The sequence below is a fragment of the Trachinotus anak genome, unplaced genomic scaffold, assembly GCF_046630095.1.
Source record: "Trachinotus anak isolate AG129_WGS33_773 ecotype Australia unplaced genomic scaffold, CSIRO_AGI_Tana_v1 ptg000003l, whole genome shotgun sequence".
NCBI lineage: Eukaryota > Metazoa > Chordata > Actinopteri > Carangiformes > Carangidae > Trachinotus > Trachinotus anak.
Genome location: NW_027273854.1, coordinates 24,367,630 through 24,509,255, shown reverse-complemented (window position 1 = coordinate 24,509,255; position 141,626 = coordinate 24,367,630). Strand labels below are relative to the sequence as shown.

The 141,626-nt window shown below is 40.9% G+C and overlaps 6 protein-coding genes across 14 annotated transcripts; all 6 read right to left on the bottom strand.

The window, feature by feature from the left end:
* Window positions 1-6,502: 6,502 nt before the first annotated feature.
* LOC139618667 (all-trans-retinol 13,14-reductase-like) lies at window positions 6,503-16,556 on the bottom strand. The gene is made up of 12 exons (XM_071474801.1): window positions 16,201-16,556; window positions 12,890-13,072; window positions 11,830-11,968; window positions 11,429-11,531; window positions 10,482-10,677; window positions 10,185-10,382; window positions 9,652-9,771; window positions 9,417-9,555; window positions 9,121-9,230; window positions 7,860-8,026; window positions 7,145-7,304; window positions 6,503-7,049 (listed from the first exon to the last, which is right to left on the bottom strand). The coding sequence occupies exons 1-12, from the start codon at window positions 16,358-16,360 to the stop codon at window positions 6,901-6,903; spliced, it is 1,824 nt and encodes a 607-aa protein (XP_071330902.1). The 5' UTR covers window positions 16,361-16,556; the 3' UTR covers window positions 6,503-6,900.
* Window positions 16,557-20,732: 4,176 nt separating this feature from the next.
* mpp2a (MAGUK p55 scaffold protein 2a) lies at window positions 20,733-33,989 on the bottom strand. 2 transcript variants are annotated; one of them, XM_071474799.1, is made up of 14 exons: window positions 33,879-33,989; window positions 31,279-31,327; window positions 30,380-30,480; window positions 30,066-30,221; window positions 29,626-29,796; window positions 28,766-28,873; window positions 27,898-28,017; window positions 27,558-27,689; window positions 27,275-27,377; window positions 25,770-25,838; window positions 25,493-25,654; window positions 24,921-25,123; window positions 22,528-22,656; window positions 20,733-22,436 (listed from the first exon to the last, which is right to left on the bottom strand). In XM_071474799.1, exons 2-14 carry the CDS (start codon window positions 31,307-31,309, stop codon window positions 22,260-22,262), a joined length of 1,662 nt encoding a protein of 553 aa, XP_071330900.1. In that variant the 5' UTR covers window positions 31,310-31,327; window positions 33,879-33,989; the 3' UTR covers window positions 20,733-22,259. The 2 variants fall into 2 exon arrangements, with proteins under 2 accessions (XP_071330900.1, XP_071330901.1); XM_071474800.1 differs by having other exon boundaries at window positions 33,727-33,967.
* A 3,649-nt stretch (window positions 33,990-37,638) lies between these two features.
* Window positions 37,639-44,993, bottom strand: pyya (peptide YYa). 2 transcript variants are annotated; one of them, XM_071474810.1, is made up of 4 exons: window positions 44,862-44,993; window positions 42,049-42,236; window positions 38,739-38,819; window positions 37,639-38,065 (listed from the first exon to the last, which is right to left on the bottom strand). In XM_071474810.1, the coding sequence occupies exons 2-4, from the start codon at window positions 42,234-42,236 to the stop codon at window positions 38,041-38,043; spliced, it is 294 nt and encodes a 97-aa protein (XP_071330911.1). In that variant the 5' UTR covers window positions 44,862-44,993; the 3' UTR covers window positions 37,639-38,040. The 2 variants fall into 2 exon arrangements, with proteins under 2 accessions (XP_071330911.1, XP_071330913.1); XM_071474812.1 differs by having other exon boundaries at window positions 37,901-38,065; window positions 44,784-44,916.
* Window positions 44,994-62,271: 17,278 nt separating this feature from the next.
* hspb9 (heat shock protein, alpha-crystallin-related, 9) lies at window positions 62,272-63,479 on the bottom strand. Its single transcript, XM_071474798.1, has 2 exons — window positions 63,098-63,479; window positions 62,272-62,994 (listed from the first exon to the last, which is right to left on the bottom strand). Exons 1-2 carry the CDS (start codon window positions 63,319-63,321, stop codon window positions 62,532-62,534), a joined length of 687 nt encoding a protein of 228 aa, XP_071330899.1. The 5' UTR covers window positions 63,322-63,479; the 3' UTR covers window positions 62,272-62,531.
* A 4,251-nt stretch (window positions 63,480-67,730) lies between these two features.
* On the bottom strand, window positions 67,731-108,422 carry LOC139618652 (scavenger receptor cysteine-rich domain-containing protein DMBT1-like). Of its 7 annotated transcripts, XM_071474775.1 has the most exons (14): window positions 107,970-108,419; window positions 107,718-107,753; window positions 107,312-107,626; window positions 106,548-106,856; window positions 102,778-103,086; window positions 102,014-102,322; window positions 101,249-101,557; window positions 77,560-77,868; window positions 76,613-76,921; window positions 74,923-75,216; window positions 74,497-74,787; window positions 72,679-73,002; window positions 70,280-70,417; window positions 67,732-70,188 (listed from the first exon to the last, which is right to left on the bottom strand). In XM_071474775.1, exons 1-14 carry the CDS (start codon window positions 108,007-108,009, stop codon window positions 69,329-69,331), a joined length of 4,152 nt encoding a protein of 1,383 aa, XP_071330876.1. In that variant the 5' UTR covers window positions 108,010-108,419; the 3' UTR covers window positions 67,732-69,328. The 7 variants fall into 7 exon arrangements, with proteins under 7 accessions (XP_071330875.1, XP_071330874.1, XP_071330877.1 ...); XM_071474774.1 differs by having other exon boundaries at window positions 67,731-70,188; window positions 70,280-70,390; window positions 107,312-108,422; XM_071474773.1 differs by having other exon boundaries at window positions 67,731-70,188; window positions 107,312-108,420.
* On the bottom strand, window positions 84,832-98,768 carry LOC139618662 (scavenger receptor cysteine-rich domain-containing group B protein). Its single transcript, XM_071474796.1, has 6 exons — window positions 94,202-98,768; window positions 93,950-93,985; window positions 93,544-93,858; window positions 86,671-86,697; window positions 85,058-85,140; window positions 84,832-84,942 (listed from the first exon to the last, which is right to left on the bottom strand). The coding sequence occupies exons 1-6, from the start codon at window positions 94,239-94,241 to the stop codon at window positions 84,865-84,867; spliced, it is 579 nt and encodes a 192-aa protein (XP_071330897.1). The 5' UTR covers window positions 94,242-98,768; the 3' UTR covers window positions 84,832-84,864.
* Window positions 108,423-141,626: the final 33,204 nt, after the last annotated feature.

The window sequence follows — 141,626 nt, the reverse complement described above, 5'->3', positions numbered from 1 at the left end:
TGTATTGGTCAGGAGTTGAACTGGCAACTCGCCTGCTCAGACCATTTGCTCTCGTATGGTATGCACCCTAACCGCTCAGCTATCAGGCTGCACGGATGAAGTGTTTTTGTCGGCCAACCCAGATGTTAGCATTACCCTAGTCCCTTGACAAGGAGCCAATGGAATTTTTACATTGGTGTTTGGATTACTGCAGACAATAAACTCTGCGACAAACAAAAAAGTTTATGATACATAAAGGTTTGGTTCAGTGGGATAGTCTCCACTAATGAACACCACTTTATGAGTTTTGAAGCCTGAATACAATCACCAGAAGTAAAAATCTAATGTTAGTCTATGACTGAAGTACACCCTGGCCACCACTATACTTTCAACTTGTAGTTTGATTTAGCTTTTACCTCTCCTACAAAAACCTCCTCTCTTACAAAGTCAGTATTACTTTCCCAATCGTGAATATAACCACAACGAGGCTGCAGGTGGACTGGTGAGTAGATGGTTTTTTGTGTTTGGCTTGATGATGTTTAACTTCCCCAACAACATCTGTAATTTCATTTAGCTACTTGTTAGCAGCTGACCTTATTTAAGTGCTTGAAAAAATCATGTAATTTTGAGGTTTAGGAACTCATTCCTGTGGCACTCTATTAATCTTGCTAAGGGACAAACGAAATGAAGATCAAAGGTGGTCAAAGGTCAAGGCCACGGTAACCTCACAAAGCACAGTTTTGAGAGTGTGAACGCAATATCTCGGGAATTCATCAAGAATATCTGTAAAAATTTGGCACAAATGTCCACGTGGACTCAAACATTAACTCATTTTGATTTTGGCGGTCAAAGGTCAAAGTTCAAGGTTTTGGTGACTTTTCATTCTTGTGATATATCAGGAATGCCAAAAGGTAATTTTATTATACCTGGCACAAACATTCACTTGAACTGTGTGTATATGTATGTGTATATGTATGTGTATATGTATGTGTATGTGTGTGTGTGTGTGTGTGTGTGTGTGTGTATAGGGTAAATAATTGTGAAATAATTGTAATTAATAAAACTTATTGTGAAATAATTATGAGTGATGTCAGCTTTTGATGACTGTAAACTGTTATCCAACTTGTTTGTCTGAAAAACAGGTTTTGCTGGACACCACCTGGGAAGTAAAACTGGGAAACATTCAAGTCTGGCAGTCAGAGTTTGCAGTCATCCTTCAGAGGTGTTCATCCCAGGTAAGCAATAGTGTCACTGCTTTGAGCTTCTCATATTAACATAATGTTTTTCTAATCTTTTTTTTCTCGTACATATTTATAAGCAAATTTAGGATTATTTCAGGCTGTACATTTTTTGTGCTACTTAAGTTGCATTACTACAATTCTGGCTCACTCCAAGGTCTCAACATAACATATTAAGGAAGTTATTACAGATATCTATGTAAAACTCATGTTTTATGGCTAGATTTTATATGCACTGTTTGCTCTATTTTCATCCTGCCTCAGTCTTGATGTTGATCTTGTCTGCAGGAGTTTTGGTGTCTTTATGAAACTCCCATGTGCACTATTTACCTTATAGAAAATTCTATATTTCAAATTGTTTACTGTTCTCTTGAATTTTCTCCTGCGATGGTCAGTGAGAGTCACCTTTTATATGCAACTGAGGCTTTTATTTGATGTATAATTGTCAAATATATAACAAATTACATTTTTATATATATACTTCAATATATCTCAACTAGCTGTTTTTGCTTTGGACTTTGTACTTGTACTTTGTAAACATGTCAAGAGAGTTATTGTTATTGGGTCTTATTTGGCACAAAAATAAAAACTATACACCTCTGTGTGGCTTTTCAGCAAATCTTTGACCTATAATAGAGGTCACATGCCAGCTGATGTCCAACCTTCATGTAATATGTCATTAATGTGATGTAAAAGTTAATATAAATCAAGTGAGTTTTTCTCTCTCTGTATGTCTGGGCAGGTGGTCACACTGCAAAGCCGGACATCATGGAAGTTTTAGACGTAGTATTTGGGAGTGTACAGACAGCTCTGTCAGTTGGTGGTGTCATAGTTAAAGCAGCACCAACACATCGCCAGTGCAACATTGAGATTACAAATGACAGTGTTAACTACACTCTTTGTAACCCCAGGTAACTACAAATTTTTGTCTCAATATTTTACCATATTTTCTGTGATATATTAAAATCTGACCTAATTCATAATTGTGTTTCTATCCTCAATGTCCAGGATGTACATTAATAGGGGAAGATGCAGCAAGCCTTTGCCTCCCACAATCAAACAGTCCACATCTGGGGAGGTGGAATTCACCAAGACTCGGTACACGGCATCTGGATCTATTGGCATCTTCACTTATGCTCTCCTCAATAATACCACAAAAGAAGCCACTGAGCAAATAGCTGTTCTGTTCAAGGTGCCGTTTGACCTCAACTCAAAGTCAAACGAGTACGCAGTGGGAGTCTTTGACATGAGCATGGACTGTAATCGTGATCTTTACCAGGAGATGTCAAAGAAAACGGACAAGGCATTCGTCAGAGGTGAAGCAAAGGGCCCCTCTCTCACTTGCAAAGGCCAAAATGTTACCATCATGGCTACAATGTCAGACTGCTACACACCTGTTATGAAGGTGCAAGTGAGAGATAACTAAGAAAAACCTCTGAAATTTCCAGCATGAATTCATGGATTTTGTGTGTGATTTTGTGCTGTTAACTGGTGCTCCAGGAATGTGTTGCATCTAAGTAATCTGCAAACATATCACTTTTAGCAAATAGTGGAGTGAATTTTTTTTTTCTGGATTTATGTTCCTATTTATGTAGACTGTAAAGACCTATGTTCACTGCAGCTTCTAGCGAGCACCATTGAACAGACAAGTCTGTCTCGCTTTACTGTATTTGTCCATCGCTCTGTGTTGTAGAAATCATGTGAAACTGATACCCACTACTTGTGATGGTATGTTGTTAATATACTGTACATTCTGTGTGTCGGTGAGGTTTTCTATTATAAGGTTATTATAAGGTTAAGTATAAGTTCTATATACCTAAATGCAAAGACATTTTATTACTTAATTAATGCCTCTGTTTATTTTTTATATTATTTTTGGTGCATTTAATTTATTGTGTCATTTATTTGATTTTGGCAGTTTCAGGTCTCCATAATATTGTGTTTGTGAAACCTAATTTCAAATCTTCCCACCTTACATAATTATTAAACATCATTTTGTGTCAGGTCAGATATGTTGACCATATTTCATATTACCTGTTTAACATTTCAGTCTAAACTCTAAATAGGTCATATCAGCAAGCTAACTTTGGTTTTGTCTGCTGGTTAAGTTAGCTACATATCAGTTACTATACATAAATATTTAGTAACACTAACCAATCTCTTTTCCAATGTTACAAGCTTATGTTATAACTAGACTAAGTTTGAACTGATACACAGCGACCGGGGTTCACATTATGGGTGTAATACGATGTTAAACTAAAGTGGATCATACCATTTCTTAATCTTGAAACCGTTGGTAAATGTAAGTAGCAGTAAAGCACTATCCAGCTTGTTTAATACACTTAAATTCTTACTTTCAGAGTTTCTGAATCAGCAAATGCTAATGTAAGCTCATTTCTAACTTTAGCCTTAAGTTACAGTTTAGCTAACTAACATTAGCTAGCTGGTAGCGCGCCCTTTCTTTTCTCTTTTAAGGTAATTTATCTTTCACTCGACTACATTTCAGTGGGAAATATTATACTTTTTACTCCACTACGTTTATTTAATAGCTTTAGATACTTTTAAGATGAAGATTTTACCCAAAGGATAATATGACAAGCTCTTAAAATAGACTATTAAAATAGGCTTTAGCATGCTACTAAAGATGGTTTCCATCCTTTATTTTGTGACATCTTATAAAAAGCAGTGTTTAATCTGGGTCACATTTTGGATGTCTATGCTTTGTTAACAGCTCCACCAAAAGTGATTTTTTACCTCTAAACTTCTCACGTTTAATTTCAATAACTGTTCAAATCATCCAATATCTCACAAATAAAAGATTGGAGAAAATCACCATCATTTAAAAACTGCACACATTATGTTAAATAAGATACTGTAAGGCAGTGGTTCCCAAGCTGTGGGCAAGGGCTTGTTTGTTATCTCAGTCTGATTGCCAAAACTAGATTATCAAAACAGATAGTTGGTAGGAAGAGTTAAAAGTAAAGACAGTCAGGAGACAGATGGTGAACAACAAAGAAAAATCCTCCTTCCCCTGCTTACAGTTCAATCCTGAATGTTCGATCATCATCATTGAAATGAAAAGTGCACTGAGAACACATTATTTGGCCTCCATATTGTTATGGGATCAGATGTGGGCCACTAACATTTTTGCATTTAAGTGGGCCTTGAATTAGAAAAGGTTGGGTACCGCTGCTGTGCTGTACCCTTACACCCTGGAGAAAAAGTTGACCCCCCCCCCCCCCCCCCCCCCCCCAATATAATTTCGACTGGATATAACCAGTTCCTACACTGTAAGAAGTTGTTAAAATATTATGGGTCATTATCAATAATTGAATTGTTGTTTGTGCCTACTTAAGGATTATTAATTAATTAATTAATTAATTAATGGATTGATTAATTCAGTCCATTAAATAAAACCATTTTGATTGTTTGTCAGCAGTTTAATTACAGTAAAACACCTACATCTACTGTGTAAAACATGGCAGAGTTACAGCAGTTTGTATTGGAGAGACTTAACAAATTATTTGTGTGGGGAAATTTCCCAGAGCAATAATTAACAGTACAATTATTAAATGTCTGCTGTGAAAAGACTGTCATTCAATAAAAAAAACAGTTTGGACATTTCCAGTCAGTGTAACACATGTTGCTACAAGTCTCTTAACTCTAGATCAAAGGAGTGAAGCAACCAGGGCTCACTTGCAGAGCCACGAGGATTGCCAGGTTGACTGCTTGTGGTTTCTGGTAGAAGGCATTAATCTTGACAAAAAAAAAAAATCTCAGTGGTGAATTTTCCAGCTCTAAACTTCAAATGTTTTATCAGATTTCCACAAAAAAAAAATCAGCAAACAAGCGGCTCACACATACACATCTATCACACTGCTAGGATTAGGTCCCCTCTGGCCCTTGTTTTCCATGTGTGTCTCCCTCTCCTCTTGTGTGTGTTTGTCCCCAGTGTGTGTGTGTGTGTGTGTGTGTGTGTGTGTGTGTGGCTTCCTGGTTTGCTGTTCCCGCCAGTTGTGCCTCTGCACCTGCCCTCAATCAAACTCATCGACTCCAAATCTGCAGAATTTATGACTGGCTCAGACCTGATTGTTCCAACACGCTTTGTGGTATCATGTCCCGCTAACTGCTTTGCCTTTTGTACTACTTGCTTCTTTGAAACCCTGTTGTGACCTGTAATCTCCATATGCTCCAGATTTTTGCTCCAGTCTGCCTACCCACCCAGCTGCATTTGTTTCCTGGTCATTGCCTGTGTAGTCTGCTCTGCACCCTGCCTCACTGCCTCTCCCTCGCCCTCAACCCCTGCAACCTTCAACCAACGTGCCACCCCTAGACTTTCAGTCTCTTCCCCACTCTAGCATCTCCAGCCATCAGCCTGTACCTGGATTATTCCCCCACCACCACTTCGCCCCAGATTTCTTAGAGATTTCCTCTTTATTCACAAAACATTACAATAAAAGATAATTATTTTTTCCATCATTTTTCATCATTTTTTTCACCTCTGAATTCTGTGTTCTGCTTTGTGGGTCTGAAAACACAAAACCTTACACATAAAATGTAATCTCTCTTCTCTGTCTTCATCTGTCCCACATAATTCCAGAGGAACAAAACAGGGAAACTGGACTAAGAGTGAGTCAATGGCAGCACAAAGCATCCAAGCCAGAGAGGCCTCTTTAAGATAAAACCTTTATGACCTTTATAACATTTAGTTAATAATATTAATGATGGCTCAGGCTATTCCAGTGAAGCAGCGTGAACTGTACCAAGACACTGGAACTACCCATCAAAACTGTTACACCTAATTACACCTGTGATTTTTCTGTTGTGATATATCAAAACGTCTGTGTAAAAGGTGTGTTAAATATGACAGAAGGGATAGATATGAAGGGAATGTGGGAGATTTGTTTATTTTAAATCCTATGTAGCACAAAAGGTGTTGTTGTTGTTGGTTGCATTGTGTTAAGAGGATACAATCGTATTGGCAACCCCTAGTGACATCACCCATAGGTTTGCAATTTGCCCATCGCCATCTTGGTTTTTTGAAAACAGAAGAAACCATATTTGGACAAGAAGGTGGAGCTGAGGAGTGAGGGGTGGATCTGACCTGCTCTGTTCTCTATCCTGATTGTCAGTCAGGTCGCTGTGTGGGGTACAATCTGTCAGTCACATGGTAGCCCCGCCCTAATGCATAATTGTCCATTATCCTCCATATGGGACTGTAATTTAAAAAATGAACATCATGTTGTGTTGAAGAAGACTTGAAACTAGAGATTGAGACCATAAACTCATTAGGAAAACGTTTACTAAGGTAATAAATCAAGTGAGAAGTAGAGACATTTTCCCACAGACTTCAATACAATCTGACTTCTTTTTTTACAACCAGTGGAGTCGCCCCCTGATGGTCATTAGGTAGAATGAAGGTTTAAGGCTCTTCAGCATTGGCTTCATTTTTCAGACCCAGAGTCTACGTCCACTTTTATATACAGTCTGTGGGTAGCAACATGAAGATACAGTGTACAACAATGGACAACAAAATATTATTCTAAAATTACAACAGAAACTGTGTGACAGAGCTCGATTTGAGAATCAGATGTAAAGAATATGTAAATGCTATTTCAATGTTTGAGAGGAGGGTAAACAGCATTTATGTGCATTTATACCCTCCAGTACAATCCTGTCACCACTAGGTCAGCTTATGATTGGTGTGTTTGCGTTTGAGGTGGGTCTTCAGGGCTAGAAGGTCAATATAGAGGATCTGATTCAGGACAGCAGAGGCGCAGAGCAGTCCACCGTGCAGAGCTCCAGCCATGCCGTTACAGAATACGTCCTGACCTGCAAACACACAAAAACCCACACAAACAAACACTGAGCAGGTGTGTCAAGGTGTGTAGAATCTACACTTGAAACCGTCCTGTCTGTCAGGTCACCTGTTAGGTAAAGTCCGTCGACTGGCGTCTGTGGCCGTGTCTTAGCAACCGTTTCTGGGGTGAAGCGCTCCAAGTTGTGTTCAGCGCCGTACATCTCACCTCGTGGAGCGCCCAAATAGTAGACATTTGTCAGAGGGGTGGCAGCATCCACCATCACCACCTGAACACACACATCTCGTATTTGAATCATCCATTGTTTATAAAAAAAATGTAACCAGTGCAGTTTTACAGTGAATACTCATTTTTCCTTTGAAAGTATAATTTGAGCTCTGCCTAAACAAGCTAATTAAGACAATGAACAACAGGCTGAATTGACACAGTAACCACTTGAATGTAGGTTGCTCTTATAAGAGGATGACAACACAGTTACATCAGATCTCATGCTACTAAACTGGTCAACTCATTCACCACGTGTGAGAGAATTTATCAGTGAATTCAATTCTCATTCACTCTGTTTAAAAATGCAGCCATACCTGATAAAGCTGCAAGAGGGAGCCAAATTGCTAACGATCTTGCTAACGATCGTTGAAGGCTTATATTATTGAATTCTTTTGTTAGAGGTGACTTTCAATTAGGAGAAGTGTGAGCTTCATCGGCTGTTCTGTGTTAGTTTTAGTTTTGTGCACATGGATATGGATGCAAGAGCTGTTACAGTGTAAATAGCTGTATAAAGGCACAAGTACATAAACAGCTACATACAAGCACGGACAGATACCTTGTCTCGCAACTGTGGGAAGATGGTTAGTGCCCACTCCAGCAGCTCTTGGGCCATGCTGTTTTTGAGATCCAGGTAGTCCTGTCCCCTCTTGCCAAGCTTTGTCCCCTCCCATTCCTGGAACCACTCATAGTGAGCCATGGTTAGCAATGTCATACAGGACTTTCCTGCAGAGAGATAGGTAGGGGGAGCGATACAAAATTTTCCGTTCATTTAACGTTTAATCCTTTTAAATGAATTCCTGGTTTGTCCAGTAAAATTACTGCTTGTGAGTAAACTTGCATTGGCCAGTTGAACATGTACAGGAGCACATTAAAGGTAGTGTGCAGAGTGACCGAGCTAATTTACCCCACAAGCGTTCAGGCAGAGGAGAAGACACCTGCTCCTGTAGGTGTAAAATCCTGCCTCAACAGAGAGCTAACTGTGGTGTATTGTTTGGGCCCCTAATAGGCCTTCAAACTGGGTTGGATTTATTTTTCTGCAAGACACCCACACCCACACCCACACAGCCCATTGTAGGTTTTTAGCACAACAGTGGCAGGACAACTTCCTAACATCAATTCATAGCCACTGGACATTTTGTATGTTCAGGACATGTAGTCCTTTAAAAATTTCAAGCAAAAGATTAGTTTCACAGACTGATTAGACAAGCTATATCACAAATATTGGAAGTTTAAGGAAATCTGAAAACTGTAAATATTAGCACGCCCAGCTAACTAGCTACATACAGATGTAAACTACTGCTTTTTGTGTGTGTGAATGTTTCAAAGGCAAGGGCCATGTCAATAGCTAATTACATTACTTTGCGGGGTTACAAGCCATGTTGTCTTAAAAAAAAACCTGTTCAGGACTGAAACACCCATTTACTTACAGTGTAGAGTTATGATGGCTCCTTTGTTTTACTCTTTATTTGGCTCAAGGAAGTTTTGTTTGTCAAACTCATCAGTTATTCCTCATTGTCAAGTCCTTTACTATTGTAAGGGTGAAGCATACTCTCTATAAAATATGAACATTAAAACCTGTTGCTTGTCCAAGTGAGTTTTTCTATAGACAGAATCCAAACCATCAAATCAAAGACCTTTATATCGGCCAAGCTCTCTGCATTTGTACCGTGGTAGAATGGAAAGCTGATCACCTAGTTGCATATCTGCCAGAGAGGAATATAAAGGCTCAAGGAACAAAGAAAGGGATAAAGATGACAAAGATTTGATGGGCAGGTTGCAAGCAAGTATACGTTTGTGTACATGTGAATGTGTGTTACCTGGGTGTCTGATGCTGGATGTGGGATCTTTAGCGGATGGGAAGGTGATGAACATCATGGGAATGTTCCCTAATACCTCATCTCTGCTCAGGGAAGAGTATTGCTCCATTCTTCACACATAGTTTTATGTAGACAAAAATAGATGCAAACACAGACACATTACCTTAATTAATTCAATGAAAAATATATGAAGATGGAATGAAAACTATAATAGAAAAGAGACAACAATGTGGTAAAGTCTGCACTGGAAATTAACAAGGAGAACAGGGAATAAAAAATATATGCAAAAAACCTACAGTAAATCCAAGTTGTTGTCTTTATACATCCAGAAGTTGGTAGACACAATGCCTAGCTCCTCTTTGGTTCCATCTAGACCAACAAAGACCAGGAAGGAACCCATACCGTGACGTACCATACCCAACAGTGACTGGATCTCTACAAACACAAACACACATTACATAAAATGTGCAGTGGAAAAAGACAGCAAATGAGAAAAGAATACCATGCACTGTTCAGTCCACATGTGTTTACCTGGTTTGTCCTGTACTTGCTGTGGCAGAAACTTCTGGAAGGTGTTGAAGATGCCAGCGTTGGAAATGACAACAGGCGCATGAACCTCAATCTCTTGTTGTCCTTTACGCACTGTCACCCCTGACACACAAATACGCACACAAAAAGTCTTAATCTCAAGGAATCATCTCGCATTGCTTGGTTGAAACTCACGTTTTTGATATTTTAGCTCACATATGCCTTAGTGGAAACTGATCCTGCTAGACCAGCCTTTCACAAAGTGTGGTCTGCAAGCAACCCCTTGTGGTCCACCAGTAGATTTGTCAAAATATCATATTTTGAATTATTTTTTATATTTTGAGCCTTCTAGCAAGTAGTGTTTTTTCAATATTAAATCAACTCTTGTGTAAAGTCAAACATTATGATTTGAATTGGCTGTTTTACAGTGTTGTTGGACTTCATGTCATGAACAGAACCAGTTGTGCACACATGCATGTAAGTCCACAGCATCACAGAACGCCCCCCCCCCCCCCCCCCCCCCCCCCCCTTCTCACCACAGGCCTTCCCCTGCTGGTTGAGCAGGATGCGTTGCACAGGAGCCCTGACCAGCACAGCGCCACCTGCTTTCTGAATGACAGGGATGATGTGAAAGGCAAACTCACTGGCGCCCCCTCGTGGGTAGTACGCACCACGTTTGTAGTGATGAATAAGGAGCGCGTTAATGAGAAAGCTGGACTCTTTCGGAGGGACCCCTAAAAGAAAATAACATTTAAAAAAAGAGCGTTGCAGAGGGTTATAACTGTGAATGTGATCTGTATGATTGCATGTGTGTGTGTGAGTGTGTCCAGCACCATAGAACAGGTAGGCAGACAGTGCCTGCAGGTCTTTGTTCTGTGTGAGGCGGGACATCATTTCTGAATGGTTGGTTGTTGCCAGGGTGAAGACTGAAGATATTTTATTTAACAGGCCAGTACGAACCAGGAAGTTAACCAACCAAAACGGTATGATCTTCAAGACGGCGATAAGTGGTGTCCGGCGTGCGGCTAGCTGCAAAAGGAGGACGCATAAGCATATTCATCAATAAGACTCAACAAGAAACTTTACTTGTGAAGCTACGTTTGTATGAGAAATGCAGTTCAAGTATTTTGTACTAATGGTGCTTTCAGACAGCGAGCAGTTGCTGCTCTGCCTCCGTTGTTTCAATGTAAATACAACACCAGCTGAGCCGCTCAGGTCAGAAGCAGCAGCAAGGAGGGGGATGCCACTGTACTTCATGATTGTTCAACATTTCTTAACTTGTCACAGCGACTTATTGTGTGACCATGGAAACCACCAAAAACATGGAAAATGATACAGGAGCGGATTTTACTTTATCTGAGAATCACACATATCTTCACCACCAGACAACAGACTGTGGTGTCTGCCTGGTAGCATCACAGGTAGAACCACAGCTGTGGGAAACCACCTTAAGGGTAAACATATTACTTATAAAAATTATTGTGACAATTATTTAAATGATTAGAAAGTGAAAAGTGTAATATGTACATGGACCTGTAGGGTCAAACAAGAGAAAGATGGTTTAACTCTGGCTTCCCTCTGATGCATTTAGGTCCCTTTTTCAATGCTGATACACACAGTTGGGTGTCATCTGCATATCGGTGAATACCAGAACTGAGAATGCGAAGGACGGCCACTACACCGGCCAAAAAAAAAAGAAGAGCAGTGGACTCAGAGATGAGCCTCCACATTCTGTCACAGGAAAATTGTCAAAGATTTTAACTTTAACCTCCGTCTGTACCTTCATCAATCTCATGAACTCATCAATGGCCTCCTCCTCTCCTGGAAACTGCTTCTTTAAGCTTGCTGCCATCTCAGTCTTCCCTGCATGGATATGGTACTTCCTGAGAATGACAGAGAAGTAAGATAGGACAGGTACTGTCAGGATGTGAGAAAATAAAAGCATATTACTACATTAATACATAACTTAGAAGCCTTGGAAAATATTAGGAAAACATACATAGTTCAAGGTTAAGTTTTGTTGTTAATTTATTATGGTTGGTTACTCCTGGAAATGAGCTCCCAATGCAGTAATGTAGAGTAAATATAGAAAAGCCTTCAAGAAGAAATAGGGGACATGAAAGTAAAAAGAAATGAAGGAGCTGTAAAATATACTGTAAAAAGTAACGAGACTTGCCCTACCTGCGCTGGTCCTGCTGACCCAGGATCAGTGTGTCATAGTGCTGCTCCAGTCGTGTGAACTGCAGCTGTCCCTCTGTAATCTGATCCAGAGCAACCCTCAGCAGGCTGTTCTCATGAAGCTGGCCCAGGTAATGGATACCTGGTGGTGGCAGGGGGGGGGTTAATCAATCAATCCTCCTTAGTTCACTCAAAATATTAAAGAAAATCTAAATTACTCCTTTTTCATTTTGTTCAGTTGATAAAGTGGTTGATCCTCTGAGCTCCTTTCTTCAGAAAAATGTGATGAATTTGCGTCATACTCATTTCCTCTCCTCTTCCATGATCTGAACTCAGTTCTATGTGGCCAACACTCTCCAGCTTCACTCTTATTCAACATTGAACTACTAGAAGTGGTGCAGCAGTCAAGTTCTACAAGATGCCCTCTTTGGCTAATGCCTGTTAAGTTGTTCAAAAATGTGTGTAATTTATCACTTTTGAGAACGTAATATTTCAGGAACGCCTAGATGGAATTTTATCTGGCACAAATACATACTTGAACTCAGGGATGAACTAATTGTAATTTGGTGCTCAAAGGTCAAAGTTCACTGTGACCTCGCAAAACACTTTTTTGACTCAAGTATGAACTGATTAGAACTCATAAAATTATTCATACACTAATGTTGACACAGTTTAACACAAATAAGATAAAATGAATGTGATGACATTGATGACATTTTATATCCAAAAGGTCAAAGGTCAGTTTCACTGTGACATCATAATGTTCTGCAAAAACGCTTCCAGCTATAATTCAACTCAGGAATGGGAGATTGTGACCTTTCCTGGAATTTGACTAGTTGGCATAAGCTTTGATAATTGGTAATTGGTCATTTTAGTGGAATATGAAACAAATATAAAATATGCTAAGTGTTTGAGTAAGTCTCAATATTCCAATTATAAATCTTTGTTTCAACACATTATAATGATCTTTCACTAACTGGAATAAAAGTACATTGTAGCAGCAGGGGTGTGTGCTGGTGTATGTGTGTTTGTATACTAGTCTGCACTTATGTTGTCATCTTACCCACATCAAACTCAAATCCCTTATTCTGGAAGGTGTGTGTGCAGCCTCCAGCCTGATCATGTTGCTCCAGAACTAAAACTCTCTTCCCTGCTTTGGACAAAACTGCCGCTGCTGTCAAACCTCCCACACCACTTCCAATCACCACTGCATCCAGAGCAGTGGGAATGCGATCTGCAGAAAAACCTGCAAGGAGACACACATTATACTTTAAAATCAGCTTGGTAGATGTTTGTGAAGCAGGTCTCAAGCACATTTTCTTGCCATCTTCATTGTAGACAAAGGTTTTCAATGGTATCACAACTCTGAGAGACTGTGTCTGCAGTCACAAAGGTCTTAGATATGTGTCTTCCAATAAAGCTAAATATAAAAACCCAGCTACAGAAAAAAATTTGGTCAAGTCAGTTTACACCGCCCGCATCTTTATAGATTCAGTCAAACCCACAGAGCCTCACGTGCACCTTGATATTTTGAGTCCAACCTAAATTTTACACACATATACAGATGGGGTTCAAATGTCTGAGGCCACTTTGCCATTCAGGTGAACAGGGAACTCTGTGGACACTGGTCTCAGTTTCAGAATCATGTTTTTATATATATAAAACAGGGGAGAACACAATTGATCACTAAAAGTGGATCTTTATTATAACCCATTTTTTTCCTTTTCATTTATTTCTCATACAGATCCTTCTGACTTTTTGGGTTTTAAGCAGGAGATTTCAGAAAAGTTCTGAATTAAAAATCTGAATTATGATTTCCATCTATTACTGTCTATGAAAAGGACAGTTCACTATTGACTGATTTAAAGATAAAATAACATAAACTGCTGTGGCCCTCTCCTGCTACTCTGGGCTCTCTGGGCTGTATTTATGCCTTCCTTGTGGTTATGGGATTTCATTCCCCTTGCCCTGTGGCATTCCAGAGCTTTATTACCTGACTAATGATTCATCTTCAAACTATTGAATTTCATTAATGAAATGATGAAAGTTATGCACCTTTACTGGGGAACAGGGATTAGTGCAGACCACAATCATTCTGACTCCAAGCTCAGAGCATTCTGAATGCATCATCTGCATTCATTAAAGTTTTAGCACATAAATAAATAAATGTATGTATAAATTCAAGATCAAACTTTATGTTCCTGTGAGGTGAGTGCAGAGAAAAGCAGCTCCTCAGTACCTCACTGCTGCCAGGCTGAAGAAACCTGCTCTGAAGGTGCTCCTTTTATCTGCTATTCAGCCAAAAAACTGTAATGATTATCATTATTATTATTATTATCCACAAATTACGGAAAATATTTATTTTACATTTAAATAAGAAGGATTACAACAAATACTCATAAGTATTATAGGGGAAATTACTCAAGGAAAAAACTAGGTTACTTCCTGGTGACAGTAAAATGTTTTCATTAATGCTTTAATAAGTAAAATCACAACAAGGGGTCAAAACATTTAAGACCAAATACCAATGGATATGCCAGATACTGTATATCTAGTTAACTCAGCATGGGCCATGCTTACAACATCATGAGCAGCACAAAGTGAACATGAGTGAGCTTTAGCACGTTTGAGTGTTTACGTGAGTTTACATCAGTACATGCCAATGGTTCAAGTGCACTCCTTGCTAAGGTTAAATTAAAGCCCCTCTGCTCCCTGCTCACATGCTCTGTCTCTACATCCTATACAGGTTCTCGTTCCTGTCCAACAACAGACAATGTGTATTTTCAGGCTTTTTCATTTTATTCAATTTCAATTCAGAATTTCTTTCTTAACACAAAATATGGTGTTTTTAAACAACTGGTTCCCAATCAAGCAGCCTGGAAGGGCAAAAGTAAAATTAGATTTTTTTTAAATAATCTTCAAAATATAAAATATAATTCACACCACAATTAATGTCATTTGGCTGCACTAAAAATGTTGCCAGTAATCAGAAAGGATCTTCTTAGTTTGTATACAAATCAATGGATTTTCCCTCAAAGCTACTCAAAATTCAACAGTGCTCAATCTGTGCTCTAATGCTGCCATCTGGTGGAAATTTAGACAAACATGCCACGTCAAATGAATGTGTCAACTATGATCCTGTATACAAGTTTCTTTTTTTTTCAATAATTAACCAATAGCCAACAGAAGATGCATTTTTTAAATAATGCCATCTTAAATCAAAATTATTTCTTAAGCCCAATTCAATCAATATTTTTTATTAACCTCAGTTCATAGGTTGGTTGAGTGGGGAATTGTTTTTTTCTCTTCAAATGATTGTGGCCCTATGCAGAGTGATGAAGAGGTAGCATCCAATTTTAACACTTTTTAAAAAAGCAGTCGTTGTAATAGGGAATTTTCTGTCGTCTTAACATGTGCAAATTTAACATATTAGTGGTAAATTAAGCAACCCAGATACAGGATGGAGCCTGATCAACCGCCAGCTGGGTCACCTGGGCGATGATATATCTAGGTTGTACCAAAAGGTGTGTGTTTAAACTGGATGCTAAACTAGACGATTTGGTCCAATCACAGGGCGGGGATGGTCATTACCAGTTGTTACACACTGTGGCTCCAAAAACCTTGCACAAATAACTTAGAGGACAGCCCAAGCATATGATAGTGTGCAGTGGAAAGCTACAACAATAAAAAAAATCACAACTTGATGATTATAAGAAAAAATTATTTACAGTATTCATATAGGAATGATTGTGTCCCAGTGTTTTTGATCCATATAAGCAGCTGATCACTGTACCTGTTTTCACTATAAGCTGTTTCCAGTTTGTATGAAATCTATTACAGATTCTGACTAAAACTATTCACATCAAATGTGTCTTCATTTTCAATTCCATAAAGTAAGAAAAAGTGAATGTGCAACACATCAATCAAGAGCTAACAACAGTCACTGAGAGGCAGGAAGAATGAAGTGCAGAAACAAACAGAAGGAAGTTTGGTTTTATCCTGGAAAGCGTTAGACTTGTGAACAGCCATAGTAATAGAGATGCTCAGTTCACCTTGTTTATAGTCTGATAAATGCACATATGCATTTGACCTCTGCTTTTTACGTAGGTGCCTTTGTGGTGTTGGACATTGTTGGCCATTATGGACAGGCCAGACTTCAAATATTTCAAACTATATTCTAATATCTATATTTTTAGATTTATTTTTAAATAAAATGTTTATCTTTACTTTTTTGGCTACTTGCTTGCCTTAAATTGCCCAGGGACAAATAAAGTATTTGAAATTGAAGAAAATTTAAGAAACTCAAGATTCAAGACTGTTTACATCAGGTACAGAATGACGTTTTTCAGCCACCACAACTTTTCTTTTTTTTACCTTTCTTCAGCCTCTCGTCCCTCTGTTTGCTGTCGGTGACCAAGGGTCCCGGTGGCCTCAGGCACTTCTCGCTGAAAACCTTGTAGCGCTGCCGAGTAGACAGGAATAAGGTGAACACCACCACCACCAGCACACAGGCCAATACACTCCACCACCACATAGCAGAAGATGGAGGATGGAGGATGGAGAGGAGAGGAGAGGAGAGGAGAGGAGAGGAGAGGAGAGGAGAGGAGAGGAGAGGAGAGCAAGGAACAGGGTAATATGAAGTAAGAAGTGATGAGGAGAAGGAAGGAGTGAAGAGAAAGGAGGGTGAGACGAGAAAGATGACAGCTATCCTCCAACCAGGCCTTCCCTCAAAAAGAGCAGTGAACTGCAGAGAAGGAGTAGGTTAAAGTGAGGGGCGGAGTGAAGGAACAGGAGGAACGATGGTTATTAAGAAGCACAATCAAAAGACACATGATGACATTCAGAAAACTCTGACTCGCAGATAACACATTCTCCACACCACGGTCATGAGCACGGCAGAGAATGGCAGGTTTCATCAGACTCCATTCATTACTCCACCACCAGTTAGCTGCTCATTACTGAACTGCCCTAGGACGAGTGCGTTTACAAAAATCTTACTGTAGAGCTGAAATCATCACAGTTCCACTCAATGAGTGAACAAAGATGCTTTCGGAGCTGCGATGCTGTGAACGGGACACTGGGACCATTTAGCTTTCTGGCAAACTGGGCTGAGGTGCATGTGTATGTTAGTAAAGATTTATAATTATTTCAATTCAGAGTTCCAGAAGCAATCAGTGCGGCTGCCTCAGAGAAAAGCACAACAAAAATTCATTTGTTTTCAATCAGGTTGTATAAAATTCAAAACTTATTATTCCCACACTATATGTGGAAAAATTGTGCATGTCGCACTGCACGATTTAAGTCAAATTATATAGTCTGCAGGGATGCTTGAGCATGGAAAAATAAAGGCACTAAATGAAACCAGAAGTAGAATCATACTTGTAAATGGTTCAGTAAAGAACTCTCTATTATATATAAGGGTAATATATGATAATATAACATCAATTTCAAATGAAAATATTATATGTAGGGTGTAAAACAAGCGTATGAACATAGCTGTTATAGTTAACATAGGTAACATAGCTGGCAAGTATCAACTTTCAGGGACTTCAGCTGACTCGGATCTAATGCAGTCTGAACAAAACTTTATAAAGATTAGCTTTACAATGCAAAATTACATTTGCCTGTGCACATTAAAAAATGGCACTAAAGGGGCAGTGCCGTAAAAAGTGATGCCAGGGCATCCTGACCAAGTGTCCGTATGTGATGAGTTGGGACAGGGAATGTGCTGACCTTCTGCAACACACTGCTTTCTTGTTTTGAGTTTTTCAGCAAAGCACCGGTTCTCTGTCAGGTGAATTTCACCCTCATTTGCAGTTCATTTTTTTAAAATTTTGAAGCCCATCTCTTTGGTCCCTTTACAGGCCAGTGCTGCATTGCCTGGAATCCCACAATGCCATGCAAAGCAATTCACTTGGCTTTCATTGAAAATGAAACTTCATGTACCACCACATTCACTGAGTCTTCTCTGTCAAACTGCGTAGGCAGGGTGAAAAGAGAGCGTGCCTTTTCCTCTCCAGAAGGTGCACCAAGTAGGGCTCTCTTCCTCCCTCAGTTACCAAATCAACATTATTACAATTCATCTTCTTGTGAGCTGGAATATATAATATCTTAACCATGTACCAATCAAATAGAAAAAGAAAAATTAGGTCTAAACTGACTGTATATCAAACCTGTTCAGCTGGTTACATGTACAACAATGTGTTACAGAAATAAAACACAAATATCCCCGATTATTTAAATCAAATCAATAATTTATTCAGTATAGACAGAAGCATCAACAATATCTGATTCTACAATCATCAGTTCTACAACAAAATTACAAGGTTCAAGCTCGATTCTCTGTCCACTTTTAGAGTAATGTGCCTGTAGGGATTTTGTACTCTGGGGAAAGGCTGCTAATATTGTAAAGATTTTTTTATTATTGATCACTGTGTTTCATTTCAAAATCAGACACATGAAACTACTGTCAACTGCATTTATAGTGTGACTGATAGGACTAAGGTTTACTTGAAATGCAGACTAGTAATTTTAATAGGGCCACTTCACAGATTTAACACATACAGATCCGTTTACTCCTCATTGAAGTAGCTACTTCTCAGTCTGTAAAAACAGTTGTGTAATGTAACTTTTGCTCAGTGGGAATCTTTCTGAAGTAAAGTGATGTAAAATAGAGGGTGGATACCTGACATGAGCCTGACGGGACCCGACAGGTTGGGATGGGTTTGTACAAAAATGTGGAAGTTTTGTCCATGTTCGGTCATGTCAGCATTTTGACCGTCATTTATCACACGAGAGATAAAGGTAATTAGGCAAGCTGTGACCATGGTAACAACATCTACGTGACATGGTAACACATACTCAGCGCTTCAGCTCACACTAACTGTGTCGCGCTCAGGTCAGTGTTGGGTTCGGGTCGGGCTCAGTTACTACTCTCTAGGACTCAGGTCAGGTTCAGATAAAAATATGCAACCTGAGATGCACTCTAATGTAAAAATATCCCAAATCATGTGATTAAATTGGGCTGGGAGGCAGCATGTATGACAGCATTACTAACAAGGGGAGTGAAGTTTGAAAGACATGGGCAGGAGAGTTTGATGGAGAGTTGCATAATGGGAAATATAGGATTCAGGGTTTTTGGTGCTTGACCAATACTAGCTGCTAAAAGGCAGGACAGTTCTTTTCTTAATTTGTCTGTTGTACATCCCCAAACATTATGGAAAGACAATAGTAAATCACTGGAGGAATGAAACCCTTCAATAGCACATATTTAGTACATACACAATACACATATGTACAGTAATCCTATACTCCGTGTCACTTCCTGTTTCATTTATTCAGATATGTTTTTTTTTTTTTAAACTGAGCCAAATAACTTCAGTTACGGGTTCACTTAGATTAAGTAAAGATACAGTGACACAATTTTTGTTTTATTGCATTCATGAAATTTCATAGAAAAAGGACACAGTGAGGTTTTGTAATGTCCTGGAGCGAGCGATGAACAATTCAGAGATCCAAATATAGCTGCCAGACAAAAATCAGCTTAAGCCACTTGTAAAAATTGGAGCAAAAACTGAGCATGTCTCCTAATAGACAACTGGCTGAGTGTCAGCCATTTGTCAGTACTTGTATTTAGATCAACACCAACTTTTGCCACTTATCGCTAAACAAATAATTGTACATCAAAAGTATTCATTAGCTGCCACAATAAAAGGTCTGAGTACAAACAAGCTGCTCAAGGAGCTTTCTGCAGTTGGCACCATGGACAGTGTCACATGTACAGTGGCCTGTGAGTGCACTAATCAACACTAAAAAAGCAAAATCCAAAAAAAAAAAAAAAAAGATGACACAAATTGAAACTGCTTCAGTTGTTGTGTTGTTCTCAAAGGCCACCGTATACACGTTTTTACTAACATTCTTAAAGTTATCACTAAAGTGTCACATACTGTAAATACTAGGCAAGAATCTCATACCTACTATATCAGTATCTATTATATCACTGTGTATCTAGATGCTATCTACAAACTGTGTACAACTGAGTTAATAAATACAAAAAAGTGGTTTTAATTTAAATTATACATACTACAAAATAAAAAGTGCAAATTAGGAATAATATGTGTTGAACAGAATTACCTCTTCTTATGAAATGCAGTTGCAATAAAACCAAACTTCTGCACAATGATTTCATTGTGCATGTATGACGAGGGGTTTCAAACTATGTACTAGTTTGTCTCTCAACCATACTGGGGATCTTTGTACAATATCTTGGTGTGTTCATGACAAGGGTCTGACTGGGAACTGATCTAACTGATTTTGTGTTTATATTCTTAGCTTGTAAGTTGCTACATAATGTCAGCCTCAACTAGTCAACGTTGAATAGGAAGTTTTGTTTCTGCGTGTGGTTGTTTGATTGCCTAATGATGACCAACAGAGCGACTGACGCTGTGACTGGCTGAATGCTCCAGCACCAACAGCAAACAACAACAACAACATGTGGAATGGTGATGACAAAGTGAGGGTATAACAACAGATCTGCTAAGACTTGTGGGAAAAGAAAAACACGCCAAGCGTCAAGTATGTAGACGTTTTCAGATATTTTAGTTGTTAAGTTTGTATTAACATGTTGTCAAAATGTTATTGTTGTTATTGTTGGCATCTGTTGTAGCAACACTCCACACACAATGCCCACTAAGGCTAACGTTAGCTTGTTTAGGCTAACACAGGGACAGCTCGTACTTGAACTGGGTGCTCACAACATTAGCAGGCTACAGTCATCACTATCACCATTGGTCACCTGGTAACACACCTTGTTAGTCAATTTAAACTGCTGCTTACTGTTTTTTGCCGTGTATCAAATTTGGCTTCGAGAATCATGGAATGTCATTAATGCTGGTTTCAACTACAAATTTTTTTTTTTTTTTTTTTTTACCTAATTTCTGGTATTGTGACAGTACTGCCAACATCCATTGAAACCCCAAGATGGTTATAGGTGTGTCGTACTCTTACTTTATCTACTGTGATGTCAAGTGATGTCAATTTAATATTCATTCATGTGTGTATTGTAGGGACTGCAAGTGTGTAACTATATTAAATAAAAAACAAGACAAGAAAGGCAACCTGCTCTCTCAACACTGACAGAAAAGAAGGACTGTGAGGTTTGCTCATCATCATTGGCACTCAATCACACTTAATTTGTAAAGTATAACACAATCTAATACAACTAATTTGATCTGAGGAAATCTATGGCCTCATACAGCGACAGAAGTGAAGCTAGTACTGTTAGTCAAATAATCAATCATATTTTTTTTTATGTATTAATGACAATAATAGAAATGGCTTTTTAATTTCAAATCATTGTAAACTGAATACCTTTGTGTTTTTAAACCATCAGACCAACAAATAAGTTGTTGGAAGAAATCTGTTTGTTATTTTCATCATTTTATAGGTTAAATGTTTCATCAAAGTAAAGTAAAGTAAATTTTACCACCCTTCATAGCTTATAGATTAAAGGTAACCATCTGCAGTGTTCACTTTCAGGACATGTAAACAATGACAGTCTGCTGATGAGCATCAGTAATGGCACAAATGATTTAGAAACATACAAAAATCTTTGCTCTAAAATCCATGCACAAAGAGGGCCACACTTGCGTACACACATAGACACACACACATCCTTGATATGTCCAGTGAATTTCTGACATTCAGGACTTTCATCTGCTTTCTTTCATCCTTTTCATCACTTTCATCATTCATCTGCTCCACATCTTGTTTTTTCTAATACTTCATTCCTGTCCTGAATAATATAATCCTGCGTAATAATGGATGTCTTTACAAACTTTCAAGAAAATATTCCGTATGCTATCCGGCAAAAGTCTGTATTCAGAAACTGAGCCTTAAAATGAGCCATCAGGACTTCTGGAACTTTGTGGTGTCACAACTAAGCAGTCACCACCCTCAGTCATGCCTCAAGTCCCACCTGGACCCACCATCCAACCATGCTGGATTTGGTTTCTTTGAGTGTTTACCTGAAATCTGCTAAATTTTTATTGGACCAGTCAGAAAACAGTCAGCCAATCAGAGGAGAGGATCAGAGACTCTCCTCTGATTGGCTCAGACCTGTTGTTACTAGAGCTCCAGAGAGAAACCTGAGAGAGGAGATGTAAAACTATACTGAGATGGTTTTTGGTTGTTAAAACCACAAATATATCTTCTGATGGAGATCAACACTTCAAATGAAACACTGGAAAAGTGTAAAATAAGGAAAAAGTTTCTGAGGCTAAGCTAATGCTAACGGGTAGATTTAAACTCAGTAGAAATGTATGAAAAATCTATTCATCAACATCCATTATTTACAAAGCAGTATATTTTCAGCGTCTTTGTTGTCTTTCTTGTTCCTTACATTCCTTTCCTCCTCTGTCCTCCCCGGCATCTTTCTAGAACACCCAGGTGACAGGGACCCACTGAGGGTTTTTGGAAACTGTTTCCAGGGCTGCTTTGACAGTGCGGTAGGTCTCATCCAGGTTGTCGTTAATGATGCTGAGATCGAAGTAGTGACCGTAGGCTGCCTGGATTTTGGCACTCTCGTCGCATGTCCTGTGCAGTTCTTCATCCTGGGACGGAAAAACCAAAAAATCTTTCTACACTGCTTTCTGAGCTGAAAATGTTTTCTCTTCATGTGCATGAGCATACAGTGTTTCTTACCGTCAGTGTCTTGGTAACCACCCCTGCATCTACAGCAGATTGGTTCATTGCTTTGAGCACCTCGAAGTCTGGAGACTGGAGGAACACCACATAGGGCAGGAACTCAGAGGTCCTCAGCACTTTGAGAGACTAGAAAGCAACAAGAAGACACCAAGCTGTTAAAGCTCTAAGGTTTCTTTGAGGACTTTAACAGCTCGGTTTAGGTTTAGGTACACTGACTGGCTGGGGATTCCTGAGTGGCAGTGAATGACTTACTTTGTACTATAAATAAGAGTTCATACATATAAGATGCCCTTGAGCAAGGCACATGACACCAAACTCACTGAATGGAGCTACTCAGAGCACATCGGGGACTGACTGCAGTGCATAAAATCCTGCAGATACAGGTCAGGTGCTTCAGTTAATGTTCACATTAAACATAAGACTGGGGAAAAAAATGTGATCTCAGTGACGTTGACCGTGACACAACAGCTTAATCAGAATGGTTTGAAAAACAAAAGACACCCAGTGAGCAGAAGCTCTGTGGGTGGAAACGCCTTGTTGATGTGGTCTGAGTAGAACTGCCAGACCAGTTTGAGCTGACAGAAAAGCTACAGTAACTCAGATAACCACTCTTGTGGTAAGCAAAAAAGTATCTCAGAATGCATAACACATCGAACCTTGAGGCAGATAGGCTACAACACACTGAGTTCCAATCATGTCAGCCAAGAACAGAAATATAAGGCTTCAGTGGGCACAGGCTCACCAACACTGGACAGCTGGAGACTGGAAAACATAGTCTGGATTTATGAATCTGGATTTCTGCAGAGTCAGCAGATGGTAGGGTCAGAATTTGTGATCAACAGCCTGAACCGTGGAACCAACCTGCCTTGTGTCAACAGTTCAGGGTGGTGTATTGGTGTTTTCTTGACTCACTTTGGGCCTTAATACCAATGAGTCATGGTTTGAATGCCACAGCCTGAGTAGTCGTGGATCATGTGCAACCATTTATGGCCACGGTTCACCATATTATAATTGCTACGTCCAGCAGGATAATGCTCCATGTCACAAAGCAGAAATTGCCTCAAACTAGTTTCATGAACATGACAAGGAGTTCAGAGTTCAACTTCAGAGACCTCCCCAGTCTCCAGACCTGGATCCAGTACACCACCTTAGGGATGTGGCAGCATGAATGTGCCGCTGACAAATCTGCAGAGATGATGTGATGCAGTCATGTGAACATGGAGCTTGCTGAATCCATGGAATGAAGAATTGAGGCTATTTGAGGGCAAAGAGAGAAACTACCCGGTGTTTGTGTGGTGTTCCTAATAAAGTGAGTGCAGGTTCAGTTTGGCTAATTTTGGTTAATTTTTGATTAATTTCAATGCATTCATTCTTGTCCTTGTTTTGTCTTTGTTTAGCATCTTAGTGTATCATTTCCACACATCTATCATATTCTTTTTCTCATTTCTAAGTCTGACTTATCAATTTGTCAATTTAACAGTTAGAGCAAACAAAGCTAAAACTGGCAGAAACCTAAACCAAATGCAGGGAAAATGACACAGGCACCTCGATAAAAATGTACAAACCGTGATAATCATTCAAAATATTTATATTTACTATATCCTAAAGTTCGAGCTTGGAAAAAAAACATATAAAAAGTAATTCTACACACAATTACAGAAGAAATGGAAAGAAACTTATGAGTCAAGTGATTTTAACCCAACTAACTTGAGGGCTTTTTTAATTAAGGAGGACTGATCAAAATCATTTTCAGCTTTATAGTTGAATTCTGTGACTCCACTAAAGTATCTTTGCATGATTCGCAGTTTAAAAAATCCTCATTTATCTCAAACTGTCTGTCTCAGTGAAGCCTCTGACTGTAACAGGTGATATTAGCTCAGGCAACCTTAAAAGCTTGCTTTCTTCTGATTGGCCGAACCTCCAGAAGCCTCTGGAGGGGCATCACCAAGTTCTGGTGAGCATCACTTCATCCTCTTACTAAACTGTAAAGCTAAGTTACTAGAACCTAAAACTAAGTAACAGAACAGAATTGACTGGAAATAAGAACTCCTCCAATCCATCTGGAGATAAGATGTTTGAGCCTGAATATGAGAGTGTTCAGCATGAAGACCCCCAGCAACAAAGATTACAGCAGAATGTCTCTGTTTGGTAAATATTACGCCCATTACTTGCTGTAAACACCACATTTTTCGATGTATGCCGACTGAAGTTGAAAATATCCAAAAGTTGTAATACCCCAAACAGAATTTTCATTTAATGTATATTTAGTTACAGACAGATTCATCCACCCACATATTACTACCATGTTCTACTTACTGAATTATAAACTATGAACAACTTTGTCTCGATTCTATAACTTAGTGTGTTTGTGCCATTGTGTGTGTGCGTACCTGAGGGTTGGCATCCAGGATGCAGACACGTCCTGCCTCAACCACCTCATGGATTGAGTCGATCTTGATCCCGTAGAGATTGCTGTCGTACTCTCCATGTTCAAGATAGCGCCCGTTCTTGATATCAGTCTCCATCTTGCTGCGGCTGGTGAAGGCGTACATCCGACTTTCCCGTTCCCCCTTTTTGGGCTTTCTGGAAGTATCTGGACAGACACAAAAAGTCTCAAAGGACTTTCAGACCCAAAAGAAAAATCCCTGTGGTATGCATTTTACATTTCCTATTTACTACAGACTGTAAAACTGTCTGAACAGTAAAAAAAAAGAAAGAAAATAAGAAAAGAAAATAATATCACAGTTCTGTTCATGCTGTTTGATCAATGTAATCTCAAAAAAACAAAAAAAACCCTTAACCAACCAAGCAAAAACATCCCACTAAAGGTAACTGATGAAACCATGATTAATAAACTAATAAATAAATAAATACATTTAATTAAAAATAAAATAAAATAAAATAAGATAATTAATCAAACCATGATTGTAGAAACAGACAGCTTTAACATCAGATTTCATACATGGGATGGTGGTGCCAAAGAGCTGAGGATCCATCAGTAGAAGCTTGGTCTTCAGTCTCCGCCTCCCCACACCCTGTGCACCAATTAAAATTAGAGTTTTCCTCTTGAAAGGCGGGACCTTCGCCACCTCCTCATACAGCAATATCTCATGTCTGTCAAACTCTGGGGGAGGAAGAAAGACAGGACGGATGAAAGGAAAGAAAGAGGGAAGAACAGCAAAAAAATGATATAACTTCTGTACAAATAAAATAAAGTTTTACAGAACTGGTTTTGTCACCTGCGTTTTTGGTGGTCACATACATCATTTTCTTCTTCTTCTTCCCTCCAACACCAGTACAAAGATTTCCTGTCACATAAAAGCAGTTTAGTTCCATTAGTTGCTGCAGATCAGTCGAGTCATGCTGACACTAGCTGGTTGACATCAGCAGCTTCATTCATACTTATCACTTACTGGCTCTTGATGTACTGTTAATGTATATTTGTGTATGGGGCATTAGTACTCCCTGGGGAATCTTGAGCCCACCAGGACCCGCACACCCCCTCAGCCTCCAGACCTCACCATTTGATCTAATTTCTAACCCATTGCCATACACCACAAGCCTGCAAGACGCTCTGCAAGCTACAGGAAGGGATTGTCTGCTGTGGTCGTCCCTGCAGTGGGTGAAGTGAGCGTGTGGGTTAAACAATAGGTCTCTTGTCCTGAGTTCAAATAAGAAAGGAAACGAGCCTGCTGCATCGATAGCTGTCTGGCTGTCTCAGATTGGTCTGAGTCTGCCTTTAATTTCCTCTTTGCTTTGACTTGTACTCTTAAACATTTACATCATTTCAGACTTAAATGAACACTCGCATTTGATCCTTAGATTGATCACTCACACCTAATAAAGGCCTTTTCATCCGCTTATGAACGTACTCATTTAGTTTTACCAAGTATGACGGATGCTTTTGTTTTTTTGTTTTTTTTTTTTTGCTTTATGGTGATTTGAACAATGTAAGTTGTTGATTTTGGTAATAGACACTTAATGCTACACTAAAGACATTTTTCATTTAAAAAAAAAAATTATATAAACAAAAATAATTCTTTGACTACATTTTCAATAAGCATTCCCGCTATCTTGAAATTATTCTAGACATTTATATAATTTTAACAGCTGATTTAGCTTTTAATCTATTTATGATTGAGCTTTGACGTATTTATGTTGGTAATTCCTCAGTGATTTCTGATTGCTCATATTTTCATATTTTGCATATTGAGTGACTATCGCTCAACACTGATTTGAATTGAAGCATTAATAGATTCTCGCTATGATTAGGTTTGGATTGTTTAATCTTCCTTTGGTTGATTATTTCGTCGACTGATTAATTAGTTGTAGTTGACTGGTAATTTTGGCTCCAATGGTAATCAAATTATACATGTGCTAACATTTTTGTTATCAAGTAAAATCCTTGCTTATTCCCGAAATTGGTTGTTTTTCATTTTCATATTATTAGCGAGATGAATAAAAAAAAAACATGTCAAGTTTAGTCTGTAGTTTCTTCAGACATCTTGTTTTACAGAGCACAAACTACAGTGTCAGAGCAGGATTATTTGGGTGATGGAAGTTAGATTTGTCTATAACTCTTGGGATTAATAAAGTTCTTCTTTTTATTGGTATTTGGGCTATCAGCTACAAATGTACATGTGTATTTGCAGACCTGGCCTTCACCACCAGAGGGCAGTGTAACACAGACTGATAGGACTTATTGATCTTTTCTTTGTTTTCATCATTTATTATTTCCTATTACCTGCTGGCGCCAGTTCCATGTCTCTCTTGACAAAAGCTTTTCTCTTCTCCTCCAGCATCTGACTGGGTATCAGCCCCGTGTTCCCACCCTCCACATGACGGGCCTGTACAGCACACACACACACACACACACACACACACAGAATGTGTCGAATTGACACTAAACAACAACACTTACTAGGGTTTTAATCTTAACCTGAATTTGTGCAGCTGTCTGTCGTCTATGTAATCAGCCAGGCAAAACAACATACAGTGATGTGCACATGCTTATTTCTGTACTCTACCTGCCACCAGTTGACATCATCCTGGTTGACTATCTGCAGAATGTCCCCCGTCTCAAACCTTAAGCCCGCCTCCTTACAGGGAATTAGGTTGTCATTGGCGGGATCGTAGTCGTAGTGACACTTGAAGAACACCTGTAGAAACACAGTTGGGGTCTTTATCTCATTGCAGATGATGCATCTGAGATTGTATGCTTTTTCTTCAGTAAAATTTCTGGCCATTTGTATTTTGTGTAAACACATGAAACACAAAACAAGCAAAAACAATCCAGCAATCAGCAGAACTTATGATTTGGAGTATGACCATGTGAGTGTGTTCTGTGTTTGGTGTGTTATGTGGCACCTGTCTTGGGGGTATGGCTTCATGGTAGCTGGGCAGTATCTTCAGAACCACACTTCCACTGGCCGCCTGCAGCTCCTCCTGCAGCACCCTGGCGTCCTGGCCCACTTCTCGCCCATTCACCTGCAAGCAGAGTGGACAAAAGGAAGTTTCTATACTGACATAAAAATAGCTACATATTAATGGAAAATGACAGGTTACCTAGGTTTAGGTGCAAGTGCATGTATGGTATAGGACCAGCTGCCTCTAAGCTGTTAATGAGGGAAAGGATTACTGGACTGTCTTCACAGAGTTTGGTATAGATCACACTTCAATTACATGAAAGGAATAGTTTGATAATTTTTGCACTCATTTACGTACTTGCCAAAAGTTAAATGTCTTTCTGCTAAATATGAAGCCAGAGCCAGCAGATAGTTAGCTCAGCGGACTGAAAACATGGGGAAACAGCTAACGTGGGGCCATCTGCAGATAGAAAATATCTGTCTACCAATGTGTAAAAATGACAGTTACGCAACTTTGCGCTCATCTATTTTCTTGGCAGGCACAATGACTCCCAGGTGTTTTTGGTTGTTGCCTGGGAACCTCACACCGATGAGAGAGGAAGTTTCAAGATAGCACGTATTAATTAAGGAACTGTAGAGGTGCTGGTGGTTGGTTTTTGTCATCTCAAACCATTTCCAGTCTTTATGCTAAGCTATGCTAACCATCTGCTGACTGTTGCTTTATATTTATCACACAGACATGATGTCTTCTCATCCAACTCTTGGTAAGGAAGACAGAACTGTTTCCCAACTAGGATTTCAAGGTCCTAGTGACCCAACCATAAACTAAAAGAATTGAAGGGGTCAGTAAAGGCCATGGGCTAACTTACCTCTTTGATGATATCTCCGACGTGTAGCAGCCCTTGCTGGTCTATCATACCACCGTGGAGGATTCGGGCTATCACCAGCTCACCACCTTCCACCTTGAACGTCACCCCCTGAAACACAATTAATGTATGTTATCAGTTATATTTTATGTGTTTTATTTGAAGTGTTGATATCCATAAGAAGATATATTTGTGGTTTTAAGAACCAAAAACCATCTCAGTGTAGTTTTACATCTCTCTCAGGCTTCTCTCTGGAGCTCTAGTAACAACAGGTCACGCAGCCAATCAGAAGAGAGGCTGACTGACTGGATTTGCTGAATGTTTTCTGAGTGATTGAATAAAAATATAGCAGATTTCAGGTAAAACCAATATAGCAGATTTCAGGTAAAAACTGAAAGGTTGGACGAAGGGTCATGGGTGGGGCTTGGGGCTGAGAGTTGTGACAGCTTTGTTGTGACATCACAAAGTTACAGAAGTCCTGATGTCTCATTTTAAGGCTCAGTTTCTGAATACAGGCTGGGTGCATTTCTCTGTGGACTGAGGCGTTGATACTTTCATAGTATTAATATAGAACCTAGACCTGCTTTATGATCAAAAAACAAATGGACATGTACCTTTATATAATATGGGACCTTTAACTGTTTCTGTGAATAATGATAATAAAACCTGCATCTACAGCACTAACCAACAGCAGCTCAGGAATGAGGAAGTGGGACCCAGTTTTTTTTTTTATTACAGTTTCAATATTTCACTGCATCTCTGAATCACTGGTTAAGTAGGGAGTACTTGGAGCAGAATCAGTCCAAACTAACACTGAATTAACAAGGCTCTGTCAACTGGTTATGCTTTGTGTTGTTACCTACCAGATGCTCTCCTGCCACTTTGCGTATGCCCACCATGCGGATTGCGTCAGGTGGTGGGTGCTGGTTGTGTGTGTGCCCTTCTTCCGGTTCATGATCCACAAAATCGCACGGGCTTGGGGGTGGGCTATCACACGCCTGGGATGCCACTGAATCATGAGTTTCCAGCAGAGACTGAAAAAAACAATCACAGACTCAAAACATCAAAATGTATGTCACACTACTCTACTTGCCTTTTTTAACAAAATGTGTGAAGACAAAAGAATTTCATTGTTCTGTATCCAAAAGTATATGAAACCCCCTTTACTGTCAGATTCATAGAGGCTACAAAGTCAAAGTCTTGACTGGATAAAAAAATTAAAGATATTTTGACGTCTTACTATATTTGTCATTGATGTAATACATTGTGATGTTCTGCACATTGACGTGTGTGTGTTCCACACCTGGAAATGAGGCTGTGTGAGAATGCGGGAAAGCTCAGCTGCAGTGCCAGAGCGGTGTGTGAAGGGGTCCAGATCTCTGAGGATCTCCTGCAGGAGCTCCACGTTGTTCTCCCTCACCGGTGAGGGACGTGGCTCCTTCAGGCTCTCCTCTTGCTCCTAACACACACACACACACAATTTATATACGACAACAACAACAGACACAACAGCATGATGGAGATGTGTCTTTACAAGTATGTGCAAACAAGCCTGCACACACAAGTATTTAACTGTGTGTGTGTGTGTGTGTGGTTGTGTGTGTGCATGAACCACACCAGAGGGCTCTCCATGATGCCTTTGAGGTAGATGAGGTCCAGGTCATTGGCCGTCGTGGAGCTGGTCGTGCTGTCGCTCATCATGTCCAAGACCTGGGGCACTGTGACACAAACACACACACACAGACACACACAGAGGAGGGTCAGGGGGACAATAGAAGAAAACAAGGAACAATAAAAGAAACGACAAAGGAGACAGAGGCCTTCTGGCTGCGACTGCAGGGCTGCTGTAAAATGCATTTTCATGTCCTAGTCTGGAGTATAGACACAGACATACTGGAAGACTGTTGTCACTGGACTCAGCTGATTTTAAAAATTAAGATGATTTGACTCAGCTTGTGTTGGATCCTGAAACTATTTATCATTCCTCCCTTCTGTTAGACGACATTACATGCATTACCTTTACATTTATCCACCCCCTTAAACAGTAGTCATAGCAGGGCTGCACAATATGCAAAAAAAAAATCTTTGACAATATTTTGGCAGAACATTTTTAAATCATGATGATGTGATTTTTGTTGGGCTTGTACCAAACAAGTATGTTCCCCTTACATCTGGAGAATATGATGTGTAGGCCGGGGCATCTCTCTAGCACCACAACACTTATGGTGCTTAAAACGGACAACGATGTTATGACACAATTGACCTGTATCAAAACAACTGTAGCGATTTTTTTTGCAGCTTCTGCAATTTGGATATTGCACTTGGCCATATTGTAATTTGGATTACATTTCACTTCATTGTGCAGCCCCAATTCATAGTATGGTGTTTGTATGTAAGTCAGGCATACTTGTAGTCTTGTACCCTTTTTAAAGGGAAACAGTGAAATGAATAAAGAAAGCATAGTGAACAGTCATATGGGGGTAGGAGCTAATGAGGAGGAAGGTGTCTGGTCTCACCAGGCTCTGTCCTGGTGGAGGCCACAGGCATGGTAGGGCCTCAGTCAATCTGAGAGAGAGAGAGAGAGAGAGAGAGAGAGAGAGAGAGAGAGAGAGAGAGAGATAATGAAAATGGCTGAATGGCTGAAGTTGAAGGCTGTGGTTGCACAAAAAAATACCCAACATGGAAGGAAACACCAGAGGGTCGTTGAAGGAAGTTAAACGGATAGTTCAGCATTTTTGTAAATACGCTTATTTGCTTTCTTGCCAAGAGTTTACAGCAACTTGGCACACACACACACACACACACACACACCAGCGAAAGAGGGGCAGAGGCTCCAGAAACTGCTCTGGATTTGAGCATCCATACCACTGAGTAAAGAGTGGAAGAGAGAGAGAAGTAGGGGGCGGTGCATGTGGGCGTAACTAATCTATACATCACCATGACAACAGCCACAATGCAATGGCAATTTGGAGAGAGAGAAGAACAAAGAGGAGGTACACACCCCCTTTAACTATAAACACAATCCCTTCTACTTCTGCAGCTATAACTGTCTCAGTGTGGTGTTATAACAAAGATGCTGCTACAACTCATGGCTGCCATGGAAACCTACCATCATTCAGTTTTGCCTTCACACACACAGACGCACACACACACACACACAGATTTCTGTTAATGCTAGAGTACGCATTACACAACATCTCGCACATGAGCAGGAAAGAGTGGAAGAGAAGATGACGTATTTATCTTTTACACAGATTTTATATCATCAGTTGACGGCACATTTGCTGGTACACACAACAATCCAGTTGCAGACAGATGTGAAAAAACATTTCTCTTCAGGATGAAGGTGACTGGAACGTTTTGAAAGCGATGTAGCCTGAAACAGGACGGCTGGAGGAAGCTGGACTAAAAATTATAGGCAGCTCAAATTGAATCTTACAAATCATTATCAATATGAACTTGAGCTTTATTTAGTTTATAGATGAAAATTATACCCGTCAGTGCTTTCTGGGGACCTTAAACACATCTTTGGCCTTCCTATACCACAAGTTCTTGTGACCAGACACTGATAAATTTGTGATGAGCTAAAATTGGTCAAAAAATTGAATCTCATCAGTGACAGTCGACTAAATTAAATTGATTTTATTCGCCATTAAATTCTGCAGATTTAGATTTCTGCATGAAATGTATTAATGTTAATGTTGTCAATGGAGGAAGTGACACTAATAATAGCTGCTTTATGTACTTTTGAGTATATGAATCTCTACAGTGCAACATATTTTACAAACTGATCAGAACGGCTCAGAACTGATGTTTTATATGTAAAGCAAATACATGACTGGCCGTAAAGAGAAGAAAATGACCCTATGTGTTCATACAATGCTCTGCTCACAGCTAATGAGGACCCTCATAAATAAACACATAAACAATACACTGTTGATATAAATGACATGCTACAGAACAGTGGGAGAAAAATAGACGACAGAAAAAAAGCTGCTGTGCTCCATCTGCTCCATCTGCTCCCCTCTTCCTCCTCGCCTCACCTCTCCTCCTCACATAGTTTCCTCCTCCATCCTCGTCTCTCCCTTTTTTATACTTCTGTCTTTCTCCCATGTTGCCCCATCCTCTCTCTCTCTCTCTATGCTTTCCCTTGCTCGCAGCCCCTCCACCCCCCAAATGTTACCTCCCTCCCCTGCTCTGAAATTCTCCCCTCCTCATCACCCATACCCCACACCCACCCACGCATCCCTCCCATCACTGCCCCACCTCTCCACATCTCCCACCGTTATCCATCTGCTCTGCTGCGCCACTATGTAAAGACACAGCCAGGTGCACACACACACACACACACACACACACACATACACACAAACAAACACACACAGTTACATATCTAAAAACTGTTCATGCAACAAAACAATGTGGTTTTAACTGTGTTGTTGCCCTACATGTAATGAACCTATTAGGTGTAAATGATTTATGAATTAAGTGTAGGTATAATGGGTGGAGTGTGTGTTTATGTATGAGGGGGTGGGGCTGAGGGGTGTCAAGTGCGTAGACACGTTTTTTTCTTTTTTTTTGTTTTACGTCACCTGAACCCAATCAGCTGTGTTTGTGAGTGTGTTTCATAACACTCTTTCTTTAATGCTAACTTTTGTATCATTATCACAAGAGTGTATCCCTCATTTAACACACACACACACACACACACACACACACACACACACACACACACAGCATGGTGCGCAGGGGTTAGTCTCGGGGGTCATATATAACAAAGCATGCACACACACATACACACACACACACACACACACACACACACACACACACACACACACACAAAGGCGGCCCGACAAAGAGCTAGCTAAACAGCATAATATCATAAATACTGCTACTGCAGCGCTACAACGGCCACACAAATATTAAAATACACACATTCACACACGCACGCAGACGCGCACCTTTGTCAGCGCAGCTCCAGTCCACCTGCTCTCTACAGTAAAGAGCCTCAGTGGGGGGAGAAAAGGAACAAGATGCTCAACAGCAACTGTCACAGATGTGGACCGTTTACAAAGACGCCATTTTTACACAGAAGAAGAACCCGGTCACCCACCTCACGACACAGTAACTCGAGCTTCCCGCTGCCTCGCCGCCGGACCGTGCGCTTATTGTTGTCGTCTGGTTTCTTGAAGCCGTCAGCGGCGACGGGAGCGTCAAGTGAAGCAGGAAAATGCACATCACTTCCGGGAAGATTTCTGAATAAAATCCTTTCAGCAGATACGTGTAGTTTTAAAGCTAAATTATTATTGTTACACTGATATAAAATGGGTCAAACCAACCTATGAAGCCTTAACTGTACTGTATACAGTACGGAGTAGAGGTTCGTCCATAAAATGAAAAAAATCAAATTAAAATTTGAAGGCTAATTTGACACATTTCCGGTGAAAGTCTACATATTCCTTAGCAATTGACAATTACCGATGCTGCACATTAGGACCATAGAATTGTATGGTACACGTATTAAAGGGCCGGTGCGTTGTTTTCTCCGTATTTATTCTGCCCAAGGAGGAGCTGTTTACTCAGCACTGTGAGAAAATAACCCAGGAGCTGCCATGGTGATTTCATCAGGGCTTTAGACTACACTTCTATAGAAGTTTGAAAGACGTGGACATTAACCAGGGAGGGTTTATTTAATTAAATGCATTATGTGTACTTTCATCATCATGTACAGCTCAACATAGAAATAATTCAAACAATTATCTTACTTAAAAACTGAAACAATGCTATTTTTGCTTTGGTATGGAGAAGAGGCCTCACCCCTCTTGGAAACTAGTATTCTGCATTGAATAGCACTATGTGTTATGTATCAGTTGATTTAAAACCTCCCCTGCAAGGAGGGAAGGCCATAGTTTAGATGAGCCCCACCTCCCAGTCTGTCAACAGCTATTGTGATAAGATGGAAAAAACAGTTTTATTATTTAAGAAAAAATACAATTATATACTTTTTGGGGTGCACATCATGATACTGACATAAAAACTGTGTTTAAGGCATTTCTCCAATATACCACTGCTTTTTCAGGAAAATTTAATATCTTTTTCACATCACCTGCAGGTAATTTGTCTTTGTGCTAACATGGTACAAAATGAGCTAGTTATAATATACAGATTGAGAAAACCAGGCTACCAATAAATAGTCATATATAAAGAATATTTTATGAATAAAAATGCAGGATACAATAAAAAATATATATATTATACCTGGAATTTTAACATAACTTTTTTGAAAAACTTTCAATTTCCCTATTACTGACATTACCAAGATTTTATTACTATATTATCACTATCATATTATCACTGTAATTAAAATAGTATTATCCCAGTGTTACCCCTGCTGTTGCCAGGTGAGAGGGAGCAAGCAGGGATGCAACAGGAACACAGGAAGTGTTGTTGAAAGTAAGCTTTTTTTTTTTTTATTTACCCAAACATTACAGAGCAAAAATCTAGACCTACAAAAAGAGGTCAACAAAACATAACTATACTCAAAATAACAACTAAACAAGGCGTCAACCAAACAAAATCACCCCACACAAGGTAACACATAGAGATAACACACAAAGGGGTAATGGACACCAACTGCAACTAAATACTAAGTAAAAGAGTCCTCAGCCTTCAGCCATGACTTTTGCCTCACCAGGAAGGGACATCCCATTAACCATGGTCACTTCAAACAAAGAAACAAATATAACAGAAAATTGCCTATGTAACCCTACAGTGTTAAAATGTGCACAATCCATATAAAATGATGTAAGTTCAAAGCAACTAAACAGCTTCTAAAACAAACAAACTGTATGATATTAAATATGCATGTGTGGTTGACTGCAAATTAAAAGAACCTGCGTTGATAAAAAATGAATGAGGTGAATTAGGACTGAATGATATCACCCTGTGTCGTTGTTGTGTGGACATTACTTGTTATTACTGTGTTATCAACACACTGTGATGTTCAGTAATACCAGCTTTTTGTTAACATAAATCAAATACAATGAACATATGAGAATAAAAATTAGGGCAGCTTGATTGTGCAAGGACCGCCAGGGCTCTTTAACATGAGCATACAGCAGGTCCAGGGTCCTGTCTCCTCTAGTACAGGACTGTGTCTCTGTGGGAACATTCATTTGATTGGACTGTAAAGGTGCATTTATAGCTATTTTGATTAATATTATTATAAACTTAAATATGCTAATTATCATAGAGAAATTGGATCATGGTCTCAACCATTTTCTAACTGATGAAGAGGGCAGTTGAGATTATTATCATCTGACTGCCACCAGCAGAATTGTTAGTGCCAGTGTCTCTCATTTTCCTATCAGCTACAATGCCACTCGTCCCTCTTCCTCCCTGAAGCGAATAAATGAACTGGAACTTTCCATCAGCCTTTCACTGTTTGTTCTCACCCTCATGGCTCTTTCTTTCTTTTAAGTTCTGGTTAGGAACCCAGCAGATGTCCTTGTTTTGTGAGTCCTTTCAGAAAATACCAAGCCTCAGATCTAATGTGGTAATTAATTCTTACCAAAGAATATTGCTTTCTTTTAAAGTAATATGCCTTTGTGCCATAAAGTAACACACGTGAAGCTGCTTCCCCATTGTGTTTTGTCCCGTTCAATAATAAATTGATCCAACTAACAAGTATTGTATGTGTATTCAAAGGCTGATATATCTTATTCTACTTATTGCAGTAGAGCTCCACTGTCATTCTAAAAATATGACAAAATGAACCACAACACTACACTGGGCGACATGTCCCTTCATTATTTCCATGGAAACACATACTGTAGTTTATTTTGACTCCATCCTGCTGCCACAAATACTGTGGCAACAATAATGAAAAACTTTACATTTGTTTGTTCAGAAAATCTGTGTTTGCCCAGAACAAAGGACAATGGGCTGATGATATATGGACTAAACCAAAATTGCGTATTTTTATGTTGATAAAAGCTGAATATGAGTTGGCTGTTCACATATGAAACATATAAGTTAGCTAGGTATCTGGAAAAAGCCTGGAATAGATAGGCAACAGTTTTTTATGTGAATACTGTATTTAGAATTTCTGTTTATTGTATTATTATTTTTATTATTTTTATTTTTATTATTGTTTTACTACATGTTGTATATGTGCAATACTGGAAGAAGATGTGTGTTTTGTGAAGTGTGGGCATCTTGTAATCCCAAGTGGGATGGGCCAATTGTTTGGCATGACAGAGAAATAAAAATAAACTATAACTAACTAAATAACAAATGTTTGTTAATCCAGTGTTGAAAATGTATATATGTATAAATGCCAAAATGCCAACATGTACTTCTTCCTCCTCCTCCGTTTGTTAAAAACTACAGTGGCCAGGTGCTTTAGAGAATTGCAGATACTTTTGAGTCATTTGAAGGTTTCATGTCCTCAGGCTGACAGACAGAGGAGGGAATTCATTTAAAGAAAAACACCTTGTTGGTTTTGGTCTTTTACTGGGATTTGTTGATAATAAGAAAAATATAGATTTACACCAGCCTTATAATTTAACACATAAAATAAGTTGTACTCCTGCAATTCTCCCTTCATTCTTAATCAGAATCAGAATCCGTTTTATTGCCAAGTATGTTTCCACATACAAGGAATTTGTGCTGGTGATTGGTGCAATTGGGGATCGGGGGGATCAGTTAATTATGTTGTATATTTCACTATATATAAGAAAAATAAACAAATAAAAACTGCTATGGTAATGATCAACAAATATTAAAGTAGCATGTTGTAACTTTAATTACCCAGGATGTGTAAACTCTGCACATTTACAGCATCATGACATGAATCACCAAAGAAAAACACATTTTATTCACACAGAAACGGTTTTATTAATTTATTCTGATGTTACTTTTTACAGGAGCAACAGTAAAACAAGAATTTATTCCTCTAAACAGTGTTGGACAGTAGAGGGACATTTATGCTCACGCACACACAGAGACACAGTTCCACCTTCTGATTAGTAGTGCTAATCTCATATACGTATATGTTTTTTATTTCAATAATAAATTATGTATAAATATGTTGTAATCAGTGAGATGTGAGACAGTGACAAGAGAGACAGAGAGGTTGTATTCTGGCCAGTGATGGTCATTGGTTGGGGTCGGATTCAGGGGTTGGAGGTCAGAGGCACACGTCGGCCCCTCCAGGTGCATTGTGGGACACACTCGGAGGGAATGCCGGATGAAGAGGGAGAGGAAGGGCGGAGTCACCACATGTAGGAATCATCATATCTGTGGAAAAGAGGGGAGAACATGTAACTGCTTGTATGAATTCAAGGTCCCATATAGTATAAAGGTAGATGTCCACATGTCTGATTATAAAGCAGGTCTAGGTTCTATATTAACACTGTGAAAGTATCAAAGCCTCAGTCCACAGAGAAATGCACACAGCCTGTATTCAGAAACTGAGCTTCAAAACGAGCCATCAGGACTTCTGGAACTTTGTGATGTCACAACAAAGCAGTCACTGCTCTTAGCCACGCCCCAAGCCCCGCCAACCTGGACCCACCATCCAACCTTGCAGGATTTGGTTTCTCTGAGTGTTTACCTGAAATCTGCTATAGTTGTATTGGATCACTCAGAAATAAGTCAGCCAATCAGAAGAGAGGATCAGAGCTTTCTTAAACCCATAAATATATCTTCTTATGGATATCAGCACTACAATACAACAAAATAATACTTAGGAATGGGATGAATTACCAAGCATTTTAAAACTGTTTGATATCTGTGAAGCTGTATGTGCTTTGTTATGATGTTCTTCTTCTTCTAGACCTATCTAGCAAAATAAGTCTAAATCTTAGTGAGATTACATGATTAAATGAAGAAGATGACAATAAATAAAGGCTGTAAAATGTGTTTGCTAAACCTCACATGACTCCTTCAGCTTATGTGTGCTGGTCTTTACCTTGACCTCTGGTCTCTGTTGCTGTCGGCACCAAACAGGAGCTCTGCGACCATGTCCTCCTGAGCTGAGCGCTTTCCATACCTGGGACACAGATAAAGAGATTTTTTAAATGCATTTTATGTCAAACACCTTATAATCGTTTAGATTCATATGGATGTTTTCATTCTTGCTATGGATTCAGATTCAGATCCCAAAATGCCCTGATGACATCACTATGACATCATCAGGGTTGTTCTCGCCCCAGAGTCACAGAAAACATACAGCTGGCTGAGCATCCCTCCCCCTGACTAACAACTGACTTTTGTGACGTGAAATCAATTTCTTTTTAAACAAATGAGTCTTTTGTCAAAATCAGGACTACTTTTCCCATAAAACATTGCTTCCACTACCAGTTTCCTTCATATCTTTAGCTTTGGAGGTCATTGTGTGAATGGAGCACAGAGGTCATGTTGTATACAACATACAAGGAACTCGTCTCCTTCTCTTTCTGTTCGTTGCATGTGTCCTCGTCCCTCCGTCTGTCTGCCTTTCCAGTAAATCGCTTCACTTGTTCCCCTCCCTTTGCTCCTAATGTTTTCATTTCACAGTCAGATTCAGACTGTGCGTGCAGGAGAGTGTGTCTTTAAGTGCTGGTGTGTGTGTGCAGCTGTCATTTCCAAGTCTGCGTGAGTCGTCTTATTCTCTTAATAAGGAAACCAGGGGTCCAAGAGAGTGGCAAATGTAAAACCACAGAACCGCTCAACACAAAGTTTACTCGGTAATGTGTGTATCTGTCTGTGTGGGTGTGTGTGTATGTGTGTGTGTGTGCATAAAACAGTGCTACTCCACACAACCCTGCAGATCCTCAGTTTTCCCATCAACCACCTGTTCCACTTCCCCCCATGACCCCAGCACCCAATTTTATGCTTTGTTACACACAGGGAGGTGTGTGTGTGTCCTGCCCTGTGGGAAAGCAATTGAGTAGCTCACACGCTCCGTCTCATGCAGCTGTCACACAGTGCGACGCATCAGGATGTAAAATGTTCTCCCCTCTGATAATGGCCCGTCTCTCTACTCTACAGTCAATTTATCTCCTTTGGTCTTTTGTGTAAGTATAAGCCCAGGTTGTGCCTCTCATCTCTTGCCTTTTCATTTGAGTCACAGAGCTAAGCCTGATTTTCCAAAAAATAAACATAAAAAATGATGATCCTTGAAAAACCCAGAAGGTCGTTTACCAACACCTGCTGTTGTTCAGAAGGTATTTCCAGAATCTCTGAAGACACAGTGCTGCACAATCAAAAGATTTTTAACATATGTTTTTCGTAACCAGGCAGTCAGAGGTGAAATATCCTCCTTAGTAAAACACAATTAAAATAAATATAAAATATTGAAAAGCAACATCAGATTAAAGTAAACCGATATGACTGATGATAACAACAAGGAGATGTGTGATTTCAAGCTGCCATCTTTCTTTGAATAACGCAAAATCTTTTATATTTCATTTTTTTAAATCCTCTTTATTGTCATCAAGATGGTTAGACTTGTCTTTGAGGTTTCTGGAAAGAGCAGGATGAATTGTGTACTTTGTGCTCAAAGATGGCAGGATTTTGTTGTTGTTGCTGTTACTGTTGTTTTTTTGTTATTGTTTGTTTTTCTTTTTAAACTCAGATCTTTTTATAGTTAACTTTTTAGTTATATTTTCTGCCAATTTGATCTCAATTTAGAATTAAAAAAGAAAAAAAATTGGATCAGTGCTATCAAGAAATTCCCTCTGACCATCAACAAGACTTTATAAACTCAATATGAAAGATTTAATTTCAGTTTCAGGTTGTCAGGAATAAAATCTTTACATTCAATACTGAATGTAAAAACATTAGAATCAACCTACAAATGTTTTGAGTTTTTGATTAATAGAAGATAGACTAGAAGATAAACTGAGGACGTCAGTGGCAGCGACAGGCCTGATTTTCATGGTTTTAGTGAAGACAGCAGTATATTTGTCCAGTTCCACGATGATATAAACAGCCATGTTTAGTAATAAACCAAATCTCTGGACTGCTCAGATCCATCATCTGTATAGGGAGGGTCTACAGCTGACAGCCATCACATTCCCCCGCATTTTATTTGCTGCAGCCAAATCTTTATATAAGTTCACAGTTCTCTTCATCACATATGATACGTCTTCATTTGCAACTCTCCAGTGAAACGTCAGAACTTTCTACTTGAAACGAATTGACTCTGGTGGCATTTGGCATCTTCTTTAAACCAGACATTTAAATATCAACAACCTATTTGACTTTCATGAATAAAAACTGATGAGCCCGACTGCTCCAAATCAAAAAATATGCCATCTGACAATTCCATACTGCCGACTTTTATACCTTAGAGCAGCAGGCTCAGCTAATTGGATTTGGGATTCTTTCTTGGATCCATCTGTACCGATTTTATTGCTCTGGTCCCGTTGATTTGGAGGCCTGGAGGTTTTGGAGAGTGGCCGGTAATCTAATCCACGGAGCTGCCGGTGTGAGCTGGTGGTGTCAGAGGGGGATGCATCACACATCGACAGAGCTCCTGGCTTAAGTAGGAGCGGGAAACTCTTAGAACTCGGACGCTATAATGACTTGGATAAAATTAAATTAAATATGGACAAAAGGGGCGAATGGGAGGAGGCAAAACAGGCTAACCCAGTTCAACCGCTGCTACTTATTTATTATCCTAATGCCTGAAAATCAGTTGGGGGAATGGTTCTTTCAGTTCTTGGGGCATCTGCATATAGTCCCAAGATGAAACAACAGACATACCTTCTTCTATCTTTCACAAGAACCTTCCATAATTTAAAGTTTCATCCTTTGGGGCTGTATGAAAACTATTAGAAAAACTGTTCAGAAAAGGATGAGGGTATTTTAATTTTTCTTTTGGTTAAATATGGAGGGTAGTGTGACTTTTTATGGACAGCAGGGACAGGTCTGACATATACCATACCATTTTGTTTGTTATGAATTTGGCCATTTTTAGTTAGTTAGACACTGAGATCTGAGGTTAAATGTGTTATTTTATTTGATTGATATTTTTGCCAAGTCAAGGGGAAGGTCCAGACAAACAAACAAACAAATTCATGCATTGCATTAAATACTGAAAAGTCAAGTGTAAGATTCTGCACTGATCCCCACCCTAATAATTTTCATACAGTCCCTAATTTAACAGCTACATTCTTTTAATTGCAAGAGATTTTCTTGTGTCCTCATGAGGTCATCTGTCTGTCAGAAATACAAGACTAAACAAAAATAGTGTGTGTGTGTGTGTGTGTGTGTGTGTGTGTGAGCGTATATACCTCTGCCTTGTGATCAGATTGATGTAGTGTCTCAGGGCGGTGTAGTACTTGGCCAGCTCTTCAGGTGGGGCGTCTTCTCCGGGGTTCTCAGGTTTAGGGGGGTAGGCGTCCGCCAGTGTTCCCAGACACACCAGCACACACAGCGCTACGGCAACCAGCACTGTCCATGGCTTCAGCATCACGGCCATCTGAGTCAGGGCAGCAAGATGTGGGGAGTTATGGAATCGAAGGGTCCAAAATTATAGATGAATTCTAATTCAAAAATCAGGATGACCAAAATATTACCTAATCAATTAACTAGATTTTTTATTTTAAAAGAAATCATTGTATCATTGGTCCAAATGATGAAAATGTTTGAAAGAATAAGATATTTTCTTAAAAATCAATAAGTAAAGACTTTTTCTCTTTCTTCTCTTGGTGCATGTCAAACATCTCCTGAGGGGCACAACATGAAAAACACTGTGATGTGTTTTCCTGGGAAATTGTCTGCTTCAAGTTGGCTGGCGAGTAAACAGACGTGTGTGAAGCAGCCAGTCGTGTCAATGTGTATCATGTGAAGAGGAAAAAAACCTTCAGGCTGCAGATTGACTTATTGTCAGGCAGAGTGTTGTTTAGTTCCTGGGAGAGATGAAGAAAATGGATCGACTCCTGCGGAGGACACTAATGCTGTATATGGGCTGGATGGTTGCTATGAAATGAACATCATTTATAATATTATGCTGCACGTGTAATAATAAAAATGAATAATACTTCGTAAGCTGTTGCTGCACCTCAGTTCCCTGTCTGGTCTTCTGTGAGGCAGTTATATCTTTTATTATATCACCTTTAAAGCTGTTATTATCATTATTATTAAGACCGCTGCTTCTAATAAATGAACAGCTTTTTTGGTGTTTTTCTTATCTTATTGACCGCTCAAAGCGTTTCACAATGTAAGCCACATTTACCCATTCACACACACACACACACACACACACACACACACACACATACACCGTCATACAGCGCTTACATCTACACATTGAGCATACAGAGGCAATTTGGGGCTCAGTATCTTGCCCAAGGACACTTTGGCACGCAGACTGGAGGAGCTGGGGGTCGAACCACCAACCTCCTGAGCCACAGTCGCCCCTAATAATAATCATAATATTAAAAAACCCTGATCTAGCAACAAAAACACACTCAATTGACAACTGACTTCGCTTTGTCTACAAAAAAATGTCATTAATAACACAAACAGAAATAAAATAAGTAATAAGAAAATAATAATAAGAAATAAAATAAACAGCACATTGTTTCTGAAAGCAGCCTGACCTCCGTCAATAATTGATATTATTTTCCAATAATTTGTCACAACAGTACGATTTAATTTGATATAGTGTGATGGCTGAAATAGGCAGCTTGATGATAACATGAAAAACTGAGACTGCCTTATCCTTTTGGAAATGTACAAACCAAATAATGTCAATTATTTTAGCATTTTCACTAAAATCTGCACCTGGACTGTTCACCTGCTCAGAAAATGTCTGTCTGTACGTTATCTGTTGTTTTCAACTACGCCCTTTTCATTTTGCACTCCGGTCAGAGCAGCCTGCAGTGCTGTCGAAGCGCAGCAGTGTGGGCAGGTCAGGTCAGTGTAGGACAGCGCCCACTCACCTGTGAGCTCAGCCCACAGATCGGACCAGCTCACAGTGTTACAGCCCAAAACCACGACGCCAGCAGAACAGGATTTCTCCCAGTTTTCCCACTTTGGTACTATTCACCAGTAAAACAGGTTCTTTTCAAGGTGTGAGCGGCTCTCTCCTGGATTAAGGTCTGGGCTCTGACTGGAGCTCCAACAGGTGGATTTTCTCTGTTTGAAGTCAGTCTGTAGTAGATTTACTGCAGTGTTTAGCTGCTGGAGAGCCACCCTCACATTTTCCTATAAGATATTTTGAGCCTAAGTCTTCTGGGACTTTTTTCTTTTTTCAGTACATGTTCACAGCAGCAGATGGTTCTTGTGAACAGCAAACTCTAAATGTTTAAATGTTTAAAGTCACAGCTGTAACACACCTGGAATCTGTTTGGACTCCAGGTTTGATAACCCCTGACTCCAGCTAGCTTTTGTCAAAACCATGAGCTGATGGGTTCACACACTATTTCCAGCTGCACTCTGAACGTTTGGATGATGTTCTCAAAATGGACTACAACAATGCAATCATTAGCATGTCATTAATTATTAGTTGATTTTTTTTTTTTCATTATTCTAACTTGGATAAAGATCTTGCCTCTGCATCTCCTCTAATGCGCAACATTATAGAACGGTATATTACAGTTTCTCCAGGTTCACAGACCTGATGACATGCACTTTTTAAAAACGTATTCGCCTTATTCGCTCTGAAACAAAACCCGCTTCCTGGCGTTAAAACTCTGCAGATCTTTTCACAAGTCATTTAGTCTCTTGCGGAGCGTCCTGGTTCCCTGCTCCTGCTGAGCTTTAGGTGATCTGCCTGCAGGAGTCAAAGGTAAAATTACAAGCTTATGTGCATAAGCTGATTTAAAAAAAAAAAAAAAAAAGAAAAGGTTGAACGCACATTTTCACGCCTTTCTTTGTGCCACACGGAACAGCAGCTAGAGGCTTTTATTTGGAAACTTTCCCACACAGAGGTTTGAAATTGCCTCATATCACTGGGTGTGAATGAATTTCTCTGCAAAACAGAGCAGAAGTGTTGAAATAAATCGTTGCAGTGCAGTTTTACCTCAGTTCAGGAGTCAGCAAAGCATCTCGGGTCCCAGTGGAAACACAGCAGAGGAGAGTGAAAAGTGAGCAGACTTACTCTGAGAAGACTCTGGAGGTTACAGGTGCTGTCTCTCTTCTCTGCTCCTCGGTCAGGTTTCACTCTGCAGGTCGCTGTGTCTTGTTTTCAAACCGCCACAGAGGTGATTTATATAGTTTAGCAGCAGCGGAGAAAGGAGGGGTTACACCACAGGAGTGTGTGTGTGTGTGTGTGTGTGTGTGTGTGTGAAGGAAAAGGGTGGGTGAAGAGGCCGAATGCGTCAGATGGTGATGATGATGGAGACATTACGCAGTAGCTAAGTCCTGATGGAGTTAACAGATGACATTTTGGGCCATGACAGTCAAACGCTACATCAGTGGAAAGGGGGGGGGGGCAGGATGGTAACAGTGGATTTCCTTCTGCTACACAAACACAATCCTGACAATTGTCCCATACAGCAAAGACCAGCTCCTACAGTACAGTCCACCTCTGGCAGCTTCCTGACCTATGACCTTTCTATTAAGAAAGGAGGAAGGGCAGCATAACTACTGGTAATCAATAAACATACCTCTATAAGTCCAAATCAGCTGGAGAGGATGATTATTTTCTGCTCCTCCATGTGAACTGATCCATCTGCATTTGTTCACATCTGCACTTTAGGGGCATTTTGTTGTTATTTGTTTTTAGGACCTTCTTGGCTACGTGTGTTTTAATAGAAAAATTAATTGACTCATTTCATTTTAATTGGATTATATTGATGAGTGGAGGCATGTGCCACTGTATATTAATACCTGAGCTCTAGTGTTTGATAAAACCATATGAAGGTGTCACATTATTATATATTTTCTTTGTCATCTTCAGACTGTGCAGAGGTATTAATGTATCTCAGGTAATTAGGTTCACCAAGAACTGGTCTGATTCCTGCCACTAGGCGGAGCTCCTGTCTTTATGAACCTGTGGTGACAGACAGACACACCGACAGAGAGAGAGACAGACAGACAGAGACACAGACACACAGACAGAGAGATATTTCATTGGAAAGTGGTTTTGGCCCTGTCAATAAGAAAGTGTGATGACGCTGTGTCTACGCTCTACAAAGCTTTGACGCACACACACGTGTACAAATATGTGGTTTTTCACATTACATTGTTTTTATCCAGCCTCCTCTTCCTCCTCTTCCTCTCCTTTATGACTTTTCCCGTTGCCATAATGACATCAGTGCTTTGGTGCAGGAGTGTGTGTGATTTCGTGCTTCGGCTGCAGACCCACAGTGGCTTCATGAGCCAATGTTTGTCGGCAGCTCAAAACCATGTCGTTCTTGTGCAAAAAGTTTACTTAAAAAAAAATTAAGTATGTTATGTTGCGCTGATTGACACTTGTAAGAGAGTTAGTAATATAATCCACTTGACCATCATTTGATCATTTGGTCACAGATGAAACACTCTATACCACTGGGGTCCTGGGGCTCTGGGGGCAGGGGTTTGGATGAGCTCCACCTCCTTTAGACTTCAAAGCTGAGACCTCCTCTTTCAGACAATGACCAAACAAATAATGAATGTAGGCTCATTTTCTTTGAATTCATCTGAGAAAGAACTGAGCTCAATTTGCACACATAGTACAGCAGCAGTAACGTAATTAATTCTGATGTGGCACTGTGATCTTACAAAAGCCAAGATAAATGCCTGTCTGCACAGGAAACAGAGAAGCTGTTGCACACAGACTCCAGCAAAACATTTATGAGAGCGAGAGATTTGAAACTTTATTGATCCCATGAAGGGAAATCTCAGTGTTACAGGATCAAGTTATAAACAAAAGTCAGACAATACACAGAAACATAAGATGACACAAGATGTACCTGTTTCAAAGTGACAAGTGCAATAACATGTAAACAGAGAGCATTAGGTCCAGTGTGTGTAGATATGACACATAGCAGTTAGAATAATTATAACACTAACAGTGCAGGAGGCTGAGTCTGTCTCTGTGGTCCAGCCATCAGTGTGAGTACCCGCTGAGAGCAGTGCTGACTGTGGCTGTACAATCTGATTGTTGTTGTAGAGTCTGACTGTTGCTGTAGAGTGTGACTGCTGTTGCGCAGTCTTACTGTTGTAGAGTGTGGATGTTGTTGTAGAGTCTGACTCTTGCTGTACTGTCTGATTGTTGCTGTACTGTCTGACTGCTGTTTTACACTCTTATTATTGTTATACAGTCAGTCTGTTGTACAGTCTGCCTGTTGTTGTAGAGTCTGACTGTTGTTATACAGTCGGTCTGTTGTAGAGTCTGAATGCTGTTGTACAGTCTGACTCCTGAAGGGTCAAAAGATGTGCAGACGTGCTCCTTGGAACAGTGTGGGTGGAGCAGCCTGTTGCTGACGGAGCTGCCCAGGGCACGCAGGGATTCACAGAGGGAAGGTGGTGTTCACCAAGTTGTCCTGGCCATCATCCTCCTCTCACTCACGACCTACACGGTGCCCAGGGGGCACCCTGGGTCAGGTTTCCTCCTCACTGTGTCATGGCAATGCCCATCCCATCCCAACTGGAGTGCCCCAAGGATGGGTTCTTGGACCCCTGTATTCTGCACCACCTCTTTGGGTCCAATTATCCACTCACATGGCTTCTCATGTCACTGCTAGGCTGACGACATCCTGCTATACCTGTCATTCCCACCAGACAAGCCCACGGTCTCTGCTCGGATCTCAGCTCGTCTCTCTGACATATCTGCATGGATTAAGAAACGCCACCTTCAGTTAAACCTCTCTAAGACTGAAATCCTAGTCATCCTGGCCAGTCAGTCTCTAAATCATGATATTGATATCAAAACTGCCTCTTCATCCCTTACTCCTAAGGTTGCACCTGCTATCAGGGTTGGTATATTCACAGTAGTATATAAGGGTTGTCATATTTATATTTTATCAAGATGCAGTTTTAATAACAGAGACGCATCACATTTCAGAATCAACAAGAAAATCTAATCAATTACACACAACTAATATGAAGCACATTAATACTCAAATCAAATGAAAAGGCACTTACTTCTCTGTGGCAGTGGTCTACACAGAATTATAACACATGAAGGTACATATGTAACACAACACTGTCCCAGTAGTAGAGAAGATGCAATCAGGTATCAGTATCCACTGGAAAGGATGAAATCTAATCACAAAAATGTAATTCTTCTGCTGGAAAATGACAAAGCTTCATAAAATAAAATAAAATGAATACTTTTATGTAGTATTTGTATGACATGAAACTAGTAGATTTTACAGGGTAAGAAATTAATTTGAAATATTCTGGTATTCTCTGGCAAATGTAGATGTACAAAATGCACAGGCTAAAACAATATAATTACTGTATTTATATTTTCTTCTCAGTATTCTTCTAGTATTTTGTCCTTCTCTGAGACACACACACTATTACCTGACTGAGGAATCTCTTCATCTCTTTCCTTCTCTGTCTCAGTCATATTTTCCTGTGTAAAGCTCCTTACAAACATACTGGATAACAGTTCAAAAAACAGATTTATTATCTTTCATATTTTCTGTTTTTTTCCCAAACAACCATCCATTCATCGGGTTTAATCTGTGTCCCTAATTGTCTCTTTCTCTGTATTACACACACAGTCAATAAAAGCAGTACAAACATGTCAAAGATCAGCTCTCAACCGTAATCTATTCCCTGAGTAAACACAGGAGCTGGCTGTACTACTGTGTATCTGTGTCTGGATATGTGTGTGTGTGTGTGTGTGTGTCTGTGTCTGTGTGCGCTTGACAGGGAATGTAGGTGTGTTTGGAGAAGCCAGCACACCATAGTTCCTTCCACAAATACTTTTACCTGTGATGATGCTTTGTTAAAAGGGCAATTACAGATTATAGTGTGTACATTTCTCTCTCTCTCTCTCTCTCTCTCTCTCTCTCTCTGTGTGTGTGTGTGTGTGTGTGTGTCTACCTATGTTTACTGTTACCGTTTTTACTAAGAATCATCTTAATCTATGAACTGAGACAAATACAAAAGATAAAACTGTTTCAATGAGGAGATGAAAACATACAGAGCCTCATACTGACACACATGGAATACTGAGTGGAATATTGATCCTGATGAACCTGCTAATCAAACTGAGCAGATCTTTTCCATAAGATGATATTGATTGACAAGCTAATATCAAATGTTTGCTACTGCTATATAATCACAGTTACGGTTGGGATTAATGGCTGCTAATCAACCCTAATTAAAGAGCCTATAATCAATATCTTTATATCAGCAGTGGCTCACATGACTCCTTGTATGTGAAAAAAGTTGCTTATATGAACCCACAGAGAATTTGCACCCGTCACCCGCCGTTCCTCTCAGCTACATGGAGCTATGAAGCATCTCTCAGCTCATTGTTTTGGTTTTCAGTCCCACAATTTTGCTATTTTGCTCTAGCCTAACAGCTCTCATAATGTTGTATATTCAGTGCAGCTGAACTTTACTAATTTGTAGACAAAGTTCACCACCAGCTGCTGAAAATAGTGTAGAATTTAGCATCTAATGGATACCTCCTTTAAGAGTTGGTAGAGACCAAAAACAGAGCTTTTTGAGCTTTTATTAAATTTACATTCAGATGGCCTCAAACTTGACTCCAAATGAATCCAACTGTTGCCCTGTGTCTGCTGAAAGTAATATGAATATAAATAGGCAACTTTGCTACAGTTACAGTTTACAGTTTTTGTCAATTCATATGAGAGGGTCCCTATTTTGTTTGTATATTGCATTGCAGGAATGTGCATTTGAGTGATGCACATTCCTGTCTCCAGTGTCACGCTGTACTGTTGAGTGACAGTTTGTGGCGACAACACACAAAGAAATGTAGTGATGCACCAAGAAATGTGAAGGCTGCAAGCAAGTAAACATGGATGGAAACAATGCATAATTTCAAATATTCAAAATCAGCTTTGCAAATGTTATGAGGAAGGAAATGCATCCATGGTGTTTGTTAGACATCAAGGACTCACACTGCATTTTGGGGAGAAACACTGAATGCAAACATGATTTTGTTTCCTCACAGGACAACTCCACAACTCCACACAACACTTTCAGTGCTGATAGAGTATTCTGTGATAACCAGATACATGTAGCTCAGATACTTTAAAAATGTGCTTGGTTATCATCAAGAAAATCTATTTCATTTATTTTTTTTATCAAGTAATTTTATTTTTTATTTTCATTTTTTAATTTACCTGAGAGCCCTTTCCTCTCATGCATACATAATCATAATGAAGTATTGATTATGCATTAGGCATTTTTAATGTCAGCTGGCTGCTCATTAATGGTTTTTACAGGCAGCAGAAAAAGAATGCATTGAACTTGGTGAGAAAATGGCACATGCATCTTAAAGTCTCAGCTTAGCACAGAGACTGGAACCTGGGGAATCAGTCAGACTGTGCTGGTTGCTGAATTCTCCATAAACCCAGGGGTATGATCAAAGACATGACCCGAGTCTCCTCAGTGGAAGCTACAATGTGAGTATCGGTGATGGTATTGTAAAGTTCATAGTCACTGTCTTGATAGATGTTCACATGAGTTTTGGTCACCACACTTTTATCTGATATTTTCATCCTGAAGCTTCTGGATACACATGAACTTTTCCTCAAGTTTACACATTTTCAACTCGCACAGACATCACTTTGCCTCAGTTTGTTACTGACTGCAGTGATTCTATTGAAATGAGATTTGCTGTTATGCTAATGTTGGTGTGACCATGCAGTCCTTAGTGGGTCTGGATGCAGATTAAAGGTGACAGCGCTCTCTTCATCTTTCTCTGTCTCTCACTGCCCCTGGGCTGTCTGTCGCAGCAGCACCTGCTGCAGGTCAGCCCCAAGTCCCTGACACACTCACACACACACACACACACACACACACACACACACACACACACTCACACACTCACACACACACGCACATGCTACTAGCTGTGTGAGGCTGTTCTTTATCAACATCAGCATGCTAACATACTTATAGTGACAATGCTAACACGTTGTTGTTTAGCAACACTTACAATGTTCCCCATCTTAGTGTATTGTGTAGTGTATAATTATCATAAAGCAAAGTATCAGCCTAAGTTCAGTTTAAGGGATAACCACAGGTATTTTCATGTGAATGTCTGAAACTAATTAAGCTCTTGGCAGTGTATCCAATAGTCGTTGGGACTTTTCACTCTGAACCCAAATGTCAACCTCATGGTGGTGCTTAATTTGAAGTCACCAAAATCGAAAAAAATTGATACATCATCTGGGAACCACAGATGTCTGCACCAAATTCTATGCCAATCCACCCAGTGACAGTAGCACTGGTACTAAAGCGGCCACTAGAGGGGACTGTGAGGTGCCTCTTAGGCACAAGACAAACTGTACTGTCACTAAAGGGATACTAGTGATAATATTTTACCACTTGCAATAAAAGAGTGTCCTATATATCCCACCTTATCTCAAACATGTCAAGTCAAACCAGATCTGTGGGTTAGGGGGTTAGGGATAGTCACCATTAAGTCAGGATACTGCAAGATGTATTAGTCTCTTTATTTGTGTATTTTTTATGTATTGCTACTTGTAATGTTTTTTTGTTTGGGAATAAAGATGTAAATTAGCATTTTTGCTACAATCTGGCATGTTTACATCATGTATTTTATATTAATGTCCATTAGCATGCACTGTTCCTATCAGATAAACATTAGGATTCATCATGGAGCTGGTCAGAATATCTGTGCTCAACTTCATAACAATCGAAACAAATCACTGTGCAGACATTTCAGATGTAATCGAGAGTAGCAGTGTGCACATCTCCAAATCTTGAACAGTGTATCAGGTGTATGGTCGTAGCAATAAAAATGGCACTCACAGATGTGTGAGTGATTATATTTAGTTTGCCTGTATAGATATTTTGAAGTCCTAAATAGTGACCATCATTGCCATCTGCAAAGTCACATCATCACTACTGTGGCAACAGAAGAAACAGTAACTTCCATTTCCACTGGGCCTCCTGCTTCCAGCTGTGAATGTGACTATATGTACATGTGTACTGCATCCATAAGAAAAAAAAACATAGCTGAGAAAGAGCATATTAGTGCTGTGTCTATGTACGCATCTGTGTGTTTGTGTCTGATTGTATCAACAGCAGCCTTGGAAAGGTTAGAGCCGCTGAAAGCGGGGAGGAAGAGTGGCAGGAAACATTTAACCAGCGCTGATAAAACACACAGTGCTGCTGCTGTCGCTGCATGTCACTCAACATCGCTACACACACACACACACACACACACACACAAACGCACACGCCTGCGCACATTCACACATATTAAAATATAAAATATTCCTACTCCTTTTTATATCATGTATATTTTTGTTCTGTAAAGCACATCCTAAGGAACATTAAATGTAATAAACATCCAGTATTAGCGAGCATACGTCTGTGCACCAATTCGAAAAAGCACAAAAACACACACACTCATGCAAACACATTCACACACAAATGCTTTTAAAGCCCATCTCCTGTCTGGATGTTCAGGAGCCTTTCAGTGTTTGTTTAAGTCTGTGACTCTTGTATCTGTATCTCTGCTCTGTCAGGACAACATGACAGCCAGGCTTCACTGATAACCAGCCGTATCAGCGCCAAGGACAAAACGTCGCTCTAATGGACCCTGCTGTGTGTCTCTGTGTGTCTCTGTGTGTGACTGTGTATCTCTCACTTTGTCACTTATTGTGTATTTTTGCGTGCATGTTTTTACCTAAATTGTGTATCTGTCTTATGCTCAGTTCCTCCTCTGCTCGTCTGAGCAGTCAGGTCTGGAGCTAAGCAACATATCGGAAAACCGGCTGTCACCCCTCTATGAGATAAAACTACAGATAATATAAAGGCTGAGCTTAATGAGCTCAAGTTTCACAGCCATATTATTACACTTTTGTTTTCCTTTTCAATACCATGTGGTAAATGAAATTCTGTCTCGCTGCTAACTCCATTATCTGTTCCTGATGATTAACAATGTGATGCTATCATGGTCCCTCATAGCCTCTTTTAATATCAGCATCTCAACAATTAGCCACATGTGCACTGACTGAGGTATGATACACACTAAACAAATAAAAATCCTGGAAGAAGGTTTTGATTACACATTAAACTGGTGGTTTCTATCATACTCTAATGACATTTAAATACAAATCCAGTCCTATCTGGTGTCTGGAGTCTGTACAGACTCAAAAAGATGAAAACTAACAATGTCCACCTGTCGGTAATTTCCACGCACATTACTGTCTACTCAAGACATACAGTGCATTCACAAAGTATTCAGACCCCTTCACTTTTTCACATTTTGTTCTGTTGCAGCCTCATAAAATTCCTTTTTTCCCTGATTAATCTTCACTCGATATCACATCATGAGAAAGCTAAGTATTTTTTTTCACATTTATTAAAAAGAAAAAAAAACTTGTGGATTTACACGTGAGTAATTCACAGTACTGATACTTGGTTTTCAGCCACTTCACCTGTGAAAACATTGATTTTCATGTTTTCATATGTCATGTGAACTCAGTCTTTTCTGCCTTTTGATGAGGTCAGTGCCACAAAAAGTATTACGCAGACACATTTACTGTAATGATTGAGTACACCTGAAGTTGTAAGTACACTGAAGCAGTTCACTTTTGTAAAATCGTTTCTTTTTTTTCTGATTTTAAACAAGTTCTTTATCAAAACATTTGAACAGTGTCTAATCAAGTTGGACATTTAGATCATTTAGAATCTCTAGGTATTGAAATATATTAAAATATTAATTAAACACACAGTATGTAGATTGTGCCACTAGGATTGACTATCCTACCACCATTACTGTAAGCTTCTTCCTGTTTGGATTTCTTCAGTCAGTCATTCAGGAGGCTGAATAATCTACAGAGGTCTCCTCCTCTCCAAAACAAACTGACCAGGTGATTATAGCCGGTAGAAGCACAATTAAAAAAATATATAACATAGCTGTACTTCATTTTTATGCATTTTAATGTGGAAAAGTTACATATTAGAACTTTAAAATCAAAATACTAAAAAAAAACAATTGCAATTGAAAATATCTCTCATTTTATTTATGCTAATTTATGGATTCAAAACACTGGTGTGGAGACCTGTGGACACCACCAACCAACCAACCAAGAGTCAAATTTATGTCAAAAAAAAATCTGCACAAAACCAACTCGTCATTCTCCTGAAAGCAGATACACTGATCGGAGTGAAGCCAGTCGCATGTGGGAAAGCTTCCCCCGGTGACGCTGCAGCCTCAGGCTGCTAACATCATTTAAATTCCTTCTCCTCTCATTAATCTATCACATAATGACAAAGCAAAAAAAAAAAAAAAAAAAATTATTAAGAAGGAGAAACTAAAATATAACACTGACATAAGTATTCAGACACTTATATTCAGCTCAGGTGCGTGAGATGTTTCTACACCCTGGTTGGAATCCACCTGTGGTAAATTCAGCTAATGGGACATGATGTGGAAAAACACACACCAGTTTATATAAAGTCTGTCTCTGCCATGGTCACAGAAGTCTCAGTACTAGATATAAGGCCTTGTGTTTCCCCTGGGCGCGGGGCTCTGCCCAACATAATACAGGCTGCTCCTCATATTTACGACATGTCAGAAACAGCTTTATATCCTGTGTCCTACTGCAACTATGACTCAATGCTGGACAGCCAGGTGTGTGTGTGTGTGTGTGGGGGGGGTGTTTCTGCAAAAGAAGGGTTAAGACAGAAGAGTCCCATGGGTCCTTGCAGGTGAGTTGTTGTGAGTGGGGTGGTGAGAAATACCTAGAAAAAATTAACTATATACACAGAAAGAGCGATCAAATATACAGAGTAGAGGGAAGCAAATGGGTAAAAAAAAAAATGAAAAAAATGAAAAAAAGAAAGACAGAAAGCAGAAAGAAATGAGAGAGGGGGGTAAAGAAGTGGATGAGGAGCCCCAGGGCTTCTCTGTTTGATAGCCTTTCCTCCGATCAATAAATCTCACTTGAACCATTGATCTTCCCACATTCTGCACACACCTGTTGGCCTCTTTGAGACTGGAGGCAGAAAAAATAAAAGCAGCAGCAGCAACAACGGCTTCAGGACAATGTAAGACTTTCAGCTAAATAGACCAAAGGGGAGTAAAATACAGGGAGAGAAAAGGAAAGACATGGTGAGGTTAGAGACAGGATCAAATGAGATTTAAAAATGAGTTCCCTATCTGATCCTTAGCCCTGATTTATCTTAAATTAAAAACATATATACGCATCATAAATTTATCAGGAATGATCAACTCTTTGTCCTCAACTAGACAGAAACACAGAAGCATAGACGTAGACTTTTGCACCAGCTGCCAGCCTAATGGACACTTTGGCTGTTTCACGTCACTGTTCTTGTGTTTTATTGCTTTTTTGATGGAGGTTTGTGTTTCTTGGCCCCAGTATGTCAACATGGAAATATTATTTCTTCTCCCAGATGACTAGATTTGCATTGTGACTGGAGGAACCAGGGTCAGAACTTACTGTAGTTGTTGGGCCCCGGTTCTCTCCCTCTGAGCTGTCAGGGTCAGGCCTGCAGGGCTGAATGACATTATATACTAGCCTTTCCTGCTGCATTTTGGAATCATCCTTTTTCTAAACCTGTGACTGCAAACACTGTGTTTGCGTCACAGCTCTTTGTGCTGAGATCAAGATGAACAATGATGGACCAGCAGGTTTTTGTTGAGCTTTGTTGCCGAGGCGAGGTCTACCTGAAGATTTGGTCTTGTTTGAGCAATGTAACATAGCCCACAACCCCAGTGCAGAGAGACATGCAAACAACTAAACAAGGCTACAACTATTACAAAAAAAACCCCCAAAAAACAAAAACAAAACAAAAAAAAAACAGCAGAATCAGCTCTGACAGGACCAGTTAACATAAATTAACATGTGCCAAACCTTCTCACCACTGAATCACAGATCATCACTGATCATCACAGCATGACTCAAAATGAATTACTGCACTTCAAACCTTGCACTGCTCATTACTACACAATTTGTGTTTCTGCCAGCACTGGTGTAAATGCATCAATAAGTAATAAAGCAGTGTTTCTCAAACTTTTTCACACCAAGGACTTAACCTTTAAAATAAAACTCACAGACCACCTAACTCTCCAAACATCCCCAAAACCACTGGGCCTACTGCTTCAGTAGCACTGTGGTGGGGCTTGTCACCTTCAGCAAGGTTTTATTTATCCACAACCCCTGCTTCACATACTGCATAGCAACAGAGGATGCTATTTATGTAGCATAAAACTTATCACACACACGAACACTGGCCAGATGTCACCAAATGCACTACGAGTCTGAGTTGTGGTGACTACATTACTAGTAAAACTAAACACTTAGAACTTGCCTGTTGTGTCGGTTGTGTTGGAGGTTTCATTTGATTTTCTTTTTAAATGACCTGGTCTGAAGAAACTGGTTCATAACGTTGTCCGTTGCACATGTTTGATAGTGAACAGGCTGCTGATAACTGGTGAAATTTAGCACAATGTCAGGGAAGGCTAACTGTTAGCTTCATTCACATCTCCCTTCAAATGTCTGATTATTGTTGACATAAATCATAATACATAAACTGTAAACTTGTGTAGCTACGTGAGTAAACAGTGTTGCAAAAAAGTCATTTACAGTAAAGTGAAAACAACACGGGAACTGTAAAACAGTTCCGTTGTAATATTGAAACAACACATATCCACTTCTTGCTCCTAGGCTTTGTGGTCACTAGCAGACAGTTTCAGAAACACTGAACTTAACACATGACCTCACTCTTTGAGAAAGGCTGTAATTAAGTAAAGCTCTCCTGGTAGTGTTTCTGCCTTCAATGAATACTGGGACTCCAACCCACAAAGATATATATTGGCTTCATATACAGCATTGAAAAACCTTCAAGTGCACCATTTCAAATGCAGCTGTGAGGCCAGCAGCAGCAGCAGCAGCAGCAGCAGCAGCAGCAGCAGCAGCAGACTTATTTGTACACATTTTTTCTACAGAAGTGACAGTTGTCTTGCAGCTGCTCCTGTGAGGGGTTGCCACAGTGGATCACCATCTGCATTTTGATTATCATAGGTTTCACTCATGACCCAACCTGAGCTCAGGGAAGACAGGGATCCAACCACCAACCCAGGGACCAGCAGCCAACCTGCTCTACCACCTGAGCCTTCGTCCCTCACATCAACAGTACATGGTAATACTATGTTTGTCACCTATGACATCAGTTACCAGGATCTCTTACTTGTTATACCATTTGGTGGACATCTTGAAGACATCTTGAGCCCATCCACTTGGGTGGGTGGCCCACTGAGCATCAGCTAGCTAACGCTGGCTGGGTTAGAGTGGACCGATCCCAATGTCCCCCACAAGGCCTGAGTCTTGAACCCTCACAGACCTCACTGACGTCACCTGGTCAGTGATTGAGTGCGAGAAGCTATAAAGGCTCAAAATGGTATAAAGAGGAAGGGGACAACACTTTGTGATGTATCAACGACGTCAAAGCATGTTGCGACAGGACTTCTGATTTGACATTTTTTATTCCCTCTGTTTGCTCCCTACTTGTAAAGACCATAAATAAATAAATGTTTGGACTACATCTGATGAAAGCCTATCTGGAATTCATCATCATGCCATCACAGGACAAATGGCTGCACACATTTCTGGCTGTGAATCACCAGTGAGCTCTGTGTTTATACTCACATGTTAACTTTTTTTTCTTCTAACTCTAAGGTTTGAGCTCTTCTTCTATCTTCTTTTTCCCATTTATGGTGGTTGTCACTTCCAGGCATCCCCTGGTAACCATGGTAACCATGTGTTTAACGTCACAGTGGTATAAACTGTTGATAATTCCCCCAGGAAAAAGGCTACAGAAATGAAGACTTATGGGGAGTATGCATAAAGGACACAAAACGCATCAAAACCAAGATTAATATCAGTTGTCTGTTAGATGAATTGATCAGGGATCAGAATTAGTCTCGTTTGTTTCACAGTGAGCGTCTCATGACGTCTTTCCTCCAGGTTACATGTGCTGATATAATGTTTATTTAAATCATTGATCAGATTTTGGCAGTTTGTTGTAGAGCAGCGCACACACTGATGGAAGAGTCAGAGTGATGACCTGTTTGTCTCATTGTGATACCTGGAGAGAGAACAAGAGGCCACAAAATTAAGCCTGCAGGATGAACTGCTCACCGCTGTGAATACCAGCGCCATCGGTGTCGTATGTGCATCAGTCAGGTGGGATAGTGTTGTGACATTAAACCTAACAGCCCCGAGCTACAGGTGCTGCTCAGTTAATGTGACGCATCTCTTTTACCTCTTAGTTTACATAGCATGTTCTTACTTAATACATTTTTACTCTTTTAAATGTTGAAATGAAGAAAAAAGTAACAAACTACATGTACTATAAATAAATACATTCATATTATTTCCATTTAATAGAAGTGAACACCAATGTAGTTTACTTTGCTACAGATGAAATTAAAAGCATTACTGAGTCCAAAGGGCACAATTTAGCACAGTCAGATTTGACCATTTCTAATGTGAAAATTTCCCATACAAGCACTTGTGTTTTTTTTGGTCATGTCACATTAATTAATTCACAGTGAAAACATCGATTTCACCTGCAAATCTATTTTGTGTGGTTTTCCAACATGTGTACATGTAAAATATTCTGAATGTCAGGGTTTTTACTTTTTATTTTGCGTGTTTGTTATTTAAGTGAATAATGGAAATAAATCTTTATTCTGTGTTCTACACAAAATACCCCCATGTGGACTCAGTCTTCTCTGCCTTCTGAGGAGGGCAAGGCCACAAAAAGTATTGTTATTTCCAAAACATTACAAAGCCACATTTACTGTTAGTATATGAGGACATTTGAGGTTTTAAGTACTTGTCTTATTTTCTGATTTTAAGTTCTTCATTTATTAAAACATATAGTTAAGTTGAACATTTAGGTAATTTAGAGAACCAGGTTAAAATACATAGTTGAAAACAACCAAGATGTAAAAAATTGTCTTAAAACTGGATAGAAAGTAAATTTTGAACCTCTGGCATACAACCACAACACCAACACATACGCTAGAGGATATGAAGATGGACATAGCCTCACCCACAGGTTTCAAATGTACATATTCACTGACTGTTAACCTCTCCTTGATTTGGTCCAAGTTCAATCAACTCAAATTCAGCTCAGTTTGAAAATGGTGAAGAAGAAGAAGCAGCCAGAAATACATAAGACGAATTGTGATACTACCATGTGGACAAATCAGAGTTGTTACGGTCTATGTTACTGTGACGTGTACTTACAACTCTAGGGAGGTGCATATCAGACGTAGGTGTGGCGCTGATTCAACACAGAAGTATCATAGACATAGAAATAAAGATGGACATAACCTCTGTGACATCACCCACAAGTTTCTGAAGAGCGGTTTTGAAGCTCAGAGTGGGCTGCTGCACCGTCACCATCTTGGCAGTGCCCGACTCCAACTAACTCCCAGCTAATCCCAAAATGGTTGAAGAGGTGGGGTGTGTGTTTAGCTGAGATCTCGATGCACGCCGGTTTGTGGCAAGCATACACTCACCCACCTGTCACTCAAAGTGGCCACGCCCTCAATTATGCACAACTTTAAGCCTTAATAACATTTAAACAGGTGAGTTATGTAAAAATTCACCCCTGCACAGTTGTCATGAAGTAGGAAAATAGCCATAGAGACCAGAACTGTTTTTGCACCAGGCTGTAAACATGTTCATTTCTGCTGTAAAGTTGAACAATTTAACATGGGAGTCTATGGAGATTGACTCACTTTTAGAGGCAGCACCAGAAGTTGCTGCTCAGATATACCATGGTTAAAAATTTAGGTTTGAGGATTGCTGGAAACATGTGGGAGAATGTAAGTACACAACACACACAAAAAAAACAAAACATAAATAATAATTTTTAGGCATTTTAATGTGGAAAAGTTACACATCATAACTTTAATTCAATACTCAAAATATCAAAGCACTGTTCCACTTCCAATTAATATCTTCCCCAAGACCAAAGAGTAAAATCTATATCATAAAAAACATGTGCTCAAAACCGACTCTTCACTTTCCCAAAAAGATACATACTTTGAACCAATCCAAGTGCAGCCAATCACGTTAAGCAAGCATGAGGGAAAATGCTATGACTACGATCATGTCCCCAATGTGCACTTCTTCATGTACAGGTGCCATTCATTCTGTGGCTGATGTAGGGTTTGGAAATCAGCAACAGAAATGTTCAGACTGCGACACACGAGCACAAATCAGATTAGTGAGAATGAGATTTCTGAATGTCTGTACGAGTGAACCAGCTTCCGGAGTAAACAGCTTCCTCCCCTGAGGAAGATCGTCTCCAGGAGGAAGAAAGTTTACCACCTCACTGGACTGAAGAGCCCGTTATCATTATGACCTCATAACTGTCACCATGGAAAATGGGCAGTCATTTGGCACAAAAGTGTGTGTGTGTGTGTGTGTGTGTCCTTATGACTTCTGAAATGCGAGAACTTACGCACATGCAAACGCTCATGCATAAATAACACAAATACATGCACAGTCACAATCACACACACCTACACACAAGCAAACCCCTGTAGTGCCTGTGAAGACATTTCATTCTGGGAGGACAATTGCATCAACTGTGAGGGGAGCCAGAGACAGTGAGAGGCATTCAGACACATTATTAGAAAGACAGAGGGAAAGAAAAGTTCAGTTATCAAAGTCTCAGTCCAGGACGTCAGACTCTGACTGTTCCACCCCGTGGTACTCCACAGACCACCTGGACCTTACTCACAATTTACTTCAGACTTTGTTCCTCATTCTGTGACGATAGGTGATTCACCTTAATAAGGCTCAGTAAGGTTCCTTTAAGACTCTCTGGCACTTCTCAACTCTTTTGGTTTCACTTAGTTTGTGTGTGAACCTGCTCACTGCAGCAGCAACACCCTTTCTTCACCCTCTTCTTCCTCTTTTCAAAAGCACCAGAAAGAGTCAGGTCTCAGCAGCTTCCAGCCCACACATCCAACACCAATCTTTTTGAGGTTTTTCAACTGTACCTAGTGAAAAACCCGTCGCAGCCTCACTTATAAGAACAGTTTCTGCAGCAGCTACAGCCATAGCAACAGCAGTCACTGCCCATAGCATCACAACTCCAAGCACAACCTGTCGCACTATCACAGCTTCACAGGCAACCACTGATGTTAATTAGCCCCTGCTAGTCATCACAATGTCAGCTGCAATAATAGAGAGTTATCTCCAGTGACCATCATATATGACTTTTAATGGCCATCTCATCATAACATTATGACTAGCGCTGATGCTAATCTGTAAGCATACTATGATATAGTAGTTAGTTAGTATTTCATAATGTTTTATAATGTTTTGTGAGTTGTGGCTCACACAGAATTTCTGTCTTCCTTTTCTGTTGAGTCATAGTGGCTTTATGTGCTCAAGATAGCTTCCTTCTTCTTCTCAGCTCTTCCTTTTATTGTGTGTTTATTATAACAAAAGAGAAGTTCCCGAAAAATCGAATTATGAAAAAAACCTCAAGTGGTGTCTAGACGGTTACCCTGGTTATTAGATATCTGTCTATGAGATTTCTGTAATGTAATGGAAGTCCATAGATTTTTTTTTGAAGAAAATCCTCTGAATAAATAAATAAATGAATGAAAAGCTGCTTGTCTTTCAAAACTCAGTGTTTCTGTTACTGTGGATAATTCACAGTTTTCATGAGGACTGATTCTTACTGGAGAAATGTGTTGAAGAGTTAAGAATGACTTGTTACAATAACAGGGACAATGCTGCCGTTGAATGTTTTGTATTCAGTGTTTCTCCATGTTAAGCATCATTAGATGAATCCCATTTGTCTCCATTGTAGACATCTCAAAAATAAGCAGGAGCATCCCTGATAGCAAAAAACGAAACTTCTGAACAGGGCGTATACTGGGCCAGAAGAAAACAAGCATGTGGACCAAGTATGAGCCGGATTTACTTCGCTATCTGGGATGTTTTGGTTTTTTATTTCAGTGAACTAACCCTTTAAAGTCTGGCTATAGGTTCTCTCCTCCCCTGGCATCTTTCCTTCCTTTCTGCTAATGCCTTCATTTCTTCTCTCCTCTGTCGTGACTCCCTCGGGGCAGGTCTCATAAAACATTAACTGCTGCTATTGCTTGTCACCTGCTCCGGCGCTGCAGCAAATAACTTCACCTCAGGAAACAAGACGTCACTCGAACCTTTTAAAGTCACTAATTCAGTCACCTGAGGGCAGTTAAACATAATGCTAGCATTTAGGCCTCTTCTTTTTTTCTTCCTCCTCCTCTCGCCCTCCCTCCCTCTCTGCCTCCTGCTGGGCCATCCTCTGTGTAAATTGGCTGCTGGTACCATCTTGTGGTCACAAAAGTCCATAACAACAGTAGTTTTCTATTTATTTGAGAAATCCCTGCACCAAGCAGACAATACTGCACAAATATAATTTTCTGAAAATCAAAAACTTTCAACAGTTCATACAAATTTCAAATAATTACAAAATAAATAATCTCATCATTCAGTAATTGTAAACTTTTCTCATAGACAGTCTTTTAGTGGAAGTGTGTGTCTGTGTATACTTTTTTTTTTATCATTCAACAATGTATTTTCATTCATGTGTGGAGTGTGTGTGTGTGTGTGTGTTAGTCTGTGTGTTCCTCCTCTGTCTTGTCCTTGGTGATGGGAAACTCCAGCGATGTCCTGAAGCGGATGGGCACCTGCTGCTCCTCGCTGATTGGCTGCTTGAGCACGGGGGCGTGGATCCGCAGCTGTCCGTCATCCATCAGGGAGCAGGATAGGCCGGACAGATCCAGGTGAGGGGGCAGGGCGATCTTCTGGACGAACCCCATCTGAGACGAGGCTGAGGAGCAGAAGGAGGCGCAGGAGGAGGAGGAGGAGCAGGACTGGCTCTCTTCTGCCCCGGCCTGCTTCATGGCCACCACCGCCAGGCTCCGGCCCTCCAGTTTGACAGTGATGTCACTGGGGGCGTAACCACGAGCGTCTAGGGTCACCAGGAGGTCACGGTGGTTGTCTGTGGGCTGCTGGGCCTCCTTCTGCAGCTCCTTGCTGGGGGTCTCTCTCTGCAGCTCTTTACCATCACACAGCCTGAAAGAAAAGCAGGATCTGGATCAGAATCAGCATCATCAAGTTTACCAACTCATCCTCTGATTATAGGCTTGAACACGGAATCATGAGTTACTGTACATACCCGGGCAAAGTGGAGGAGAGGGGGGGCAGCTGGCCGAGTCTGAGCAGGGGGTGCCCATCGTGGAGCTCCCTCAGGAGGCTGTCGGCCAGTTTGGCTCTCTGGTTGAAGAAGCTTTGCTGCAGCGAGGAAAGGGCCCCATAATTCAGCGGCCACAGCAGCCGCTCCTGGCTGAAGAAAGGGTCATCGCCAAACAGGCTGGTCAAGGCAGTGTGCTGGGACATCATGTCAGCTCTTGACAAAAACTTTGCTTTGTTTATAAGACAACCCGCAAGCGCTGTAGTCTCTCAGTTTCTTGTTTGCAGATTCCGTCTTTCGGACTTAATATCTTTAGGCTCCAGTGAAGAGTGGTTTCCTGAGCTTCCCCCTCTTGTTAGTCTTCTGTGGGACATTACACCCGACTCTCCCCTTTAAATACCCCAGCAGCTCCGCTCCAGCCCTCCCACTGTGATATTTATACCCTATGAGCTCACTGCTGTTTGCTAGCGTGTGCCAGCGAGGTCAGGAATGCCCTGCAACTCATCAGGAGGCTAAAGACAGCTCACGGTCACATCCTGTTTTGTGTTTGAGCGTTCACACCGCAGCCAGAAATGACCTATTTCTTATTTTTAATTCCTCGTGCGTGATGCAGATGCAGATAGAAAGTGTGTGAACAGCTTAATGGTGAGTGTGTTAGCTGTTTTTAATGCTGCAGTGTAAGAGTATCTGTGATGACAGCGAAAACTGCTGATGTTTGCTCAATAAATTAATTTCTATTCAGTAAACACCACCTCCAGCAAGTGCAAAAATGGACATCCATATGAACACCAGTTATGAATGACAACAAGAGGCTGATAGCAGTATTATTGTGATGGTCAGTGAGGTCAAAACAATCATTCTTACCATAATAACAAATCTTAGATGTCGACAATTTGATATTCAAATTCATTCATTACATACATTCCATCATATTTTTAAAAACATATTTTTGGACATGAAAATTTTGATTTTGCCATACAGAGAAGTGTGGAAGCTCATTTCAAAGTGAGATAAGAGATGAAAAATGATGCATGATGAAAATAAAAATTCCCCTCGGGGGACAAATTATGAGTCAGATAGCTTAGCTTTGCAAAATGACTGGAAATAGTTGGGAACAGCTGCTCTGGCCATGTTCACAGTTAATAAAATGTGCATTAGATCTCATTTTTTAAATCTGTATAAAACCAAAGTGTAAAAACAACATGTGGTTTCATGTCATTTATATTAAATCATATTACGAAACTCTCTGTTGGTTGTCTGCCAACCTCACAGTGATGACAAGACTTTAGGAAGTCACAATGTGTGTGTCAAGCTGCCCTTTACTCGGCTTCCAGTTATGATAATGCACATATTATTATACACATGCAGACACATTTGTGCATCAGAACATTACTTCAACAGTCCCTTCTTCCAAACCGTTCAGACGCAGCCGTAGCAAATAAACGAGCCGTAACGCTGTGATTGATCATCTGAAATTTCTAACTAATCACCCTGGTAAACACGTGTGATGATGAGGAGTAAAAGTGGCAACTTCTGGGGCTGAAAAATGAAGCCAACACTGAAATGCACCAGGTGGGTGGGTGTATACTTGCCACAAACCGACATGCACAGAAGTCTCAGTTCCACACACGCCCCACCTCTTTGCCTGTTTTGGGATTAGCTGGGAGTTAGTCGTAGTCAGGCACTGCCAAGATGGCGATGGTGAAGCAGCCCACTCTGAGCTTCAAAACCGCTCCTCAGACACCTGTGGGTGACATCACAGAGGTTATGTCCATCTTTATTTCTATGTCTATGATACTTCTGTGTTGAATCAGCGCAACATCTATGTCTGATATGCACCTCCCTAGAGTTGTAAGTACACGTCACAGTAACATAGACCGTAACAACTGTGATTTGTCCACTTGGTAGCATCACATTTTGTCTTATATATTTCTGGCTGCTTCTCCTTCTTCACCATTTTCAAACTGAGCCAAGCTTGAATAGATTGAACTGGGACCAAATCAAGGAGAGGTTAGCAGAAGTCAGTGAATATGTACATTTGTTCGACACTTCTTCGCCACATTACAGACTGCCAGATGGCATTCATGGAGAGACAATTTCCACAAACGTCGTGGTCAGGATGCTGCAGACTGTACAAAGAGATGGAAGAACTTGAGAGACAAGTCTCCTTACCTTGAAAAAGGACACACTACGCTGGCAGAAAAAAAGTGCCTGTGTTTAATTTTTTCTTTCTGACACCACATATAACACATCGGGACTCAGAGTCAAATTATAGTCAAATTTTGGTTTCCTTCAGCAAGGAATGTCTACAGACACATGTATTCAATTTACATATTTACACTTAAGCATGTAACATAACATCAAATCATTTTAATTCTGTTGTGCTTTTTAGTTTTCATATTAATCTCTTTAATTGTGCTTAAAATAAGTGGGAAACATGTAGGTATTTTTAGTAAATGATATGGCTCACAGACATGACTTTTCATTGAATGTATGCACATTTCCTTGAACTGATGTCCAACAATCAGACTTCAGCAGCTGTTCAGCACTGAACATGTAGATCTGCAGTGTAAACAGAGCCTGTCTCATCTCAGGTTACAAGGCTTCATCACGGCTTCTTCGAGGGATGAGCTCAGAGTACAAACACTCTGTCTGGCTGCATGTGTGTGTGTGTGTGTGTGTGTGTGAAGCCAGTGTGCTAACATTACAAGGAGCCTGTGTCATTATCTATTTGTGGCTGTCAAGGCATCAAATTGTAAACCTGCTCTCACCTCATTGGCTCAAACTGTGAACTGGCACGCATGTGATTGGCTCACAACAGCTGCTTCAGTGAGGTATTTCCCAGTTCTGCTCGTAACAGTGTGCTGAGACTTTGTCAGTGGTCATGGTGTTAATGAATTACTGGTTCAGGTTTTGTTGACAGTGTCAGAGAGGTATTTAGGCAACTCTCTGGTGATGCCTTTTTTTTTTTTTTTTTAATAGTAGGTGCAACAGATTTGGACTGAAACTGCAGCTGGGTGGGTCAGACCATTATTAGACTGCCAGTCAACTTTGACTCATCAGAAGGGTTACTGCAAAAATAAAGAAGTGTGTAAGTGAACAACAAGGACAGAAATAGAAAGGAAGATTCAATATGGCTGCCTTTTCCTCAGATTTAAATTAAACTTAAAACATCTCATTTTGGTCATTATTTATGATTGTATATGGTTTAAGACACCATGGCCTTATCGGTTATCTACGTATGTGTGTGAATGTACAGAAAAATGTGTTGGTGTATTTTGTAATGTGTGTTATTATATTTTAGTTGTGCTTTATTCTCATTGAAAATTAAAGATGAAAATCATTTCATCAAATAATTATGTTGGCAAGAATGGCAGGACATCTCAGAAAGACCACTATCATGTCTGTACAGTTACTATGTAGCTGGAGAAAGTAGCATCCTAGCTTAGCTTAGCACAAAATACTCAAAACAGGAGAGCCTGGTTGAGTCCAATGGTTAAATATTCTTTGTGCAAAGCTAACCACGCTAACTGGGCTGAGCCTGCTTTCTGATTGGCTGACTGAGAGAAAACAACACAACTCTACCCTGTATTCTGTGAATCTACTTTCTGCACTAAAATGAAGAACTTGGCACAGCATGACCACCATTCACAGATGGCCCTCGATGAGGTGATGCGATCAAGGGCGCAGGAAGCCGCCTTGAGGAGGAAGGAGATTGCTGCTACTGCAGTCTTTGATCACATCCTCTTTAGTACGCTGAGCAAGCTTGTAAAGGCCTTGAGAAGCCTCCAACCCTGGACTAGACCCCTTGCACCTGTAGATAGTTTGCTTTGTATTTGTGCTACATTTAACCACAACCACAGACCACATGTAACCTCAGCCCAGGACCTCCACATCCAGATGAGATTATTCACCGAAGCCTGCTCGTCATTCTCACTTGACCTAAGTGCGGTTTATTGCAACCACAGACGAATCCTGGTTTTCACTCTACTATGTAGACTGTGTGATTGTGTGGGCGAGTGGCTTGCTAATGTCCACATTGTGATCTATGGTGGTGGTGGGGTTATTGTATGGGCAGGCATAGGCTACAGACAATGAGCTGCATTTTAGCAGCATAAATCAAAAGGCTCTAGACAAATACAAATAGCACAGAGCTTTCAAAAAAATTTAAAAAACAATTTTATGTTGAATTGTAATTTGAAGAACTCACACCTAAAGGTGAGGGTGAGTCTGTGTGTCAGCACAATGATGCTTTGAGCTACATGCCATTACAGCCTATTGCTATGTTTAACATTGTTTTTCGTTTGGCATGTTAGCATGCTAATGCTTGCTTATTAGCACTAAACACAAAACACAGCTGAGGCTCCTGGGAATGTCATTAGTGTATTTGATCCTAAACCAAAGTATCACAATCAAATCAAAATTTTGACCTGATGGTGACATATGAAATGCAGTCAGTGGATCATCAATGCAAGAATGTAGTCACATATAGCACTACAGTTTAGCATATCAAAAACCAACTGAATAACTTTTTTGACTAGTCTAAGAATAAATATCAAAAATATGATCTACAACAGTAGATCTACCGCATAAACTACCAGTACAACAGGTAGTTTATGCGGGTAATGTAGATGTAGATTTGCTTGTTGAGTCCACAGCATCTGAAAATATACCATAACCATGCACCAGGATCTGGGAAGTGTAGATAGCATAACCAAACCTACCTAGCAAAATTTTCCCTGCTGTAACTCTCAATGTTTGCTATTCACAACGTGTGAATGTTTACAGGAATGATTTATGTATTTCCTACACATCAGTTAGTACAGTCAGGGAATATCATTGTTTAGAAGATAGAAAAATCAAGACGTGTAGAGATATGTGGCCCAATTTTGTTTTCAGAACAGTTGATTTTTAACAAATTTACTCATCACATTCAAATGTTTTTTTATTTTTATTTTTTTTGTATTTATCAGTTTATTTGTCAGAGACAATGCAAGAAACATTGGAACGCGTTACAGTAAAATTATACAGTGTGTATAGCATATAGGATTTCTATCCAAGGCTAATTTGCGACCCATATCCCTGGTTAGGCTTTTTTACAAAAAATGTTATATATTTACTTATTTTATATATTTACTTATATTTACTTTATTTATAAGAGCGCAACAGTTAGATTGAGCACATAATAAATAGTGTCATTTCCATGCATGCATCATGATTATATAAAAATTACAATATTTACATCACATTACAATTAGTTTACAGTTGTTGCATATGTGTAGGGGTGCACATGGTATGTGTATGGCCCCTAATTTGTAGCAGTATATTATGTGTGTATATATAATTTCTTTTGGTGTTTATGTCCATGGGCATTCATGTTCATCATGTCACGTAAATGTTTTGCAGACTTGCAATGAAAAAAATAAAAAATAAAATGAAAAAAATTAAATAAAATTCCCTGGGCCATTTGATTTTAAAGGGAAAAAAAGCCCTTTTAAATAACTGGTTTTATGTATAGAGAACAATTAAATCAACGCCACATGTAACGATAGAGGAATGTAGATTTAATTTACAATGTAATTCCTAAATTGCTCTTATTATTGTTATAACTATTTACTATTACTATGTATATATTTTTAAAAACATGTAAATGTTATGACCATAGATCTCTGTGACGTCACCCATAGGTTTCTGAAGAGTGACGGGCTGCTCCACCAATGACACCTTGGCAGTTTAAAAAATGGAAATGACACTTTTATTTCACATTTGTTTGACACTTATTCCACTTCATTTTAAATGTTCATGGACAGTGGAAAAATAGAAAACGGGCCTGTTTTGTTGTGTTTTTTCATATTAGCCTTTTGACAGGAAAACAGATTATATTTTAGTATATAATACTTTAAAAATGGGCATGGCCTATACAGATTCATCATAATTTAAGGAATCCAGGAAAATATGGTACTACATCCCATATTTCAAGATTTATAAGACAAAACTTAAAGAATTTTAGAAAGGATCTGCAAACAAAACTTTATAATATACATCACATCATGTAATGTAATTCATATATACACTGGAATGGTAATATAAAATAAGAATTGTCCTAATTCTGCAAAGATCAGTTCTCTATCTATTGGAATCAATGTTTCACTATTGACTAGTAGACGCCTAAAGGTTTTGATAAATATCCTCATTTTCTCCATGAATGTCCACAGTTTATTCATCACATGTTATGTTTACATAGTCATTTTCATCATCACTGGTTTCTTCTTCTTCATCATCTTCGCTGGTGTCCTCTTCACTGCAACAGTCCTCCTTGGACTTTATGTAATTTGCATCAGGGCCTGCTTCCTCATAATCATGATCTTCATCACTTGGGGGCTCCTCATAATCATTACTGTCCTCTTCCTCCATTCTCCCCGCTTCCTGTTTTTGCATGATGATTTTCCTGGTTTCTTCTTCTTCTTCATCATCTTCGCTGGTGTCCTCACTGCAACAGTCCTCCTTGGACTTTATGTAATTTGCATCAGGGCCTGCTTCCTCATAATCATGATCTTCATCACTTGGGGGCTCCTCATAATCATTACTGTCCTCTTCCTCCATTCTCCCTGCTTCCTGTTTTTGCATGATGATTTTCCTGGTTTCTTCTTCTTCTTCTTCTTCATCTTCGCTGGTGTCCTCACTGCAACAGTCCTCCTTGGACTTTATGTAATTTGCATCAGGGCCTGCTTCCTCATAATCATGATCTTCATCACTTGGGGGCTCCTCATAATCATTACTGTCCTCTTCCTCCATTCTCCCTGCTTCCTGTTTTTGCATGATGATTTTCCTGGTTTCTTCTTCTTCATCATCTTCGCTGGTGTCCTCACTGCAACAGTCCTCCTTGGACTTTATGTAATTTGCATCAGGGCCTGCTTCCTCATAATCATGATCTTCATCACTTGGGGGCTCCTCATAATCATTACTTTCCTCTTCCTCCATTCTCCCTGCTTCCTGTTTGAGTTTCTTCTCTGCATCCATTTCATCAACATTCACATAGTCATCGTCCTCATCAGCTTCATACTCGTTCTCAGCCACTGAAATGTGAGCATCAAAACAAAATGTGAATACATATGAAAGCACAAACAAAATGTGTGTTTAACTGTGTGTGTCCTGGTGAGCACAGACCGTGACTGAAGATGAGGACAGCAGGATGTTTGTGTTTTTGTTGTCTTCTCCTGCGGAGCAGACAAACCACCAACAAGACCAGCAGGAGCAGCAGCAGGATCCCAGCAGTAACTGAGGAGGCCAGCAGTAACAAAGGCACTAAGAGGGAAAACATTAAACACTTTATCCTTCAAAACAGCTCTAACTGTCTCAATATGCAATGTGCTGCTACCATAAAGTGCAGGTTTCACCAAAGACTCAGACTTCCTCTTTCCAAATAATCTATAAATAATCAAAGTCTGGCTGAAACCACTCAAAGTTTCAAGAGCGGTCACTTCGGGCACTGAAACTGCTTCCAGTGACCGAAACTCTGAAGTCAGCAAGAACTGATGTCCAGTCATCAGTTCTCTCCTGCTGGACCCGTTGGCGGCCTTCCACAAACTGTACCAAAAAAATCCTCCTGTCTACCCTGTCCAAACCAGGCACGGTGCCCGGATTTTAGTTTTGGGTGGGCCAAAGTAATTTTGGGTGGGCCTTGTTATTACAGTAGTTATAACTCTTTTTCATTTTCTGACGTTTCCAACTTTAGTTTATTAGTCTCTCAAAAACAGAAATGACTGATATCCTGCAGTGGAGGGCGACTTGGTTGATTATGACACTTTTAAATCTTTTTAAATCTTTTTTATATTTTCAGATAGATTATTATTTACCTGTGACAGTTACTTTGTATTTATTACAAACGGCACATGTGGGTATATTTCTCAAATAGTGGTAAATGAAACATAGCAGGCCTGTCCTTTAGATGTTTATGTATTTATTTATTGCTGTGGATTGTGTAGACCAATACATCCATTCATTTAGAACAGTGACATTTTCATTCTATTTAAGGAAACACTGTCTTGTTTAGATGATCTGGCTGGATTATTATTTGCTCACTGCAGGGAAACTGTACTTTTTTAGAGAGGGAAATGTTTTTACGTGTTTATTGTGTATTTAAATGTTCATGTCAGTAAAATTAAAAATAAAAGTTAGGTCAGTGTTTCCCAGGTCATTCAGGATGGGCCAGTTGTACAAGTGGGTGGGCCCAGGCCCATTAGGCCCACCCATAACACCGCGCCTGGTCTGAACTAGGCATTTTAGGCACCCCACTACCCTGGTTTGAGTCCTCCCTTACAGAGTGATCATTTATAATGGCACAGTAAGAGTAAGTGTCACTTTCTTTCCACTGGAGTACCACAGGGATCGGTGCTTGGCCCCCTCTCTTCTCAACATACACCACACACACCTCCCTTCATCTGACTATCTGTGCACATGTTCTTTCATACCACTGCAACTCTGATTCATATCCAGGTCTAGCTGTTCTTCCTGCCAGACAACCTCACCCTCTCAGCACGTTGGTGTCTCAACACAGAAATACAATATAATACATACAATTTTTAACATAATGTAATGTTTAGGAGCAGGGGGCAGGCAGCCAACCATTTACAGATATTTTGCATAGAGCTGTATTTGTTATTTGCTCTGGTTTCCTTCTTCTATACCAAATGACATCATCTGCCTACATTTAAATTCTTTGACAGTGAGCAGGAAGGTCTTCTACACAGGCTCTTGATGGACCATGTGAGAATATGCACTGATGGAATGTACATATGAAAGTTTGCAAATGAAGTACTTGTACTTTACTTATGTATTTTTTATCTCCATACATTTTTTTCACAGCTTAACTGATTACTTTACAATTTTTTTTGGAAGCAAAACAAAAAATACTTATAAGAGATGATGCATTCTTGTAGATTATTTGCTCTTATTTAATTAATTGAAAATTTTTTTTTACAGACTTATCCATAATCAAAGTAATCATGAGTTGCAGCCCTATAAACAATAGCTAAGATTCAGCTGCACCTCAGCCATCTACAGTAGTAAAATGTTGCTTACATATCCATACACAAGTAATAATGATCTAATAACGTAACAGTCACAGGGGCCATTTTTAACTTTTGACACATTAGGTACATTTGTTGCACTGTGTATCGACTTCCTGTGGCTCTTCATTGAAACTGCTGACACTTGAACAAACTGAAGTCTATTTTTATTCAGTAAGAAACCACAATGAAAAACAGATGACATTAAGAATTAAGCATCTGTTATGTTTTTCTTTTATGCCTGCCCACTCTCTCTCTCTCTCTCTCTCTCTCACTCATGCGCCCCGTTTCTCTTCCTCTCTCTCTATCTTCATGACACTCTCTACGTTGTACTTTGTAAGTAAGAGAACAGAGAACTAAAAATGCCTCCTGAAAAACATGATGTAATTTATGTGCAATACACCCGTTTAAAGTGCCACAATCAAATCTGTTCAGTAGACTGGGTGTCATTCAGCTAATTCATAAAATGTAAAAATGATAAACTTAAATTCTACTTACATTTAACAACGACAGTAATCTGTGCCGTCTCAGCAGAACTGAATTTCCTTGAGGACAGAGTGACTTCATACACACAGCTGTAGTTGCCCCGGTGTTCATACTCAGCTACAGGGAACTCAAAGGAGGCTGAGTGGTTAACTGCAGGTTTGGAGGCAGTGATGTTGGAGCCGGAGAAGGTGAGAAAGAAACGGCCTCCAGAATAGCTGGAGTTAATGGAGCAGGTGAAGACAAAGCTGTAAGCTTTGGTGATCTCTGCCCCTTCAGGACTCCAGACCAGCCCTCCGTTAGGAGATGTCAGGGAGATGCTGGGCCGCTGCAGTCTTACTACATGAAAGAAAAGACACTTAAAATGGCACTTAAAATGAAATCCAGATTAATGCTGAACACGATTACAAACACACACACAAAACCTTTAAGTTTTGAGGTGCAAAAGACTCATTTTAAAGTAGCAGTAGCTTTTTTTTGGCAAGTTGGGGGCAGTGGAAACAAGGTGAGATTACATTAACATACCATTACCTTTACCTCTACCAAACAACTGCATATTTACACATCCAGCAGACACAACAATGATGAATGTAAGTCCAACATTAACTCTCCTTTAGCTTTGTTTTTGGTCTCCCGCCAACTACTGAGAAAACTATCTGGCTCCACAGCTGCTAAATGCTCCATTATGTGGAACCTGGAACTCACTACAAAGCACTTTCAAAATTAATTTGCTGGTAGCTCTTGCTCATTTTAGATTCTTAATCTCTAACCTTCTCATTTCAGTTTGTGCCTGTTTTAACCGACCCTTGTCATTGCACTATTTATTAACTGTATGCTATCTATATGTCTGTTTTAACTGATGTTCTTTTTTGGTATTTTTTCATCTACTCGACATCATTGTAAATGACGACTTTACTCTCAATGATATTTCGATAAAGAGTTTAGATAAAGACATAATAATGTTCACCAGCTGGTCTCTAACTGAGCAGGAAGTGCACAGTGAGTTTTCAAGCTGAAAAAGAAGCAGAAGCTATGAGCTATGAGAGCAGTGAACCAGAACAGTAAAGCTGAGGGCCGGACAGCTAAACAAGACGAAACTAACCACAAAGCAAACGGAAGCTGCAGGTTCGGGTGCTAATTCCCTGTAGGTTCATCACTACGAGCGACTCCTTTCACATTGTCACATCGTTCTCACACTCTCATTTAATACATTGTTATTATACATTTGTTTTAATGACAAATTGCAGCAGTTTTTTCAAAGATCAGCAGCTACACTACAACATTTGAAGGATGTTTACAGTTAATTTCATTTCATTTTAAACTGTCACTTTCTTACACAATCACTCACACACTCTCACAAGAACTGCTCTTTGACAGCATACTGAGTTTTCATTTTGTCTACAAATAGAATTTCTTTTTTGACAGTTTATGTAATGAAAATTTATTGCATAAACTGAGAGTTTTATGCTGTTTTTGTGAATCCATTTTTAGATCTTAAGTATTTATTGAGGGATTAATCATTCATTTATAATTCTTTTTACGATTCCTATTTTTGACACCTATTAAAATATGAGGAAATGCTTTATCACTTGTTACATCCCTGGTCCTCCATAGAAATTTAAGTTAAATGTCTATAAGGATAAAATGAAATGTTGACATTTTATATCCAAAAGGTCAAAGTTAAACTTCACTGTGATATCATAATGTTCTGCAAAAACACTTCTAGCTTTTATTCAATGCTGCAACTCAGGAAGAGGAGATTGTGATCATATTTCTTGCAGCTTGGCTGGTTGGCAGAGGCAGACAACCACAAGGCGGTAATTTTAGTCTTACCAGTGACAGAGAGTCTGACAGAGTCACTTAGAGGCGAGGTGAACGCTCGACTTGAAACATACTGATACTGACACCAGTACGATCCCTCATTGACAAACTCCACTTTAGGGATGCTGAAGGTAGCAGAGCTGGTACTTGATGTCTGTGTCTTTCTCAATGAACCTGGTGTCTTCTTCAGGATGAAGTTTCCTCCCAAAACCTGAGTTGAGATCGAACAAGTGATGCCAACGTCCTGACCCCAGGCCACCTCCCCAACAGGGTTCATGGAGATGCTGGGTTTGGAAAAGCTCACTGAAAAAGCAGCACAATATTACAGCATTAAATGTTTCCTTTAACCTATACTGATTCTGACTCCTTATTAGTTTGCTATCCTTTAAAAATTTACACAAGTGAATCAAACAGGAAAATTTAATCATTTTTTCTTACCTGTAACAGTGAGTCTGACTGCGTCAGAGAGGCTGGAGTTGAAAGTTTGATGTGAAATGCTTCTCTCATGCTGACACTGATACGATCCCTCATCGTCAAAGTTCACTTTGGGGATACTGAATACAGCCGAGTTGGTGCTTGATTTTTGAGTCTTTCTGAATAAGCTTGACGTCTTCGTCAGAATAAATGTTCCACCTACAAACTCAGCTGAACTTGAACAAGTGATGCTGACTCTCTGACCCCAGGTAACCTCAGCAGCAGGAGTAAAGGAGATGCTGGGCTTTGGGAAGCTCCCTGAAAAAATAACACAATAATCAAGTTAGAAGTGGAGGAGGAGTTAGGAGACACAGCAAGAGACTTGTATTTACCTTTGTTTTCCAGAGCTCAGTGAGTAGTTGTGAAATAACCACCTGAGCTCATGGGCAGGATTTGGGATGTGCTAACTATCGAATAATCACAAGATTTGTGTATTCAACCCTGTCTTTGAATAAATGTATTGAATAGTGAGATTAACCATTTTTAAGTAATTTAAGAATAAATATGCATACACTGTAGACAGCACTTCCTCCTCTTTGAGCTTTATTAGCTGTGTCCCAGTTCAGGGGCTGCATCCCTCAGAAGCTGAATTTGAAGACTGATTGCATCACAGTGGCATGATGAGGCTTTCCCATGTCAAAAGCTCCTTCAGATGCAGACTTCTTTTCCTGGGCAACCAAGGGTCCAACGGGTGGATCCTTCATGGCCAAACCTATCCCTATTTATTGTGCGCTAGTAACGAAAATAATATGGCAGCAAACAACTCCGACAGAGCCAGAGGATTACACTTTAAAATGTAGGTATTGGCTTTCAGCTAAGTTCAGCAGCTAACAGTACAAATGTTAAAAAAACAAGGCCCTTAAAACCTCTAGTTTTCATGAAAAAAGTAACATGTTGTCAAGGTTGCAAGGCAACATGAGCTGCACTTAGCAATGGTAATGGCGAGCGCAGCTGGTGACACACAGCCAAAATCCTCTGTAGACCAGACCGTCTCATTTCAGTGCAGCCACAGGTACAAAGGGCCCCACCTTCGTAGGATGCAGCCCCTGAATTGGGACACAGCCATTGTGTTTTCCTGCTTCTTAGTTGTAGTGGTCATTTGTTCATTTACAATTTGCTCATTGATGGCAACACTAATTGGACCTTTCTTAGGTTTCTCTGGTTGATATTTCTGAGGATCAATATTTTATATTTCAAATTCTTGTCAAACAAGATTATCAAAATGAAACCAGTTCTTAAAACAAAAAACAAAAAAATCCACATCCTATACTGGTTGGTCCAATTTGGGGAACTGGTTGAATTTACTCATCATCAGCTAAACATTGTGAAGACATGGTGAATATTTTGTCAGTGTAGCTCTTCTGTTAAAAATATTAAAGACTTTTTAAATGTGTGCTGCCTCCCAGTATACAAGACACAGGATTGTGTCCCTCAGACTGTCAGTCTGTTTGTCATTGTGATTACTGTGGAGTCATAGCATTATTTATTCTTCATCATAGTTTCACATTTACTTTCTTTTTTCTTTTTTTACAGATTTATTCTGGAGACAGTAAAATTACCATGACTCCATAGATTAACACAAAATATCACAATATCACAATATTACAACATGCAGTGTATCAGATACAGTAAATGGTTCAAAATGTTTTCTCACCTGAACACACGACACCAGCGTCCTCATTGTGTCCACAGTCATGTTCACCAAATCCTCTGTGCCAACACTCAGTTAGAGACCTTTCACTTCCTGAACAGGCCACATCATTGAGCCAGATTTTCCCAGTTCCTTCACCAAAAAGGGCTGATGCAGGAGCACCCAGTGCTGTACCACAGCCCAACTCTCTGCACACCACCATAGTATGATTTCGGTCCCAGCCATCATCACAAACTGTTCTCCAGACGTTGTTGTGATAGACTTCAACTCTTCCAGAGCACCGAGTAGATCCAGATCCAGCTAATCTGACACCTAGGCACAGAACATAGGATGGAAATTGAGTCTGTGGTTTGTTTTTTTTTTTATGTTTTTCATGAGTTCATGACAGCAACTATATTTTTTAAAGACAGGCAAAACTATTATTCATGTATATGCTTGCATCAACAAATAACTGCAGCAATTTAAGAACCTAATACAAAATGCCAAAAGCCTTTATGGGTATAGACCTGCTCAGACCTCATCTCAATCCGAGGTAACAACAGACCGGGACCGGCTATTGCATTGAAAACAGAGTTCTTTGTCAGACCAGGCTGAATGAAAATGAGTTATTGAGAAAACACACTTCACTTTCGACACTTCATGCGGTCAGTATCAGCTGATCACGTGTTGACGTATCTTTCACATTTGTAATTATTTTGTTAAATCTAAAAAACCTGCTGCAGAGTACGGTTACATACACATAATTTATTTGAAATAGGTTACTGCATTTGAGCACAAAAAAAAAAAAATCTAAATTTGAGGATCCTCATTGCGTGAACAGTCATGTTGCCCAAATCCACTGTGCTGACACTCATAGACCTTTATTTATTTTCTTATTCTTTTACAGATTTATTTTTATGGCACTCTTATGACTCCAGAGTTACAACATACCATAAAAAAATTTCTCTCACCTGAACACACGACACCAGCGTCCTCATTGTGTCCACAGTCATGTTCACCAAATCCTCTGTGCCGACACTCAGTGAGCGACCTTTCACTTCCTGAACAGGCCACATCATCGAGCCAGATTTGCCCAGTTCCTGCACCAAAAAGGGCTGATTGAGGAGCACTTAGAGCCGTCCCACAGCCCAACTCTCTGCACACCACCATAGCATCATTTAGGTCCCAGCCATCATCACAAACTGTTCCCCAGACGTTGTTGTGATAGACTTCAACTCTTCCAGAGCACTCAGTAGATCCAGATCCAGCTAATCTGACACCTAGGCACAGAACGTAGGATGGAAATTGAGTCTGTGGTTTTTTTGTTTTTTTTTATGTTTTTCATGAGTTCATGACAGCAACTATATTTTTTAAAGACAGGCAAAACTATTATTCATGTATATGCTTGCATCAACAAATAACTGCAGCAATTTAAGAACCTAATACAAAATGCCAAAAGCCTTTATGGGTATAGACCTGCTCAGACCTCATCTCAATCCGAGGTAACAACAGACCGGGACTGGCTATTGCATTGAAAACAGAGTTCTTTGTCAGACCAGACTGAATGAAAATGAGTTATTGAGAAAACACACTTCACTTTCGACACTTCATGCGGTCAGTATCAGCTGATCACGTGTTGACGTGTCTTTCACATTTGTAATTATTTTGTTAAATCTAAAAAACCTGCTGCAGAGTACGGTTACATACACATAATTTATTTGAAATAGGTTACTGCATTTGAGCACAAAAAAAAAAATCTAAATTTGAGGATCCTCATTGCGTGAACAGTCATGTTGCCCAAATCCACTGTGCTGACACTCATAGACCTTTATTTATTTTCTTATTCTTTTACAGATTTATTTTCATGGCACTCTTATGACTCCAGAGTTACAACATACCATAAAAAAATTTCTCTCACCTGAACACACGACACCAGCGTCCTCACTGTGTCCACAGTTGTTCACCCCAAATCCTCTGTGCCGACACTCAGTGAGAGACCTTTCACTTCCTGAACAGGCCACATCATCGAGCCAGATTTGCCCAGTTCCTGCACCAAAATGGGCTGATGCAGGAGCATCCAGTGCTGTACCATAGCCCAACTCTCTGCACACCACCATAGCATCATTTAAGTCCCAGTCATCATCACAAACTGTTCCCCAGACGTTGTTGTGATAGACTTCAACTCTTCCAGACCACCGAGTAGATCCAGATCCAGCTAATCTGATCTGAGCACCTATCAGACACAAGACGTAACAAACAATATTTAAAAATTTTTGCTCAAGGGTAAAAAGATTTTATGTCTGACACAGGAGAATGGACTGACCTCCAGCAGGTGAAGATGAGACCAACAGAAAAGAGACTGTAGGAGAAAAAATGTCATCGTTCAGTAAGTTCAGTGAGGTGAGAAGTGAGGAAAGAAAAGTTTCCCTTGTTTCTGATTTAGATTCCAGTTTATTAAGCTAAAGTAATAGATATCTAATGTCTTACCAAGGATCAAAAAGTGAAGGTTTGTCTGTTGTCTGCTCTTCATGGTTCAGAGAAAAAGGCTCTGCATCGTTTAATCACAAAACAGAAGACAGAAAACTGAGCTACTAACGACGGCCTACAGAAACACTTCACACTCGTCTCATTTCCTGAAACACTTCTCTCTTTCACTTTTGTTCCTCATTTTTTTTTCTCTTTTGAATACTCTCTTTCATGCATTGATCTTCTATACTGTATTTTAGTTATGTATGTAGTTCTTACTACTCAGGATGTATTGATTATTTGTTGTCATTTATTCATTGCAATCCAATGTTTTACTAAAGTTTACTGAGAAGTGGTCACAGATACACAGCTGGTACCACACTGGTTGGAAGCTGGTCCTGTCTCTTGTAAGACATGTCGGCTAATGTTAGCAGCTCTATATATAAATGTACACTCCAGAAACCCTGACCTAACTCCTCGTTTGAGATCACATCATGTTGACCACCAAACATGTTGGTTACTGCTAAAAGCCTTTTTTCTCTTGTTTAACTGGAACATACTGTTTTAAAATCTGAAATGTTTAAATGATTAGTAGCTAAAGGTGGTTACATATATGACTGAGAGTGGTGTGACATTGTTTTATCCGTAACAACAACGGTGCAACAACAGTGATGAACCCTGCTGGCTTTGATGAACCAATAACAATTCTTATAGCAGCACTATGATGTGGTCAATTTTTTTTTCTTGACTGAAATTTCTTGAAAACTATTAAACGGAAGGATACAGGTATGTATTAAATGTACCTAGAGGATTAAGACTTCTTACTTTAGTGCTCTGATAACAGTACCTATAGCACCACCATCAGGCTGACAGGTGAGATTTTAAATAATAACTTATAGTGGCGTGATGGCGTCCTGAGCAGAGAGCAATGTCACACCCCCTCTGTCTGTGGTGTAATCAGAGCTTCTGTGCTCTTTGTTTTGGTAGCCAGTTTTCTTTACTAGTCGGACCATGGACCAGAGTCAGTACTGGTCCTGTGAGCTGCTAAAAGGCTTCAACTCAGGACTTGATGGTACATGTTAAATGACTGTTTTCATTAGTGACAGTAGGCATTATAATGTCACACAGCAGAATATTTTTGATTTGATATTTGCATGTTTATTTATTAGTGGTTGTATTGTTAATTTTGATTATTTAGCATGCATGTTTTGCATGCATATTTATGAATCACTGTGTTTTGGTTTTGAGATTGTTTACTTTTTTGGATCCTGGTTTTGGGTATTTTGTGTTTGAGGTTTGTTTTCTGCTGTAGTGCAATAGACTGGACAATTGCTTGATTGAACAATGAGCCAGACCGTTGAACTGACCAATCAGCAGCTGGGGGCAGATGCCGGGGGAGCCAATGGGTGACTACAAAAGTGGACCCACAGGTGGTTGTTATACGGTGAGGAGGCCAGACACCGGCATGGCCCAAGGAGAACGGCAGGGAGTGCTGCTACTGTGACCAAGCTGCTGTTTTTTTGCCAGAGAACTGCGAGACGCTGGTTGAGAAGGAGCCAGCTGTTGTATCTAGGGCCACATTCTTCGGTTACTGGGCAGAGGCTGGAGCCTCAGCCTGGACGAGTGAGTATCTGCTGTTCTTGATACAACACACGTGACTAGTGGTGGACTAGCCAGAAGTGCTTGAGCTACAGCAGAAGTTTAGTAGCAGTACTGTGAACTGTAGGAAGTACTTGGCGGTGTTTTTGTGAGTAACGCACTGCCTAGTCCTCTCACTGACAGGGCCACCACAGAGGTGCAGCGGGGAGTTGTGCCCGGAGGGAGCCACGCGCCGCAGGGGACGGTTCGCTGGTTGGCTGTGGATCCAGCTGTGGGTCAGCAGCTGGCGCTGGAGGCAGAGATTGTATCATGCTGGTGGCGGGCTGTGCTGTTGAAGTGCACAACATTTCCTCAAGCACTTGACTGTGCAGTACACTGACCCAACTCCAATTTGTGTGACCTTTGCTTTAGCTTTTTTTTTTTTTCCTCCATTTTATTACTTTTATCCGGCATTTTATGTTGTAACTGTTTTTTAGTATTGAGTCACTGGAAAAAATAAATTGTTGTTTCCCTGATTAATTGTTCAGGTCTCTGTGTTTGGGTCGCCACACACTGCTTTCCCTTGTGAACCTAATTTAAGAGATTTATCTTTGCCTTGAGAGTTCCTAGGCTCATAAAAACCTAGGTGGCGTTGTTGACAACTATCACAACAGTAATTTGGCCCACAATAACACCAGCTAACTTGCTTTTAACAATCTTATGAATTTGTTCAGCAAATGTTGCTATCACTAGCTGGCCTACTGTCAGCATTGCTATGGAGCATACCACATGAGCTAGCATGGGCTAATGGTTGTGGCTGGATTGTTTTTTGTTGGCTCTTATGTACTCAGGGTAACTTTATTCAGTAGCGCTTCTTGTTGTGTGTCTGCTTTCACTGGACTTCATAACACCTGGCTGAGAACATAAATCAATTGTTTTGGTGGAGATTCTGGTGGTCTAGTGGCAGAGAAGATCACATATATAACCTTTGAATAGATGGCAAAGAAATTTCATACACATAATAAAAGTACCCATAAGAGGAGGTCCAGTGACTCTGGTGATCCGATGATGTTTACTCTAATGCTGCCAAGAGGTTGGTGGTTTTGATATTTACATTTGCTGAATGAAACATCTGGTGATGGCATGGTTCCCAGATGATATACAGTATACTTTATCTTTGGTGAACTCCAGTCATTTTCTCTTGTGCCAGAACAGGCTGACTTGATTATTTCTCTGCAACTATTCAGTGTATTTAAAGGTCCCATACTGTATAAAGTGAGATCGCCTTCTCAGCCATGCCCCAAGCCCCGTCCACCTGGACCACTGTCCAGCCTTATAGGATTTTGATTGTTTACCTGAAATTGGCCATATTTTTATTAGATCACTCAGAAACAGTCAGCCAGTCAGAAGAGAGGCTCAGAACCTCTTTTCTGATTGGCTGACTGACTTGTTGTTACTAGAGCTCCAGATAGAAGCCTGAGAGAGGAGATGTAAAACTATACTGAGACGGTTTTTGGTTCTTAAAACCACAAATATATTTTCTGATGGAGATCATAAAACACTGGAAAAGTGTAATATATGGGACCTTTAAATGAAAATTTAAACACACATTCATGTCCCACATAGAAGAAATTTAAATAATTTTGATAATCCTTTGGTTTTATTCTATCACCGTCAAATTTTATCTTAAAATGACATCTTGTCCAATAATTTGGTACAATTTACATTTAAGTATAACATCAGCCATACTTTGTGTCTAATGTCTATTTTCTAATGTTTGCATGAAAAAAGGGTGTACAATATTAAAAAAAAAAAAAAAAAAAAAAAAAGTGAATTACATCATCATCATCATCATCACCAGAACTGAACAGGTGGAACTTATTAGGCTGCATTACTTTTGGCAGGGCGTCCCTAATAATCCGCCAACTAAATGTGTATTATATATGATTTCTTTTCACCTGAACAGCTTCAGTTCTTTGTGGCATGGATGAGACAAAATGTTGGAAACATTCCTTTAAGATTCTGGTCCATGCTGACATGATTGCATCTGGGGATGGGAATTGATAAGATTATATTGATACCATTGCCATTATTGATTCTGCTTAGGGTCAACACTTTTTTTAGCAGCTGCATCAGACCCATTCTGATATTCACATATAAAATACTATTCATATTGTGGCTTGATGAATACATGATGGTTATTATTTACAGAAAGATTTGCATCCATCTTGCCAAGTATGCCCGACTAATCAACATTTTAAATTCAATATTCAATAAAGTCAATGTCAATCCATTTTGTATTAGTCCAGAGTTGTAACTAAACCTTGACTGAGAGACTAGATAATCATTGTCTTGTTTTAAAATTGTGGGCACCATATATTGCCTCCATTGACCGGCAGCCATTTCGCTGAATGAGGGAATCCATTGCCTGAAATTTTTTTTCAAAATGCTGATGCACACGCTTTCATGTGCTTATAACCCAAAAATATAAGGGGTAACAAAAAACGCAGTGTACAACAGCTTTACAACTGGTATTATAGAGGAAAGCAGACGACAGAAACTGCTGATCTACTGGGATTTTCCTGCACAACCATCTCTAGGGTTTACAGAGAATGGTCTTAAAAAGAGAAAATATCCAGTGAGTGGCCATTCTCTGGGCAAACATACCTTGTTGATGTCAGAGGTCAAAGGAGAATGGCCAGACTGTTTCGAGCTGATAGGAAGGCAACAGTAACTCAAATAACCACTTGTTACAACCAAGGTCTGCAGAAGAGCATCTCTGAACGTCGAACCTTGAAGCAGATGGGCTACAGCAGCAGAAGACCACACAGGGTGCCACTCCTGTCAGCTAACAACAGGAAAGTGAGGCCACAGTTCACATGGGCTCAACAAAACTGGACAATAGAAGATTGGAAAAATGCCTTATTGCCTTATCTCTTACGAGCTAATGGAAGAAGTTTAAGGAGATCCATAAGTTGTTCATCATAAAGCTACATCACATTCTGCATATGTGAAGCTTCTATTTGCTATTTACCTAAATCCTAAACATTGAATCACATTTTAAAATCAGTCTGTGTTCTTTTTCATAATATCAGTTTATTTATTTTTGCAGTTTTGTACAGTTTGACCTGCTATCCTCATTTCACGGGACCCAAAAACAGACAAACTGAAACAAAAAGCTGGTAAGTGCAACAGAGGTAATTTAATAAATCAAAGAGACTTACAAACTGGTCCAAAACCGAAAAACTAGCAAAAAAATAAATCTTGGAAAATCCAATAAACTGGCAAAAGTCAGGAACATGAGGAAACATCACAGGGAGTGAACAGGAACAAACAAACAGAAACAGATGAACTTACAAAGACAGAGACTTAAATACACAAGGAGGGGTAACTGAACATGGGCGAAACACAGTAGGTTGGACAATCATAAAGGAGGGAAAACAAGACAACAACAACAGAAGTTAAGTTATTTCAAAATAAAACAGGAAATGAACAAATGTTCAAACAAAGAGTCCAAACAAACTATAAAAACTGTCCGTGAAGGGGCAGATCATGACAAGAATCTAATTCCTGAGTGAAAACAAAGAGGGGGCCCATTATAAAAACTAACATCAAAAAGCTAAAAGACTATCAACCACCGCAGCCACACAAAGGATGATTAAAATTAAATTATAAACTCTACATTTATGTCAATAACATATCTAGACAACATTGTTTTGCTGATCATGAGTGAGCACCAATGTTTGATAAAATTAGACACGTCATTAGTTCACCAAACAGTAACTTGAGCCAAAAGTTAGAAACTAGCTAACATTAGCATTCATTCATAGATATGTGACACAATCTAATTCACAGACTCTGAAGTCGGTAAGTAAAGTGTTTAAACAAGCTCGACTGTTAGCTTCTACTACTTACATTTACCTACAGTGTCTCAATTGGCAACAAGAGACTTGACAACACGAGTGAACAGTATTTTGACTACTACTGATGCTTGGTTGAAAGAACTTGGTTGGTTCATCACATGAGACTGAGAGGAGACATGAAACCAAAGATGATTTCTAGCTCAGTAGTTTTTTTTCCTGCAGGGATTTCTATAAAGGGAACATCTGTGTAAAATATCAAATCTTTGACTGAGCTGATGGACAGTTGCTGTGTGGCAGCTGTGAAATTCATCTGAATGTGAGATGACCTCCTTGGAGATCCTACTCTGCTGCGTGGAGTCCTGGCCCTCCTTAGGCTCGGGAAACAACGAGGTTATAATAATCCAGCTCGATGTTCTCCTGTGGGCGTGGCTTCTGCCCCCTGGTGACCTGGAGAGACATGGCAGCACACAGACGTGAGTCAATGCGTCACTTCCCTCTTCAGTTCAATATACACAAGCTTTATGTCAGACGGTCCTCTAGTCAACAAAGATGTGTTCGGTACCTTATGGACAAAACAAACGACAGTGATCATCAGCAGCAGACCCAGTGGCAGGATGACCAGTCTGATGATAAAACTTGTGGGATCTGATGAAACACATTCATTCATCACATTAGATCACATGACATGATGAATACAACAGTGACCACCCGGAGAAGAGGTGCAACACCCAGCATCTCTTTTCAAAGTGCTGCAGCCCAGTCACCATCACAGACTGTTCCCCAGGTGATGTTGTGATAGATTTATTTACGACTACTATTTCTCCTACGTTATCAATATTTTAGAGATGCAATGATCAAACCTTCTCCCTCCCTTGAAATATATAAACCTCTCTGCATAGACCTAATCTGAATCATAGGTAACAACAGACCTAGGATGACTATGGCATTAAAAACAGAGTTGGTTTTTACACTGAAAGAGAAATTCAGGATCAGTCACAGGAAAATTTTATCATTTTTTTCTTACCTGTAACAGTGAGTCTGACTGCGTCAGAGAGGCTGGAGCTGAAAGTCTGACCTGAAATGCTTCTCTCATGCTGACACTGATACGATCCCTCATCGTCAAAGTTCACTTCAGGGATACTGAATACAGCCGAGTTGGTGTTTGATGTTTGAGTCTTTCTGAATGAGCTTGAAGTCTTTGTCAGAATAAATGTTCCACCTACAAGCTCAGCTGAACTTGAGCAAGTGATGCCGACCTTCTGACCCCAGGTAACCTCAGCAGCAGGAGTAATGGAGATGCTGGGCTTTAGGTTGAGACACAGCAACTGACTTGTATTTACCTTTGCTTTCCAGAGCTCACTGTGTAGTCATGGGTAGGATTTGGGATGTGCAAACTATCAAATAATCAGAAGCTTTGTGTATTCAACCCTGTCTTTTCGAAGGCTCCTTCAAAAAGAAATGCAGACTTCTTTCCCTAAGAAGGATCCAAAATGTAGATCAGGGGTCGGCAAGTAAGTTTGGCTTCAGGCATATTTTTTCCTAACCCTTTATACATGACCAGAAAATAATCAGAGGTTAATTTTAAGTAACTGACAAAAACTGATAAAAATGCAACTTGAATTTACTTTACTGTGTGGCCACAGTCACATACATTCGACGTTTCACTGAACTGATGTTATTTTTTCATATCACATCCTATGTCCGCTATTTCAGAGGACTATAAAGTAAGCAACAGAACAATTGGAACTTCCTGTCAGAATTTTTCATAATAAAAGCTAAAGGCTTGTTTGAACTACAGAATTGGAGAAATAATGAACATTCCTGCTTTTTTATTTTGTAGACAAAATCGCTAAAGAGGAAGTAATTCTGTGAGTAACTGTTACTACTATGACGGAGATCTGTTGTATAACCAGAGGAGTGCACAGCTCCTCCTGATGTGACACGTTTGTGTCTGTCATTGTCACAGCCTGGCTCTCACAGCCATGACAAAGAGGGAGGCACACCATGTTAACGTCAAACCAGGATTGTTTATTAAATCATAATTCCTAACCAAAAAACTTAACTCATGGAGTGTGACAATCAGTAAGTCAGTGTGAAGTGTATGTTGTGTGAGTGGACATGGTTGTAGCTGTTGTAAGGTGCATAAAACAAACAAATGAATAACAGAAGACCTACAGCAGCTCCCAACACCACCGGAGATGCCTACAGAGAGAAGGGGAGAGAGAGAGACATGAGTAACAGGAAGTGCCTTTTATAGGCTGGTGAACACTGGGCCCAGGTGTCACCAGGAAGCAGTAACGACCAGAGGTTTACAATACCATCACCAACCATAGGGGTCGCCACAGTCATTCACTCTCAACGTGAATAAAAGTATTGCCGTGCTTTGAGCCCGTGAAGTATGCTAGGATACTTCACCTGGATGTGCGGGTGGAAACATTTCACACAAGAGGGAATCTTTTTTCACGAACTTTAATTAATTTCAGCAGGTCAGTACAAAACACCCAGCCATTAACATCAGTGATTTAAGTAGTTCAGCTTGGTTGAGGATTCTAGCTCGGGCACAAAACAGAAAGCTAGCGCCGTTCATGCGACCAGCTGCGAGCACCATTAAACCTCAACACTAACTAACTCTCGTGGAAAATCTTGTTTGGTTTGAATGCGTGATCGTGTCATGCTGGCTGAGCAATCAACATGCTACAGTTAGCACCAATACATTTAACATGGAAAGAGGGGCAGTCCTGCTTACTGAACTGCCTTACACTACCATCCTCCAGGAGTACTGAGTCCCTTCAGGACAGTGACTCAAATAAACATGTCTAGGAACTAAAACTATTACTTTACTTACATCACAATTTTAACAAACTCAAAAGACATAGAGCTGAATGGCAGTAAAACAATTCTTTCTTCTTTAGTTACTCTTTAAACCCAAATATTTTAGTGTAAGCCCTCAATTTAAGCTTAGAGGCACTAACAAATCTAAAGGCTAAAAAAACAGTCTCTTCTTAACTAGTTGTTCCTGAGTCTCTCAGGCTTCTTAACTGTGTGTCCACTGGAAGTTTTAACTGTCTTTTCTTGCTAACACTATGGAGCTCCTTTCTCGACTAGATCTTTATAATCATTTCTTTGTATTAACAGCTCAGGTACCAATGATGCAACCAATGTTCCCTCTAATTTTTCATGTGTCTGGGCATACACACAAGCTCCCTGAGCACACTGAGGACCATTGTGAGCAATATCAGATGTGCACGCTGTGGCCACACACCAGTATCACACTTGATCAACACCTGGGATCATAGCAAGTTACATGGCTTATTAAAAGAATCAAATTACAGCAGCAATTTCCATTAATTTACTTTAAATATAAGTGATTTGGCCCACTTAAAATGAAATGCACTGTTGTTAGCTAGCTAACTTGCACGGCGCCGCGGCGCGTATGGGAAGGGCACCTACACAAGCAATGTCAATGCTATGATTGGCTGCGTAGCGTAAGTGAACCGTATCGTATTATTGGCTGGACATCTGTCACTCACTGTGTTACACTGCAAAAAGTTACAGAAAAAAATGTTATTGCTCTAATTAATTTACAGTTTATGTTGAATTTTATTTTATGCGCTGTATAGATTTTCTTGTGCGCTGAGAATGTGTGAGCAGTGTGCGATTGCGCAAGCGTGCAGCTTAGAGGGAACATTGGATGCAACCTCTTCAGGTAGCTGTGTAGCTGGACCTTTGCACTGCTGCAGCACTCGGCTTCTTTGACATTTCACCCAAGCAGGGACCACTTCACTGTCATATGGTTTAAGCCCATCATGATGCATTATCTTGCTGTGCTTCACCTCTTAAATCTCATAGAGAACAGGACCACAGTGTGCAGAAACAATCAAGGGGCCCTTCCAGGGTGCTTGAAGCTTGGGGCTTAGTCCCTTCTTTTTAGTGTCATCCTTTACTTACACTAAATCTCCAACACTGTAGCAGTGTTCTCATGCTCTAACATCATGCATCTTCTTCTGGCATTATTGTGCAGTACGGAGATGTTCTTGTGCTGTGTTTTGCGCTTCCTTGAGTCCTTCTTCCAAGTTGTAGAGGAAATCTCCCACTTCCATTCGGTTGGATTTGAGTTCTGCAGCACCAGACTGGATATCTTGTGGTTGGTGAACTTGTCTACCTAGCATGAGCCTGTTAGGGGTTAATCCAGTGACTGCATGCCGTGAACTACAATAGGCTGAGGTAAGTAGTGACAGTTGCCCATCCCAGTTCTTCTGGTTCTAGTTCATGTAGTACCGGATCATCTGGAGTAAGGTTCTGTTGAAGCATTCCACCTGTCCATTAGAGGCAGGGTGGTAGGGGGTGGTCATTGTCTTTGTGATCTGTAGGAGCTTGCATACATTTTGTAATAGGGAACTTTCAAAGTTGCAGCCCTGGTCAGTGTGCAACTCGTGGGTGGCTCCAAATCAAGCAATGAAGTCATACACAAGTTTCTTTGCTGTTGTTTCAGCCCCATGGTCAGGAACAGGGAAAGCTTCAACCCAGCAGGTAAACTGGTCAATTATGATGAGTACGTACTTGTGTGTGAATGTACTTGTTTCCAGCTTGCACCAGCTTGGTAGCTTTGTAGCTTAGCTCTTTTTACTGGTCCTGCAGCTTTGCATGCATTGCAATGCTGGCATCTCTTTATGAACAGTTGAACATCCTCACCCATTCCATACCAGTGGTAGCTCTGCCGCAGGTGCTCCAAGGTTTTTGCTTCCCCAAGATGACCAGATTAAGGGGGGCTGTGGCAAGACCTCTTTCTGCATAGATGCTGGAACTAGTAGGAGCAAGGTTGGGTGTGGGCCTCCTACTCTCTTCCAGGAATAGTAGAGCAATCCTTGCTGCAGAATGACCTGAGGCCAGTAGAGCCAGAACTTCCTCACTGCTGGGCTTTCAAGCACCACCTGATCCTTATCAGGGAGCATCCCAGACTCTTTCCACATGTGGAGAATGGAGAGGACAGGGTCAGCTTTCTGGAGTTTTGCAAGCTCCTCAGGGTTGACTGACTGCTGCCAGTTAACTACTGGAGTGTCAGCATGTGGCTGATCTGTTCCCACTGACTGAATGTTATTACCACTGGTCTCACTGTCAGACTGCACATGCCTCACACCAGAGGCACATCATCATCAACATCCTCTTCAAACCTTGCCCACTGTTCATGAAGTCTCTGGCAGTACTTACATTCTTGACAGGGCAGGTCGGACAGGTTCTTTCCAGCTTGGTAACAGTCACATTTGTTTGAATGTTTTTTTTGGGTCGTCTTGACATGGCATCAGCATTGGAGTGTTGGCGTCCTGCCTGGTGCTCAATGTCAAAGTCAAATTGGCTTAATTCCTCCAGCCAACGAGCCAACTGACCTTCAGGGTGTTTGAACCGGAAAAGCCAGGTGAGACTGCCATGATCTGTTCACAGAAGGAACTTCCTGCCCAATAGTTGGTGGCAGAATTGGCAGGTGTAGCGAACAACAGCAAGTAAGTCACGTCTGGTGACACAGTACCTCTGTTGAACTGGTATGAGATGGTTGCTGGCATATGTTAGAACCGGCTCCTCTCCCCAACGGAGTTGTGACAGGACAGGTCCAACACTGTGGCTTGAGGCGTCAGTGTCAAGGATGTACTTGCCTCCAACAGTGGGATACCCCAGCTGGTGTAGTTGCCTTTCCTTAAGCTGTAAGAAGGTACTCTAGTGCTTGTCTGTCCACAGGACTGCAGCCTCCTTCTTTCAGAAGGCTGTGGAGAGGGCTCTCCAGCTCTGCAAAAGCTGGAACAAGCTTGCAGTAGTAGTTACCCAGCCCAAGGAATGATGCAGCTCATGTACACTGTTGTGGGGCTCCCAGAGCTGCACATCCCTGACCAGAGCTGGGTTCAGGCAGATCCCTTCACCACTTACAACCTGGCCCAGAAAGAGAACTTCCTCTTGAAGCAAGTGACATTTGGATGGCTTCAGTTTCAACCCATAGCTGTGGAGAAACTTGAAGACTTGTGCCAGCCAGTCCAGGCTTTCAGCAGCTCCCCTGCCCAGGACAATGACATCGCTGAGATAGATCTGCAACGTTTCCCACTGCAGTCCCTCTGAAAACAAGTTCCATCACCCTCTGAAACATGCTTGAGGAGTTACAGAGTCCAAATGGCATGCGGGTGTACTCATAGAGGCCCCACTTGGTGATGAAGGCTGTCTTCCCTCGGTCTTTGTCGTCCACAGCTATCTGCCTGTAGCCAGACTGGAGGTCAAGTGTTGAGAACATAATAGCACCCCCAAGAACATGAAGACACTCAATCTTTGGTAAGAGATAAGCATCCTTGACTGTCAGACTATTTAAGTAGCGGTAACCACACACCACCGCACACCTCCATCCTTCTTACATACTAAGACGACTGGAGAGAACCACTCCGAGAATAATGGGGTAATGACACCTGCCTTGAGCATGGCCTTCAGGTGTGTCTCCTCTTCACTTTGGAATTCAAGAGGTGTTTTTCTCAGCGGCTGGCGCACAGGCTTAGCTGCTCCTGTGTTAATCTTGTGCGTGATAGCAGACAGGCAACCCAGGTCAGAATCATTTTTGGTGAACAGTGTTTGATAAGTTAACAGCAACTGGATAAAGTGTTGTTGCTGTTCCTTAGTGACTGTCTTGCTAGTGGCACCAACCAGGTCTCAGAGATGCTCCAGCAGATCAGAGATTGTTGATACTCTTCCAACCACCAGTGATGGCTCACTCTCTCACCTTTCCTCTACACTGGGTGTGATGCTTTCTTCAGATGAACATGATAGCTCTTCAGGATAAGCTTCAACTAAGAGTCCAAGGTATGTTCTTTTTGGCAGAGCTGCTTTGAGGGTTGAGAAGTTGCATAGCCGGACTGGCACCCGCTTCTTTGTGGTGGCAACAACACTTCCAGAGGCTACAGCCTCTGTGAGGTTCAATGGCTCGGCTACATGAGGGACTCCTGGGAGCAGTGGAGGGTCGTGTGCCTGGCGATTCTTTCCGTTGAGGACATCGAAGATCTTTATATATTCGGAATTGTGATATCAGGCTTTCTGCTGATTGGATTAGACATTGCCCTGGTGTATCGGAAAATTCGGAAGACGGTGACAGCAGTCCAAATCCCCACGCTGCCCGACATAATTGATGGAGTGAGTAAAGCTGTAAGCACTCAGACTGTGATTGTGAACCGCAACTTGGGAACCACCTTGGAAGGAGCTGTCAACACCCTGTCTGTGGTAATAGACAGAGCTGTTAACGCTCAGACTGTGGTCATAAATCGCAATATGGGCAACATCTTGGAGAAGCTTTCAGCTTTGCAAAGGAGAATGGATGAAGATGACCAGAATGGACAAACAGAGTAAGCCGTGTCTATTGAAATACGACTGCTCACCCTAACCCAAACAATCATAATCTAATCTGCGTTCCGGCCCCCGCAGCACCAGCCTTGTCCAAGGCCGGTGCTGGAACAACTCCCCCACGAGATCGCTGCAGTGAGACGCTTCTACTCCTACCCCTCCCTCCCTTCCTCCACGGACACCTGTTGATTGTTGACTCCGTCTGGGACCCGATCAAGGATGTCTCCATGGCAACTTGCTGTGTTATCGCGATGACACCCTGCGAACTGAGGCACTGATTGTGAACTAGACGAAGCGACTCTCCAGGCCTATGCACACACACACATTGACAGCACTCCTCACATGTACATATGCAACACACACCCCAACCCCCGACCCCCATCCCACACCTTCGCCGCTTCCTCCCATCCAGTGCGGCGGGCGGGGTCCGATGGCTGCGCCATAATGGCATTGGCTGCGGCTGGCTGCCTGTCTGCACTGGAACCACCTCCTCCCCCCCTTCCCCCCTCCCCTGGAGCAAGTTGTTGCGTCAATATGTTGTAAAATGTGCTTATATATGCTTATGTTGCCCCCCCCCCCCCCCCCAGGAGTATAGTTTGGGTTTATTTCTTTTTTTGGCAAGAGGGGCCTTACAATATAATCAGCATCTTCAGGTGGGAGGAGATTCTCTATTTTGACATAAATTACAGTTTAATCTGAGACTGTCAAAATTCAGATTATCAAAATAATCTGGTGGACCAGATATTTTTGCTGGCAGGCCAGTTTTGACCACTGGTGTAGATCCGTTGTGGCCCAATCTCTCACCACAAATGAAAATACTATTACAGAGCTCGAGGATTACAATTTTAAATGTAAGTACTGGCTTTCCACTCATATCAACAGCTAACAGTACAACTGGCCTAAAAACCCAAAGTTTTTGTAAAAAGAAGTTGTGTTGTCAAGTTTGCTCGGTGACATGAGCTGCACTTTGCGATGCAACGGTAACAGTGGGTACAGTTGGTGATGCACACTGAAAATCTTTCGTCTCATTTTGGTTCAGCCACCTTCGTAGGCCGCGTCCTCTGAAGGATGCAGCCCCTGAATTGGGACACAGCCATTGTGTTTTCCTGCTTCTTAGTTGTAGTGGTCATTTGTTCATTTACAATGACAATAAAAGTAATCTATTAAAAGCAGCTGCTCATTGATGACAACACTGATTGAACCTTTCTTAGGTTTCTCTGGTTGATATTTCTGAGGATCAATATTTTATATTTCAAATACAGGTTTTCAGTGAAGTAATCTTTTAACAATGATTCTTGTCAAACAAGATTATCAAAACGATACAATTTGTTAAAACAAAAACAAAAAAAAAACCCACTTCCTATACTGGTTGGTCCAACATTGTGAAGACTTTATGAATATTTTGTCAGTGAAGCTCTTCTGTTAAATGTATTACTCACTTTTTAAATGTGTGAGCTGTGCTGCCTCCCAGTATACAAGACGCAGGATTGTGTCCCTCAGACTGTCAGTCTGTTTGTCATTGTGATTACTGTGGAGTCATAGCATTATTTATTCTACATCATAGTTCCACATTTATTTTCTTATTCTTTTACAGATTTATTCTTTTGTATGGCACTCCCATGACTCCATAGGTTACAACATAATATAACAACATATATCAGTAAGTGGTTCAAAATGTCTTCTCACCTGAACACACGACACCAGCGTCCTCCCTGTGTCCACAGTTATGTTCACCAAATCCTTCGTGCTGACACTCAGTGAGAGACCTTTCACTTCCTAAACAGCGCACAACATCGAGCCAGATTTGCCCAGTTCCTTCACCAAAAAGGGCTGATTGAGGAGCACTTAGAGCCGTCCCACAGCCCAACTGTCTGCACACCACCATAGCATCATTTAGGTCCCAACCATCATCACAAACTGTTCCCCAGATGTTGTTGTGATAGACTTCAACTCTTCCAGAGCACTCAGTAGATCCATTTCCAGCTAATCTGATCTGAGCACCTGTCAGACACAAGACGTAACAAACAATATATTTAAAAATTTTGCTCAAGGGTAAAAAGATTTTATGTCTGACACAGGAGAATGGACTGACCTCCAGCAGGTGAAGATGAGACCAACAGAAAAGAGACTGTAGGAGAAAAAATGTCATAGTTCAGTAAGTTCAGTGAGGTGAGAAGTGAGGAAAGTTGTCCTTGTTTTAAATTTCCATTTTATAAGACTAAAGTAATAGATGTTTACGCTGAAAACAGTCTCTAAGACCTCCTCCTCCTATGTATACTATCTTTATAAAAAAAGAGAAACACAGAAGAACAGCTTGAAGAACTAAATTGAAATTTTTTCTCACCAAGGGTCATAAAGCGAAGATTTCTGTGTTGCCTGCTCATCGTGGTTCAGAGAAAAAGGTTGTGGAGAAAACAGAACAGAAAACGGAGGGCAGAAAATACTTCACACTTCACATTTCCTGAAACGCTCCTCTCTTTTTTGCTTCTAGTTTTTTTTTTTTTTATATTCATGCTCTTATTAGTCTAGTATGCTTAGTATGCGTACCATCAGGTGGCACTAGACACACAGAAAACCAAAACTGGTAGTAGATTTCTTCTCATGCCACCATAAGGTTGGCAAGTTTGAATACATTAAAACTATTAAGCAGAAGCCTACTTACTTTAGAAAATTAGAAAAAATTATTCAAGGTTATATAGAGATTTTAAACAATAATATAACAGCAAAAAAAGAAAAAAAAATCTCTCTAAAGATATAGTGAGTAATGGCATACTAGGTCACACCTCCTCTGTATGTGGTTTCATCAGATCTTACACTTAACCACTCTGGACGCATGTGCATGTTAGTGCATTCCTTATTGTTAAAGAGAAAAAATAAGACCAGAGCATAGGCAGACTGTCAAAACAGGTTGAACTTCTTTCCTGGTCTGACCGTGGACCAGTTTATGTATGAGCTGCTATATGAGCTGCTAAAAGGCCTGAATTTGATGCCAGCAACACATTTCAAAAAAGTTGGGACGGGGCAACAAAAGACTGGAAACGTTTTGTAATGCTAAAAAAAAAAAAAAAAAACCTGGTTGAATATCTCACAACTAATTGTGTTAATTGGCAACAGGTCAGTAGATGATTGGGTATAAAAAGAGGCTCCAGAGAGGCAGAGCCTCTGTGCAGTGAAGATAAGGAGAGGTTCACCACTCTGTGAAAGACTGTGTGGGCAAATAGTGCAACAGTTTAAAAATAATGTTCCTCAACATAAAATTTGGTAATCTCATCACCTACGGTTCATAATGCTATTAAAAAATTCAGAGAATCCAGAGAATCGAAAGGAAACAAGGCCGAAAACCAGTATTGGATGGTCATGATCTTCAGGTCCTCAGGAAGCACTGCATTAAAAACAGATATGATTCTATAGTGTAAGTCGCTGCATGGGCTCAGGAAAACTTCTGAAAACCATTGTCTATGAACACAGTTCGTTGCTGCATCTACAAATGCAGGTTGAAAATCTACCATGCAAAGAAGAAAACTCCTTGCCCAAGCTCATTTAACATGAACTGAGGCGAAATGGAAAACTGTCCTGTGGTCTGATGAATCACAATTTCAAAATCCAGGATGCCGTGTCCTCGGGGCTACAGAGGAAAGGAACCATCCAGCTTGTTATCAGCGCACAGTTCAAAAGCCAGCATCCCTGATGGTGTCGGGGGGCATTAGTGCCCATGGCTTGGGTAGCTTGCACATCTGGGAAGGCTCCATTAATGTTGAACAGTATATACAGGTTTTGGAGCAACATATGCTGCCATCCAGGCAACGACTTTTTCAGAGAAGGCCTTGCATATTTCAGGAAGACAATGCCAAACCACATTCTGAGCATATTACAACAGCATGGGTCCGTAGTAGAAGAGTCCAGACTCAACACTGGCCTGTCTGCAGTCCAGACCTGTCACCCACTGAAAACATTTGAAGCATCATGAAAGAAAAATACAACAAAGAAGACACTGAACTGTTGAGCAGTTGAAATCCTCTATCAGACAAGAATGTGTTTCATAAAACAATAAAATTTCTCAGTTTCAGCATGTAATATGTTGTCTTTGCTCTTTTTTCAATTAAGTATGGGTTACATGATTTACACATCATCACATTCTGTTTTTATTTATGTTTTAAACAGTGTCTCAACTTTTTTGGAAGTGAGGTTGTAGAACAAATACATCTCACCCGGAACTTAAAGGGAGAAAAACATGTACACTGCATTCGGTCTTAATGGGTTTAGTAAGTTGACAGGTACATGATGTTACATGACTGCTTTCATTAGTGACCGGTAACAGTAGCATGATCATGTTAGCCAACTTGCTGTTACCATATAATGCATTTGTTCAGCAAATGTTGCTATCACTAGCTGGCTCACTGCCTGCACTGCTGTGGAGCATATCACAGCGGTGGTATCTTGTGCTAACAGTTGTGGCTGGATTGTTTTTTATTTCACAGGGTAACTTTCTGCTGTTGTACGTCAGGTAGCCGCTTTCACTGGGCTTCGTAACAACTTGCTGACTGAAAAAAATAAAAGAAAACTACACTGAAAACAGTAAGAGTGAACCAAAACAGTGAAGCCATGGTCCAGACAGCTGAACAAGATGAAACTCACAATAAAGCAGAAGGCAGCTGCAGGTACAAGTGACTCCTTGAATCTTGTTCAGCAACTACACTAAAATATTTAAAGGCCATTTACAAATTTTAAACATGCAAATCAGCTTCTTTGTTTACACGATCATTCAAAAACTGTGCTCAGACAATATAAGGGGGTATGTCAATATACCGTTTTTTCTGAGCTCCAACACCTTTTCTTCAATTGCTCCCATTGAGGACAGAGTATATTTGTATGAAGGATGAAAAAAGTTAAAACTCTGGCTCCTTTTCTCACCTCCACACAGCCGACCAACCAAGAAGTGGGTGAATGTCGGCTTGTGGGTTTCAGAAAGTTACAGAAATGATCAAACACATATGGAGGAGGTTTCTTAAGCTACATTCAACGGCCACTTTATTAGGTACACCTAACTAATACTGGGTTGGACCCCCTTTTGCCTTCAGAACTGCCTTAATTCTTTGTGGCATAGATTCAACAAGGTGCTGAAAACATCCCTCAGAGATTTTGGTCCATATTAACATGACAGTATCAGACAGTTGCTGCAGACTTGTTGGCTGCACATCCATGATGCGAATCTCCCATTCCACCACATCCCAAAGGTGCTATGTTGGACTGAGATCTGGTGACTGTGGAGGCCATTTGAGTACAGTGAACTCATTGTCCTGTTTGACCAGTTTGAGATGATCTGAGCTTTGTGACATGGTGCGTTATCCTGCTGGAAGCAGCATCAGAAGATGGTTCACTGTGGTCATAAAGGGATGGACATGGTCAGCAACAATACTCAGGTAGGCTGTGGCATTTAAACCATGCTCAGTTGGTACTGAGGGGCCCAAAGTGTGCCAAGAAAATATCCCCCACACTATTACACCACCATCACCAACCTGAACCGTTGATACAAGTCAGGATGGATCCATGCTTTCATGTTGTTGACGCCAAATTTTCACCCTACCTTCCGAATCAGAAATCGAGACTCATCTGACCAGTCAACATTTTTCTGACCAGTCTGTTCTGACCAGTCAACAAGTGGTTATTTGAGTTACTGTTGCCTTTGCAGTCTGGTGATTCTCCTCTGACCTCTGGCATCAACAAGGCATTTTCTCCCAGAGAACAGCCGCTCACTGGATATTTTCTCTTTTTAAGACCATTCTCTGTAAACACTAGAGATGGTTGTGCAGGAAAATCTCAGTAGATCAGCAGTTTCTGAAATACTCAGACCAGCCCATCTGGCACCAACAACCATCTTGACCATGTTTACATGCCTAAATGCATTTAGTGAGTGTATTTGAATGTTTAAGATGTTTTTTTGAATTTTTTGTTTTTGCAGTTTTGCACAGTCTGACCTACCTCCCTGATGTCACTGCTTTGCTTACTGTACTTCGTACCTTGGCATATGACAAATTAAACTTTGAACTGCTGTTTTGTGGCAGCATGGCTTACCTGAAAAACAAAGTACAGTTATTCTTATTATGAGAATGTTTTCAGGATCCAAACACAGACAGTCTCAAACAAAAGCTGGTATGTACAATAAGAGTAATTTAATGAAACAAACAGACCTACAAACTGGCGCAAAACTGAAGAACTGGCAAATAAACAAAACATGAAAATACAATAAGCTGGCAAAACTCAGGAACATGAGGAAACATCGAAGAGACTGAACAGGAACAAATTAATAATTAGTAATTGAACACAGGTCGGGGCAGACAATCACAAAGCAGGGCAAGCAAGACAAAAACAGGAAGTGGTACAACAGAGGGCACACAAGGAACTGATTTCAAAGTAAAATGCAAAATTAATGCCCAGAGAGTCCAAAGTCCAAACACTGTCCTAGAAAGGGCAGATCATGACAATATAATTATACACTTGAAATATAAAATTCAATAATAAATTGTGTTTTATTCCACAATTATACATATATCATATACTGCGATACTAACAAGATTTTACATTTTGGAAATTGCCCAAGCCTAACCCTCAGCACACATGGATTTCAGTAATGTTCAACTGCCCAGGTAACCAGGTAAAACTCCTGAAGTCCTGAGTTAAAACAAAGGGGTGCCTATTATAAAAGCTAACATCAAAAAGCTAAAAGACTTTCTAAACCACTGCAGCCACACTTTCCTACAGGGATTTCAGTAACGCTCTTCAGGGAACATCTGTGTAAAATGTCAAATCTTTGACTGAGCTGATGGACAGTTGCTGTGTGGCAGCTGTGAAATTCATCTGAATGTGAGATGACCTCCTTGGAGATCCTACTCTGCTGCGTGGAGTCCTGGCCCTCCTTAGGCTCGGGAAACAACGAGGTTATAATAATCCAGCTCGATGTTCTCCTGTGGGCGTGGCTTCTGCCCCCTGGTGACCTGGAGAGACATGGCAGCACACAGACGTGAGTCAATGCGTCACTTCCCTCTTCAGTTCAATATACACAAGCTTTATGTCAGACGGTCCTCTAGTCAACAAAGATGTGTTCGGTACCTTATGGACAAAACAAACGACAGTGATCATCAGCAGCAGACCCAGTGGCAGGATGACCAGTCTGATGATAAAACTTGTGGGATCTGATGAAACACATTCATTCATCACATTAGATCACATGACATGATGAATACAACAGTGACCACCCGGAGAAGAGGTGCAGCACCCAGCATCTCTTTTCAAAGTGCTGCAGCCCAGTCACCATCACAGACTGTTCCCCAGGTGATGTTGTGATAATATATTTACTACTACTATTTCTCCTACGTTATCAATATTTTAGAGATGCAATGATCAAACCTTCTCCCTCCCTTGAAATATATAAACCTCTCTGCATAGACCTAATCTGAATCATAGGTAACAACAGACCTAGGATGACTATGGCATTAAAAACAGAGTTGGTTGTCGGCCCTGACTGAATAAATAGAAGTGACAGATGAAATATACGTTTATTTTACACTGACAGAGAAACTCTGTTTAATGTGGATCAGTCACAGGAAAATTGAATCATTTTTTCTTACCTGTAACAGTGAGTCTGACTGCGTCAGAGAGGCTGGAGCTGAAAGTTTGATCTGAAATATTTCTCTCATGCTGACACTGATACAATCCCTCATCGTCAAAGTTTACTTCAGGGATACTGAATACAGCCGAGTTGGTGTTTGATGTTTGAGTCTTTCTGAATGAGCTTGAAGGCTTTGTCAGAATAAATGTTCCACCTACAAACTCAGCTGAACTTGAACAAGTGATGCCGACCTTCTGACCCCAGGTAACCTCAGCAGCAGGAGTAATGGAGATGCTGGGCTTTGGGAAGCTCCCTGAAAAAAAATCAAGTTGAGACACACAGCAACTGACTTGTATTTACCTTTGCTTTCCAGAGCTCACTGTGTAGTCATGGGTAGGATTTGGGATCTGCCAACTATCAAATAATCATAAACTTTGTGTATCCAACCCTACCTTTGATTGGATGTATTGAATGGAGAGATGAACAATTTTTGAATAATTAAAAATAAATATGTATATACTGTAGACAACACTCCTTTTTATTGAGCTTTATTAGTTGTGTCCCAATTTGGGGGCATCCTTTGGAGTCTGATTTCATCACAGCAGCGAGACTAGGATGTCCCATTTCGAAGGCTCCTTCAAAAAGAAATGCAGACATTTTTCCCTAAGAAGGGTCCAAAATGTAAATCAGGGGTTGGCAAGTAAGTTTGGCTTCGGACATATTTTTCCTAACCCTTTATAGATGATGGGCCAGAAAATAATCAGAGGATAATTTTAAGTAACTGAGAAAAACTGGCGGGCCACGGCCCAATCTCTCCCAAGATTCACTGTGCACCAGAAATAAAAATACTTTGGCAGCAAACAATTAAAATTTTAAATGTTAAGTACTGGCTTTCCGCTCACATCAACAGCTAACAGTACAACTGTTCAAACCAAGGGCCTAAAAACCTCAAGTTTTTGTAAAAAAAAAAAGTTGTGTTGTCAAGTTTGCTCGGTGACATGAGCTGCACGTTGCGATGCAACGGTAACAGTGGGTACAGTTGGTGACGCACACTGAAAATCTTTCGTCTCATTTCGGTTCAGCCACAGCTACAAAGGGCCCCACCTTCGTAGACCGGGTCCTCTGAAGGATGCAACCCCAGAACTGGGACACAGCCACTGTGTTTTCCTGCTTCTTAGTTGTAGTGGTCATTTGTTCATTTACAATTTGCTCATTGATGACAACACTGATTGAACCTTTCTTAGGTTTCTCTGGTTGATATTTCTGAGGATCAATATTTTATATTTCAAATACAGGTTTTCAGTAGAGTAATCTTTTAACAATGATTCTTGTCAAACAAGATTATCAAAATGAAACAAGTTGTTAAAACAAAAACAAAAACCAAAAAAAATCCTATACTGGTTGGTCCAATTTGGGGAACTGGTTGATTTTTCCCATCATCAGCTAAACATTGTGAAGACATGGTGAATGTTTTGTCAGTGTAGCTCTTCTCTTAAATATATTACAGACTTTTCAAGTATGTAAACTGAGCTGCCTCCCAGTATACAAGACCGGTATCACAATGACAGACAGTCAATCTGTCTGTCATTGTGATTACTGCAGAGACATAAAATAATTTATTTCCCTGTATAGTTCCATTTTTTTTATTTACTTATTTTTTTCTTTCATTTATTCCTCTTCATTATGTTCTTATCTTTTCCAGATTTTTTTTTTTTGTAGCTCTCCTGTGACTCTGTATTTACAACATAACATTACAGCTTAAATCAAATACCAAAATCTTCTCACCTGAACAGACGACACCAGCGTCCTCACTGTGTCCACAGTGATGTTCACCAAATCCTCTGTGCTGACACTCAGTTAGAGACCCTTCACTTCCTGAACAGGCCACATCATCGAGCCAGATTTGCCCAGTTCCTGCACCAAAAAGGGCTGATGCAGGAGCACCCAGTGCTGTACCACAGCCCAACTCTCTGCACACCACCATAGCATCATTTAGGTCCCAGCTGTCATCACAAACTGTTCCCCAGGTGTTGTTGTGATAGACTTCGACTTTTCCAGAACACTGAGTAGATCCAGATCCAGCTAATCTGACACCTAGGCACAGAACATAGGATGGAAATTGAGTCTGTATTTTCTTATGTTTGGCATAAGTTCATGACAGCAACTGAGACAAGCAAAACTAAGTAACTGCAGCCACATAAGAACCCTTATTTAAAATGCATAAACCTTTATGGGTATAGACCTGCACAGACATTAAAAACTGAGTTGGTTGTCGGCCCTGACTGAATAAATAGGAGTCACAGCTAAAATTTTTTTGACACAGACAAAGAAACTGTGAAGTGGATCAGTCACGTCATGTCCTACACCTGATCGGCTTCATGAGGTCAGTATCAGCACTAATACTGATCAGATGAGTTGATGTATCTGTAAATCTTTCACATTTGTAATTGGTTCATCAAATCTTAAAGTATGCTGCAGAGTATTTGTACCTTATCAAGCTGTACAATTATTTGAAACAGACCACTGCATTTGACCCAAAAGGTTTCTCACCTGAACAGACGACACCAGCGTCCTCCCTGTGTCCACAGTTATGTTCACCAAATCCTCTGTGCTGACACTCAGTGAGAGACCTTTCACTTCCTGAACAGGCCACATCATCGAGCCAGATTTGCCCAGTTCCTGCACCAAGAACGGCTGATTGAGGGGCACTTAGAGCCGTCCCACAGCCCAACTCTCTGCACACCACCATAGCATCATTTAGGTCCCAGTCATCATCACAAACTGTTCCCCAGACGTTGTTGTGATAGACTTCAACTCTTCCAGAGCACTGAGCAGATCCATTTCCAGCTAATCTGACACCTAGGCACAGAACATAGGATGGAAATTGAGTCTGTATTTTTTTATGTTTAGCATAAGTTCATGACAGCAACTGAGACAAGCAAAACTAAGTAACTGCAGCCACATAAGAACCGAATACAAAATGCATAAACCTTTATGGGTATAGACCTGCACAGACATTAAAAACTGAGTTGGTTGTCGGCCCTGACTGAATAAATAGAAGTGACTGAAGAAAGTGTTTTGACACAGACAAAGAAACTGTGAAGTGGATCAGTCACGTCATGTCCTACACCTGATCGGCTTCATGAGGTCAGTATCAGCACTAATACTGATCAGATGAGTTGATGTATCTGTAAATCTTTCACATTTGTAATTGGTTCATCAAATCTTAAAGTATGCTGCAGAGTATTTGTACCTTACCAAGCTGTACAATTATTTGAAACAGACCACTGCATTTGACCCAAAAGGTTTCTCACCTGAACAGACGACACCAGCGTCCTCACTGTGTCCACAGTTATGTTCACCAAATCCTCTGTGCTGACACTCAGTGAGAGACCTTTCACTTCCTGAACAGGCCACATCATCGAGCCAGATTTGCCCAGTTCCTTCACCAAAAACTGCTGATTGAGGGGTACTTAGAGCCGTCCCACAGCCCAACTCTCTGCACACCACCATAGCATCATTTAGGTCCCAGTCATCATCACAAACTGTTCCCCAGGTGTTGTTGTGATAGACTTCAACTCTTCCAGAGCACTCAGTAGATCCAGATCCAGCTAATCTGACACCTAGGCACAGAACATAGGATGGAAATTGAGTCTGTATTTTCTTATGTTTAGCATAAGTTCATGACAGCAACTGAGACAAGCAAAACTAAGTAACTGCAGCCACATATGAACCCTTATTTAAAATGCATAAACCTTTATGGGTATAGACCTGTCATTCTGTTGCCATGGCGCCGCGGATGGCTGCCTCGGTGTTTTGGTGCGCATTTTTTTGCCTTATTTTCTTTGTAAATCCAGTTTTCTGCTTTGGTTTCCGGAGCTCTTTCACCAGAGAAGAGCTCATTAACATCAGAGAAACAACTCCAGTGGATTTTTTTCCTACTTTTCTCGACTCACCTGTGGGATTATTGGACATTTTGGTCAGAGGTGCACTGACCGTTGCTCTCGCAGTGAAACGCCGGAGGAGAGGAAAACGCGCCGGTGCGCTTGCGCGTCTCCGCCGGCGCGGACTCCGCACACCGCTCCCAGGTATCTTTCTCTCCAAGGTGCGTTCACTGCCCAACAAACTGAATGAACTTCAGCTACTGGTGCAGAGGAACAGAGACTTTTCTTCATCTGCCGTCCTGTGCTTCACGGAGACGTGGCTGTGTGGATCGATCCGGACTCTGCGCTGGAGCTGGCCGGCTTCCAGCTCTTCAGAGCGGATCGCGACACAGAGCTGTCCGGCAAAACCAAAGGTGGAGGAATCTGCTTTTATGCAAACAGTGGCTGGTGCAGAGACGTGACAGTGATCCTGCAGCACTGTTCTCCTGACCTGGAGACTTTCATCATAAACTGCAGGCCCTTCTACTCCCCCCGAGAGTTCACCTCATTCATCCTGGTCGGTGTTTCCATCCCACCACAGGCCACGTAGTTATTGTCCTTGGTGACTTTAACAAAGGGAACCTCAGTCATGAACTGCCCAAATACAGACAGTTTGTTCATTGCCTGACCAGAGAGGGGAACACTCTGGACCACTGTCACACCACAGTCAGTGGTGCTTATCACGCCGTCCCCCGGGCTGCACTGGGCCACTCTGACCATGTCATGGTCCACCTGATTCCCACATACAGGCAGAAACTAAAACTGTGTAAACCTGTCGTGAAGACATCAAAGCAGTGGAGCAGTGAAGCCATAGAGGATCTGCGGGCATGTTTGGACTGCACTGACTGGGAGGTGTTCAGGACTGCTTCCAACAGTCTGGATGAGTTCACAGAGGCTGTGACGTCATACATCAGCTTCTGTGAGGACTGCTGTATCCCATCACGCACCAGGGTGAGTTATAACAATGACAAACCCTGGTTCACAGCTAAGCTCAGTCAGCTCAGGAGGCAAAAGGAGGAAGCTTTCAGGAGTGGGGACAGGGACAGGTTTAAAGAGTCCAAGTACAGGTTTAGCAAGGCGGTGAGAGAAGCTAAACAACTGTACTCTGAGAAACTTCAGCTCCAGTTCTCAGCCAATGACTCTGCTTCTGTCTGGAAAGGGCTCAGACAGATCACTAACTACAAACCTAAACCCCCCCACTCCATTAACGACTTCCGTCTGGCCAACGATCTGAATGAGTTCTACTGCCGCTTTGAAAGACAATGGGACAAGCCTGACACTAACCTCCACATCAGAGCCACATCAGAACCCCCCTCCTCCTCCCCTACCAAAGGAACGTCTCTCTCTATCCTGGAGAGAGATGTCAACAGGCTTTTTAAGAAGCAGAACCCCCGCAAAGCAGCCGGTCCTGACTCTGTCTCTCCATCATCCCTGAAGCACTGTGCTGATCAGCTGTCTCCAGTGTTCACAGACATCTTCAACACCTCACTGGAGACCTGCCACGTGCCAGCCTGCTTCAAATCCTCCACCATCATCCCTGTCCCCAAAAAACTGAGGCCCACAGGACTAAATGACTATAGACCCATTGCCCTGACCTCTGTGGTCATGAAATCATTTGAGCGCCTTGTCCTGTCCCACCTCAAATCCATCACTGACCCACTCCTGGACCCCCTGCAGTTCGCCTACAGAGCCAACAGGTCTGTAGACGACGCTGTCAACATGGCTCTCCACTTCATCCTCCAGCACCTGGACTCCTCAGGGACCTATGCCAGGATCCTGTTTGTGGACTTCAGCTCTGCCTTCAACACCATCATCCCGGCTCTGCTGCAGGACAAGCTCTCCCAGCTGAGCGTGCCTGACTCCACCTGCAGGTGGATCACCGACTTCCTGTCTGACAGGAGGCAGCACGTGAAGCTAGGAAAGCACGTGTCTGACTCCCAGACCATCAGCACTGGATCCCCGCAAGGCTGCGTTCTTTCTCCTCTGCTCTTCTCCCTGTACACCAACACCTGCACCTCCAGCCATCAGTCTGTCAAGCTCCTGAAGTTTGCAGACGACACCACTCTCATTGGACTCATCTCTGATGGCGATGAGTCTGCCTACAGGTGGGAGACTGACCGTCTGCTACACCTGGTGCAGGCAGAACAACCTAGAGCTAAACGCTCTGAAGACAGTGGAAATGATAGTGGACTTCAGGAAGAGCCCGGCCCCACCCACCCCCATCTCCCTGTGCGACTCCCCCGTGGCTACCGTGGAGCATTTCCGCTTCTTGGGAACCACCATCACACAGGATCTCAAATGGGAGCTGAACATCAGCTCCCTCATCAAAAAAGCTCAGCAGAGGATGTATTTCCTGAGGCAGTTGAAGAAGTTCAACCTGCCAAGGACTATGATGGTGAACTTCTACACCTCCATCATTGAGTCCATCCTCACCTCCTCCATCACCATCTGGTACGCTGCTGCCACGGAGAGGGACAATAACAGACTGCAGCGTATCATCCACCCTGCTGAGAAGGTGATTGGCTGCAATCTTCCATCCCTCCAGGACCTGTACACCTCAAGGACTCTGAGGCGTGCAGGGAAGATTGTAGCTGACTCCTCCCACCCTGGACACAAACTCTTTGTGACACTCCCCTCTGGCAGGAGGCTGCGGTCCTTCAGGACCAAAACCTCTCGCCACAAAAATAGCTTCTTCCCATCTGCTATTAGCCTCATCAACAAGGCTAGAGAGCCCCACTGTTGCTGATCAATTGCACCAATCACCAGAAAAAAATCCTTGTATGTGAAAACATACTTGGCAATAAAACTGATTCTGATTCTGATTCTGATTCTGATTCTGATTCTGATTCTGACCTGCACAGACATTAAAAACTGAGTTGGTTGTCGGCCCTGACTGAAAAAATAGAAGTGACTGAAGAAAGTGTTTTGACACAGACAAAGAAACTGTGAAGTGGATCAGTCACGTCATGTCCTACACCTGATCGGCTTCATGAGGTCAGTATCAGCACTAATACTGATCAGATGAGTTGATGTATCTGTAAATATTTCACATTTGTAATTGGTTCATCAAATCTTAAAGTATGCTGCAGAGTATGGGTACCTTATCAAGCTGTACACTTATTTGAAACAGACCACTGCATTTGACCCAAAAGGTTTCTCACCTGAACAGACGACACCAGCGTCCTCCCTGTGTCCACAGTTATGTTCACCAAATCCTCTGTGCTGACACTCAGTGAGAGACCTTTCACTTCCTGAACAGGCCACATCATCGAGCCAGATTTGCCCAGTTCCTGCACCAAAAACTGCTGATTGAGGGGCACTTAGAGCCGTCCCACAGCCCAACTCTCTGCACACCACCATAGCATCATTTAGGTCCCAGTCATCATCACAAACTGTTCCCCAGGTGTTGTTGTGATAGACTTCGACTTTTCCAGAACACTGAGTAGATCCATTTCCAGCTAATCTGACATCTAGGCACAGAACATAGGATGGAAATTGAGTCTGTATTTTCTTATGTTTAGCATAAGTTCATGACAGCAACTGAGACAAGCAAAACTAAGTAACTGCAGCCACATAAGAACCGATACAAAATGCATAAACCTTCTTGGGTATAGACCTGCACAGACATTAAAAACTGAGTTGGTTGTCGGCCCTGACTGAATAAATAGGAGTCACAGCAAAATTTTTTTTGACACAGACAAAGAAACTGTGAAGTGGATCAGTCACGTCATGTCCTACACCTGATCGGCTTCATGAGGTCAGTATCAGCACTAATACTGATCAGATGAGTTGATGTATCTGTAAATCTTTCACATTTGTAATTGGTTCATCAAATCTTAAAGTATGCTGCAGAGTATTTGTACCTTATCAAGCTGTACAATTATTTGAAACAGACCACTGCATTTGACCCAAAATGTCTTCTCACCTGAACACACGACACCAGCGTCCTCACTGTGTCCACAGTTATGTTCACCAAATCCTCTGTGCTGACACTCAGTGAGAGACCTTTCACTTCCTGAACAGGCCACATCATCGAGCCAGATTTGCCCAGTTCCTTCACCAAAAAGGGCTGATTGAGGGGCACTTAGAGCCGTCCCACAGCCCAACTCTCTGCACACCACCATAGCATCATTTAGGTCCCAGTCATCATCACAAACTGTTCCCCAGACGTTGTTGTGATAGACTTCGACTCTTCCAGAGCACCGAGTAGATCCAGATCCAGCTAATCTGATCTGAGCACCTGTCAGACACAAAACGTAACAAACAATATATTTAAAAATTTTGCTCAAAAGTAAAAAGATTTTATGTCTGACACAGGAGAATGGACTGACCTCCAGCAGGTGAAGATGAGACCAACAGAAAAGAGACTGTAGGAGAAAAAATGTCATAGTTCAGTAAGTTCAGTGAGGTGAGAAGTGAGGAAAGTTGTCCTTGTTTTAAATTTCCATTTTATAAGACTAAAGTAATAGATGTTTACGCTGAAAACAGTCTCTAAGACCTCCTCCTCCTATGTATACTATCTTTATAAAAAAAGAGAAACACAGAAGAACAGCTTGAAGAACTAAATTGAATTTTTTTCTCACCAAGGGTCATAAAGCGAAGATTTCTGTGTTGCCTGCTCATCGTGGTTCAGAGAAAAAGGTTGTGGCGAAAACAGAACAGAAAATGTGGACAGAAAAGACTTCACACTTCTCATTTCCTGAAAGGCGTCTCTCTTTTTTGCTTCTAGTTTTCTTTTTTTTTTTTTTTTGGAATACTCACCTTTATATGCATGCTGCTCTTTGTATTGTATTTTAGTATGTGTTGCTGTTACCTCTGAGATTGTATTTATTATCTATTGGAATTTATTTATTGGAATGTATTATGCAAGCTTTTAAGAAAATGAATAAATAAAACTCCCCACAGATACACAGCCACTACCATACTGGTTGGAAGCTGGTCCTGGATACTTTGCTCTGCTCTGCTCTATTGTCCACTCCAGCCACCTCCACCTAACTCCTTTTTTGAGATCACATTATGTTCATCATCAGCATGTTGGTTACTCCTAAAAGCCTTCTCTGTCTTGTTAAAGTGGAACATACTGTCTGAAAATCTGAACAATAAATGATAAATCCCTGTCTTTCCTGTTCAGATGATAAGCAGCCAAACATGGTTACATATATGACTCTGAGTAAATCTGACATGTTTTTCTTTTAATCTGTGACGAACTGGCTCTACGCTGCAATACAAGACCACATTGGTGGTCCCCAGATGATGAATCCTACTGTCTTTGGTGAACCTGTGACATTTCCAATAGCAGCACCACAAGGTTGCCAGTATAGAAAATTAACTCTGGCCCATACCTGGTTCACATGCTTGTTTTCTTCTGGCCCTGTATACGCCCAGCCACCATGAGGATGGCAGATTTAATTTTTAGTGACATATATTGAAAAATATGAAATGGATGCCCATGAAATTTGGTATACATTACACTAACGTGACTGACTTTGATGATCAAATGGTGTTTCGTCTAGTGTCACCATGAGCCATCTTGAAAACTATTAAATGGATCATAAATAGTAAATGCCCCTAGAGAATAAATTCTACTGACTTTGTTGATCCAATGACATTTGAAACGTCTTCTCACCTGAACAGTCTCAGTTCTATGTGGTGAGGATTTCACAAGATGTTGGAAACTTTCCTTTGAGGTTCTGCTCCATTGCATCCAGGAGTGGACAGTTATAAAGTACCTTTACTTGAACATACACACACACACGCCCAACACCACACCTCACAAACTGCCAGAGCTGTGTCTCATCGACTGGCATTGGCTCTTTTTGTTGATAAAAGTGTGTTTTTATGCCCATGTCTACAGTCTTTGTATCATATTCTACAAGCTTTTTGTTCTACAGTCAGTCAGTCATTCACACAATTCCTCACTAACTCCTGAGTTTACACGGCAAACCCTACATCAAAATAAACAGCAGTCCCTACCATGGTATCAAGTATTCTCTGTGCCTTTAGCCTTTTTCATGTGAGCCGGTTTTGAAATAACAGCAACTGCAAATTACAGCAACAATTTGTCTCCAACTTGGGACTGATATTCTAATGTAGCTTACATTACGTAGTTATGTGAATACATTGGTGGGGGACCTGTGCCCCAGTGGAGCTTTATGTCTAGCAACGCCCCTGCTCATTCAGGTTGTTTCAGAGTCATTATGTTCTGTAAATGTGGAACAATACAACGTGTCGACATGAAAAAATGTACTTGAATACGTGAGTATTTTTAAAAGCAAGTACTCCAGTACTTTAACTCAAGTTAAAATTTGACTGTACAACTTTTACTTGTATTGGACCAGGAGGACCTACACTTTGACTCAAGTGACAGAGATGTGTTCTTTGACCACCTCTGACTGCATCCCATCATTTCTGCAGATTTGTCTGCTGCACATTCGTGTTTCCAGTCTCCTGTTCTACCACATCCCAAAGGTGTTCTGCTGGATACAGTGGAACACAGAGAGCCTTAAATACATAGGCCTGTATGGAGGAACCCACAAGCTTCAGCTTCCTCTGGCAGACACTCTGCTGGCACCACGTTCTAATCACGTGGGATCAAAGAAAGACCGGGAAGGAAGTTTCAGGACACAAGGCACCTGGACAGAGGTCTGGAAGTCAGGACCACTGATGATGTTTCTATTATTGAAATGACTTCAATTTAACTCCACAGTCCTGTTGTGGTTTATGCACAATCTCCCAGTAGAAACAGCTTGACATGGAAAACAGTGTTTTCTCCTGAAGTGAAGTGCCCAATCCTGAAAAGAAAAAACACTTTTTAAAAACACCAGGCTGATAAACACCTCCTATCTTTTAGCTTAAAACACACGAAATCAGCCATTACTGTTTTCTTTCATGCATCAGCATCAAACACAGTGTAAGGTACACCCATACTGTGAACACGTTACATCAAAGCAATGAAGAGGAAGAGGAAGTTGTAGGTTGCAGCAGTTCACATAGTTTTTAGACGCCACAGGGCCAAGTGGAGGAAGATGTGACTGACCACAAGATTGTATGTAACTTAAGTTATATATGATGTGTCTCAAGGGTCAACTCTGGGACAGGATTTTTTTTTTTTTTTTGCTTATACGTGCTTCAGCAGGGGCCCAGCATTAAAACATATTGTGTCACTTTTGTGTCATCTCAGTAAAACTTAGAGGGAACTTCTTCAAATTTGGTATAAATATTCACTTGAACTCAAACATGAACTGGTTATATTTTGGTAGTCAAAGTTCAGAGGTCAAGTTCCAGTGGCCTCACAAAAACGGTTTTGGCCTTGTGAACGCAAAATCTTGGGAGTTCTTCAAAGGAATCCCAAATTCAAATTTGGCGGAAATGTCCACTTGGACTCAAGGATGAACTGGTTAGATTTTGGTGGTCAAAGGTCAAAGGTCACTGTGACCTCACAAAATGTGGTTTTAAGATAAGATAAGATAAGATAAGATAAGATCGCCTTTATTAGTCCCACAGTGGGGAAATTCACAGTGTTACAGCAGCAAAGTGGCAGTGCAGAGAACAGGAAAGCTGCAAGAAACTGCAATAACAAATATTTAGGAAGATAAATAATAACAATATAATAATATACAAGATATATAGATACAAAAAAATACATATTTACAGTAGCAGCATTTGTGGGATCTTGACAGATGCGTGAGGTTGTTACGGTGGTGAGTTGTCCGTTTCTGGTGTGTGTGTGTGTGTGTGGTTACTGAGCACAGTGTTTGTTGTAAAGTCTGACAGCAGCTGGAAGGAAAGACTTGCAGTATCTCTCCTTCACTCACTGTGGGTGCAGCAGCCTGTCACTGAAGGAGCTGCTCAGTGCTGTCAGAGTGTCCTGCATGGGGTGGGAGGTGTTCTCCAACAGGGATGATAGCTTCGCCACCATTCGCCTGTCACCCACTACCTCCACTGAGTCCAGGGGGCATCCCAGGACAGAGCTGGCCTTCCTGATCAGCCTGTTCAGTCTCCTCCTGTCAGCAGTGGAGATGCTACTGCCCCAGCAGACCACACCGAAAAAGATGGCTGATGCCACCACAGAGTTGTAAAAGGTCTTCAGGAGTGCCCCCTGCACCCCAAAAGACCTCAGTCTCCGTAGCAGGTACAGCCTGCTCTGTCCTTTTTGATGTTCACTGGGGTGGTTTAAGAGTGTTTGTGCCTGCGGAAATCCACCACCAGTTCCTTGGTTTTCCCCGCGTTGATCTGAAGGTGGTTCTGCTGGATCAGTTCTCTGTACCGCCTGTCATCCCCATCAGCAATGAGGCTGACAATTGCAGAGTCATCAGAGAACTTTTGCAGGTGGCAGTTGGTGGAGTTGTAGGAGAAGTCTGCAGTGTAGAGGGTGAAGAGGAACAGAGCCAGAACCGTTTCCCAGTTCTGGCTCTGTTCCTCTTCACCCTCTACACTTTTCCTTTTGGCCTTTTAAATGTGATATCTCAACACTGCCTTGAGGGATTTTCTTAAGATTTGGCAGAAACATTCATTTGAACCCAAGGATCAACTGATTAGAATTTGCTGGTCAATGATCAAAGTTCAAGGTCAGTGTGACCTCACAAAACATGCTTTTGGACATAACTCATGAATTCATACACTAATTATGACACAACATAACTCAAATGTCTGAAAGGATAAAATGAGGTGATGACATCTTACATCCAAAAGGTAAAAGGTCAACCTCACTGTGACATCATAAGGTTCTGAAGATTTAGACCATACTTCCTGCAACTTGGATGGTTGGTGGGGTCATACAACTGCAAGGCAGTAATTCTAGTTATAAAATTTAATTATCTTTATAAATGGTCAATTTTAATTTGTTACCCTGTTTGAATCACTTTGTAACTTATGGTTTGAAAAGTTCATTAAAAAGATATAGTAATATAGTTATTATCAATATAATGCTGCAAGCCAGATGCAGTTCACAGTGAACCTCTCCTCTCAGATTGGTATGAAGTAGTTTCTGATGCACTATCAAGTGCTGCCCACTAGAGGTCATCACAATTTAGGTTTTTAATGAAATGCAGGGACCACTCTGCCATACCTCCTGTCTTCCAATAACAGGATGTTTTTTTCAGGCATAGTGGCTTCATGAACCACACCTTTCAGTCACTGTGGTTATTTTGGGGCGTTTTTGTCCTAAGAACTCTGTGTTCTAGGGATCAGTTCTGTGTTAATCAGAATGCACAATATGTTTATATTATGACATGTGCAGTTGTTTTTCATTTTATTATTTTATCCAGTTTATTTTCTACCAGTTCCATTCAAGATTAATGGAAATTTACCTGAGAACAGTCCACCTGTGAAGGACAGAAAATATAAAATCTGAAATGAACAGAACTGTGTCACTGATCATTAACAATGTTTTTTAGTACATGTGCTTGTCACTTTCTACCAAGTCCATCTCCACAGGCCGGGTTTGAAACTTTCATAAAGACTTGGTGCACACTCAAATGTGCACACGGAGCAAAAGTGAGCCTCATCGCGTGAGAAGGATGAGGAAGTGACTGGTGTGAGAACGTTGCCACCGCAGCCCTGTGGCAGCGCCGCCTGAAGCCTGTGGTAGTCTCGATTCACCCTCCAGTCCAGAACCCCACTACAACCTGCTTTCAGTTTCCACTGCACTGCCTTCAGACATTTGTTGAGCTTTCAGCTTCTCCTTTTTGTACAGCGATGACACACACTGCGCACAAATTATATCTGCAGCTTTGTCTATACCAAATTCTTCTACTTCATTATTATTATTATTATAATTATTATTATTGTTATTATTATTATTATTATTAGTAGTAGTAGTAGTAGTAGTAGTAGTAGAAGTAGTAGTATTTTAGTAGTTTAGTTTAGTAGTCATCAGTCATGTCATTTCTCATTTTTCTAGAAATGTTTCAAACCTTTTTTTAATTTCTTTTTGTTTCCAAAATGATAATGATTTACATTATATTTTTTCTACTCTGAGATTCACAGTAATTTTCCTGGAGAGACTCACTCAAACACACTAGTGCTGTGTGGGGGGTTGTAACGCTCACTGACCAGCATCCTCCTCTCCTCCAGCTCTAAAACACACAGACACGCAAACACACACTCATGTGTTTGAGGATTTGATGTGAAAATGCTGAAGTTTTGGTGACACGGTGCTGCGTTCAAGAGAATTCAGTTGATTTATTTCCCCCTGCATGCTTTCGTGACCTCTTTCTCCATCACACACAAGAACACACATGCCAGGAGGCAGCCCTATAAAGGTTACTAAGGGTCATGTCTGAGCAGCGGAACTGAAAAACAGGAAGAAATGTAAGGGTGTAAGGATGGCAGTGAAGTGTGTCTGCTGTGTGTATGTATGTGTGCTTTGCTGGGTGACAAGTGGTGGGTTAAATGAATCCTGTGCAATGCAGAGCAGCCATGGGGCAGAGATGGGAGGTGTGTGTGTGTGTGTGTGTGTGTGCACTCTTGAAGTGATTAAGAGGCAGCAGCAACAGTCGGGAAAAACAGAGATCACTTCATTTTGTTTTACAGCATTTGGGGCTGTGCTCCTAGACACGCATACACACACACACACACACACACACACACACACACACACACACACACACACACACACACACATACACATACAGAGTGCTAACAACTGAAAGTAATTCGGACTGACAGCTAGCCTTCACGCTCTGACGCACCTCTCCTCCCAAAATGGACGCAGAAGAACCGTTTTACACACGCATGCAGACACACACACACACACACACACACACACACACACACGTATAGTGTCTAAATGGGCTTTCTGTCCACAGTGCCTGAAAACCCAAAACATTAAGTGGAGGAGGGGTATGTGGGGATGAATAGTTGGGGGGGGGGGGGGGGGTTTGGGCCAACAGACAGAGAGATGGCCAGGCTGAGCAGCAGGTCAGTTACTGTCATAAATAGGCTTCAGGCTACATTAGCTGCTATAGAATAACATATCCAGCTCTCTACTGCTTCAGTAGCGTCTGTTGTGAGACCCTCCCTGTCCACATCTTTCAAACTCCACAGGTTTGTGTGTTTGTAGTCTACAAAGCCGAGCTGAGATAATCCTGATAACAGCACCAGGTTTATTTTCTCAGGACTTTAGAAGGCTCCTCCACAGCTAGAAATTAATCAAGTTTACATCCAACTGTGGGGCATCATTTTCAGATTATAGGGCCCAGCTGATGTGGTCCAGCCAGAAAGACATCCCAGGGGACCCACTGTTTGGCACACTGCTTCGCTGCAGTTGTGGTAGGATTGTGGATTTCACGTCATCTTCAAAATTGTAGTAATTGAACTGAGATACTAAACTGAACCGAAATGGAAACAAAAAATATATCAGATTGAGTGCAATATTGTAACAGTGTAAAATTGCTACATATATTTTGAATTAAATCTTATGGGGTTTTGAGATATAGTTGACAAAGCTAATTTAAGACAAGACTGAAATTTGTTCTAAACAAGATAGGAAACAAAAGCGGGTTAAGATCCCCACCAAAGAAAATCAAGTTTTTAACCTTGTTAACATGTCGATATGATGTTTTTTATATAATACAAGACACATCATCAAAAGAATCAGTCAACATCATGACTGAGTATTTCCACCTTGAACTGCAGTGAACCAATGACAGTCTCATAAAAACAGATTCAGACAATCAGGGATTCATACGTCATATAACCTAAGGAACCAATCCTGTCAACTTGCGGGGACATGGCAAAATAAATCAAAATCAACCACTAACACTGTGTCAGCCACTGCCAGTTACAAGCTAACAAACAACATAAACAAATAAAAGATGCTAACTATGCTAACCATTCTGATCTGTCTGCTAGTCTCTGATTCTGGTCTCAACAGACTCCTCATCTGAGTCTGGGTCTGACTGAGGCTCAAACATGTGGCTGAGTCTCTCTGATGTTTCCTCCTCTATCCGTCTTCATCCTCTCTGCTCTTTCACCTGGACACCTGGAGCAAGCTGCAGTGGTGGGTGGGGCCAAGGCCTGATCCACAATTTCTCAGTGAGGATGGCACGGTAGATTAGCTTCCAGCCCCAGTTTTTGATTTTTGGATTATGGAAATGATGTTAAACAGAATATTAATCATAGCAGAGTATTTTTGCATAGTTGGTCTGGACATGTCTGGAGAGGAACTGTAAGGGAACATTAAACTTGAAACTTGTTATTGTGAATAATAGTGAGTTGGGTTAGGACTATTTAATCGGTCTGCTGCAGATTTCCATCTATGGCAGATACTGCAGGTACTATTCAGGGTTTGAGCAAGTTCCTCAACTCCTCTCTATTTACAGGGAATCAAATAATGGTACTGCTTTTATTTACAGATTATAGAAAATAGAGACAATTCTCCTGAAGATGTCAGAGCTGATCATCAATCAAAGATAATACAGTAAAAGACAGTGCTGGTTATAGTAAAAATGAAAATACAATATGATTTATCAGTTCAAAAGGTCCATAGTTGACATTGAAAATGGAAGCTAGACTTTTTTTTCATATATCAATATCTATCAGCAAGTAGCAGCTCTCTGCCAGGAAAATTACAGGTATTATAATGCAGAAATATTCAAAGCGTGACAACCAATTTAATCATAATTCATTACTTGCTTATATAAATGTATATAAATGACGAAAATAACATTAATACATACTTTTTTAAATCTGACTTCACTGTGTCCCCCTCCCACATCTGATACCCAAACCTTGTTGATGATACTGTTATTTAAAGGCCTGACTGAGCTCTTACATCCTCACAACAAAAGTCTTAAGCTTATCCTCACTGTCAAACTCAGGCCTGTTTCAAAGTGCCACGAAAAGAAAAAGTTCCATGTTTATGATTCACAAGAGAAAAGGAGGATGCGGTGAAGTAGAGGAGAAAAGGAACGTGGAGGGGAAAGTGATTTAGAGAGCGGTTGAGGTATGTAATGGAGACAGTGAGGTGTGATTTAGGGCCGAGGGGAAAATGGAGAAGTAGGGGCGTGTCTTGGCGTAGACGGAGTGTCATTTAATACAGGAGCGAGAGGAGAAATTATTGCACGCCTGCAACGCTATCTGACTATAGATGTGACACATCGCTCATAAAGCTGCTATCCCAGCTGAATGGGAATTACCCTATTAACGCAGGCTGAATGCTAACTGCTGGGGCACATATTGGGCTGGCAGCAAAGAGCTGAGCTGGCTAATGACTGTATGTCACTGTAATGGTGTGTCTCTAACAAGTGGCTCTGCCTCTGCGGGACGCTTAGCTCTTCATCGCTCCGCCCGGCCTCGAGTCTTCTTCACTCTGCTGCCAGATGACCTTCCAACAGGAGCTTGAGATGGAAAAGTCATTTCTGCAAAAGGTTCCTCACACATTCTCCACCACATCACACGTACATCTTTTAAGCTACCTCACCTGTGGAGAGGTGGGATTTTTTAAAGGTTTCATATATTACATTATATTACTTTCCCTGTGTTTCATTTCAGTGGTTCTCAAAGTGGGGTCTGGGGACCTTAAAGGAGTCCATGCAGGGGCTCCTCGGGTCCCCAGGAAAAGGGAAATAATTTATTTATTTTTCACTATAATTCCATCCATAAGCAACATAATGACAGAATGTGACTACTGGTCATGGGTTTCAAACACTTCCTATAAAGCAAAATGGGGGTCCATGGTCTAATTTGTGTCATTTTAGGGTTCCTTGATGTGAAAAAAGTTTGATCTCCATCAGAAGATATATTTGTGGTTTTAAGAACCAAAAAACATCTCAGTGTAGTTTTACATCTCCTCTCTCAGGCTTCTCTCGGGAGCTCTAGGAACAACAGGTCAGTGAGCCAATCAGAAGAGAGAATCTGATTCTGTCCTCTGACTGGCTGACTGTTCTGATTGATAAAAATGTAGCAGATTTCAGGTGAACACTCAGAGAAACCAAATCCTGTAAGTTTGGATGGTGGGTCCAGGTGGGTCGAGCTTGGGGCGTGGCTGAGGGCAGTGACTGCTTTGTTGTGACATCACAAAGTTCCAGAAGTCCTGACGGCTGGTTGTAAGGCTCAGTTTCTGAATACAGGCTGTGTGCATTTCTCTGTGGACTGAGGCTTTGATACTTAATATAGAACTTAGACCTGCTTTATAATCAAGAAAGACACAAAAATCTTACTTTATACAATATGGGACCTTTAAAACTATATTAACATTCTTGTCTAAGTAACAGAACACTCTGATTTACCCATTCTCATGATAGTTTGCTTTAATGATCTACAGCAGATGCTCCTCACACAGAAGGAAATTCTCCCCAGGCATCCTTCACTGAAATGTCTTACAGGGTGTCACAGTTTAGGAGAATAAATGTGCATATTCTGGGCTCCACATCCATATGATGCTGTAGACATGAATTTTCACACAATTCCCAGCAGAATTTGATCCAGTCCTTGCTCCTGGTCTTGATTGGGGTCATTTTTGCAGGGCTATCATACCCAGGAACACACTTTCATACTGGCACCTCTCTCGGTGTGAAAAGGGATATTAAATTCAGAATTTGAAATAAAACACCTTTGATAGCAGTTGTTAGGGAGGGAATGTAGAGCCCTGAGATGGAAAGGGACTGATTTAGATAATGTAAGTTTTTTACAATAACTTTCATTCCTTCAAGGCACTGGTTTCCAATCTTGATGTGGATATGATGATTCAACAAACCCCCAATTTATGTTCAATGGTAACAGCTACAGGGTGATTAACATAAGGGGAAGAAAGAAAACATTAACTCCATGAAAATTTCCCTTTATAAGCCACAATCAACTTGAAATGTGAATGTGTCTGGCGGCCCCGCAGCATCTCTACTGTGCTCTGAAAACTGAATAATTAGAATTGTAGTTGGCAAAATATTCACAGTATTAGAGGATTTTGTTAGAAATCAACCAACACTCAGCTCTCTAGTTCTACAAAGAAATATGAATGAATCTGAAATTTTTATTATTACAGTCGAGACTTATTTCATCAAAAGATACCTCTGAAAACGTTGACACGGACACCCACTGTCACTCCCTGATTGAGTCTTATTGGCCCCGACTACCAGCGGTGAAATCAACATGGATAACGAATTACAAGTGTTAATGATCTTGCTGAATTTGCTAGCAGCTGTTGTGAAGTTAAATTCTGCATTTTATTGCTACAACTGTTCCTCATTTGTAGTATTTTCTGCAAGTGCAGAGTAGACAATCTGCTTCCAGTTTACACCAGCTGGAAAATGCCCACTGTAACACACACCTGTGTTTTCGGGTGTGTTAGGATGGACAGAGATCGTTTCTGATATGGAGCTAAAGCAGTCGTTCATTAATAGACTGTAAATAAAGATGGATGTAGCTTTCACAGCATCACCCATCTTAAAGCTGGGGGGGCTGCTCCACCTTCGCCATCTTGGCAGAACCTGAATCTGACGAACTCCCTTCTAATCCAAAAATGGACAAGGAAGTGGGGCGTTTGTCACTCAAAGCGGCACGTCCTCAGATCAGAGAGGCAGTGGGGGGCAGTCTGGACGCTACATCCCTCCTTCAAGTGGGACCAGAACTGATATAAACACTTAGGACTGAAACTAGATTTTTTTTAAAGCACAGTGAACCCTTTCCTGTCCAAGTCACTACTGAATGGACACAAACACAGGCACTGGACAAAAACTGCAATTCATTAAGCTGAAAGTTGTACAAGAAGTTCAGACTTGCTGACAGGTCACCATCATAGTGAGCAATCACTATGATTTCTTGCTAAAGTTACATTATTATCACATCATAGTGCAAATGTAACCAGGAATGGTCTCGCTCAATGACATGAAAATTCACTGTGGGGGTTTTTTCAGCTGCCTACTTCAATCAATTAAAATATCAATTCACTGCAAACATGAACTTAAACCAGCAGCTAAACCAGGTAATCAGCCGTAACCAGCAGTTCTCAAACTTTCACATCAAGGACCCCTAAACTGAAGCTAATTAGACCACAGACCACAATTTGATAAGATTTTGTCCCAGGGTCGCCATCTGAGAAGATTTTTGTTTTTAGATGTTTTACTACAGAGAGTGTTTGAAACCCATGCCCATTCTGTCACTGTGTTATTTATCAATGGAATTATAGTGAAAACAAATGATTTCCCCTTTTTTGCTGGGGACTCCCAGGAACCCCACAATGAGAACCACTGGCCTCAATAACGTATGGTATGCTTTGGAAAACAGGCAACAGATATGCAAAAGTACCTAAAAAACCAATGAAGCAAAGCTTGAACAACAGTAAGCACACTCTCTCTCTCTGTGGCCAGTGTGAAAATTTCCTGTATGCTGCGGCTGGTTGGTCCCTGTGGAAATTCTTGTGGTGCTTAAACTGTAAGTGATTGATTTTTATCTGGCACTTTAGCTGTACATTTCACCCAGTTACATCATATCCATCTTTATATCTAATCACAATAAAGATGGGTCCTCTGGGTATTATTGCTCTACTGAGGGGGTCTGGACTACCTAGTTGTTCCACTGAGACGATCTATCTATTCTTGATACAGAGCATGAGTCTGAAAGCAGTAGGCTATCTGTCATTCATGCTATTAGTTCATGGTTATCATCAGCAGTGGCCAAGGCCATTAGCCCAGATCCATTAGCAGCAGCCATCACCAGAGCCATTAACTCCTGTGCCTGCTAAAACGCTACTGTCCCTCACAAAGACTCATTAAGGAGAAGAAGGGAGACATGGAGGGAGATGGAGAGACGCAGAGACAGAGGGGGAGGAAGAGAGAAAGAGGAGGGCAAAGGTGGGAGAAAAAAAGAAATACTGAAAGGCTGAAGGGGAGAAAGTGCAGTGAAGAAGAAAAGGGGAGAGTTAGATCATCTTAATTGTTCTCTGTGTCATTTTTCTCCACTGCCAATCTGCAGTTGGTGTAAGATGGTTTATAGTGTAGCTATGGTCTTTTTCACATTGTCCATGGATGGAAAGTGTGAAATTGTTCGGAAGTGTATTGATGTCAAAAGATTTGAACTCAAACTCTCAAGCTGAGGCTACGTCCACATCACATGTTTCAGTTTTAAAAAGAATCTCTTTTTCTACGTTTATACCTGGGATCCACGCCGCCAGAGTTTTCAAGCCCCTAAAATGGAGGCTTCTGGAAACGCTACTGGACCTGTTGCATTTTAGTCTGGACGGCAAAAATGGAGACCTTTGGATACGATGGCGTAGACACCCACAGTCTCTCCTGTAGACAATCCACTTCCTGTTTATGCCGGCTCGCGCATGCCCAGTGTACGGGAATGGTCATCTATGTATGCTTTCTTAGGCTGGATAGTATGGACGGAGTTTGTCTCTGATATGGAGCGACAACATCATCTGGATGGAGATCATTTTTGTTTGAAAATGAAAACAATCTCCAGTTTGAGACCAGGACGAGAACTTTTTGTCAGGAGTGAATTTGTTTGGCTGTTGTGTCGCACACAGTGAATTCCTTTTGTGATAGTGACAGTTTGTGTTTATTCTTATGTCGGCTCTTTGTGACAGAGTGGAGCACCGGAGTAATGGTGATTCAACTCAGACTTGAGGTTTAGTGACTGGACTGCAATAGTGGGTGCTAGTGTTTGGACAATTAGTGTAGGAAGTTATTTGTGTCAAGATTAATTTTTTTTTTTAATTAGATAATGAAAGAAAGATTTTATAATACTCATATATCTGCTCATGTTTGACAAAGGGTTTAACCAGAGCCATGTCATTCACAATGACAGCAGCCATATCACATTCGTATAGCTGTTTCTAAACGCACTGGTATCAGATCAGTACTGGCCGACACGCAAGCTGAGGTATCGGAATCAGTATCAGGAAGGAAAAAATGGTATCAGATCATTTCTAGTTTGCACAACGATCTTTACTAATAACCCATAAGAACATGTGCGAATGAACAAAAGTCTTTACCTGTTATTTTTCATGCTCCTCTATTTCCTCAATCACTCCTCTCCTCTTCTGTTTTTCTTTCTCTTGCATCTTGGTCATATAATGAAGGTTTTTAACCATTTATGAAAACACATGAAGGGAACAGGGAACTTCTGCCTGAGCAAGCATGAGAGAGCGATGGAAGAGAGGGATGCACACAAGTGATGGAAGAAGAGAAAGGAAGGAAATAGGGAGGGTGCAGAATGAGAGAAAAATGAGGGAGGTGAGTTTAGCCTTTGCCCCAATGTTCCATTCTATCCCAGAATACTTTGGGGGCCCCCTGACAGACGCTTAATGCCTCACATGGACGCACATGAACGTATATTAGCTTGTGCACACACACGCACACACACGCACACACCCCTGCAGCAAGTCTCTGACGTGCTTATGAGGGTGGTTGGTTTCATTAGCAGAAAGATCAGGGCACTAAACCATTATCTCTCATCTCTGTCTCCACAAACTTTTTCTTCTTCTGTCTCATTTGTGTTCCTCGTGAGCATGTTGACTCAAAGAGATGAAATGACATGTGAATGCATCCATGCACTCTCTCTCTCTCTCTCTCTCTCTCTTACACACACACACACACACACACACACACACACACACACACAAGCTTGAAGTCAATAGGTTTGTTTTGGAGCCAGGATCAGGTGGTTCACTATGTAGGTCAGAGGGAGAATAAAAGGAGAGAGAAGACATGTGCTGGTATCCTCAATAATTAATCAGTCTTCCTCTGCCTCTGTCTCTCACAGACTGACACAGACGTGTGGATGAATGGATCAGCTTGGAGGAAGTCAGGCAGAGAAACACTGGCAGAGGAAGAGTCAGACAGCCGACCACACATCACGCTGTGGGGGTTTATTTGTCCTCAGGGAGCCTTTAGCTGTGATAATCAAAATTGACAAAACTTGTTCACATCATTTTTAATATTCTCTGTAAAGGTGGTTTCACTCTCGCACCCACACCAAGATGCCTCTGAAGAGCGAAGCGGTGTCCTGGTGTTTTGATCTGCAGTACCCCCCCACCCCCCGTGTGTGTGATCTCAGAGAGAAAAGGAGGGACACTCGAGGTCGGTGGTTTCGGAGAAGGGTGGTGCCGCTTGGGTGATTGACGTCTGCACTCAGGGCGCACGCTTAGATGACCTCACACATGCACAGGCTGGTGACACAGGATATCCTGCTGTAAGCGTCAGCCTAGGGCAGAAGAGGAAGTGCAATCCGCTGGGGCTCATGTTTCAAGTTTCAGATTGGATGGAAACACCACAAACACAACAATCAGGGCAGGGACCACATGACATCTAATAAGATAAATCTAAATCTCCCACATTATCAGGAACATTGTGTTCCTATACATAACACCAATGATCCTGCATACACAAATACAGCAAAACCAAAACCAAAGCAAAACAAACAAAAAAATTGCAACACTAAAAACAATGCAGCCACTATAAGAAATATTATTAATACTTCAATAATATAGGAAATATAGTTATTTACTTTTCTGAGAGACAGCAGCCAGTTGGGTTAGCTTAGCATAAGGACTGAGTCTCCCAGCACCTTTAAAGCTCAGTAATTATTATTACATCTCATTCGTTTCACCTGCACAACAATGTAGCTCGACTAACCCCAATTCATAACACAACATGTTGTTTTTACAGTTTGGTTTTCAGTTCCGTTCAGTTTTGGCTTTATTTGTCCCCAGGGGCCAATCGGTTTTGCTGCAAGACATAAATACGCAAGGACAGATACAAAAGACCATAAAAATAACAAACTTGAATAAAGTGCTTAATTTCAGTTAAGTGCAGTGTTGTTAGCTAGAACTGGCAGCACTGTAGATAATGTCACAAGCAACATCATCAAAGCCAATACAACAGCTGTAGCTTACACTTCTGTACACACACTAATCATAAAACAGAAACATATAATTCTTCAGACAGAGAAATGTCATTGAAGTTGCTGAGCTGGTTCGATAACAATCCTTTTAATCATCCAGTTTTCGTGATGCATTTCTGATGCACAACTGCGTGAGATCAAAGCTGAATTACCCAGAACTGATTTGAACTGTTGTCCCGTACTATGTGTGCATTACGCTCTGTGCCATGTGTCAGGCGAGGGAATGAGCTGAAAAAAGAAACCAACAAGTCAGGAAACTTAATGCCAAAAGAGGTCATTTGTCATCGCTTTCGAAAACTGCCGTAAACGACTGTTAGAAGTGATTCATATGACTGTTCTCAGATCTGCCAACAGTATGATCACGGTTAGGTTAGGTTAGGTTAGGATAGGTTAGGCACAGAAGCTGTTGGTTGAGGTTAGGGGAAGATTTTTGTCATACATTGACTGTTGGTAGGTGATGGGATGTAAACAGTGTCACGCTTTGTTGAGCCGTCCCCGCCGCCCAGGAAATCTGCCTTTTTGCTTTGCAGCGATATAAAGATGTCATAACACTTCTTCAGAAACAGGTAGCAAACAAGGGAGGAGACACAGGAAGTACAGGGAGTGAGCCGGGAGGTAAAAGCAGAGGCGAGGTTTGGAGGGGAAACTCAACGCCTGAAGCAGATGGGGAATAAAACAATGGAGGAGCTGTGATATGGCGGGATTCCCCTACGTTCCCGTTTTGGCTGAGGCCAGCAGTGACAACAGCCTGTTTGTCATGTGCAGGAATGAGAAGCAAGGGGCACACATGTTTGTGTCTGTGCATAGAAGGTTCCTTGTTACAGGGCGTCCTTGAATCAGAAACATCAACTAAAATCTCCTGCACAAAGGAAACGAGCAGCTTCGCTTGTGTGGATTTCACTGGATTGGGAACATGTAACTGCTGATGTGACGAGTGACTGCAGTTCTGAACACATTGTGTAACTGGTTGCGCAGTGCAGAGCAGTCTGACCTTACACAACAGACCCAAATATTTACACACACACACACACACACACACACACACACACACACACATTCAGGCATGTTTTCATCCACATTACTCTCACTGCAGTAATGGGGTCACAGAGTCAGCTGAGAGCGCTGCCACTCTCCTGTGATGTTGTGTTGTGGTGTGTGGTGTTGTGTTTGCTTACAGGCCTGTTGGCCTCTCCTCCTTTTTGTGTAAACTCAGGTGTCTATGTCTGTTCCATGCCCCTCCCCCACCCTTCAGTTTAACTGGTTTATCCAACCATGTGTCTTTTTCATTTATTATTGTGGTCAGCTCTAGGTTTTTACTCCGGAGAAAAATGTGTCTCATCCACTCTGATAGTAAAATGAAACATCTGGCCCAACATGTGTCTGGGTCCACAGCCCGAGTCTGGCCCGTGCACTTGCACATCTTCTGAAGATCTTCTGTGTGTTTGCTAGAATTGGTCCAGATGTGGAAGTAGCATCTGCAAACTCCACTGTATATGGGCCAGATTTGGGCCATGGAGCTAGGTGTATAATGGGCCAGAAGAAAACCAGCATTTGGCCAGAGTATGGGCCAGATTCATTTTGGTATCTGAGCAAATTCAGTGCAAATTATTCTACACACGCAAACACACAAACACACACACACACAGATCTGAAGTTTTTGACTTCCACAGTTTTCTGTCTCTTCAGTGGAGTCACAAGCTTCATGCACGTCATCATATATTCTCTCGAGGTCATTCTGTTCCATTTTGTCCGTATCAACAGGCCAACTTTTCCACCTCAGCCGAGCGTCAAGTGGCTTTGTTGTTTCAAATGACCAGCATTTGTGCTCAGGCACATTTGAAAACACACATTAAGAAGAGGAGCATGTGACTGTGTTGTGTTGGTCTCTTTGTGTTTGCTCTTCCAAGTTTCTGCTGCCAGTGGAGATCACTGAGACTGGCTGAGACTTTCAGATTTTAAACTGTGAACAAAAAAAAAAACAAACAAAAAAAGTAGCCTAATGGGAACAAGTACATTTTCAAAAATATGTGTACGCTCACATAATGAAGTTTTTCAGTAACATTTTGTAAAGGTGAAATGGAAATGCATTTAAGTCACATGATATGAGTCGTCACATGACATCCAAAAACATTGCAGACTTTCTCTCCGAAATCCCTGATGTGCGGTCGCTTGTTGATGGATTTAAGCGGATACGCTGCCTGTGTGAGACTCATCACTTTCATGGCTGCTTCACTTGCTCTAGAAGTTCAGTGTCTCACCTCTTTCTCACAAGTGGAGTGCACATCTCACAGGAAAAATAGACAGAGAAAAGACCTATTGATGTCATATTGACATCACACCAGTAATATTACACAAAACTGACACCTTCCACTATAGTCTCTATGTCTAGGAACATGTCTGTCAAAAATAAATCAGGAATTGATTTATAATGAAAATACAGCCAGCATTCGAGTAGCCTGCAAACTCTATGTAGACAGACTGAGCTAACAGACAAACAGCCGGGGTGAAAACACCCATGTTTTTCCACAGAAGATCAGCAACAGCAGCCACGAAACACACGCCACGCATCCAGCGTGTTCCCGGCAGAAGGGGTTTGCCTTTCTGTCATTACCTCCACCAGATGCCCTTGTGACCTTCAATTAAATACTACATCAGCTACTGTGGTGGATACAATCGTCCCAATGCTGGATATTCAGAGATCGGTCACCATGTTTAACTGGAATGAAATCGCAAGACGAGAAAATCCAGCTTTATTCGCTTAACATCACTCAATGACAGACCATTTGCATTTGTTTTTTGTCAACTTTGTGAACTCCAAAAAAACTGCAATGGAAACTAGTAAAAAAAACATTCAGAAGCGCATAGTTGTGTGTGAGAGGTCACATAATAAAGCTTTGCGTTCTGTCTGAATGTAGATATGACGTCAAAAAACTGCTGTCACTTAGAAACTGTTATAATCAGTGACAGCAAATGTTTTTTAAAAGTAATGCAATTACACCCAAATAGCTTTTTAAACGATAAAAGATTTTTAATGATATCTACCAATTTGCAAAATATTGTTACTGACCTATGATATTAGTTCTTGTGATATCTTCCCTGCTTGTAGCAATGATTTTGGCTGGATGGCAACAGCAGGGTCAGCCTTGTAAACATGAATATCTACGACTGCCTGACTCTCGACTGACATGTACTAAGTTCCGACCAAGTGGCAACTCAGCGTGACGTCATCCAGTGGTTTGTGAACTGTTGTTTCCAAGCCTAAAGTTTAGAATTTGAAACAATCCATCTCTCCTGATTGACAGGCAGGTCGCCATGTGTGGTACACTCTGTCAATCACACAGTAGCCACACCCTAATGCATACCCTGCTTTATTGTGTACTTTCCTCTAAATGGGACCATAATTTAAAAAATGAACATCATGTTGTGTTGAAGACTTGACACTAGAGATTGAGACCATAAACTCATTAGGAAAATGTTCACTCAGTTAAAAAATAAAGTGAGAAGTAGAGACATTTTCCCGTAGACTTCAATACAATCAGACTTCTTTTTACAACCAGTGAAGATGCCACCCCTCAGGATGTAAACTCATGTCTCCACTGTCCCAGACCTTATAACACATTTACCTGCTAAAATGTTTCGGCTGAACATATGTAAATGTATTTTCTAGATCACAGTGTGGACTGTATATGTTGATATTTTCTACTGTGGATTTTCTGTTTAAATGACAGAGCTCACTGCTGCTCTTATTAAATACCTGTAGACTTGAGACTTGACTTGCTTACATGTAGCTCTAGCTCCAGACAGATCCAGCATTAACCCAGCTGTCCCTCCGCCTGACTGCACAACTGACAAACTCATTATGTTCTATACAGCAGACAGTGGTTTCCCCTGCTGTGCTTCCACAGCCCATCAGTCACACACACACTCACACACACACTCACACACACACACACACACACACACACACACAAACACACACACTTACTTGTACTTCTATCTTCCTGAGGACATTCATTGACTCTGTCCCTAACCTAAACCTAAACCTAACCTCAAACCTAAAACCAAGTCTAAACTCTGAAACGTTCCTCTGAAGTTGTGCCAAAATGTCCTCACTGTATACGGTCTGTAACACAAACTGGTCCTCACAAAGATAGAAAGTACAAGTACACACTCACACACACACACACACACACACACACACTAATTTTCTACAATACTGCAGGACTCTTTGCATTACTGCTTACTTGTTCTGTGTGTGTGTGTGTGTGTGTGTGTGCGCACGCGCATGCATGTGTGCGTGCATGTGTGTGAGAGAGAGAATGAGAGAGAGAGAGCTCATACATTCATCATGTTTAATTACTAAATTCAGTTTGATCTGTTATTCTATTCTACTCACGCAAGGGACGGGCACACACACACACACACACACACACACACACACACACACTGCAAAGAAATGGGGAGAGTAATAAATAAAAAAAGAAAAGAATTATGACAATGTGAAGCAGAGTCTCTGTGTTGTTTATTGTGGCTGCTGTGACTAGTGTGTACAGTAAATATTGTACTGGACATAGAGTATGTGTGTATTGCATCCATCATCTGTAGCTGTTAACGTGAGCAGAGCTGCAGCATCTTTCCCTTTGCTCTTTAACTTCCTGCTTCTGAAATGCTTGACTCTTTGGATCAATCAACAGATAAAGATAGGGTACTGAACATAACCTACTTCCTTATTGTGAATGGTGTGAATCAAAGTAAATAATAAAAATTTAAAGATGGACAACAAAAGATAAAACTAAAAAAGAGAAAACTTTGATTAAGTGAGAGACACTAATTGAGCTCCTGACATTAAAAAATAAATGACTCTGTGATTTTAAACTGAGACAAACACTTATCTGTCCTGCATCAAGAAGTTCTTCACTATTGGAGACTATTGTTTAAATAATATATTTATGCCCAAATCAATGTGTCCTTGTAGTGATGGTGCATTTGTCTAACTATAACATTTGACTGACTATAACTATAAAGACTGGAATGAATATAGGTATTAAGACACACACAAATACAAAGATTTGAAAGTATGTCATTGATCCTGTGTAAATTTCCATATTAATGCGTCTAAAAATGACCTGTGTTATATACTTTGTTGAGTTGTGTATTTACATTGTCCCACAGGTTCCCAGCAATTTTCAAACCTACAGAAATCCTTGATTTTAATCAAGGTAACGGTCCATTTCATTTGGACGCCTGTCAATGATGTCATATCCCCTAGGCAACCAGTTCTCCAACCTGATCAACCATACAGGTCGTGTTTTTCAACCCTCTGATACGACCCATAGGGGTGTCTCCTGAAATAGCACACCTACAGCGGAAAGTGTACCAGACCTTGGTTGTCACGGTCACAATAATAAACACGTGGACTGTACTGAGAGTGGTGTGCCTACCTTTGTTGCCTTGGTTACTATAATAACGGTCATGGCTTGGTTAGGTTTAGAAAAAGATGGTGATTTGGGTTAAAATAAGTACTTTCTCAACATTAGACGATCTTCGTTGTCATGGTTACATGTCATGGATAATAGAAATAGTACAAACTGCTGCATTTACATGGGAATCGAACACCGCTCTCCTGTGTCATTTTCCTGTGTTTTGTTGACCCATCCATCCACCCCAACCTCCTCCTGATGTGTCGCTCTATAAACTACCTCACCGCATTTCTCTTTTGCTCCTGTCATAAATACCACGGCGACTAGATGTCACCTAGCAACAAAACCTAACTATGGGTCATAATAACCTGCTGCACAAACGACCTGTGGGCTCGATTTTCACAGGAGGAGAGTCTCAAAATTCACTTTTTTTCCCAGTTTTAAGCCACATTTTTAAGATTCACTTCTTACACCTTGGTTGTTTTCAAACATTTATTTTAACTGGATGTCTGGGAGTTCAGCTACCAGCCCCTACCTGACGTCCTGCATCTGTTGACCAGCGTCTGTGGATCACTGATTTTTAACCTGAAACTACTTTAAACTGTGTCTCTACCGGTTTTAATCCCCTGGTCTGTTTGTTTTGGAGAGGAGGAGACCTCTGTGGATAATTCAGCTTCAGGTGAAAACATCCTGAACCACTGACACTGAAGTAAAAAAAAAAAAAAAAAACAGAAGAAGCTGACAACACAGGTGGTGAAGACAACAACTCCCATTATCCCATTACTCCACAACGTCACCAAACACCATCCTTGGTTATTGTTTTGATCAAGAGATTTTGACCCCCACTGTCAGAAGTGACTTACTCTACGTTGAGGGAGAAATCATGTTTTTCCATCCTGGTTGCTCACTCCTCAGTCACTTCAAGCTAAAGTGGTGCAGTTCACAGTTATGAATGAAATTGACCCTCTTGTGTTTCCTGTGTCATCTCTCCTCTTTGTGTGTCTCTGGGCCTGTCCTCCTCCTCCTCCTCCTCCCATCAGCCAGCTCACCTCATCATCGATAAGCTCTGTTCTCCACTCACTCGTCCCCAGAACCTTTACTCTACCTGTGTGCTTCTACTCTGAGACCTCCTGGCTTCTTCATGTTTTTGCATTTTGACTAACCCCATATCTCCTGTGCTCTGGGATCAAACCGCTCCTGTCTGCCTTCCTGCTGCTGCTCATCTCCAGCCCAGTTTTCCTCCGATCAAAGGATTCTCTGCTCTGCCTCTCATCACCTGGCCGCCTGCCGTTCCTCTCCCAGCCTTCACCTTTAGCTGCTCTGCTTCAACTCCCTTTACAATAAGGCCAGTTCAGCTGGCTCAGCTGAATCTGTCTGTCTGAGTCTGTGTTCTACTTCCTGGTCCAAGCACTCACTGCTAATAACAACCTTTCATAAACACTTTAATAATTTCTTCACACATAAATGCAAATGGTGCAGAGTGTAACCTTTGAGGTGTGTAAGTGGACATGTAGTTATTGTGCCTTTCTATGCAAAGTATATATACAAGTTATATAAACTCAGTTTGCTGTTTATTAGGTAGCTTACACCAAGCTGTCAGAGTCATGCTAAAAATTCTCCTTCATGAAGGTCATAATGTTCAGTTTCTATTGGGACCATCAGCGTTAATGCGTTAATTGCGATGACATTAAGGACCGAGCATAATGCATTATTTTCTAGTTTTTGTTTTTGTTTTGTTTTTTTAATTGTGTTAATCTCATGGCACCGAAGATTCTTTATTTTCCACCATCACTGCTGCTGTTACCAAAGATTCTTGAGCGCTACATTCTAGAGTCTTTGGCTGCTACTATTTTGACCCTTTGAAGCACCTGTACTTGTTGTCAAACTGCCACAGACACTTCCTACAAAGATTTTACATGGCAGAGCAACATACTTCATGGCAGGTCATGTCTGTGGGAGCAAAAGTTGGACAGTTCCAGTCTGCATAAAGGGGCGTGTTGGGAGACCTAAAGTGTTAAAATGTCTGAATTGTGGTTGGTGAAGATAGAATGAGTTGGAAAATAAAGATATAACTTCCCCAGAGCTCGTCTACGGATAAATAAATTATCAGACGTCTTCATAATTACAGGTCAGACATGCTAACGTTAGCCTCTAGTTCAGACAGACTGACGGTTATGTGTTGTTGAGCAAGAGAAAACTGTTCTGAAATGCAAAATGATAAATAAATTCAGAGATTAATCACGATTTAAAAAAAAAAATCGTTTGACAGCGCTAGTTCCTGTATGATTTTGAAGGATGTAGCTGAACCATATCATACGATGCAGAGAGGTGTTGATCCTACCTTCGCTCATATAAATTGGGTGGACAAAATAATAGAAACACTGCCCATATAGGCTAACACAATACTGTGACAGTTCCTCTGTCAGTCACTTCCCTTGTGTCTCCGTCGACCTGGATGCTCTTTGTTCATGTGTGTAGGTGCTGTGGGCGTGGCCTCATCCCCCTGGCTCTGGAGATTTCGTTATCTCATCAGCCGCAGGACAAATAGTGCTGTGTTTTCTGCACTCATCACCTGATTGTTCCGCAGCCTCAGTGGTAGCGAGCTCTCTGTCTTCCTTCTGTCGCATGTATTTTCTAGTATTGTTTCTCCTTTTGTGACCTTATGCTAGTTCCTAAATCTCCTGTGTGTCTCAAGACTCAGCCGCTGCCCAGCTCCCTGCTTCATCCACCACTCTCCATTCATCTGCCTCCATCTTCATCCCAAATCTAAGTTCCTGGATCAGCTCCGCCACACCGCCCCCTGCTACACCACGCCATACGCCCTCCATCCTCCATCCCTGTCCCGTTTCATCGTCACCAGACCTCCCTCGCTATTCAACCCTCCACCTGTTCCCCCTGCACCACCTTGCCAGCTCCACAATACAGTTTAACAGCACCGCAAACCACCGCTTCCAAAATGATCAGAAGTTTGCAGAAAATTTCTAAAACGTTTCAACATAAACTGAACATAATAACCGTCATGAAGGAGTATCATCATGAAGTGTACGTAACCGATAACAACAATAAAAAGCTCACCAAACTGCTGTGGGTACAAATCTGTATCAGCTGCGTCATGTGTCAGGAGATGTTCGTGTTTCTCTGTTCAGGTTGATTAAACTTTAAAGCTCAGATGTAGCTCTGTGTTGTACGATGCACTTTCTGCATCTGGGATTTTTGCCTCTCGCTGACCCGTAAATGATGTCAACACCAGCAGCAGTGCAGAACACACACACACACACACACACACACACAACAGAGGATCATCATGTGCTATATATAATAAAGCTCAGACCTGTTATAGATAGATAGATAGATAGATAGATAGATAGATAGATAGATAGAGCAGCAGAGCTCTCCTCTCAGCATGAAGCAGCTGGTGCAGTGATGAATAAAAACCTGTAAATGCGACCACACAAAAGGAAGTGCTGGTCTGTGGGTTAGACACAGTGCAAACATCAGCAGGGTTAGAGGGATGATTTATTTATTTTTTTTATATTCATGCAAATGAAAGAAGCATGTGTTTTTTTAATGATGTGAAAGATTTCACTGTGCATCTGTTTTCATTTTCCTCCAAAGAGAGGCTGATACCAGGTGTTCAATATTCCCTCTCTCAAAAGACAGTTAATCGTATATTACATGCACTCTTTCTCCGCAGCTCTCTGCTCTTTCTGATGTGTGTGTGCGTGTGTAGACATGCTGCCCGCCACTGTTCAGGACCAACTGGGTCACAGAAACTTCTCTTGAACATGTGTTTCCAGCGTTGTTACCACAGTTCATGTGTAGATGAAATTCTCCCTGCTCTTCATCCTCCTTGGGATCAGATGGACCAGTATTTCATCTCTTTTTGTGAGAGGATCATCCTCACTGCTTGACGACTCTATTTGCACTCTTAAGACAACACATACAAATAGACAAAACTCAAGCACATTCAGGAAATCATTCGTTTGACAACACGTGTGCTGCAAATAGTCACAACACAACAGAAGTGCGTCCAGGGGACACAAAATGTGATGCACCTGCCTGGGATGCAGCTGTTGCTCACTGATTTGTGACTTCTGAAGTTGAAAGCATTGAACAACAAGTGCACATGGATGTATTACGGTACATGTATTATAATACATCCATGCAAGTGCGTCCTTGGTGGGTTCATCACTACTTTAAAAGTTATTTATTCTGATAGCACCAGGAAAGTCAGAGAGAGAGAGAGAGAGAGAGAGAGAGAGAGAGGGTGAGATGCAGCAAGGAGCCACGGTTTGGCCACTGCAGTTTGAACTATGCCTTCACGGTACGGACTCTACCACTAAGGTGAGCCATGGGGTGCATCAATTTTATGTTGTCCATTGTGTTGTGAGTATTTGCAGCACATGTGTTGTCAAATTGATGAAGGTGTTTTCTGAATATGTTTTTGTTTTGTCTATTTACATATGTTTTTTTGGTTTTTTTTTAGCTGCAGTGCATTGAGCTCTCAGGTCCACCGTACTTTTGTCTTTATTATGAATTTTTTGCAATGCACGCACTCGACTTGCACATTCGACTCACTGTGCAAGGTTCCTGATGGTTTAAAAAAAATTGCATACAAAAAAATTGGGACTTGCTGTGCAAAGGCCTTTACACCTGTTAAATCTGCTGTGCTTGCAGATGCCCATGATTCAATACTATAGTATATACATACAGGATAATATCACCAATTCACCTGATCTGCAAAGTGTATTTTCAGTTAATTCCACCACACACTGTAAAATGAGAACTGATTGGCTGGGCTACATGTGGTGAAGTCATTAAAGCGTTTTTCACTCTCTAACTCTTTTATTGCATTCACACCTGACTAACTGCTGCTTGTTTGTTGGAATGGCTTGCTCCAGAAAGTTGTGAACAGAAGTGAACAGTCATACCATGTGGGACGACGTCTCCTGCACCTCTCTGAACCTCTCACCAGGGTTCAGCTAACACAAGGTCTGCGAGACCTCAAACACAAATGGGACAAAAACACTGCAAATGCACAAACACGTCACGTTTCACATGACATGTTCAGCGTGCGGTAGATACAGCAGCCTACATTACATGTGCTGTGCATGCAAATGTGAGTCATAAATGCTCTGCCTCTGTCCAACATTGCGTGATCGCTTCTGTGCTGCAAACTATGTGATGTCAACCATAAAAGCCTCTATACATGCATGTGTGTGCATACATTTTCCTTTTTTCCCCCCCAGGCACACAGACTCACAATGTTGTCTCCTCGTGTTTGTTTGCCTTCTCTTCACTATTTTCTGTCGGTTTCGGTTTTCCTCTCTATTTTTACACTTCTCATGGATCCTCTGCCTCCCTCTCTCTCTTCATAAGCTTGGTCGCTCGGGGTGTCTCTCGCCCCTATGTGATGTTTTTGTCACTGCATGTGAGTTATCTTTTCTGTCAATCCTCATTCGCTTCCCCTTCATTTCTCTCATTATCCCTCTGTTCCCGTCTGTCTATATCCTCTCTCCTTTACCTTGTCTCTCTCTCTCTGAGAAGTTTAACCTACTTACACCACAGCTGTCTGATGAATAATGGAGGAGAGACAGTTACTATCAGTGTCTCCATCAGCACGATCCTGCCTTTGATCTCTGCTCCTCTTCCCTTCCTGCCTTGATACGTTTCTCTTCTCTTGAGTTTCATTTCATCTCTTTTCTTGTCGTCTTTCCTCTCCTCTCCTTTTTACTTTCGCTTGACAGTTCGTACAAAAGAATAAAACCACATTTATCAATAAAACCAGTTCTGACTCAGGATTTTCTGAGGAAAAAACAGCACCAAATGTAACATTTTCACACCATCTTTGTTTCGTGCTGTGGATTTTACAATTTATCATTCTGTTTTGAAGCCACATTATACACCTGTAATGAAAAGCAGCTACTGTGGTAATTACAGTTACTGGTCATACTAGACTGGGGGTCGGCAACCTGCGGCTCTGGAGCTGCATGCATCTCTTCAGCCCCTCTGCTGTGGCTCCCTGTAGCTTTGACAAAAAATAACATGGAAATAAATAGAGATTTTTTTGATTTTTTTTTCTACAGTGGACAATCTTTCAAAGGGAACACCTCTTATCTTGAAGTTTGAGGTGATACTATGACACTGAAATATTTTTTTTTTAAATATTTCTAAATATGCGTTACATCCTACTACGTCTACGTCCCAACGCCTTGAGTTCTTGAGTTTCCAGCGCTGCCCTAGGTAAGCTAACCATGGATAAATCCAAAAAAAGAAAAGTCTCGCAGGAAAGTAGAGAGTTTAATTCTGCGTGGACAGATTCATTTGCTTTCACTGACAACGATGCTGGCTTGCCTGTATGATTGATATGTTGTGAGCAATTAGCAAACAACAAAAACAATGTGATGTTGAAAGACATTTCCAGAGCAAGCACACAGCATTTGCTGAAAAGTACCAAGCTGGAGATGATTTCAGAACTATTCTCGGAGTTCAAAAACAAATGTAAATAAATCATAAATGCAACATAAACTATAGTTTTTGTATATATAGTTACTATATATAAAGCTTTATAGGGTGTTTTCTCTTCATTTTAAGAGTCAAATATGTTTTGCGGATCAAGATGAATTTCATTTGGTGAGAGAGGGGCCAAAAATGGCTCCTTTGATGGTAAAGGTTGGCGACCCCTGCAGTAGACCAAGTAAGAAAACTCTAGTGATGCTGGAAAAATATCGATTTCACTGTCAAGCAATACATTTTCATTGAAAACACTGTCCAACCATGCAAATCAAATTCAAGTCACTAGTGCTGCCTTCAGAGTGACTTCTGGGTCTGGAGCTACTTGAACTCAATCATTCAGCCTCATGCTCCTTCTCCTCCACTTTGAATGTCATCTGTCATCCCCATCCCTGCACACAAGCCAATCTCAGTCCACACTGTTCTGGTCTGTGGTTCCCTGATGGTGGAACAAGCTACTAAAGTCTGTCAGAGGAAAAAGAGGGAAACTTCTAAGCTTGCCTTTGCGTTTTGCTTTCCTGTGTTTGTCCTGGGTGTCATGTGGAAATTAGGCCACCATCAGCACAACAGCACCAGCGCTTCATCAGTTTCCATTTTCACAAATTTGAAAATATTTTGACGGTCCCTCCCCTTCCACTACAAAGCCAAGATGGCGACCATTGACACTGAGAAGTGTCCATTATTTTACACTAAATTTTTTTGACTGATATGTCGCCATACTTGTCAATGTGAACGCAAGCAAGTGTGAGTCGAGGGTATCCGAGCACAGGCTAAACACATATGGCGGAGCAGACAATCACAATGGTGGGAAAACAAGACAAAGACAGGAAATAAAACGAACGGAGGACACACAATGTAAGTGATTCCAAAATAAAACAGGAAATAAAGAAAGGTCCAGACAAAGTCCAAAAACTGTCATAGAAGAGGCAGATAATGACGGGTTCTTGTACCTGCATGACTCCTGCTTCCTGCTCCAGTGTCAACACTGTGGGCTGCTTTGGAGTTTTTCAGTTTTTTCAATTTATTTAATAGGGACGATGTAGTTTAACATGTTTTCCAATACAATACAACACAATACAAAAATACTTTATAGCTAATTTTATCCCTAGTTGGGCTTTTATATGTACAGTGTAATTAAAACTGTCAGTTTTCATTATCATGAAACCACAAGAGTAAAATACATAACTACAGCACGACAATAGGACAAATAGTCAAACAAAAACTATTAACAATACAATACAATTGGCCAGAAATGGGTGCAGCTTTGTTTGCTTGTTGTCAGCACTTTTATCATGAAGGAATTTATATCTGGAGTTAATTAGATTTCAGTTGTTAATGTGTTCCAGAGGTGACAGCCCTTTCTGGAGAAAGCTGATTGTCTAAATTTAGATCTACAGTGTGGTATTTTGCAGTTGCTGTTCACCACACATATCTGAGTTTCCGTGTATGCTTGTGTGTAATAACTGCAGTCTCATGACATTCACCTGTGATACAAGATTGAGAACCACGGTCAGTGTGTGACTGGCCACAGTATCAAGTCATCTGTAATTGTGACTGATGCAACGGTTTTCATGAGTTGTCAGAGTCAGATGAGAAATGCATCAACACAATAACGAAACATCTTCAGTCGGGAAATGTGTGAACACAACGGCAGTTTGTACAAACACAATGAGAAAGTGGTGAGAATGATGTTTCTGATGTGTGAACTGCATCAAAGCAATTGAGAAAAACTGTGATACATCTGTCAGTACTGTCTCACGTCCCTGCTCTGTACCACACAGCTCCAAGTCCACTAGTTTCTATCGTTCAGGCTTTTTTAACTTATAATGATCATAATAATAAAAACAATGACAATAAACAAACATTGGAGTGCTTTTAATCTTAGATGCCAAGGTCTGGTATATCCTGTAAAGAGGTTTCTATTTCTGGGTAGGGCTGGTCGATACAGCCTACAAATAATATTGTGACATTTTTAGGCAATATTGCAAAACCCAATATGTATCCTATTTTGTTTTTTTGACATTTTAAAATCTCCTCTAGAGCACATGAATGATGCACAAAATCACACCAGTACGATGATTCTAGTCCCTGCAACATCTGTCTGCATTGAAACCTTCTTGTTTCCTGTAAATTCATGAGTGGTTCCTATAACAGTTTCAAATTTGCATGCAAAAAGAGGGGAAATTTACAATATAAATTGCATATAGTCATTTTATACTGTATATAGTCATTTACCACAACCCACATGGACAGCCACAATACATAAAGTATATCTATTACTCTAATATTTGTGGGCTGTGGCTTTAACCAGAAGATTGTGATCATTTTCTTTGTAATGAGGAGCAAATAGGTCAAATTATGTGCTGGTATATTTTTAGGTTGCATACCAAGAATAAAAAGTGTTGGACTCAGAGTCAAATCAGTGGCTTATGATGAACTGTTTGATTATTTTGCCGCTCTTTCTTATTTTGACTTTCCCCCTCCCTCTCCACAAGCCCACTTTCTTCTGACTGGCCAACTTCCAGAAGCCTGCTGAGCTGCAGTACCCAGCGTTTGTTAGCGTGTGCAGGTTCTGAAATCAAAGTGTAAAACTCCCAAGAAAAATTCATCTGTACATTTTTGAGCCCGAATCTGATCCGGAGTATGAGTGAACAGCACGAACATCTGCAGCAACAAATATGACAGCAGGACCTCTCTGTCTGGTGGATTTATTCCTACAATCACAATCCATATATAAAACTTTTTCCCTGTATGCCTGTACGTGAGGCAAATGCGCTAAAATGCAGGCTGAAGTGGCAGGAAACACCAAAGCTAATGTTAGTTAAATGTTCTCCTGTCACCAAACCACTGTATGGTGAACCTGCACCGGTTATTTGAATGCTGGAGTGCATTAAATTCCTATGATACTACTCAGGTAGACTGTTTTGGGAGTAGAGGCTGTGCTTGGAGTGGACGACGGAATACTGAAATAAATCAGCTGTTGTTCAGAGCAGACTGACACCTGAGCTTTTGTCTCACAGGTATTACTTTCACATCCATTTATCTATGGCCACGTTTCATATTAATATGGATAAGCGACAGTGTAACATCATATATTATTTTCATGGCTTTGTTTTTGGTAAGGTTAGAGTTGGGTTCTTTTGGTTTAGGTTAGAGGGAAGGCATCAGGTCCTATGACCCTTCATTAGTCTTTTGTTCTTTTTTTGTGTTGCTGATTGTGGTTGTTTAATCATATTTGTTTGGAAATGAATAGTGTCTCTTTGTTTGCAACAGTCTGGCTCCATTCCAGACTGAAAAGCATAAAAGGTCTCCTGTAATATTTTTTTGGACAACAATGGAGTTCTATGGCAAAGAAACAGTATAATAGAGTTTGGATACACATAATATTTGTTAGTAGGAAACATTCATTGATGGATTTGATTTGTTTAGAGAGAGATTTACTGACAGTAAAAATATATAGAATTTCACCAACCTTTAAAGAAGGAAGCATCAACGCAGCTTTGTAGTGAAGTGTGAAGCTATAAACCCATACACAGGCTCTTTTATCTCCTCCCTCCTTTTACCCTCCACTTTACCCTTCATCTCCTCCACACTTCACACTCCTCCATTCACACTGTTCCCCTTCATGTGTGCTCTCTGATGACTGTCGCCGTAGCTGCTGCTCACCTTTTCTGTCTTCACGTGTCCTTGTGCTCTTCCTTAGTTTATGGATTTCTGTTGCTGCTGGAGTTGGAGCTTTTTAAAATTTCTTTTCGTGTTGAATCACAAAATGTTGTGTGTTCAGTCTGTTTCCATGAGCAAATTTAGCTTGAGGTAACAACAAAAGCTGGATTGCTGGATTATGCTGCCTGGTGGCCCCACCACACCACCCACCACCCTGTTCCTCCACCTCTATGTGCATTGTGTACATTATTCCAGTCTCGCTTATGGACAAATAATTTTAGGAGTGTGCACCATGTAAGCATCATCATTATTATCATCGTTATCAATAAAGGTCTTTAAATTCATTTTACAGGGCCTCAGGTGATAAATGTCTTAAGGTTTGTATGGTGTCAGTTGATGATGTGCTTTATCAGCAAACATTCATGTTCCCAAACAAAATCACAGTAACTCCAACTATGACAACCATTTACCAAACTGGAAATTGAAGTAGGAACTATAATGATAGTGCAGCTACTGTGCAGTTTTCCAACAAGGTCCGTGTTACTAGAGGAAGTGCTGTCACTTTCATTGGTGCGGCACTGACTGAACCACATCAGAGCACCATATAGATATAAGTTGATACCAGATGTGGTTTTAACATTTTGATAACAAGTGCTGTTACATAGTGATAGGAACATACACATCTGTCCAGCTATGACAGTTAATGTTTGGACTGGCTGACTGTCCTTTTGGGTCATGTTATATCATCCACAGCTGAACCATGGGACGAGACAATGCCACACCTCCAAATATCAATATCACGTGGCCTTCTGCATAAGACAAACTCATTATTTGACCCCTGTCAGGACGCATGTAATGCCAAAGAAGCAAATTCATGGGATTTGCTGTCAGTAAATCCCATGTCACAGCTGTGTGCGGCTCTACAGCTTTTAACATGCTGTCAGAGAAAACACTGACATGTCGAAGTTAAGTAGCTGCAATGTTCACCATTGTCGCTCATGTTTATCTCAGTCAAGCATGTTTGCATTCTCATATTTGCATGAAAAACCTACAGATGTTTGCAGAAAATGCAGCTGAGGCTGATAGGAATATGATTGGTTTTGCAGACATTTGATCATTTTGACCTAATGATGGTGTGAGATGAAAATTCATTGGTCTGCCAAAGTGATTATAAATCATCCTGAAGGGAACATGAACATCTTTAGCTAATGTTATGGCAACCCATGCAACTGCTTGCAAGATATTTCACTTAGAATCACAAATACCAACCTTATGTGAGCTTGAGGAATTGATGATTGTTGTGATATTTCAGTCAGCACCAGTTGGCAACCCACCATGACTATGGTTGGTTTGTGAGCTGCCGTTTTCAAGCCTCGAGTTTTTAATTTGCACATTGCGATCTTGGTTGTTTTTTTTTTACCAGAAGAAACCATATTTGGACAAGAAGGTGGAGCTGAGGAGGAGTGAGGGGTGGATCTGACCTGCTCTGTTCTCTATCCTGATTGTCAGGCAGGTCGCCGTGTGTGGTACAGTCTGTCAATCACACAGTAGTCCCGCCCTAATGTATACCCTGCCTCATCATATATTTTCCTCTAAATGGAGCATGATTTAAAAAATGAACATCATGTTGTGTTGAAGAAGACTTGAAACTAGAGACTGAGACCATAAACTCATCAGGAAAATATTTACTAAGGTAATAAATCAAGTGAGAAGTAGAGACATTTTCCCACAGACTTCAATACAATCTGACTTCTTTTTACAACCAGTGGAGTCGCCCCCTGATGGTCATTAGGTAGAATGAAGGTTTAAGGCTCTTCTGCGTTGGCTTCACTTTTCAGACTCAGAGTCAATGTCCATTTTTATAAAAAAGTCTATGATCAGGACCAAAGTTAGTGGTAAATGGACTGCACTTTTATAGCAATTTTCTAGTCTCTTTGACCACTTGCTTTATATTACAAGCTGCATGCAAGTATTATCGTACAGCACTTTTTTTCTAGATATATAGTGCTTCTTCTACCACACACACTCACGATACATTGGGGACAGTTTGGGGTTCAATATCTTGCCCAAGGACACGTGCACTGGAGGAGCCAGGAATCAAATCATCAACCATGTGATTAATAGACAACTTGCTCTACCTCCTGAGCCACAGCCTCAGAAGTGGTGGACAGGCTGACATCTGTACAGCCCCCACTACAGCTACTGTGGCTGACAAAAACAGGTAAAGATATGCCCAAAATCCATAAAAGTGTAAAAGAATCAAGCTCGCCGACATCTGTGAATGACTCCTGTGCACGTCTGCTTTAGTGCTTGCCCGTACCCAGATAGCGCAGAAACACACAGAAACCACCAAGGTTGCCAGGAATGCTCCAAGCTGTACACCAAGCTGTCACTCCAGACAGCTTCAATTCAGTTCACTTGCTCGCAGTGATACAGACTGGAGGAGAAGCTGTCTTTGTCTGCTTCTGCATTAAAGCACTAAAAAAAAAAAAACTCACCCTCCTCTCCATCGTCATCTTCCTCCTGCTCTTTGCAACTACCCCCCCCCCCCTCCCCCCCCCCCCCAGGCCATTTTCACCTCACCACTGCCTCTGTCGCTTCCAGAGATTTAATGTCCCGTATCAATTAACAGGTAGCATTGAACGTGATGTCCCATTTTGAGCAGGAGCTAATCAATACAGAGAGGCCTTATAGCAAGGACATATGCTCACTTAATGAAAGTGTGTGTGTGTGTGTGTGTGTGTGTGTGTGTGTTACTAGATATGTCAATAGGGGGGCACTGGATATGTTAGAATCTAT

What these genes read in the sequence shown, in the direction of transcription:
- mpp2a (XM_071474799.1), bottom strand. Translation starts at nt 31,309, where the DNA reads ATGCCTGTGGCCTCCACCAGGACAGAGCCTG. An exon ending in GCATCATGGAGAGCCCTCTG is followed by an intron (nt 30,222 to 30,379) that starts GTGTGGTTCATG and finishes TGTGTGTGTTAG; the next exon opens with GAGCAAGAGGAGAGCCTGAA. An exon ending in TCACACAGCCTCATTTCCAG is followed by an intron (nt 29,797 to 30,065) that starts GTGTGGAACACA and finishes TGTTTTTTTCAG; the next exon opens with TCTCTGCTGGAAACTCATGA.
- LOC139618667 (XM_071474801.1), bottom strand. Translation starts at nt 16,360, where the DNA reads ATGTGGTGGTGGAGTGTATTGGCCTGTGTGCTGGTGGTGGTGGTGTTC. An exon ending in GCAAGTACAGGACAAACCAG is followed by an intron (nt 9,556 to 9,651) that starts GTAAACACATGT and finishes TTGTGTTTGTAG; the next exon opens with AGATCCAGTCACTGTTGGGT. An exon ending in ATCCAGCATCAGACACCCAG is followed by an intron (nt 8,027 to 9,120) that starts GTAACACACATT and finishes ATCTCTCTGCAG; the next exon opens with GAAAGTCCTGTATGACATTG.
- LOC139618652 (XM_071474773.1), bottom strand. Translation starts at nt 107,774, where the DNA reads ATGACATTTTTTCTCCTACAGTCTCTTTTCTGTTGGTCTCATCTTCAC. An exon ending in CGCTGGTGTCGTGTGTTCAG is followed by an intron (nt 106,857 to 107,311) that starts GTGAGAAGACAT and finishes TTCTGTGCCTAG; the next exon opens with ATGTCAGATTAGCTGGAAAT. An exon ending in GATTACTGTCGTTGTTAAAT is followed by an intron (nt 70,418 to 72,678) that starts GTAAGTAGAATT and finishes TTTCCCTCTTAG; the next exon opens with TGCCTTTGTTACTGCTGGCC.
- LOC139618662 (XM_071474796.1), bottom strand. Translation starts at nt 94,241, where the DNA reads ATGAGCAGGCAACACAGAAATCTTCGCTTTATGACCCTTG. An exon ending in TCTTCGCTTTATGACCCTTG is followed by an intron (nt 93,986 to 94,201) that starts GTGAGAAAAAAT and finishes TTTCTCCTACAG; the next exon opens with TCTCTTTTCTGTTGGTCTCA. An exon ending in CGGTGGTGTTGGGAGCTGCT is followed by an intron (nt 85,141 to 86,670) that starts GTAGGTCTTCTG and finishes GTGTTTCATCAG; the next exon opens with ATCCCACAAGTTTTATCATC.
- pyya (XM_071474810.1), bottom strand. Translation starts at nt 42,236, where the DNA reads ATGGCCGTGATGCTGAAGCCATGGACAGTGCTGGTTGCCGTAGCGCTG. An exon ending in AATCTGATCACAAGGCAGAG is followed by an intron (nt 38,820 to 42,048) that starts GTATATACGCTC and finishes TCTGTGTCCCAG; the next exon opens with GTATGGAAAGCGCTCAGCTC. An exon ending in AACAGAGACCAGAGGTCAAG is followed by an intron (nt 38,066 to 38,738) that starts GTAAAGACCAGC and finishes TCTTTTCCACAG; the next exon opens with ATATGATGATTCCTACATGT.
- hspb9 (XM_071474798.1), bottom strand. Translation starts at nt 63,321, where the DNA reads ATGATGTCCCAGCACACTGCCTTGACCAGCCTGTTTGGCGATGACCCT. An exon ending in CTCTCCTCCACTTTGCCCGG is followed by an intron (nt 62,995 to 63,097) that starts GTATGTACAGTA and finishes CTTTTCTTTCAG; the next exon opens with GCTGTGTGATGGTAAAGAGC.